The 138,559-nt window shown below is 36.9% G+C and overlaps 5 protein-coding genes and 1 pseudogene across 8 annotated transcripts in view; 3 read left to right on the plus strand and 3 right to left on the minus strand.

Moving 5' to 3' along the window:
- The window catches only part of LOC145773196 (uncharacterized), a 10,919-nt gene extending 10,528 nt beyond the window's left edge, over nt 1-391 (plus strand). The window contains exon 9 of the mRNA XM_082584791.1: nt 26-391. Coding sequence (XP_082440917.1) covers nt 26-105 — 80 coding nt within the window. The 3' untranslated portion in view covers nt 106-391. The remainder of the gene's footprint in view (nt 1-25) is intronic.
- Nucleotides 392-7,211: 6,820 nt separating this feature from the next.
- LOC145772930 (uncharacterized) lies at nt 7,212-34,067 on the plus strand. 3 transcript variants are annotated; one of them, XM_082584769.1, is made up of 11 exons: nt 7,212-7,298; nt 16,600-16,764; nt 17,758-17,928; nt 18,414-18,527; nt 24,060-24,215; nt 24,943-25,101; nt 29,163-29,327; nt 30,273-30,422; nt 31,532-31,660; nt 32,156-32,296; nt 33,456-34,067. In XM_082584769.1, the coding sequence occupies exons 1-11, from the start codon at nt 7,292-7,294 to the stop codon at nt 33,527-33,529; spliced, it is 1,431 nt and encodes a 476-aa protein (XP_082440895.1). In that variant the 5' UTR covers nt 7,212-7,291; the 3' UTR covers nt 33,530-34,067. The 3 variants fall into 3 exon arrangements, with proteins under 3 accessions (XP_082440895.1, XP_082440894.1, XP_082440893.1); XM_082584768.1 differs by lacking the exon at nt 7,212-7,298 and adding an exon at nt 8,033-8,140; XM_082584767.1 differs by lacking the exon at nt 7,212-7,298 and adding an exon at nt 15,398-15,521.
- Nucleotides 34,068-43,591: 9,524 nt separating this feature from the next.
- LOC145773355 (serine/threonine-protein kinase H1 pseudogene) lies at nt 43,592-44,882 on the plus strand (annotated as a pseudogene).
- A 9,873-nt stretch (nt 44,883-54,755) lies between these two features.
- Nucleotides 54,756-71,326, minus strand: LOC145775730 (uncharacterized). Its single transcript, XM_082587093.1, has 12 exons — nt 71,308-71,326; nt 70,410-70,527; nt 68,851-68,997; nt 67,845-68,021; nt 65,265-65,330; nt 63,051-63,179; nt 61,658-61,828; nt 60,543-60,704; nt 59,120-59,272; nt 57,672-57,809; nt 55,418-55,558; nt 54,756-54,875 (listed from the first exon to the last, which is right to left on the minus strand). The coding sequence occupies exons 2-12, from the start codon at nt 70,468-70,470 to the stop codon at nt 54,850-54,852; spliced, it is 1,371 nt and encodes a 456-aa protein (XP_082443219.1). The 5' UTR covers nt 70,471-70,527; nt 71,308-71,326; the 3' UTR covers nt 54,756-54,849.
- A 5,323-nt stretch (nt 71,327-76,649) lies between these two features.
- On the minus strand, nt 76,650-82,821 carry LOC145779096 (uncharacterized). Of its 2 annotated transcripts, none has more exons than XM_082590674.1 (6): nt 82,566-82,821; nt 81,180-81,308; nt 79,835-79,867; nt 78,523-78,684; nt 77,494-77,643; nt 76,650-76,767 (listed from the first exon to the last, which is right to left on the minus strand). In XM_082590674.1, exons 1-6 carry the CDS (start codon nt 82,624-82,626, stop codon nt 76,742-76,744), a joined length of 561 nt encoding a protein of 186 aa, XP_082446800.1. In that variant the 5' UTR covers nt 82,627-82,821; the 3' UTR covers nt 76,650-76,741. The 2 variants fall into 2 exon arrangements, with proteins under 2 accessions (XP_082446800.1, XP_082446796.1); XM_082590670.1 differs by having other exon boundaries at nt 79,835-80,002; nt 82,566-82,757.
- A 12,927-nt stretch (nt 82,822-95,748) lies between these two features.
- Nucleotides 95,749-111,586, minus strand: LOC145773674 (uncharacterized). The gene is made up of 8 exons (XM_082584841.1): nt 111,397-111,586; nt 110,814-110,942; nt 107,441-107,608; nt 106,251-106,409; nt 105,282-105,434; nt 101,215-101,352; nt 96,329-96,469; nt 95,749-96,012 (listed from the first exon to the last, which is right to left on the minus strand). The coding sequence occupies exons 1-8, from the start codon at nt 111,584-111,586 to the stop codon at nt 95,996-95,998; spliced, it is 1,095 nt and encodes a 364-aa protein (XP_082440967.1). The 3' UTR covers nt 95,749-95,995.
- Between the last annotated feature and the right edge of the window lie 26,973 nt (nt 111,587-138,559).

The following is a 138,559-nucleotide window of genomic DNA, read 5'->3' on the forward strand; positions in this document are numbered from 1 at the left end:
AAAGTTGAACTCTTTGCTTTTACAGGAAGCGGTGCGGGTGTCGTGTCTCCAAGCACCAGTTTAATTCTGATGTCTACAATTTGGATACTTCGGTTTAGATTTTAATGGCACAACCTAACGTCAAACACATTTCTTGAGAATTTCTCTGCTTTTCGTAAAAAAAAACTAATTGCACTGCAAAGAATCTCAAATTACTTGGGGAAATTTTGTGTTGTTACTGTATTGTGACGAAATTTATCTTTAAACGATTTTGATACAAAAGTTACTCAGAACGAAAAGCTATTGTTGTGCCTAATGGTTTTGAATAGTGAAGTCGGCAAGGCAGAGTTATGAGGATAAAACCCCGTTGACGATAATAGGTTATTAGTTAAAACATTATTAATTGTTTCATTGCTCAGAATGGCTTTTTATATTTTGTCTTAATAAGGGCAACTTAATAATGGTGTTGTTTAAAATTGTGGTTAATAAAAAACAATATTTTTATTAAAACACACCTAAACACCATGTTAATATTAAGTTTAAATAAGAATAATAGACGATCAATCGTTGCGGAAAATCACGATAGCCGACGCTTTGTTTAGCACGATGATAATTTTTATTTGATATTGCGATTGTGGCCAAGAATTAGTCTGTGACGAATCAAAGACTAAAAAGACGAGTAGGTGGTATATCAAATTTGTTAAATTTCCTCTTGCATTTTGCAAACTTTGCAATATGATCAACTTCGCTAAGTTGAAATGAACGTTGGATTTAAATGTTGTTTTGCGTTCTTCTGGAGATTTTTGAATGACTGCAGGAGTGCAGGCTAAACTTAGTTTGCTAAGTTATAAGATGTTAAAAATGATAACTAGCTTTATTTTCTTCAAGAGAGCTGAAACAAGTAAACACAACCTGTTTAACAGCAAATGGCACAACACAGGAATCTATTGACAAAAACGTTTATGAAAACAAGTTTCTGTAGTTTACCGTTCGCTGGTAGTTTTTACCTGTCATGGCCATGTTTATTTGAGGATTTGTTTGCCAGCCAATCACGATGTAGGCTCAAATTGACCATTCTAAAACTTAATTTAAAAAGAATGGTTTAACCCATTTATGCCTAGCGTCCTATATGTAGGACACCTACTCAAATTAAAAAAAATTCTTCGCACGTTCAGTTTTTAGATTTAGATGAAGTCAAAATACGTTTATTAGTGTTTTTGCAGCATATATCACAACTTTTTTCAAAGATTGCTTGTTTTGTTGATACTTGACATCATTTTCAATTTTCCCGATTTTGCTAAGTCTGAAATTTTGAAGATGCATGTCGAATTATATCAATAAATCTGCATATGCAAATAAGCTTCCAAAAATATTTGTCATTGTCTTTATTCGTTATGTATCAACATATTTTACAGCAAATGTTTAAATTTAATTGGCAGCAAAATTTTCGAGTAAATTGATTCAAAAGTTTAGTGTCCTATATATAGGTCGCCAGGCACACGTGTTAGCAAAATGAAGCAAAAACGACAATCAATTCCCACGCATCAAGCTGTATCAAACAGTGATTCCCTATGATTTCTACGCTGTATAACAAAGTAGTTGTGTTTGTTTTTAGAACAATAACATAATTATTGTAATTTACTGAAATTTTTGATAACTTTTAAGTTTTCTCTTGGCGTTTTTACATGGAGGGCATCTTGACGTAGGCGAATTCGGCCTCAATGCGATTTCGATCCGCTAAATGACTTGTTTTAGTGATGTGTTGTTTTGCTAATTTTTATTTTCGTGTTTTGTGAACTTTCGTTTCAATAAAAGGCTCAATGACAAGAGATTTCCCATTTATCCCTTTGAGCGATAACGATTAGGCCTACGCATTACGCACAAGAAACTTGCGAAATTTGATAGTGGATTTGCCTAGCGTCCTATATGTAGGACGGCCTTTTTCTCGACCAGTACTAACATAATTAAGAAAACATTAATTGTGAAATGTTTTTTAGGTCATGATTATGCAATACTTAAATTTTCAAAAAATTTTTTTAAGTAGCCTACTTTCACTTTCGGCACAAATGGGTTAAGGCTATTTTATAGGCTGATGACATGTATTGGCGAGATAATTTGTGAAATTAAAGGTGCAAAGTATTTATATGATTTGTAGAAAATATAATCATCCTTAGTGGTTAGTGCGTCTCTTTTGAATCCAAAGGCATGAGTTCGATACCTTGTTGGTCATACCAAACACTTTTTAACGTGGTACTGAATTTTGTTTCTACCTGGCACTCAGCAATAGAATGGGTTCGGGTAATACCCATTTGCACTTTAAAACGGCTGCATTGACACAGTTTGATTTGTAAAGCTCTGAAGAGCAACGTATTCTGGGATGGGTACAATGCTAAAAGGGTAAAGGTGGTTCCATACTTGATTCAAGTGTTGGGTATGAGAAGAGAATGTTCTCATTGTACTAAGGTTTGGCACTAAGGAGAATAGGGTGGCCAGTTCCTCTCTCTTGGTCTCCTGAAGCAATTATGCCCACCAATTTATTACACCCTAGTTAAAATTGAGCGGGGTTTTTAACAACCAGCTAAAGCAGGAAGTCGAACCAGGATTGCATAATCGGAAATCTAACGCCGTAGGCTATCCGTAGCGCCATCCCACTGCCTGCAACCGTACACCGTACAATGCTACTGTATGTAAAAACAAGCATGATTATTATTTTTGTAGAGTAAAAGTAAACCACTACAACAATCGTTTCGAAAAACCTTTTCCCTTTTGCTACGAAATACCATCCTACCGTAACGTTTTTGAAATATCTATGTATAATGTTCCTATCCCAGAAAATATTGATGGACAATAGATAGCATTCATAACTTATGTTGCATTGCCAGCTAAACTGTTTTTTTTTTTTCAATAAATGTGTGAGACTTTAAAAATTGTTGCGATGTGTTATTTCTGCTGCCTTTAAACAAAACTTTGGTGCATGAGTGACGGCTCGGGTTCCAAATAGCGACTGTCAGAACAGCGACTGTCAATAGAGCGACCACACGACAGCGATTAATTAAAAACAGCGACTGTCAATAGAGCGACTACACGACAGCGATTCATCAAGAACTCGATTAATTAAAAACAGCGACCTCGAAATTTGGCCTCCAAGTCAAAACCTGCTGACTGGCATGATATAAATCCAAAAATTATGAAGTCGCTATTATGAAGTCGCTATTATGAAGTCGCCGTTATGACAGTCGCTGTTTTGACAGTCGCTATCCGGCCTGGATGCCATGAGTGACTTTCCCATTATATCACTATAGTATGTGCATTGTGCAATTCTATATGTTAGTTTCGTTGTGTGTGATACATCATTCGCTGGGAAGTAATATGAATGAATGAAAATTCATATATGAACCTAAGATCAGTATGTAAGGTTCATCAAGTAAGACTTTCTTCTTGCAGTTTACTTATTATTTTAATAAGAGAGATTTTAGAGGTTAGAGAGATTTCCTTCCACTTTGTAATGCAGTTCTAAATATATTGTTTGAACACTTTGGTGAACCTCTTTATCAAACAAAACCAGCGCAAATCGTGAGGCGACAGCAGTGGCAGCTTGAGACCATTTTTTTGTGCTTATATTTCAGTTGGCATATCGGTAAACGTGTAAGTTTGACTGTAATGTAACTCCAAATTCAATAGCGTCTTCATGAAAAGACCTACTTGTCAGAACTTCCTTAACCCTTTGTTTACCGTGGGGTTCAATAGAACGCAAAACAAATTTCATTCTGCGATTTTTAAGGACATGTTTGCAGATGTAATCTTGATGTACCCTGGCTTTTCACAGTTTTGCTTTATCTTCAGGAGAATATAATAATTAATTATTGATCTCAAACAAAGGTTCGTAAAATAGAAGAAAATAATTGCACCTTGAACCGTGTGGTCTACATAGACACCAAGTCTGCTGCGTTTGAAGTAATCTTTGAAGTAATATTACAGCAGAAGCAAAAGTGGAGCCGACACTCTTGACAAAATGGTAAGAACATACGCTTCCAAGAAAATGACAAGAAGATTGCCGGCAGCTTTCTTTTACAATATGATCGATGTCACTGCTGCCAATGCTTTTGCAATATGGCAACAACTGCAAGGCGAAAATAGCAGCACATTCAGCATTAAAAAAAGAATATTTTTGATCCAACTAGAAACAGAGCTTGCAGAATTACCAACTTCGAGGTCAACATCAATAAGACATGGAACTCTGCAACAAAATAAAAAAAAAAGAAACAGCTGTTGAAGATCAGGCGCTACAGTCAAACAAGACTAGATGATGTCTTTTCGAAAGAGACAAAGACCGAAAATGCAGACAATTCTGTAGCCTACTACTTACAAACTCAACATTTTCCAAGAACATTTACAAATCATTTGCAATCAATGTGATAATAAATAAATAACAATATTTCTCCGAAATTTCGAAATATTTTTGTTTCGAACAACCCAAAAAAACTCGTTTTAGGTGAAATTTATTGTTACCCATTTTAAAAAATTCGAGCATTTCAAAATGCAAATCCAGAGTCCTGCCTGCTTTGGCTTCGGCACTCTTTTCCAAGGATAAGTATCTCCACCGCAGCACTGAAAAGAATGGGGTTGTTGTATTTAATGAACGTTTTAATATGCATTGGGAAAGCTCAAGCACTTGCTTCTGTTTAAAAAGAGGCCTCCGCAATTGACTTTTTTTTCCGTAGCGACGTTTCATGGGATGGTTCTAGCACACCAAAAAATTCATCCTTGTAGTCGTGACTGGTGTTGGTGTCACTCTTGGGATATAAACGTGGATACTCCAAAAATGAGTTATTTTTTAAAATTTAAATTGAAAAGTTGCACCGCTTCGCTACTGCTACATTTGAAAAAATTAGCGCCGCTACTGCAGCTGATACTCCAACAAAAATGCAGCGCCGCTACAGATAGCCTACAACCAATAAAAAAGTAGCGGTGCTAATAGCGCGCTGTAACTTAAACGTAGCGCTCTACTGCCCGTCTCTGAACCTAACACGCATGATACCAGTAGATTTCAGTTGCCCTTAAATAATTTGCAAAATGTTTTTATGTCAAAATGTCGTAGGCTACTGATTGATTGAAGGAATTTGTATCCTCAGACTAAGAAAGCTTCTTTGAGATCTTAATTCTGGCAGTTTTGAACCTTTGTAGATACTTTGACCCAGTGACGCAGGCTGGTCGCAAAGTTTGACAAAGTGAAGTTTTCGATACTTGAATTGTTAATGCTGGCGTATGAGCGATTTTTCCAGGCTAGATTGGAGGGCAGAAAATTTTCAGCCACTCAGCAGTCTCGTCGTCCAGGACCCTCAGACCATGCGCACCGTGTGGAGGCCGGTGGGTAAGGCAGTGGTGGATGGCATGGTCTGCGGTCTGTTCAGTGGCACCACACTTGCATTCTGATGAAGGAGCCAGGCCCCACTTGTGCATGTTTGAACGAAAGCTGCCGACGCCAGTTCGCAGGCGGTTAAGCCTTACCCAAGCAAGCCTTGCGAGGGACATCCCTGGTGGACGGGGATCGGCGTCGGGTATGAAGTCACGGAGCGTGGAGGTGTGATTTTGCCACTCCGTGTTCCACATGTGGTTCGTCCAGTGTGCCGCACTTATACCAAGTTCTTCTGCGTTCTTAAGTAGTTGTTGTGCGGCAGGCAAAAAGGGGCGTCTTGATTTTAGTCGCTGCTTTATAGGAGGTGGTCGCTTGAATGTTGCATAGGGGAGATGGTCGGGGTCCAAAGCGCGGCGAGCGAGAGAAATCGTGGCTCCTTTGCAGCTCAGCGGGTTGGATGCCTGCTAGGATGGGTAGGCAGTCCGTTGGAGTGGGACGCAGGCATCTAGTCATAGTACGCAGTGCGTCGTTGATGGCGGTATCAATCTGGTGGGTGTGAGAACTACGACACCAGACTGGCGCGCAGTACTCATCTGTGGAATGAACAAGGGCTAGGGTAGCTGTACGAAGAGTTTTAGCACCAGCTCCCCAGCCGGAACCCGCCAATCGCATCAAAAGTACGACGCGTGTAGATAGTTTTTGCGCAGTGACTTCAAGTGCCGGCGGTGCGTGAGTGACCTGTCCAGGGATATGCCGAGGTATGTAGGTTCGTCACAGTAGGGCAGGCGTTCCCCATCAATGTTGATGTTTATCTCACGCTGTACCTCCCGGTTGTTCAGGTGGAAGGCCGCCGACACTGTCTTTGACTTGCTGAGCTGTAGCTTCCATTTCTGGATTGTTGTTGTCAGGGTAATTACTTTATGATCTATTAACCACTGAATCTGGCAATCCTTTCAGCGCACACCCCAAGAGTCGAACCAGCGCCTCCTAATCATGGATTTTTTTGATTTACCGCCTTAACTCGTCAATATTAAGAAGAAATTGAAGAAGTCGACCAAGGTCTATGCACAGTTCCCCAGAACACAAATCTCAAAGTATCAGTACATTTGAATGTGGTTTCAACAAATGAAGAGCTTGTTTCCAAAACCGCTTACATCCACTTTCGGTGATTTCGAGAAAACCACGAAAAACGTTTATGACAGTTTCGCTTGGTAAATGTAATGCGCTTTTGATTTCTAACGATGTATAACTACCTACTGAATTGAGCCATGACGTTTGTCCAGATCTAAGGAATATTAGAAGGCTTAGAATCGCCTTTTTATAAAATTAGAAATGTGGATATAAGCGGTTTTGGAAATAAGCTGGAGAATAAAAATTGCCAGAATGACAGAAACCAATTTTTGAAACCATTTTTCCAAGCTGACCCCCACTAATTCATCACCACAATCTAAATTCACTTTAAACAAAGCAAAAAAACACAGTTATAAAGCTCAAGTAGGCTACTAAGCAGTCTGAGCACCGTTGGTAGCTGCAACAATAGGCTGCAAGCCTATAACAGTGCTTATCAGTGTTGCCAGATAGTAGATGCTTCAAACTACCAAACACATTTCAAATTTTGCCAAACTGACCAGAGACTGACTGTCAACTCACCAAAAATGTTTGCCAAAGTTCTGCCAACTCAAAATTTACTGCCAAACAACGTAAAATTCTGCCAAATCTCAAATTTGGTAGTGAAATTTGCCAAATGGTAACACTGCTGCTTATTACGAAACGATGACGAAAACGGTTTAACAATCAGCGATATGTCACGTCATACAATGGCTTAATATGATTGGTTAATTGTGGATACAAGTGGTTTTGGAAACAAAGTGTGATGGCGCGTAAGCGGTTTTGGAAGAAAACGCAATTTTTAGTGTCGAATTTGAAGCAGAAAGAGAAGGTTTTGGAAAAAAAGGAATGGATGGTAGGTACCTATGGTAATACTCTACCTAATGACACTCTAAACTCAATTTTGGTAAAAGTGGCGCCTAAGCGGTTTTGGAACTGGGCTCTTCAAATTAGCAATGCCGTTATCACCAGTATGTCAACTTTATCTCGGAATCTTTTACAGCTTCCATTAAGAATTTAGACGCTTTTTCTTTTGCATTGAGCAGAATTTAAAAATAAATTAGGAAAGTTTGAAAATTAAATTCTTTGAATTAATGTGTAGGCAACCTGCGATTATAACTAGAGTAAAAATTTTGAATTTTTAGATTCAAGAATGAAGTTAAACTTAATCCAGTTTGTCCGATCGCAATATTTAGTTTAGAAAATAATCTACACTTTAGACTAGACCAGCGGTTCTTAAACTGGGGGCGAGTCCCGTTTGGGAGGGGTAAAAATTTTCCAAAAAGAGCGCAAAAGTGGTAGACTGTTGCACCATTGTGCCACTGTATTGTACGTCATGAACAGAAACGTTGGTAACACCTTACCTTGTGTAACAATTTTTGACTACTAATGTGATATACCTGTAGTTTTGATTGTACCGGTGATTCCCATCGCTTGTTTATGCGGTTGTTGTTAGTCGATTGTTTGGTATAAATGGCTGTTTGTTACGTATTTTGGTGTGAAATTGTTTCTTCTAGGCTTGCAAGTGTAAAGACACAAGCTTGAAACGAACTTACAGTAACTGGGAATTTGACGTGCGGTGTATTGCCTTCAACCAAGTCACTAACTAACCGCTGGCTTCGAAAAAACTGCATCCTTCACAATTCACATTAATGCGAAGAAAAGTGGATTTTGATCCACTTAATCTTTTATATTACCGTATGTATAATGGAAAATAGAAAATACCCTTTGCTTTAAAATCTAAAACATGCAAAATTATGTTGTTTAACTTTTATATATAACTTAAACAAGAAAAGGGGCACCACTTTTTACAGGTGTCGTCAAGAGAGACTAGCCAAACAACTTAAAAAACACTTGGACTAAACACTAGTCACTAGAGCATTGTCATCTGACGAGGAAGATGATATTACAATTGAAGCGTTTAGAACGAAAAGTGACTAAGTCACATTTTCACTTGAATTGAGTTAAGTACAAAAACGTATTGCTTTCATTGTCCTTTGTCACCAGACACAAAAATATTTTAGTACAAAGGTTGCTAAGTCCACCATTTGTGTCTAAAAGTGCCTAAGTCCAGCAATTTTGAAGAAAAGTGCATAAGTCCAAAAAAGAATATTATCAATATTTTTTGACAAGTTCAACTAAAAAATCAATTAATAGTGCAATCAGAACTAGGTTGGGGTTGTAAACACTGACATATGGTAAAAACAAAAAAATATTTTAAATCTTGATTTTACAATGCAATTGAAAACTGTACATGTCAATATCTCCTTAGTAGTATTTTGTGACTTAGTCATTTTTCGTTCTAAACGCTTCAATTTGTCTTTCAAGAGCAGAATCCATTCTGCCGGAAGTGGACATGCGGTGTAAGCTAACATCAGTGCCGTTCTTTGGGGTGTGCAAACCGTGCGATCGCACAGAACCCGCAAATTAGGGGACCCGCAATTTACTCAGAAAATACAGTAATTTTGTCATTTCCAATGGAAAAATTCTACAAGTGAATTCAACAAAGGAATTAGCAACAAGAAAACATAGAGACTCAACGGATGCAACCTATTTCGTCCCCTGAACATTTCGTACCCTGAAAAGATCGAGAAAAAAAACAACAGAGCCGAAGTCGCTGATTGAAGTTGCCGCAAACATTTCAAAATTTCTCTTGATCTTTTCAGGAAACGAAATAGGTCGAAATTTGATTTTGTTACTCCGATTTCAGAATAAGAAATCGGGGTACAAATTTTTCAGGGGACGAAATAGGTTGCATCCAGACTCAACATAGAGACATAGCTTCATTTCCAAAAAATGCCAAAAAATGCATCATCTTATCCTTTTGCTATGCCACCGAACAGCACTATTTTACAGTAATATTGATTTTCTGGGGGAGGCCCCCCCATACCTCCCACCGCTGGGTGTCGCCTTCGCAATCACGCCGTCAGGCTTCACCCGCCGACCGTCAAGCCACCCCTCTCCCCTTTCAAATACCTAGCTACGCTACTGAATTGTATTATTGTCATTGGGGCCCCGCAAAGCATATTCCACACAGGGGCCGAAATACTCTAAGACTGGCACTGCTACCATTAACCAAAGCAGATTAGTTTTGGTTGTAACATTCACGTGCATAGCCTACTTGAAATTTATACCGTATACTGTACAGTGGTTTGTTATGCATTTATGTTTTTACTTTCAAATTCGTATAATTGATAATTTTATAACTAAAAGTATAAAGAGAGCTAATCCGTCATAGCCTGCAAGTTCTTGTTTGTCGTTTGTATGCAAATGCTTTATTGGGTTGAGTATATTATCTTCTCATCCGCGATGCTTGGATTCAAGTATGGGACACATTTACTTAAGCGGAAGGCAAGGAAGCCAATCTTCGCATCCACTATTATCCATTAGGGTGGGCCGTTTTTGACTTTTTTTCGAAATTCAAAAACGGCTAGTCATAAAAAGTGGCACATGCATGAAAAAATTACGTGTGCAAAATTTCATCAGTTTGGGGGTGCATCTTCTGCCCCCGCAGGGGGGTCAAACTTTCAATTTTTTGAAAAAAAATGGGAAATTTCACTTTCCGTTTTAACATAATTTTTTTTATAATTTTTCTACTGGCTAGTTATAAATTGTAAGTGGGATGTACCCAGAACTTTCCTATCTAAAGGCATGTTCGAAGCTTAAGGTTTACTGCCCCCGTATCGACGACCAAAATGCTGAATTTTCACCAATTTGAGATGCTATTTTGTCATTGCTCAATAAACAAACTTGTCACAAAAGGGCGAGATGGTGTTAACGCTGTACGGTCATTTATGTTCTGTCCACTATCTTTGCAGGATGATACGAACTGACAAACTATAAGACGTAATCTTGCTTAAATTAAAAGCAACAGTAGGCTACGTTTGATCAGTTGCAGCTATAAAACGCAATCCTATAATTTACTTCAGAATAAAAGCAATATGATCTGCAGGTTCCGTAAATGAAATGTACTGTACAGTTCCATGTGAATTGTTATCATGATTTTGTTTACACAAATTTGTCATTTACAAACCATTGAACGTTCACTTGATAGGCTACTAATACAGAACCACATACAAGAGTAAACTTTGTTTGACAGCAATGTAACGATAAAAAAGAACTTGTGATAACAAAAAAAAAAAACGAAATTGTGTCAAAAATACAACAAACAACAAGGTCTTTTAGCCAGTTTTCCAGATTTTGCTCAAATTTAGTTCTGGCTGAAGTCTAATGAATCATAAAATCTTGTTTCGTAGGAATTTTTTTTCCTTGATTGTAATATTGCTTTAATGTAGGCTACCCATCTCTTTCAACGCTATTAACCACACGTGATGAGCATCTGTTGTGTGTGGCAGAGAAAACGTAGAAAACAACTGTTGTGAAGGCATCTTTGTTTTGAGGTGCTCTTTTATCACATTGCTGTCAACACCACGCATCGCTGGGGGGTTCCGTAACTGGAATATTTTGCCAGTCTATCATCTCAAAGTAACGTTCGGAACTGAACTGCAATATTGACAGGGTGAATTTTTGCTGACGAGTGCTGTGAGATGATAATATTCTTAAATTGAAAATTCTTCTCCATCCTAGTTCCCTTACATACTCTTTGGTATAACATATGATTGCAATCAAAATGTTTTCAGGATGGGCATAAAACATATTCCTCTATATTACTTTGTTGAGGATATTGCGAGCTTTATTCGATAGCTTCTGAGCAGAGTGTAGAATTTTAAAGAAATGTTTTTGGCCATTAGTGAAATTGCTTTCCTTTATAATGGCAAACCATACTGGAATATAAACATTCATAATATAGTCCACACGTTCCACCAATACAGCTGACGCGTTAGATGCAACATATAAACGTAGAATTCTATTGGCTGTGTTCAACCATCTTGAGTGGTTCATCATACCTGGACTCCTATAAGCGAAATGAATTGATATATCTCCACTTTTCACTGCTCTGTGCAATGCATGTGTAGAAGATATTTTTGGTCAGTGCTGAGGTCATTTTCATCAATTTCAATCTCTGGTGCCGGAACTGCTTTATATTTTACAACATCTGGTTGTGTGACAGTGGCTAGCTGCTTTATAATGGGCCCGGTGAAGCTATCAGGTCTGCTAGTATTGCCATATCTTTTATAAGATGCCTAATTGCCTAATAGGCAATTCATTACTATGGAGTAGGCATATTAACCATTAAAGTGGCTTTTGGAAATGATCTTCCAAGAGCTTTATCACGACGCCTTTTTGATCTGTGTTTATTGCGGTTTCATCGCATCCAATTGCCATTACATTATCGTAGCTAATTTTATTGGATCCAAGATATTCAAGAATCCCGGTAGCTATTGACACATTAGATCAGTTGGCTACAGTAAAATGACCATTGAAATGAGAACTTGGCTCCTCAAGTAAAGTATTGTGCTCTTCAACTGCGAAATGTTTTCGAAGTCGCCCAGCAATTTCATTTTGTTTGATGGTTTAATCTTTTCGGCCATCAAAATATATGCTTTGCAAATTTATGCTCATGATAGGCCTACCTTCCATTTGAGTTGTAAACCTCATTTTTTTCCTCGCTCTTCTCACTTTTCTTTTATCTATGACTGATTGAGATTCGCTATCCGGTACAACCCCCGCATCTTGTAGAAATGATGAAGCAATAAGTGCTGCAGACCTATCGGAAATACTAGTACGATCGCATGATTCAGCAAATACTACTAAACTGGAAGTAACCTTGCTTTTTCTGGGGTTTTCCAAGGCAAAACTGGGTTGATAATCAAAATCTTCGCAGCGTTCTTCATTGGATGACAAAGTTTCTGAGCTTGAATAAGAAGTTAAAGGTGTTTTAACCAAAGCGCTACTTGTGCCTGCTCCTGGATCTTCACGTAAAGAACGGAATTGTTCTGATCTCGCGACTCTCCTCGGAAAACGTTTAAAATTAGATTTTGTGGCCGATTTATCATGTTTATCAATCACCATTATGCGAGTTGTTCTTTGATCAAGAAGGAACTGTTGTTCTGTAACAGGGACACGATTTTCCTGCGGGCAAGTACATTACAGAAAATTGGAACACTCAGGCTACAACAACCGATTTCAAATATTTTTGCTTTGCAGATTCTTTCATTTGGTCCAAATTTTGCTGAAATTTAGGCCCACCTCTAGAATTTGACTTCAAAACGTTATTCATTTTTTTTGTATCTCTTTATCATAAATATGTACTGATGTTTGTACCTCATTCGTATCATCCTGCAAAGTTAATGGACAAAACATAAATGAGCGTACAGCGTTAACACCATCTCGCCCTTTTGTGACAAGTTTGTTTATTGAGCAATGACAAAATAGCATCTCAAATGGGTGAAAATTCAGCATTTTGGTCGTCGATGCGGGGGCAGTAAACCTTAAGCTTCGAACATGCCTTTACATAGGAAAGATCTGGGTACATCCCACTTACAATTTATAACTAGCCAGTAGAAAAATTTAAAAAAAAATTATGTTAAAACGGAAAGTGAAATTTCCCATTTTTTTTCAAAAAATTGAAAGTTTGACCCCCCTGCGGGGGCAGAAGATGCACCCCCAAACTGATGAAATTTTGCACACGTAATTTTTTCATGCATGTGCCACTTTTTATGACTAGCCGTTTTTGAGTTTCGAAAAAAAGTAAAAAACGGCCCACCCTATTATCCATGTCAATAGTGCCTTGAGAGTTTGAGACACAGACACAGTGGCGTCGCGTGGGAAATAAGTGTCAAGCCGACATCTTTTCATAAATCGCATCAGTGCTCTTACCACTTGTCCAAGGTTCGAGGTGCAAAACGAACAAACAACAGTTTGAAACGTTTCTATATTTCTTTTTACTTTTCATGATTCCAGATGCGGGTGATAAATAACAGAAGTTTGCTATTGTCTTTTGATAAATTCAAGTTGGAAATTTTGTATTTATATTACAATTTTTATCAAACATTTACCATACCACACACAGTGCAACGTAATGCTTAAAAACAATTCCAATTTATCCTGATGACAAGCAGGCTTGTCATAATTTTGCAAGATAAATTTGTTTTAACGAAAGCACTTGAGTTTGTGATGACACCGTGGGGTCACAAAATTTATTGACATTTTCAAACTTCAAAGCTTATATAAAACAAAGTTTTTGAGATTATCTCAAATTAAAAAAAGGCAGATGGTATTTATGCTGTCACAATATGCCAGTGATGACACATATTTCAAACAAAAGATTCAGATCAGTATTACCTTCTGCCAGTTAAGAAACCAAACTGCACGAAACCTACAAGTCTCAGGATTTTCGTTTCAGAAGAACAGCTTTGGAATAAATAACACAGGTGGAATAGCGCTGTTACAGCAAGCCCCATTATGACTCAACTGCCATCCCACATCCTCTTGGAGTGTGGTGCAAATCATAATATACCGATACCACAAAGGCTGTAATTATCCACTGTACAACAAAAGTCTAACACGTCCAAGACAGAGAGTTGGTCTGCGTAAGTTGGCTGACAAAAGCAAAGAATGTTTCATAGTTGTATCACCAAGGCATGAATGGCGTCTCAAAGATTTGTGAAAAGGAGAGTTATAGCGCTTGGAGCGGTAAAGGAATTTTAAAAACAAAAAAATGAAGTACAGTAGTTTAGTTGTTGAAATAATTTGAACACAAGCTTCAAGTTCTATTTTTTGTGTGATTTACAAACCAATTTCACCAATTGATGTACTTTCAATTTTAAAACACATTAATTCACATTATTTAAACTTATTATAAGTAAATTATAAATAAACATTAAGATTCAAAGGAAATGAAGGGGTGTACCAGCAACATCTATAGGATTGGCCCATGATATAAGAGAAGGATCCACAGAGAAAACAAACTGATATGCATAAATCAACAAGTGAATAAAAAAATAACAGTAACCTCTCAAATACATGTAGCTCTACACAAAGTGAAGTTTCCATGACTTATAACTTATTTTTATTTTTATAAAAAAATTACTATAGATGTTTGCCGGTACACCCCTGCATTTTCCTTGATTCTTTATACTAATGCCGCTAGTATCTAATTTCTTGTATTTTACATCCATCTCAGATAACTGTTATTTCCTAGCTTAGTGACAAATTCCTGTATTTTTCTGAAGTTTTTATTTTTTAACAAATTCCATTCATTGCTTGGCACAAATTTTCTCAAAAAAATCATACTTTCTAATTGGCGGTAAAATTACGTTTCGCTGGAGTCCGAAATCAAAAATCAAATCAATTGGCTTATTAAAATCACTCTTAGAAACCATCATCTCAAAACTTCAAGACAACTTTCCACTTTCGTTTTACTACGCTGCAGAGATTGGAAAATCGAAACAATGACCATTGTCCGTAGTTAGCCTACTTTGAATAATGTATTTTGAGACATTCCTTTTAGACAATAGTGTCCTTTTAGACGTTATTTATAAAGAAATGCAAAAGAGTCAAAAGCCCGGTCAAAAGTCATTCAAACTTCTCTTTGTGTGGAGCTAAATGTACTTGAGAGGTTACTGTTATTGTTTTATCCACTTATAAATAAATACAGTAAGCTACGTATATCAAGAACTGATTGGTGGTAGGCTACAAAACTTGTAAATTATTAGTAGAAGGTTGCGTGAGTAGAAGATCAACCTAAATGTGCCAGTTTGGGATAGGAATTACACATTAAAGCAAGAAGAAAACGAAATGTGTCAGCCAAATTTACATTTCGTTTTTCTTCTACTGGAGTACTTCACCACATTTAAGTTTATTTTATTCTGATGTCAGCTCTTGAAGAGAGTCAGGCGAAAACCTGCAGCTTCGAGCTATGTGCTGACTTCCAATAGCAATTTTAAATACGTATAGCGCACGTAGAAGTAGGCCTAACAAACATAAGCTTAAAAAAATTGTAAATAAAACTCTGATTGTAGCAAAATATGATAGAAGCATGTTTTAACCAACAGGCTTCATGATTGTCCTTCTCTGTTCAAGTAAAATCAGTTAAGCAGAAAGTTTTTGATTTTCAAAATGCTGAAAATTTTTCTTTTGTTTTCTGTCGCCTTCTTATGTACTATTGGGGCTTCAGGTAAGTATTACTACAAATTTAATCAAATTTTAATTGTTTTCTTTTTCATTAAAGTCAATTTGTCTCGAGCAATAAAACTTGACCCTGAATGTAGGCGTTCGTATATCCTTTACTGTGAGTGTTTTTATGTCATGGTAGCGCTTGTTGGGCACGAATCTCAGTACGGTATCATTCTTTTAATATCATTTATGATTGTTACAATTGTTTCTAGTTCTTACACGTAAAGAAACTTTGGAAAAATCGATGACGTAGTTTATTGAGAAATCAAACATTAAACAATTCAAAAAATGATGGAGTAGTTCTACTTGTGAGATGATAAATGAAAATTCTTGAAAGACTAAAAAAATGGTTTACCACTTCCAGCACTTAAAAAAATCCAATTCTAAACAGCAAATGACTTCGTTGATTTCAAAATAAATATAGGGTACACTACTACTAGCAATTGCTACTTTACAACCGTCAATAACCTCCATTTTTACAATCTATTCAATATTGGCTAGAACTTTGCAATCGTCTTCAATATGCTTTTCATTACGACTCCTAATCCCTATAATACACAACTAAACACAACTTTAATAATTAATAGTAAAAATCACATCACGTGGCTATTTATAACAGATTTGCTTGGACCAGAAGCTTTCACAGACAAGGGTAATATTAGATCACAAGAACTCATTTTTCTGGTCAACGAGTCAACGAAGTTTCTACAATCTCAGATAGACAGAATGTTCTAAAAGCAGATTTCACAATAAAAGTTTGCGTAACTACAGGGGACTATTGATCAGTATTCGATGAAAAACCACAACGGAATTACACAATAAAATAATTTACCTATTCTAAAATATGAGTACAGCCTGTCGCGGGGCTACGCATATTGATTGTGACAATGATTTTTGGGTTGCTATTTGACAATGTATCTGAAACAATACTTGTCATCTCATCATTTAACCACAACGAAAAATACCGAAAAAAAAAGACAAAACATTTGTGAATAGATTTCCACTTTCAAATATTGAATTAAACTTGAAGTTCGTTTTACTTTATTATTTCAGCATTTCTTATGTTTTTTCATGTCAAGGGTTGACCTGCAACAGGTGTAGTGATTACCCCTACGATGGAGAATCAACAGCTGATGACGATTGCTTTAATGGTGTGAAAGCAACTGCAAACAACACTGACAATGTATTCCAAGAAGTCTGTTCTTCATCAGCATACTGCATAACTACATTTGTTTTGCACAATGGTGAATTTTTTTATTATTTTAAAACTAATTTGTTTTGTTTGCTTTTAACTTTATAAATATATCAGATAAAACAATAATTATTTCACATGGCACGCTGGAACGTTAAAAATATCGTTGTGACATGACAGCAATGGTAGGAATATTAAAATAATAATAATATTGCAGCCATTGCAACAACATACAGTATAATACAATGCAAATTACACGTGAAACAAAGTTCCATTTGAAATTTAGTGTATATTAGATTATGCATATTTTAGAACTAAAGTAAACAGTGTGTTGTAACAGCGTTTGTCAAGTATGGCGTCTCAAGCACAAAATGCAACGTTCAATGAATGCATAGCTATCCAGCCAAGTCACAGCTTCTTTATCTTTTCGTGTATTTAATCAAAATCTTTACAACCACGCACGAGCCCAGGTGCGAAAAAAAATTTTAAAAATCAAAAGCGTAAAATCCTGCGCATGAGACTAATTCACTATCACAGACACAAATGACCAACATCGATTGTTTATTATAATTGCTACCTTGTAGCAAGAAGTGCCAAATTTTGTAATTTTATAAATACCATCACCAATGGATAAATTGTCTGCATTTTTATCATTTCTTGCTACTGACAGTGATCAGATTAACTGCAATTTTATAAAAAAAAAATTCTCATAGATTATGGCAATTGAAAACGTTTTGTAGATGCCAAACTTAAAAATTATCATCTACCAAAAAAAGGGAAATTTTGTGTTTTGGAACGTATTTATCAATAGTACGTTCTATAATATTTTGCAGTAATTTATGTTTAATTTTTTCTTTTGCATTGCGCTTGTAAGCTATCAGGTTGTTGATGTTAAAAATTAAGACTCAATCCAATTTTCTTGGCATCAAGCAGAGGTTTATTGAGAAGACACTACAACATGAGCTCGCAGGGTCTCAGACCCATGACTTTCTGAGATTTTTGTGGACGGTAGAAATCAATGGTTTTAAGTTTCTGTTTAAATCAGGTTTGATCAGTTCAGTCGATCGTAGATGTGAAAATCCTCTCTATGACCAAGACGAAAGAACAAATCAAATGCCAGAATCAAACGAATGCGAGGCGATCATAAATGGTGCTAGTGAGAGCACTACCTGCTACTATGCTTGCAATACCGACTACTGCAACAACATAGCAGTTTGTAAGTTTTTTGTTTGTTTGTTTTCTTCATGTGTAACAATTGTTTTGCTCAGGACAGTGTTACTGCATTATGTTTGTGACAGTTTCAAATGCTGACTGACAGTAAATACATAATTAGTAAATACGTGGTTACTTAAGCATAATTAATATTATCAAAGCTAGAGTTGAATTACACGTATGTTAAAAAACAATTGAAAATTCAATACAGATTGACGATTAAAACACAATTTTTATCAAGTTAATTTATTAATTTATAACTTGTCATATTAAAGGTGCCACAGTTATGTACTATAGTTAATTGTGTTTACATTGTTCTAGTTTCTCTATATACATGCAATGCTATTTCATGTTAAACTTGTTGGAATAAGGCAAGTGTTGTTTAGATGTTTGTCAGGCATTGAAATGCAGGAAGTCTCTCATTCCAACACAGCAGCGGCACAGTAGATATAAAAATGAAAAATTACTTACAAAAATATTTCACTACAGCCACGTTGAAACCTTGCCAGACAAACTGCTTTGTTGATGAAGGAAGAGGCAATTGCGATTACTTTTCTGGGAAATGCGTTTGCAACAGTGGATGGAGTGGAACAAATTGTCAAAGTAAACTAACTGATATAATGATATTATGCCTTTGTTAACAGTCAGATAGATCTAATAATAGGGGTGCTCTTTTGCCAAAAAGATTAAATTTAAATTTGCTTCTGATTTTTTGATGCAACTGGACATTCTAACAACTTTCGTATATTTTTCTCTTCAAATTTCCATCTAAACTGACTCTTACCTCAAAATAAATTTTTGGAAAAAGCTGTGTAGCGGGCGTAGTGTCTTGTGGTTCAAACCACTCGCTCATATATACTAGCCGTCAGTGTGGCGATGACACCCCTGGGCACTGTGGTGGTGCGACGTGGTCGGAGCACAAGATCTTCAAGTCTCCATGTACGAGGGACGTTTATTTCGATGATATTAGGAGCAAAACATTGGATCGTTTCAACAAGAACAAACTGAGTCTACAAACAACATAATATTATGACCAAAGAGTCACCGTTTCATCAACGAATGAATAGAAATGTCGATCGTTTGTAATGACACCAAACTAGAGTGCGGTAAACGACCGCCTGCAATCGCATCAAAAGCAGGAACGCCCGTTCGAATACTGAACAGAGATAAGAACACCCACACAGAGCATGATTGCATGTAAGCTACACCGCTTCAGCGCCTGCAGCACCACACGGACCGAATGACGTGATGCGATGCGCAATGGAAAGGTAACATTATGTAACGCAAATTTCCATGTACATTGTAATAGTACAGCGGCCGAAGGTGTGACTTGATCACATTGTTTACATTCCGATTTTACATAAGTAATAAATATCGGTAGATTACAAAAAAGAAGGTGACATAATACAACGTAAAAAACGGAAGGCGGCTACAGCGGCTGTTATTCATTTTTATGCCAGTTTGTATTAATGGCATTTAAAGGTCGTGCAATCGTAGTTTATTACCCTTTCAGAACGAACCAAATAAATGGTATGTTTCAATCTGAATTTCATTAACTTTAAAATGAAATCTTCTTACATTCAAGTCCGTTTGACCTTGTGATTATCACCTGGGCGATTTATTAAATGATACTATTTTCTGTTAGTTTGCCATCACTGCACTTGTCTCGTTGTTTTTTAGTCAGTTAGCTACAGTAAATACTTTTAAAAAGTTGAAATTTGTTATATTTTTAGAAATATTTTCAGATTCCTGATGAGGGCTTAAGTTAAGCCAAAAACGTTCGATAAACTATGTGTAATTATGTTCTCATAATGCTCAACCCTATTGTGTTGTTGCGCCTTGCTATCTTTGGTACAAAAAAGCAAACTCTCTCCCGAAACTAAACTTCTACATTATAGCAAGAAGAGAATATTTGCAATCTTGTTTCTGCTTGCTTTACAAATTGTGAAATACACTAATGTTTTTTTCAACACCTGTAAAAATCCAATTTGACCCCACACGTAGATGCACATCTTTGAGCTTGTAGCTTACTACAACTGTAAGTAGACCAATGAGCCATTACACATGTGCAAACAGTAAACTTACACGAGACCATGACTTACAACAGACCTTTGCATTAGATTTTCTGCAATGCTTTAAAAGTAATTTTATGATAGTCTATATACAATGTACCACGTTCCCTAAAAGACAATTAAATTGGTTTATTTATTAAAATCTGTTGTACAGCGTCTGTTGTAAAAAGTAGGTTGCTTAATTTTTACTTTTATTCTAATCTTTGCAGTTGCGTTTTAGCCACAGGCAAGTTTTTGCATCTTCTATGACTTCTTGTAACCATCATCCATGCCTTTGTTTTGTGTGTAGAAATTCAATGGAAGTGTAACATTTAATTTTATTATTTTACATTGGCATGTATCTAACTTAACGAGTTATGCATTTGTGAGATGAATTTAACGAAGTAGGGCAAGTCGCATGAATATTACTCGTTTCCGAAGCTTAACCGTATTAAGACTGTTGCTGGTATAATGTGCCCGCGCTAATTTCGAACGATTGTATTAGACATACGTGCTAATAAGTTGAAATTTCTTGAATTTTCCTAAATATTACTTGGCTAAACGCCTTTAAATTTTCGTGGCTATACCTGATTCGGTTTGGGAGATATTCTACTGTTTTTAGCATGTACCTTGAAATATTTCATTGATTTGCTCCTGGAGTGAGAGCAGATTGCGCCTGGTTGGTTTCTTTTATGAAAAGAGCGACAGATCAACGATTGTTTATTCAAAGGTACCAAGCCGCCAAGCCGAGTCGCCTATTGAGCTTATCGCGCGTGTAATTGGATTAGTTGTAAAGAAGACACTGCATGATATCAATTACCGATATCTGGCGTAAATTGCATACAGTTACTTCTGTCTGTGGTTGAGACAAAACCATTTATTTTACGCTGATTGAACATCATTGCACAATAGATCAACGCAAAAAGTGTGGCGTTACAAGCTGAGAATAGAGTAGTTTACATGGACAAAACCGGATAGTTGAAATTGATGATATTTTTGATAGTAAAATTGTTTCATTTCGCAATCGTTCAACTTCAAAAGTCAAATATTTATATGGTTTTATCCACAATGTATACAGCATTGGCAACCATTTTTATTCAGTATTTTTCTAGCCGACAAAACTGCGCTGTTATTTTGTCGATTCAACGATTAGCGACAACTATTAGGTGTAAAAACATGGATATCGGCTGACGGATATCATCAATGACTAAGCTTTGCGGCATTGTCAAGCTGTAGGCAAATACAATTTATTATTCAATTTCAATGAGACTTGATTCTAGGTGGCTGGTAATGCTCAACATTGCCAGACTTTAACGTCCTCAGTTGTTGAATTTACGTAAATAAAACCGATTTTATCGGCGGACATATTCTTCCTGGAATAACCTACTTCAAAGTTTGGTTGTTTTGTCTATATCAGTTTTTTGTCTTTAGATGTACCATGGCCACCTAAAGATACGGCCTGATTTGTCACATTTTGCAGAAATTTCCAAGTTTTTCTAACTTTGGGCAAACGTTTGAATGAATTTTTTTAAAAATTAGATTTTTACGCTTTCTCTATTCTTTTTCCCAGATGACACAATAGGTTTTAACATCCTCACATGTTGAAAAACAAAGAAAATTTGATTTTGTAAATTTTAGTCATACTGTTAATTTTCAATAACAGTCTGATTTTGCGTTTTTCAACTTACTTTATCTCATTTGCTACTGCTTAGCCAAGGCAACAAAAATTTTTTTTGTCATTAGGAAACCTCAAAAAGTAAAAACATCTCAAAAATTGTCAGTCAAGCAGTAGCAGTAGCTGTAATCAAAATCTGCAAAATGTGATATATCAGGCCGCATCTCCAGGTGGCCATGGATGTACCTGTAATGTGAAATCGGCAAAATGAAGCAAATATCGACAGAGAGCTGCCCACATCTCAAGCAACAGTTGTTTCCGATCGCATTTTTCCAAACAAACTAAAGTCAAATAAACAATTTTCACGTCTAAGCACTGTGGTCAAACGTTGAGTCGATATAATAATGTCGTACTTTTACCGGCCGGATGATTACAGAATAATTAGTTTCTCGGCAGTTGATGAGCAGTTACGGTTTTTAGTTTGAGAGACATAACGCAAAATGTGACGCGGATTACCGTGACTTCATTGCCTCAAGCAGAGCAAGTTAAAGCCCTTGTTTTTTTATTATAATTTACATCTAACTTTGGCGATTTGACTCCTGTCTAATAAATCTATTATAGCTATAGATATACACATGATTCGAAGACACGTTTAAATTTTTTGGAAAGTCAGATGAGTTTTTCTTGACTTGGTAAAATATCTAACTGACAGCATGCATGTCAAAGGCGTAATAAACGTTCAAAAACCGCGGGCGTTTTACGCTCCCCAACTCAAGGAATCCCTTGAGAACCAAGTCTGAACACGGTTAATAGCATTCTTCACATTATAATGACAGCCTAATTTATTTTACTCTTGAAGTTAACCTAAAAACTTGATCAGAAAACATTGTTTGTTAAGAGGCTTTTATCAAGATATTTGTTTTGGGTTTGTTTTTTCAACGCCCTCAAAACAAGCAAAATATTGTCCGTTGTAAAATATGTCAAAAGTTATTTCATTAATCACCGACAAATACAATTAAAAATTATGATGTAAGAAACGGTTGATCGTTAAATTAATGTTGACCTAAGAAATTCATTTTCATTTTTGTGAGATTGTCTTATCTCTTATTAGTGACAAAGCGAAAATGCAACCTATACGTTTACTTTGAAGTACTGACTCACTCCAAACCAAACACTTCAAAATTGTGCACTGACACAAATTTTGAAAATGGTGTTCAGTTAAACAAACATTGGATGATTAGAAATAACAACATAACTTTAAAATACAAAAGGGCAACCTCACCTACCTAAACATATAGTCTGAAGTGGTGCAGTTTGTTAATTATGTTTTAAACTTATTTTTTCTAAGAAGACATTATCGGTATCCCTAGAAATATTGAAAGATATCGGCGTGACATTGTTAAATAACTTGTGTTTTACTTCATCTTAGAACAAGTTTCGTATATGAAAAAAAAAATAATTTAACAAATTTCATACAGCACTGCGCTGGTCTTGTAAGTTTATAAAAATGATTCTTTATATTTAGTCGCAGAAGAGTAACTATAGTATACAGCAATCCAGATATAAAATATGCCATTATATATCGTTTCAACGTTTACAGGTGTTAAAAAAAATATGGTTTCAGCTGATTTTTTTTGGTTATTTTTATTTTTTAGAAAATTTGTAAACTGCATTTTATGAACATGCGAATTCAGTTTTGTATTAATTGCATCTTCGCAGATGTTGAATCAATAAAAAAGGACTAATTTTTCTAGTTAATTTTTCTAGCTAATCAACTGCTTTTAGCAATTGTGGTTTTCCAGTGATCTTTAAATTTTATCTCCCCAACCTGAAAAATAGTACGCGGCGATGACAGGCCTCGAAGAAGTTAATTGGTGATTTATCAAAATCGTCCCAAAACAGCTTCATTACGTATATACGCGAAAATAGTGTCTTCGCTGAAGAAAAAAACAATTTGCATGTTTGCCAATTATTAAAAACAAAATTTAAACGAAGAAAATCGGCAATAAAATTACCCAACTCCAACAAAATTTGTAGTTTTATGACTTTTTTATAGTTCAGTTCAGTTTATTTTTTGTTTTGTTGGCGAAAAAAAAAGACACAAAAAGCAAAAACACAATAAACACAAATAATTCGCACAACAAGGATGGCGGCGAAAGACCAAAAGGTCACCAAAGTCAGTATAACCTATGTTATTCCTTATTAGAATACACACACACACGCACTTGCTTTGAAAATAAAAGATAAAAAATATGAGTAATGCGCACTTGACCATGCGCATTTTAATTTTTGTAAGTGTGCGACATGGTCCGGCTCGGTTATTATCCGTTGATCAAGGCCGGCTTTCAAAATCCCGTGGTGTTAATCGTCTTGACGTCTTTCAAACGTCTTAAGAACGAATGTTAGGGTAAATGACAGGAAGTTTGAAGTTGCTTACAATTTTTTTAGGAAGGATTATTGTTTTTGCAGATTCAATACAACCGATTTACAGAAAATGCCTCCAGTGCAATGAAGAAACAGACGTTAACTGTGATACCGGGAATGGTTTGACGGCAGTGCAATGCCCAGAAGATATTTCTACGCACAACTATTGCTCTGTCAGCAAAACACTCGCCATCGAGAATGGTGAGAAACTAAGCAAAACAAATAAAATCAAATAGCTACAGTATATCACAAACGATATATTACTAAGGCTTTTGGCTTACACCAGTCGAGTACTTTAATGGTATCACAAGGCATTAGTTTGAAACTGGAATAGAAACTCTGGCTTTAGCTGCAATGTTTTTTTCAGACCTTAGAGTATTAATAATTAAGATTTACTCTTGGTGAGAACCTTGACTTTTTGGTTAGTGTTTGAGTTTATGCGCAATAGAGCTTAGAAATTTTAATTTGTTTAACTTTGTTATTTTTTTAGATTGCATTGCTCAGTTTGCATGATACAAGCTTTGGTTTGTTTTTAATTAAAGTGTTGTACTTTGCAAATTGCGAATAGAAGGTTGCACATAGCTCGAAGCTGTAGGTTTTCGTCTGACTCTTTTCTGGAATTAAGGTTAGAATTAAATATACCTAAAAGTGGTAAAGTATTAAGTAGACATTTTTGTTTCGTTTTTCTTCTGCTTTAAATACTTCTCCACTTTAGGCTTATTCTATTTTGACGTTCACTCCTGAAAAAATTCCGACGAAAACTTACAGCTTCGAGTTATGTGTAATTATAACCTCCTACTTGCAATTTTTGAGTTTTGCACCACCAATCAAATTTTGTTGCACTTTGCAAAAGTTAAAAATGCATTTTCAGTGTAATGTTATTACACTCGCACGCACAAAGTCTTACTGTTTTATATTTTTTCTTTAGGTCGATTAATACGTTCAATGGTCACTAGAGGGTGCACTTCAACCAAGCTTGATGAAGAGAGTTGTCAATTGTCAAGCTACAGCAAGAGCGGGCTCTCAGATTATGACGAGTACACTTGCATAGCTACGTGTACGGAAGATGGCTGTAACACAGGCACACGTACGAACATATACATACTGCGCTAGGCCTATAGGCATGGTTGCAGCAAAGGATTGTTTTTGTTAAGCAAACATTTTTGTTCCTTCCCATGTTGCTATATTTTATCACATACTGAAGGCAAAGCAGCGTTATGTTTTCTAGTTGTGGAAATTAAAATGTATGGAATTACATTCAGAGTTGTGAAGTCAGAGGATTTTTGCTGAGCTCGAGGCGTTAAAAAAGACCAACTCCGGCTCGATACGAAACGATAAACAATTATATTTTTGTTTGTCATTTTTTTCAAAATATTGTTTCTTGTTCTCCGTGCTGTGTTTTACCACTTCACGTGAAAATAGAAGTGTTTGTTTTTGTTTGTTTTTATAAAAATTTTAATCATAACTTAAAGTGTAAATTAAATGTAAAAAATTAAAAAAAAAATTAAAACAAAAAACATCAGGCAATCTTCTAAAATCTGGCAATACTGAAGCTGGAGTTGGAGTCAGCCAGTTATAAAACGTTGAGTCAGAGTCGTATATTTTTCTTCTGACTTCACAGCCCTGATTACCTTGAAATAAAGTCACTGAAAAAAATTGTACCTATGTATCAATTGATCCGCCCCGATAGCTCAGATGGTTAGCGCTTGACTTTGTGAACGAAAAAGCTTCAAGATCAAGCGGTGCTGGTTCGACACTCGGGGTGTGCGCTTGAGCAACATACGTTAACCCTTATTAGCACAGGGATTTTAGGTAACTTAATCAGCACAGATGTTGACAAATTGTCAACATGGCATTTCCTAGTATTTTTCGATACAAATGCGCTGGTCTCAAAGTGAAGTTGTTATTTTAGATGATTTGACTACCATTAATGCTAGTTGGGAGGTCTGTTTCCTACCCAGGACATAGTTTTAACTTAATAGCTCTCAGATAAAATGCAAAGAAATCTTAACAAGCGAAGTTTTACCACGTGTATTTCAAACACAAAAACGAAGAAACGTGGAGCACTACAACAAATTTGTTCAGCATTCCAAGCAATATTGGTTCTTCTGAAGTTTTTTGTGTCGCGGGCAAACCCGGCGGCTACAAGTGACACATGCAGATCGAGTATGCTTTGCACATCTGTAGCATCTTCTCCGTTTGATACTTTGAACTGTGCGATTGAAAGTGCTTGAAGTAGCAGCATCGATGAACCCCAACTTTTCGGCAAGTAGTTTAGTTTCTCTCGCCAATTTTATTTTTTGACATACAGTTGAGCAAAGCTAAGTTGTTTGAGAAAATCTGGGTTTTTTTGTTACTTTTCCCATTGTCTCTCATTATGATAAATGCGTTGTTACTGGCAACATTTATCAAATTGTAATTTATAACCATTGGCCAACGATTTTTTTTCCTCAAGCAATTGAATTCTTCGCAGTTTTCATCAAGAGTGTCAACTCCACCTTTATGCTTGTTATGATCCATGATAGCCTAACTGTAGGTTTTCTCTGAGAGTCAGTGATGGAAACAGAAGAGTGTGAAGAAGACATCATGAGGACATTCCTGTTTCGTTTAGGTACATATGACAATAGCAGAAACTTGTTCAAATGGTCATACAACGCTTCAGTACTTTCCACCTCCTTCTCCTTGCTGATTTGAGCTGCGATGGAACTTCACGGCGATCAGCCATTACTGTTCCTACCAATGCAAGATTTTAAAGCAAAAGATTGCAAACCAGTCCATGAGATATAAAAATCTGTAAACGTGTATATCCCGACCACTACCAAAGGAAACAGAACACAGGTTCATCACTATATCATCTGCAAGATTTCTGTGAGGAGACGAGTCGGGTTCTCTTCCGGAATAAAGAATGCCACTTAGAGCAAAACCTGATGTGGCTTCACACAGCCAAAAGAATTTTAGACCATATTTCCTTGGTTTCGATGGCGTGTAGCCTATGTTCTTTCAAGAAATTTGCCTCGATATCCGACCAGTTGTTCATCCACAGTCAATGCTTCCTTAGGAATGTAAACGTTGCGCAGGCTACTGTTGAATGCTTCCCATACCCCTCGAAAAGCAGCTAACCTGTCGTTCCGTTGTCTGTCTGGTCGATTGCGATAGTTATCAAAACGCATGCATCGTAGCAGAAATTTGAATCGATTTAGTGCCATAGCCACTCTATAAAATGGCCTGCTATCAAGAGGATCCCACAATCGACGTAAATCGGTGAAGTTATCTCTGTCCAAGCCAGCACGTATCAAATTGCAAGACCTGTCTCAACTTCTTCAATTGTGAAGTTTTTGTGTACAGAACTAGGCAACATCTTACATTCGTGTCTCACGTCCCTTGCTTTTCTATTCATCTCACGTACTATCTGAAGTATAATTTCTGGCCGATAAAATAATTTGAAGGCATCCACTTCAAGTTCAGGAGCAGCATCAATCCGAGGCTGTTGCGTCAATATATTTCTTCTTCCGAGCCCGCCTGGAAAAGGATTTGCATAATAGGTTGCATTGCCACCTGTTATTGGTACTTTATCTTCTGTTATCTGTTACTTTATCTTTTTTAGCTGTTATCTTCATCTTCTGAGGAACCATCATTAGATTCTTGATCTGCATCACTACCAGTCTCGTCATCTTCACTTTCTTCCTCAAAGACATCTATATCGAACAGTTCCTCTTCTTCCAAAGGCAGTTCATCAACATCTGGTATGGACACACATTCACTACCACATGTAACCTCAGCACTAGAGTCGCTATCAACATCATCAGAAGTTATTTGCAGTTCTTATTTGCCTCTTGAAATGAAAATCTTTTCTGTCTGTCCATCAGTAAATTTCCACCTTACTGTAATTAACCGAAACAACTTTTGAATTTGAAATAGGTAATATTTCATGCCAAGTATCTTGTAAGAGCTAAGGTAAACGTCTCCGACACAACTACTTAGACAGTATTTTTCTTCTGAGTTATATCAACTGGCAGTCTAACTCCTCCTAGTGACTAGGTCACTAGGTGACTAGGACCTAGTCAGACAGCGATTCACTAAATACATGTGCAACTTTCCTGTAAGTCGCCGCCTATCACTTTGTGATAATACCTAGCTACTGCATAGTGGCTTGAAATCCCAAACTCCTATTGTTTCTGATTGTTGACATTTTGTCAACAGATGTACCGATTAAGTTAAAACGCAAATAACTCATTGTGGAAGCAATTTAACGTTTTGAAATCTCTACAATAGTAAGCCACTCAGAAGTTCTCCTTCGTCACTGGATGTTGCTGAGCTAGTGCATAAGGTGCGAGAGCAATCTCACACAAAAAAGTCTATGTTGACAAAATGTCAACGCATGTGCTGATAAGGGTTAAGGATTGCTCTGCATTTAGCTGCTCTCCCTTTAACAATTGGAAACTTCACTGTGTTAATCTCTGTGACCTGGCCTTCGTCAGTGGTTCAAAGCAAATACTACAAATATAATATGCAAATATGCGAAACTGCCAGGATTTAGCTCTCAAAGAAGCTTTTCCTATCCAAGGATAAAATATTCAATCAATCAATCAATCAATCAATGTAACTAAGATTTGTTGAATAGGATTTGTTTATTTGTAAAATATTTATCCTCTCACAGAGCTATTTGCAAGCTGAGTTTTTATAGATTACTTTGCTTGTAATGCAAAGGTTTGTATATTTGAATCACTTGATTCTATTTTATGTTTTTAATTCACTAGATACCGCCAAATGAAGATTTATTCTTGGATTACATTGCTCAAGTAGCGAACAGTGTACATCTCTTTCAAAACTTTTTGGTTGCATAGCTGAGTGGTGAGAGCGCTGGAACGGCAATCGAAAGGGCACCGGTTCGACACCGCTGTGTCGAACCGGTGTCTTTGACAGCATGTCTTTGAGCGTCTTTGAGTGTCTTTGAGCATGGGGCTGTGTCTTTGACAAGACATTTTAAAGACATGCCTGAAGGTGGACACTAAGATTGGCTTGTTTGCCTTCCCGTCCACTTGATGTAAATCTTCAACCACCAGGTGTAAGCCTGGATACGACAAATAAAAATAAATTTAAATAATTATTCCTGACTGTTGCTATTTTAATAACTTATTTGTATTTTAGCTGGTGGTGTGGTCATTGAAAACGAAAAAGCATTGCAGTGTGTGCAGTGTGAAAGGAATGGAAACAATTGCAACAGTAGCCTAACCTCCTGCCCCCCTGGATCCACTCATTGCAAGTCGACTGTATCGTACTATTGGGATCAGAATAATTTAGTAACTCTTAAAAGTAAATACGTTAGTTTATTTAGTAATTTATCTCTGACAGATACTGTACAACCTAGCAACCACACGGAATTTAACATAATACAATAAAGTGAAACATAAACTTTAAATTACAAACGTTTTCGGCTGTAGTTTTACTTTTTGTATTATGTTAAATGCCTAGTGGTTGCTCTATTGTATTTGTCTACGGTTAAAAAATATTACCTCTTTACCAAAATTGTAGTTTATCTTTTACTCTGGTCCAAACAATAGTGTCGCTTGGTACCTACGATTCCCCGTAGCCGACTTCGCATGTCACTGTTTACAATAAACATTCCGTTCAAGATCACAGCTCACTGGGAGAGGTATCTGCGCTTGTAGTTCTGGTAACCAGTGGATCAATTCCATGCCAAGTTATCCAGAACATTGATTGATAGGAGTCGAGAAAGCGCTTTACTTTACTGCGCACACGCTCTCACATTGAGTTGCTCCAGCTATCATTGTTAAAACTTGCCATTGGTTTGATTGAAGAGCCACGCTTTACTCTTGAGCCACCACAGAAAATTTTTGTATAAAAACCAACGTCAAATGTGACCTGGACGGCGATTTGAACTAGTGATTTTTCGGTTACTGACATATTGCACTGGAAATAGTAATATTACGATATTGCATTCTTTATTTGTTATTACTTCATTTCTATATATGGATTGAAATATGACACTATCAAACGATAGTCGCCTCTGTCTAAAGTAGGCTATTTGGAATGGAACATTTTTTTCCATTTATTGGAAACTGTTGTGGAAATACTGTAGTTACTTTGTATCACCCAGCAATTATAACAATCTGACCTAGATCAGTGGCTCAAATTAAAACAAAGGTTAAAAAACCTTCAAGATACTGTAAATTTTTGGAACTAGAAAGGAGACTTTCACAATATTTGGTTTAATCGAATAGTCGTGTTTTTTTTTAGACTCGCCTTGGTTCAAATGGATCAGTGTCGTTCGTGAATGCGCAACTGGCCCTGTGGAAGCTAAATGCTCTTCCACAACTGTTTCATCAAACCTTCAAACTGTCACCTGCACAGAAACCTGCACAGCTGATGGATGCAACAATAGATGGCGTAAGTCTTTACGTGCACTATAACTGATATAGTAACCACGGCACAAAAAGTATTCCAAGAACACTACAATAATCAAAACTTAAATAAAATCTTGTTGAAAACTTTGCATGATTACCAGAACCATGTAAGTTGATAAATTATTAATATTTTTCACTGTTCATCTGATAACTAAAAAAGTAAAACCATAAGCATAAGTTTCTACGTTGTCCCACTGACGATTTGCATTGTGACAACGCATAAACCTATGAACGTCATCGTTAGAGCTTCTGGGTCGAGGGTTTATCCTTTTACCACCTCACATTTACGATGTTCAAGGACTACACTGAAAGGCTACTAGAGAGCAGCCAGTTTTTGGTTTCATCATCCATGACACGCAGACCTTCCACTACGTTAGGTGGCTTGAAGATGGTACAGTCATTGATGATGTGGTCTGCGGTCTGTTCCTCTGCATTACATTCACAGGAGGAGAAGAGGCCATTTCTCATTGGTGCATGGTTGAGCGGAAAAGCCCGATACCCGTACGAAAACGGTTGAGGGGCACCAACGGTATCTCTGTGGTGTCAGGCCGATGGGGCTAGAGATAAAATAAAATTGTGAATATATGAAGAGTATTAAGGGGAATAAAAAAAAAACAATTTCAAGGGTCTTTAAAGTTGATAACCAGATATGTAAAGATTGTTACTTTTATTTCAGACCTAATTAAGTTAGATTATAAATCGAGGCAAATTCCGACATATCGACATTACATATAAGTCAAATCATTTGTACAGCATTTTTTTCTTCATCTCACAAGCAATCGGGAAGTGATGCAACACATGGCGCAAGCCCATAAATTAACAAACTGAAAAAATCATATTTACAATATAACGTACGGTAAAATTAATGGCAAATTAACATAGCATGAAATTGTAGTGGTTTTACAAGAAAAGCTGTTTTTTGTTGTTGATTACAATCCCAAATAATTATATTCATTATAATCAATTTTTTTATTGTCTATGATAATTATTAATTCAGTGTTCAATGATTTGTTTGATATATTGATAAATTCAAATTGGACCATAATCTGTAAACAATATTTTGTAACATTCTTGTGCGTTTCAATTTTCTAGCCGCTCGTCCGTTATGCTCTCAATGTAGTTCCAGCACGGCTGCAGGAGAATGCTTTGACAGTCCACCATTGCCTAGTGTGTGCGCTAACCCATATGATTCCATCTGCACAATACAACACATGAATAGAGGTAAGACTAATCCATCCTTCGTTTGACTGACTGAATTTCTGCTTGTTTTAAGTATACCAAATACCAAATCAGGTAAAATGCGTTTTAAACTTTTCAAAACCTATTTCAAAACCGAAGTTTTTATATAATGTAGTTTGCAGTATTCAAAATTATTTTTTGTACATCTTCAGCACCTGTTGTCGTGCACTGTGCAGTCACATGTCTACTCACTGTAATAACTTAGTAACATTATTTGCTGTGTTTCGCTCCATACAGTTTTATATATTTTATAGTAGTGTATAGTTAGAAGTTAGAAGAATATTTTTGTATTTAGTTTTGTATAGTTAGAAGAATATTTTAAAACTATGTTAAAAAATTAATATTTCAATATCTATATGCACACACACTTCAATAAATCATACATATTAATCTTTTAATATCTTTATTTTTTCTCAAAATTTAAGTCTTGTCTTATTGAATTCAGGAATGTAACTTAAATGCAATTAAATTTTTCAGACAATGTCAAAGGATACGCTTCTTCCATGGAACGTGGTTGCAGTTTCTACAGCATAGGATCATCTTGTTCATCAACCACGTTCGGTGACGACACAATAAGTACATGCAATCGAAGCTGTACTACTGACGGATGCAATCAAGGTAAAAAAGCAGTAAAATTAGCAGTAAACCTGCATCGATAATATCTGTATGCACTTCAGCATACAATATGATATAGTTCGTTAACTTGAAGATATGCCATAAGCTGCAATGAAGGAAAGTAAGTTAATGGTTTTTGTGGTAAGTCAGTTTGTGGTTATATCTCGTATGGTATTTTAGATGTTTCAGTCTGAGCTTGAAATTATCACCACATGTGTAGACATACATACTATATCATACAAGAAGAAGGATAGGGTATATATCAACTTTCTAAAACTCCTTTTGATATCGACATAAAGTTAAATTACGCTCAGATTTTTCTTCAAAATCAAATCATCATCATTAGTAAATTATATTAGATATCCTAGCGATGTAATATTGAATATGAAAGGTTGGTGAAATGGTTATTTTTGGAAATAGCCGTTGTTGTTTTTGATTTATTCTGCAGGTTAAGCTGCTGGTAATCATAAACAGGTGTTTCATAAGCTGGCCATTTTGCACTTAACAACGTCATAGAAAAACTGGACATGAACAAATGATAATACATGAACATATGAGCCTTTGATTGTGATTGCGATCATGATTGTACAGTACTTATTCGGTTACCAGTCCATGATTACAAATCATCCAGAAGATGCTGTGATCATGTGATAAGCTGATAAACTATTTCGCGGTTAGATGCCACCATCAACATGATAACCATTTTCATCTATGCCGTCACTAAACTCTGGACTGTTTACAATTTGGTTAGAACAGAAGTAGTTAGATGCTAAGCTAAAGCTTCATATTTGCTTCAAATCACCTTGTTGATTTTGCTTCAAATCTGCAGTGAGAAAGCCCAAATAAATGTTTAATTCAAGATAGAGTCTAACGTCGTAATTTCCTCGTTGAAATTCTTTGTCATGTCTAGGTTCCTATGACCGCACAATCGCAATTTACATTAAGAATGGCCAGCTTGTGTGTCCACATTCAACTACATTATTGTGTCCCTTTCAACCATATTATAAATTACAAAAGAACGGTGTGCTTTTCTTTGGTGTAGAACTAATGTTCTTCCAATTGTCGTAGTGGTTCTCTCACCACACGACCATGCACTCAACGTCATCAAATGGCTGATCCTACATTTGAAAATATCACAAAAACTTATCACATTCTTTTACAGGAAGCGGAGCTGGTGTCTTGGCTCCAAGCATCAGTCTGATTTTGATGTCTACAATTTGGTTACTTTCGGTTTAGATCAAAAGTTTACTTGGTTTTTGTGAAGATCACTTTGAACTGAAATTAATTGCAAACCATTTGAGAAATGATGTGATGTATTTACTTGGAATCCTCATATTTAACAAATTCGGTTGCAAAAATTAACAAAGAAACGAAAAATTCTTTTGTGTGCGTTGTGGTGTATCAAATTGTTTACGAAAATTTTGCGAAGAAAAATTCTTTCACTATTACTGTAGTACACAATTTTAGCATTAATCAATAACTACATATATGACAAGTAAAACGTCAATGAATAAGTAGTAGCCTAACATAAATAAATCTGTAGGTGTGTTCGGTGCACATGAAGTAGATTTAGTTGGTTCTGATGTAAGCGAATCAAAGCAATTATTCGTAAGCAACTATGTATGTTAACATTAAGCTACTACTCGACGTGGAGCAACTACTGTATCTTCTTTCTGTACTAAAGCTTACTAGGCCTATGCTTACTATGCATTGTTAGTAATTTTTCATAATTGTTAAATCGCTTTAAATACACGGTGAAGAAATTTTACAAGTTGCATATAATTTTTCTCTTTATTTGTTTTGTTGCTCCAAAAGTAAGCTTCAAAGCGATCAAATGCTGATATTCCTACTCTTTGGTTTGGCAAAGAAAGATGTCAGCAAATAAGAAAGTTAGTTGCAAGAAAATATACAAGATGGACAAGAAATAAAATTAATAAAGATGTTGGATAGCTACCATATACATGCGAGAATAATCATGCTATCATAAATTCGCTATGCTGAGTTATGATGTCACTATGCGCTTGTTTCTTTGTCGGTGCTTAGTCCGCCCCAATAGCTCAGTGGTTACGCGCCCAGCTCAAGATCACGCGGCGCTGGTTCGACTTGAGCAACGCATTTCAGGACTGCTCTCGATTCAGCGGCACCTGGTGAATAGAATAATTCCCCGGCAGCAACACTTCAACAATCGCTCACTTTACTCTGTCAATCACAGTAACCGGCCCGCCAAGTTTTGTTTCCAACGTACTTTCTCATTTACATATTTCTGCAAGTGCAGCCATGACTGGTTACCGCGCGCGGTAATTGTTTTTACCTATTCATTTTTTTCGCGCGGTTTTCCAAGTCACCAACCAATTTTCGCCCTCCATGTCCAAATGTAAACATTGAACTTGAGAAAAAACAAAGCCTGGAGACACACCTAAATAGTTTAAAGAAGTTAAGAACTTGATTCTAGTCACTCGTAAAGTAAGATTTTCCGAATGGAATTTTCCGAAAGTGTTTTGAGAGATTGGTTGATTCAGATTCAGAAATAACTATTTGCCAATGAAATTCTGCAATCATGATAAAAAATAAGCTAAACCTTAATCCTACTTTTTTTGAAAAGTTCTTGTAGCCAACACCGCAAAAAATCATTTAAAGAAAAAAAAATGACTTCGATGGGCGTCGAACTGTCGTTCTCACGAACATTAGGCACAAGATGAAACCACGATACTAAACAAGCCAACGAAAAATTGTTTGCCTTCACACGGTATTAATACAAATTCTACGCGAAGTAACCGACAGATAAATTTACCGCACGCGGTAACTAATGATGACTACACTTATCGAAATATGTAAATGAGACAAAAAGTTAGACAAGCAAAACAAAGTAACCTTAGCGAGTTTAACATATTGTATTACATACAAAACAAAATATCTAACATAATGACTCAAACTTTTCGACACGTAGGCTACGTGTGTCCTCATCAGGAATTAAAACTGCAATATCAATAAAAATAAAAAACCGTAAGATAAATTTAACTTTGCACTATAACTGTAACGACACTCTGGACGACTGAAAAGCACAAACTAAACAAATGATACAAAAATGATTACAAGTAAGTTATACGGTAGGAAACAGATTACATGAGGTGTAAACTACAAGAATTGGACAAACAGTCAGAACACATAAAAGAGAAACGATCAGCCACAGGCGAATAACTGCCGGTTGAGAAATGGATTGTTACTTTTGATTCTTACCCTCTGTCTACCGAATAAAAAATATGCATGTCTTACCGTTGGGGTCCATTGGACCCCAAATTTCAAAGAACTTGTTCTGGACAAAAAAAAAACAGCTCTGGTGATGAAATTAAAGCTCAATAGGAAAAGACGTACGGTAACAGACTACAAAAATCGAAACTTATAAACACTGTAGAAAAAACAAAAATACTCGAAATTTGACAAATAAGTCATGCAGTGGCCCATGCACAAACCAAACTGATAAGGAATTGATCTATTCTTGAGCAATGGTCAAACTATTGAGAGATTTGGCTAAAAAACACATATTAGGCCTTCATATTAGCTCACAAGAAATGTTGTGATTTTATATATTATCGTACTCATTGCAAATGAATGAAATGTTCTTGGCAAACGTTGAGTTTGCAAGTAGTACAGAATTGTCTGAGTTTTTGGTCTTTGTGTCTCGCAAAGTTAGCATCTAGCCATCTTTAATTTTGGTGCCTGATCTTCAACAGCTGTTTATTTTATTTTGTTGTGGATTTAGATGTCTTGTTGATATTGAAGTCGAAGCTGGTAATCCAGCAAGCTCTTTTCCTAGTTGGATCTAGAATTTTCTTCTCTTTCATGCATGCATGCTTCAATGTTGTGCTGTTATTTTCGCCTTGCAATTGATGCCATATCACAAAAGCATTGACATCGATCATACTGTAAAATAGAGTGATCGGCCATCTTCTCGTAATTCTGTTGGAAGTGTATTTCCTAACCATTCTGTCAATAGTGATGACTCCTATTTTAGTGCTCTTGTAATACAAGATTACTTCGAATGCAGCAGGCTTGGGATCCATTGGACCCCACGGTAGACAGAGGGTTAAGGCTTCCGTGATCTTAATCTGAAAATCAGATCTGCCTCGAGAGGTGATTTTAAATTGGTTGATCGAGACATTGTTAATGCAATTTAAAATTATCTCTCGAGGCAGAAAGTTCGTGGGAAAAAAAAATGCGCAACTGGCCCAGCGTCAAGAGCCTCTACAAGTATGCGAAACTACCAGGAATAACCAATCAAGGCTTTTTCAGTCCGAAAACAAAGATTTAAAACCAACAAACCAACCTTTGTGTGTGTTCTATAAAACATTCAAAAGCTCATGGTTGAATTGAAATATACCATTAAAAACGTCAGATCAGGTATAATGGAAGAGCACCATGAATAATAATGAGAAATTAGTGACTGAAAGTAGCTTACTATTTCGTAATCAGTCAGATTCCACTCAGTTGACATAAACCCGAGAATTTGTATTCATAAATTATGAGTTGTCTACCTTCACAACACGATTAATTGACGGGCCAACTGCGAACGAAGAAGCGGCGAGATTAAGTATCGATGGTTTAAATTCCTAGTTGTGCATTTGAGCAACACACTTCAATAAGTGCTTTCCATCCTCTTTAAATGTCAGGAATAATTTTTGACTTAAAAGCAGCATTAATGTCCTACGCTAGTGGTGAGAGATGTAAGACGAATGATGCCCTTTTTTAACCATGAAAATACATAAAAAAAGCACAATAAAGTTACCTTAACGGGTTTAACGATTTTGTAGGTGGGGAGGGGGCTGTCAATTCAACTTTTTTGTATCAACAGTTGTATCTCTAATACCACTGAGGCTGCGACAACGAGATTTCTTGAATTTTCCTAATTTTTATTCACCTCTATTGAGCTGAAATTTTGAGCGAATAAAGGTTATAAATTGAGAGATATAAGGCATTTCTCAGCACATCTTCTAAAATGTTTCATATGTTATATGTTTATATATGTTATATGTTATATTTCATATGTTTTGCATTATTATATTATTTTTTATGAAAATTATAGATTCAAATTGAAATTAAGTAAAAAAATGTTAATCACAACATTGCAATGCATGTTCTTCATTACTTTACCAAAAAATAATGTGTAAACTCAAGCAATCACAAAATAATCCAAATGTCATAAGTCACCTCAACATTTCAACGTATATGAGCAGTTCTAAAATTTACATAGTTTTAATTTTCGGATATGCTCAGTGTGAATAATTTTACAAAGTGAATCCCAAATTTTGAAATCGTGCCTTAAAAATTAACAGAGATATCACTCCTAAAGCATAAGAAGAATCGACAGCCTCCCCCCCCAAACTGAGTAAGTCTCCAGGAGCCCAACCTTCTAAGGGTTAACAAAATGTATTACATACATACATATTACAGATTTAATTCCTGATGAGGACACACGTACGTGTCGAAAAAGTTTGAGTCATTATGTTAAATATTTTGTTTTGTATGTAATACGCTACATTATGTTAAAACCGCTAAGGTTACCTTGTTTTGCTTGTCTGTGGTTTAACAATGCAAACTCTCTACCATAGCTTTATCATTAAACATACATAACTGAGCAACACATTATAAAAACAAAACAGCAAACGTTTGAGGCTACGCAGCTACTCTTAGTAGCCTAATCTTATAAAAGAAAAGTAATGTCACATTGAACAAGAAAAATTAGAGAAACATATCGTTTGACAGCAAAATTTGGTGTAATCTAAACATTTGATAACTGCTTTACTTTGCTCACATACCAAGTGATAATACGTGGCATATACACGTAGGCTATATACACAGCGCAATGCACCCCAATAGCTCAATCGGTAAAGTTTTTGACAGTTCTCCTTTCTTGAGCAATGCAGTTAATCCTTAGATGACAATGGGGTCTAACGGACCCCAAAACTAGTTTTGGGTTGACGTTTCTTCTACATCTGTTACCCGTCGGGTTTGATACTCTTTGACTTTTAACGTGTTTATGACTGTGTGTGCCCATTTTCTTAGTACAATGCTAGGATGCTCTAGCAAAAAAGCAGCATCGCTTATTAACACATTTACAGTCGTTGTCCGTTTAAAAGGACATCGTTTTTAATGACTCAGTATTGCATCATCCTATTTTGATTGAATCATTTTGGACTTGCTAGTAGTTGTTTAGCGTCTGTTTTGAAAGGAGTTGATAAATGTTTGAGAACAGCGTACTTTTTCTGGATTTTGTAAAAGTTTGAAGATTGTTGAAAAATGAGAAGAGTCAGAAATGGTGAAGTGAGGAGGAACATGCAAGTTTTATTGTCTATTAGTAATAGCCTAGATATGAATTATTTCTCTTCATAGTTGGACACTCTATAATATTGTGCTTCCTACTATTGTGTAAATTTGTGTAAGGTTTTGCTTCTTTTGTTTGTTTATTTTGCTTTATATTTATTGTTGCCTTTTAAAAGGACACCGGCCACATGGCCAAATTATTTTGTCTGTTTTTTATACTGTCAAAGGGTAATGAACATCGTATAAAAGCAGCACATTGTAGGCCTACCTATGGAAGACTTAACCATCGTGTTTTGAACAACCATGCTATATCCATCCGCACAGAAATTATGGTCTTCCGGGCAGTCGTTCTGTCCACCCTTCTCTATGCTTGCGAAACCTGGAGATTATACCGCCGTGACATCAAACGCCTTTAAAATTTCCAGCAGAGGAAACTGAGTCAAATGCTAAGCACTCGTTGGGAAGATTGTCTCACCAACGATGCAATCATTGATCGCGCTGGGTTACCCAGTTTAGAAGCCACCATATTGCAACACCACCTTCGCTGGACAGGACATGTCATGCGAATGGACCCAATGAAGCTTCCACGAATAATGCTTTATGGTGAACTAGATACAGGAAAAAAGACCCCCGGATAACCAAAAATGAGATACAAAAATAAGCTGAAAGTCTCTCTCAACCATGCAAACATTGATCCGGGTTCATGGGAACAACTTGCCAGTGACAGATCACTCTGGAGTAAAATATCTAGGGAAGGCATGTAAATATATGAAAAATAAACGATATAAAAAAAGCCCAAGAAAAACAAAAAAAATACAAAAGCTAAAACTAGCCATACAATGTGACTTTTGCCCACGTCTTTTCCATCGTAGACTGGGCCTCCAAAGCCATATACGACATCCCCATCCACAACCAAATTCAATTTGGCGATGAAACCAATGCTCGGACACGAGCTGGAGCCGCCGACGACGACTGTCAGTGGCGTATAGCTAGGGTTTGTGCCGCCGGGGCGGACCATGATTTTTCCACCCCTGATTGCGTAAAGTAGGAGCGAGAAAATGGAATTCGAGCCTAATCAGTTCAAAAAAGATTTTTAATATGATTTGATTTTTTATTTACAATTAAAAATTCCTGCCGTCCACAAGTTGCCGACCAGAGGGGGGGTGAACTGCCTACCGGGGGGAACCGCCCTCCAACTAGCTACGCCGATGGTTATCGTAAATATAATACGTTTATAGAATAATTTTGTAACGTCCTTCAAGAAAGATCTGACAATTTTTTACCGAAACAAACACCTGCTTGTGTTAAGGAATCGCGGGATTTATATTTGACCAATGACCATGTGACCGGTGTCCTTTTAAAAGGCAAACAAAAAATGCATCAAAAAAGCAAAGATCACCAGATTTTTTTGATCTAATTCGTCGTCGTCGTGTGAGTGTCTGGGGCCGATATTCTATCCTTTTACCACCCCAGATTCACGATGTTCCCGGACTACACTGGAAGGCTACGAGAGAGCAGCCAGTCTTTGGTTTCATCATCCATGACACGCAGACCTTCCACTCCATTTGGTGGCTTGAAGATGGAGCAGTCATTGATGATGTGGTCTGCGGTCTGTTCCTCGACACCACATTCACAGGAAGAGGAAGAGGCCATTCCCCATTGGTGCATGGTTGAGCGGAAAAGCCCGACGCCCGTACGAAGACGGTTGAGGCGCACCCATGCCTGTCTTGGTAGTGTTAGACCGATGGGGCGTGTGTCGGCGTCGGGGATGAACGAATAGAGTCTGATGGCGGTTGACTTCCATTCAGAACTCCATTTATGGTCCGCCCAAGCAGCCGCAGAGATGTCTTGTACATCAGCTTCGTTGATAAGAAGTTGAACGGCTGGCACGAATGGGTGTCTTGATTGCAGTCGACGAAGATGCTCGTATGGGAGAGCAGAGATCTTGTGGTGGAGAAGGTGGTTAGGCTCCAGTGCTCGTTGAGTCTGAAGTCGATAAAAACCTAATTTTTTTGTATACACTTATGATTTTTGACAACGGTTAGCTCAAATCCAAAGTACACATATATCGCAAAGGTGTCCTGGCATCCTTCTCGCTTGCTTCATCGTTAATGAATTTTAACCCCAAAAAGTAAATAATCTCTCCACACGCAACGACTCTCGGCAGCAACTTTCCAAAAGGTACCATTAAAAAATCTCCTTTGAAGTTTGTTTGGTGATTACAGAAGAAAAAAGAGCAATAGCAGTGGTGGGAATCAAACCCACGTCAATGAAATGACTAACCTATCCACCGCCCTAACCCTCTGCGCCAAGTCAGCCGATGGAAAACCGATGACTTAATTTAACTATGATTTGCGTTTTTTTTTGTTTCTCTAAAGGGATTTTTTAATGGTACCTTTTGGAAAGTTGCCTCCCGGCACGCGTAAAAGTGACAATTAACCATGAAACGTCTGGATCCTTGGGCAGACCACATCACAGAGAACAAAGAAACAACATAAACTCAACATCAGCACAACTTGCTATTGCTCTATATAAATCAAGAGGGCAATCGAGCCGCTGGAACAGTAAGTAAACTTCGTTTTTAATTTATTGAGTATTCTTATTGTACTAACAAAAGAGTTAGGATTCGTAATCAGCATAATTCAATTTTTTTTCAACCTAGGGCTACATTTTATCTTAGTCAGGAGCTATCAACTCTATAAATGCATTGTCGATTTGACAGAAGGAATCCAAGAAAATACTTGATGGAGAATTGCTGGTCTGCTACTTCTTAGTCAGAAGATCCCTTATTGGAACTCAACAAATGTCTTGTGGTCATGGTTTCTTTTCGAAAGAAAGGCATTTCATGCGTCAACATAAAACAATTTTTTCGATCAATTAGGGTTGCGATTGCTCACCATCCAAAGCCAAATTAATTTTGAAGCCAATGCTCGGACACGAGCTGGAGCCGACGACGATTGCTCATCACAATAATATTGTATACTTTGGTAATAACTTGTTTCATCATAAAATTCTTAGTCTTAGTTTTTTTTTTTAATTAAATTCTATTGGATATAATTTCGGTTCTATTTTACAGAATGTAATTTGTTGCAGACCACTATTCATGAAATCTACGGAAGCATTAGAATTTATATTGAAGTTGAACTAAAACGTGATAAGGAATTTAATTTGAAAAAAAGACCAAAACAGTTTAGACCACGTCTAGAACTCAGTATATGACTGAAGAGACGGATACATAACTTTAAGTATTGCAGAGTTTAGAATTTGTAACAAACTTCGATGCCATCGCTATTAATTATTATTGAGTTGTGTCTTTGCTTTAGCCGGTTTATAAATTTGATATTTAGATAATTGAGAAATGTCAATTGAGATTTTCAAGTTTAAAAACAACTATTTTGTTTTCTTCATTACTGAGGGTGGATTTACGGCTAAAGAATCGGCTGATGCTAGTTGAAGCTTAATATTAAAAAAAAGGTTCAAGACTATAAGAGTGTTTAAAGTTTGTTTGATCCTTTATTCATTTCCCCTTCGAATTTTTCAAGCTTTATTCTCTCACCATTCGCAATGTTTTTTGCAACAAATTGTGGATTTTCAGGATATAATCAGAAGCTGCGTATGATAAAACACGGCTTTGTTTAATTTCTGCGGTCATAACAGCTCGTATAATATCATTGTTTAAGACTTTTTAAGTACCAAGTCTGTGGAATCTTTAAAGTTAATACAACGTTGAATCTTTTTGCCTAAGGCTACGTTACCGATAAGTATACCCGTAAGCGTCCCATGGTTATTTATCGTCAGTTTTCATTTGCTGAATCATGTAAATTAAACCAAAAATCACTGAATGCTTCAATTATTTCAATGTTAACTTTGATGAAAAGGAAGAAAAGAATTAGGCTATTCAAATGTCCGCTGCTGATGATCAATCAGTTGAAAGGAATTAAATATTTATGTCAGTATGTAGACAGGTTGTTTTAACCGGAAGTAATCTAATGTCTACAGACTGAATAGACAACATTATGTCTCCAATAGGTATATTGAGGCTACTGATTTTCCAAAAAGCTTGGAAAGCAGATTGTTTGCATGGAGGGTAAGCATATTTCAGTTCAGGTAATTCTCTTTCTTTAAGAGTCTGGTAATATATTAGAGCTGAGACTATTTATTTAAACGCGTTTGATCAGACAGGGCAATAGATTAATGTTCAACATTTCTTACATTGTATCATGTCATTCTAAAGCTGGGACCGTTAAAGTTCCTGTTACTCACTAACAGAACCACATTTTTACATGCAGAAAAAAAAAAAATCTGACTTGATATTTCTCATTTGGCATTTTATCTGAAGACAAACTGTCGAGGGACAGTTTACCAAAGAATTGTGTATTGAAATTATTTACTAAACATCGAACACCGTTGTAAAAGTAAATTTATTAGTACTGAAAAGTTTGGATTTTCATCTGGAATATTATCGTTTCTAGCCATAATTGCAACGTTAAACTGATAAAAGCGAAAGTTAAAGCAGAAACAGACAAATTTCTGTATTGCTTCACTGACATTTTGCGCACCATAACAATGAAGCAACAAAACAACTTGTATCCTTTTCTTTAACTTTCGAATTTATTAGATGAACGTTGCAATAATGTGCTGGTAGAAGACAAAGTAAATTTACGTGCAAACTCAGAACAACTCTTCAAGGAACCCATATGTAGATGCATGTAGTGAAGGGAAACATTTACATGTAGGTGAAAGTGTTCAGTAAAGGTTCTGTGTTTATACGAGCTAGAAGTAGTAAGAACCAGCTTGTGGTGTTTATTCAGGATGTCAGATGTAAGTGCAAAGTATTGCATACGATTGCAATGTTAATGCTGCAGTTATAGTACATGCACATACAAGCACTACATTACCTACGTATAATTAAGTTCTCTTTTAAATGCTGTTTTAAAATATTAAATTACGTTACAGTACTGTTTGTTAAATGTAGTAAATTGTGATTTAATTTTGAAAAGTAATGAGGTAAATTTGACATTGCATGTGATTTTGCTCCTGAGATCAAGGTGACCAGGTTTTATAAAAATTTCATTGAAAAAAAAATAAAGAAATGGGCAGTGGAACCAGCAAGATTCTTTCTGAAAACCCTCCAAACATAAAAAAAAATACCGACTACTTAAAATCAATTCATCCCTATCCAAAAAAGTCTGGTGGGTCTTCTAAAGACAAAAAAACATTTGAAGACTTTGACAAAGGGAAAAAGCTCTTCAACAGACCTTCTTTGAAATATAAGACAAAACTTGATCCTCGTGTGGTTGCAAAATATGACGTAAAAGCGTTAGTCGGCCGTGGAAGCTTCAGCAAAGTTTTCAGGGTGGAAAGAAAAAACTCAAAACAGCCTTTTGCCATCAAAATGGTTGACTTGAAAGAAAAAGGAGGAAGAGAAGCGGGTAATGCCGAACTTAGAGTCTTGGGAAGAGTAAAGCATCAGTTCATTGTGCAGTTGATGGAGGTTTTTGAGGCTTCCGATAAGATCTACATGGTCATGGAGTTAGCGAGTGGAGGAGAACTTTACGAGCGGATTATTTCTCGTGGAACCTTTTCTGAAAAAGATGCAGTTAAAATCGTACAAATGATTCTGCAAGCGGTCGACTACTTGCACCTGCTTGGTATCACACACAGAGACCTTAAGCTTGAAAATTTATTGTATAGTCACAAAGGAAACGACTCTAAGATCTTGATCACAGATTTTGGGCTCGCGTCATGGCGAAGTTCCGGTAGTGATGTTACCATGACGACGTTCTGTGGAACGCCAGAATACATCGCCCCTGAAGTGTTGATGAGAAGGCCCTACACAAGTGCTGTGGACAATTGGGCTATTGGAGTCATAACATACGTTGTGTTAAGTGGTATGATGCCATTCGACAATGAAAACAGAACAAAACTCTTTGGATTGATCATGAACGGGACTTATCACTTCAATGGAAATCCATGGCCAAAAATATCTCAGACAGCAAAAGATTTTATTTCCGGGTTTCTCGCAGTCAATCCAGAGCATCGAATGACACCCAGACAAGCTTTGCAACATTCCTGGATGGTAAACCACTCTTCGCAATCATGTGCAAATCTACATAGGAGCATTTCACAGAACTTTTTGAAACGAGTTTCATCGAGAAACACAAATAAGTCGTCTGAATCTGACAATTCCATGCGGTCGTTAATGGCGCAGCATCGCACAATAAAAGTAAAAGAACTCGATGATTTATTAAAAAAATATGATGTTCTTTAGTGTGTTAAACAAAGCTTGAATCATACAATGAATTGCAGTTTTGATAAAGGTTCGAAAAAGTTTTATAATTATACTGTAATAACGTCCTTTACTTATTTTTTACCTAATTATGTTTAACTCTGCAGTAGAACGATAACAAAAAATTTGAACATTACTTTTGGTTCATTATTGCCCATCACTAAAAACGCATGAACCTAAAAATAGTTCAACTTTGTAACGAGCAGTAGTAAACGCTTAAAGAATAATTCGGGAGCACATGATAAGACAATTTATGAAACGAAAAGCACTGAAAGTACCTTTCAACGTTTGGACAACACTAAAAAAATTTACACAACTAATAATTCACTGAAATATCATTTGACATAAGAAAAAATTAGTTTGTTTTACCAAGCAGAGTTAATTCTGATCAATACACAGCATCTTCTCAACATGATTTATCTCTGGCATTTATAGCAATAGGTTACATCTTCTTGTGCATACTTTGTTCATGAAATGTTTTGCACCAGAAATACCTGTAACAATACGTCGCCATGGTGTTGGTCTAGCAATCTTGGTTATAATTTTCCAAACATATTCATCTTTACCAAGAACCTCGTCTGAAGAAATCCTCGTCTTTAACTTTTGCATCACTTGCATCCAGTTCACTAAGTCTGACAATCCATCAAGCTCCGGTTCACTTTCAAACTATTTCAAGTCATCTTCAAGGTCATAAATTTTATTTCCGTGTCACCTGTCTGGTAAGGTGCTTTCATGAGGTAAGGTGCTTTCATGAGGTAAGGTGCTTTCTTTCTTTCTTTGCCGAGCTACATTCTTCCTCTTCTGTCATTAATTGCTATTCTAACATAATGATGATGATGATGATTATGTGCCTAATATGATACAGACGTTGGCGACCATGGTCTTCCAAACTTCTCTGTCATTTACCACTCGTATAAAATTGTTCGTTTTGACTGTTGTGTTTGTGGCCCATTGATTCAATCTGTTTAAATAAGTTAATCTTTGTCGACCTCTGCTTCTTTTTCCCTGCATCATTCCCAATAATGCTAACTTTTCCAAATCTCAATGTCTGTGAATATAATCTACAAATTGCATCTGACGCCTTCTAACTGTTGTTATTATTTTCCTTTCTGCTTTTGCCAGTTTTATAACTTCATCATAACTCTTCTTTTCAGTCTAAAATTTTAACATAGAGCAACTACAATAAATAACAAATATTCTGCAAGACACTAACAACCATTTCGCCACCAGAACAGTACCATAACGTCCATTTGACTGCAGCAATAAAACTTTAAAATTATAACCAAAAAACATAGACACAAGGTTGCAGTTGTGGAAAAGGTAACAAAAAGTTATACAAAAATACAACACAAAGGTTATTTATAACATGACACAGTTTGAAAAATTGGGCCTAATGTACTGTACAAGGCTGGTTTGACATTGCACCTGTGGTACCACTGCAAGGTTAAATTTGTTTGCGTGTTACAAAACAAGTCAAAACAGAAAAAAGTCCAATACTTTGGGAAATACTGTAGATCAACAATAAACTGTTTATCTTCCAAGGTCAAGCACCATCAAGTATTTACTTGGATCCAATTCATGCAAGCTGATCCATTATTTGTAATTTGAATTGCTTGACTCATCACAACCATTCTGTATATTTTTTGGTAAAACGTTCTGAACATTAAACAAAGAGTTTTCGTTTAAAGTGAAATGTGATTTATTTTAAATCACATTTTTTAGTTCAAGTGAATCATTTGTGCGAGTAGTAAGAATGTAATGGAGTGACGTAGAAAGAATCATCCAACTTTGAATTTGATCCGAACACGGTCAGTCAATTTTGTATGCACTGTAGGCTTATATTTTGACTGAATTTTGTATGGCATGTCTTTGATGCAGTTAATATTTTAGTTGCACCTCTTTATTCTTTCAAAGAAACTATACGTACAAAAGAATAGCTCATATATGTTTTAGATACATAATTTCGAACGTTTTCGGCAAAACTTTCTGCCCTCTTCAGGAAGAGGGCAGAAAGTTTTGCCGAAAACGTTCGAAATTATGTATCTATTTCATTTCTGTATTAATTTTGAATTATGCAATTCAATGTTATTAAGTTGTTATCGATTGTCTGTCTATGGTTTTTAAAAAGTACCTCTCTACCAAAGCTATACATATATGTTTTGTTTTTCAAAACACGGTTTCATCTTTTATCTTAACTTTGTTCTTCAAAAGATAATATTTCTGCGTGATTTTGTGTTGTTCAGGCCTGCAAGCTATAATTTGCAAAAATCTATTTCTCAATAAGGTTTGTCATATCACAAAGCTAGTTGGATTTCTTCTCAATATATTCTTTTGTTTAAGCAGCTGATTTTATTTTCTCACCTTAACCAATTTTCCACAAACAATGTTTTCTTTTACTTGTTATTTGTTGCAATTGACTTTCGTTTTCTTTGTGTTTTCAAAATTATTCAAAGTCTTTCTTTGAGTTTGGTTAATTTTACTTTGTATAGATGTTTGCAGGATCATAGTTTTATGCTTTTCCAATGTTAAACCTAGTTAGCTTCTTGAGCTGCGTTGACTTTTTTCTCTACCGTTGGTCCGATGGTTCCTAAAATAATTGTTTTCCCGTGTTTATTACTTCATATAGGCCTGCCAAATACAATGATATAGCATACCTTGACTTTTCCCAACTTTGTGTGGACTATCTGGAAGAGTCCAATTTTATCAATCGTAAAAAAATGTTGCTGGCTAGAAAAAGTAAAAAAAATTGTACCAGTTGAGCCCGTTGGACCCCAAGCCTCAAAGATAGAAAATCCTCCACTTTTGACAAACCAAAATTTTTCCGAAGATGTCCTGAAATCATTTTGAATCGGCTATCACTAAACTCATAAAAGGAAGTTCAGTTCCTATAAACTGTGCAGTTGGTTACTTTTTGGAATCAACTATCTTTATATTTGACTATTTCGTGACGTTTAATCCACTATTAATCAGCTTGGTTTACATAGTGTGCATACGAATCAATGACTTGACGTGGTGTTTAGTTCATGTCTAGTTGTTTTTGTAGTTTTTATTGGTTGTTGTAATTTATGATGTGTTTTCTCATCTGTACTGGAATTTCATATATGAAAGATCTTTTCTTCACAATAAGCACGTTTGAAATTGGAGTCCATTAGATCCCAAAGTTACAAAATGTATAATTTTTGTTTGGTAGACATAGGGTAAAGCCGCGTTTGATCAATCAAAGTTCAAAACACATTTACATACGGTGTCACTCATAACAGTTAGTTTGAGTAGTCTAGCTTAAGCACACCAGACAAAACACTAAGCTATACATCGGTTCAGTCTTTTTCAAACTGTTAAGCTCATACTTAGTTTCTTTTAGATTTTTTTTTGAACAAAAAGTAAAAAAAAGCAATTCATTTATTTGTTTACCGACAAGATGTTTCTATTAAACACAGAAACTTGATTAAACTATTATTTGGACAACACCCATACGGTTGTAAGCCTACTACTTTGCCAGAATTCTTACTTTAAATCATTGTTGAATTTTTTTTCTTTCTGATTGTGGAGACAAATATGAAGACGATTTGACTTTCACGACTCTTTGTGGTTGAGTAATCGGTCTTGCGTGTTGCATTTATTTATTTGCACGCGATAGCCGCGATTATTACTGGTTGATGTGTCTATTCAGCTGTGGCCACGCCACAACTAAGCACTGGTTTCATATCACTACTTGCAATGCAAACTATGAGCTTTCATTGATAAACTTGTTAAAATATCATTTATTTAAGGAACGATAACCTACGTTTTGGCACTATATCAATGGTTCCAAATCGTTTTATCACTTCCCTTTTCATCAGCAGGAAACTGCCATTATCAAACATAACTTTAAATGATAATCAAAATAATAAAACAACAACACTGAACTGACCAATTTGAAACTAATCAAACTTCACTACCATGTGTAGACCTTCAGCTAAACACATTGGTTGTACAATTCTAAAATAATGGCAAAATTTTTTCAACTAATGACGCATGGCATTAGGGGCATCAGAAGCATTTTATGCATATGGGCTAAGAATCTTTGTATTGTATGATTAGAAAAGTAAACGATTTTTCAAGATATTTCTGATTCATCAATTTGAGTTTTCGTTATTGCAATATTTTCAATACTGCATTGTTCATCGTGTGAGATAGCACTTTATTATATTGTCTTTCATTGTTTCCATCGACGTGTCACGCCCCAAGGCAATATTTCGGGCAGTCTTGTTCAAGCGTTCTTAATTTTCATGTTTATCAATCGTGCACTTGTGACGTTTTATCAAAAGATAATAGTATGGTGGTGGCTGCAACCACAAATTTACAAAAACATATTAAACCTTTACTGCAACATCAAGCAACGTTTGTTTTTCAGCCTTCATGACTGAGTTTAGTAGTTCTGAAGACAACAACTTTACAGTACATCAGCCGGTAGATGACTATGCGATTCGCGAATCCTTCACGTGTAATAAAATAATTTATTTTTGTACGAAAATTTGTTTCGTAAACAATTAATTCGAATACACAGATCCACTTCAAACTTCCCTTTTTCGCTTTGGTCTACGACCTCTTTCAATGATTAGCTGTTTGTGAGAATCTATATACTCGGATTGTCAAAGCTCTTTTGATTGCGTAATTCTAGCAGTTTTGCATACTTGTAGAGTAGAAGCTTTGGACCACTGATGCCATCTGCCTCTGAGATTGACAGAGTGAAGTTTTAGTGATTGTTGTCTGATTGTTGTCGGAGTGGTTGTTGTCTGTGAATTATTCCATTCACTTGGTGACGCTGAATGGAAAGCAGTCCTATATTGATTGATTGATTGATTGATTTATTTCGTTGTAGGTAAATATAGTACAATAATTACAGCAATAAAAAAGGAATTCCCAGCAACGGGAATCTGCGAAGAGACCGTAGGTCTTCGAGTCAAGCAGACACCCGTTAAATGAGTTGCTCAAGCGCATACTCTGAGAGTCGTGCCAGCGTCGCTTAATCTTCCAAATTTTTTCTTTCGTAAAATCAGGCATTTAAGCAACTGATCTATCGAGAGGAACAAGTGCTTTTCACTTTGATTTAATTTTTATCTCAAAAATGAACCTAAATGGCATAGTTGTGGACCCGAAAGAGTTCTTGTTACTGGTCTACGTTTTTTTTTTATAGGGTTGTTTTCTTCTACTGATAAAGGGTATGGTAATTGCCCTAGTTTTAGTTAGAAAACAAACTATTGATTTTCCTCAAGGTGTTTGACTGACATGAATTATAGAAAATCGAATCAATTCTGAGTAGTAGAAGTTTCATTTTGCGTTTTTACACTTGAAGCTCATTGTCTTTTAGCCAGTTTTTATGCTTCCGCATTGGTAAATTTTGTTGTAATGACCGGGTAGTGCAGTTCATGGACACGGACAGGCTAAAATCAAAAAATCAACAGTTTGCCTGATTCTTTGCAATCTGGACAGGTAGGTGAGTTTTGATAGCACTATCGAGGAAAAGTGGTAGCAGTTCGGCCATAACGGGAACAAATTCTATTATTACTGATCTATTCTTTTCTGTTGCATGTCGAGAAACCTGGGAAGGGGTAGCGTTGGATCGTCAATAATGTTTCCACCATATGGTCGATTTATTTTGCAAAGACCTTCCATTGAAAATCTAGCAGCATTAGTTGTTACCCCACAGTGCACCACAACATGGTGGTTACATAAATTTTTATTCATTTGAACTATCAGTCCAATAACTTAAAACTGCTAGCATTAATATGGGTTTACAAGCACAATTTTTGCTGATTTTCAATCACCGAACTATTGCAGCCTATCCTTGACAAGAACAGAAAACGAAATATGCAAAGAATGTGTAGATTGGAAAGTAATTCCCACCAACTTCAGTTTGATGACTTTAAACGGCTGTTTCCTAATAGAACAGAACTTTTCTTTGCTTGTTGCTCAAAAACCCGAAAAAAAATCTCGCCAATGGTCACAGTAGTTTAAATAAATTGCAGTAGTCTGAAATGTAGCAAGTTATTAAAGTTCTATAACAATCTAAGAGAAATATTGAATGTAGCATAAATAGAAACATGCATTTTGCTGCTTAAAAAAAGAAAAAAACTTTTGTCTGGTGAAGAGTAGCCTATACTGTACGCTGAAAAGATTGTAACAAAGTTTCAAAATTAATTGCAACCTTTACAAAGAGATACACTTCTGATTATTCTATCATCGGCATGACACTTCTATTCAACAATAGGGAACAAAGCATCTTATTATCACCGTCATCGGCAATTGCTTCCCTCATAATTACTGCGCAAAGCTTGAGACAAAGTTCCATTCAAAGGAGCTGAATGACAATTTTATACTGAGAACCAAGGGAACAGTACACTGTGTTCTAAGCAAAAATCAGAGGGTTTTAATATTGTTCCAACCTAATGATCACAAATATTTACAGATACCATGTTCAACAAAATGTAGATGTTCTGACAAACCAATGCTGTGGATCTTCCTAGCACAAAAATAACATTTTCTTGCTGCAAGAGAAAAACTCAATAAAACTGCGGGTTTTTCTTTGAAAATTTATCCAACCTGAGGCAAAGAAACAAACTTTCTTCAAAAACCTACTTGTCATGATGGAATGCGCAGCTTTAATTAACAACTACTCTCAAGATAATTCTGTAAAATTATGCAAAAAATTTGTTCTTTTTTAAATTTTGTTTTTTTGAATTTTTGCATTCGTTTTACGTGTTTACATTTTTTCCAACACATTGTTCTGTGTTCATCCATGTCACTAAGTGGGTTATTACCTTATCTAGACGCTTCGTAAAGTCTTGTCTTCAAAGACCCGTTTATGCGATTTCCTGTCGTCTTTCTTGTGCTGCCACAAGATTTCAAAAGTAACGAAAAAACCCCTAGTCTTCGCGATCCCTAAGCCGGATTAACAATTAGACGATCCAAAGAGATATCGTCTTTTTATATTGTTCTGCATCCCTTCTAAGCTCCTTGAGAGACAGATGTAGGCTTGTGTCAAAGCAATAATCGATCTTTTTCTTCCCAAAGAGCAAGTTGGATTTTGATACGAGAGGTACCAACCGTAGATTAAATTATAGGCCTACCATATAGTAAACTCATGACACTGATTAGAATTTTTCGACAAAAAAGAGAACGGGTGATGTGTTTTATGACGTAACTGCTTATGCACGGTTTTGCACCGTGGCCTAAACTACAAATTACTACGACTACTTTCTGACAAACACATGGTTAAAATCAGGGGTGGGCAAAGTTGTTCAAAGAAAGAGCCGCTTGCAGATAAACCAGAAACACCGGCGAGCCGCAAAATCAGTTGACACAAAATAACATAACAGCAATAAAAACACAATGATTGTTTATCCATATCAGTTTTGTACTTGACTCGCTAATCTCTGAAAATTTGGACGATAAGTTGTTAATGTTGTGCGAATTAATTCTTCCAAGTGTTAATTTGTCAAGGTTGCACGATGTTTTGATTTCACAAAGTTATAAATTCTTATAAAAATGAATAAGTAAATTATGGTGCTATTTCCAGAGATGTACGTATACGCTGCAAATTCTACGCCGCAGACTTGCGGGGTAGACTTTTTGTTTACGTTAACGCTTGCGGCCACATTTTTTTTGATAGTTTGCGCTTGAGGCTACGCCGTAAAGTTTTCGCGGTTTTTTAGAGCATAGCGTCAACGCATACTTTTTAATGTATTTTTTTTCGCTGCAGCAAGCCAATACCTTCCAGCGCTGCAGTTGAAAGAATGTTTTCAATGGGCAAAGACATATTGGAACCAAAACACAGCAAAATGTCAGATGAACACTTTCAGATGCTTGTGTTTCTTCGTGAAAAATTCAAAATAAAACTTGTTTGTTTCGAGTAGTTTATACCATGTGAATGTTTGGCATCTAGCAAACAAAATTAGTTTACGCTAGTGTATGCGCTGACGCTGACGCTGACGCCGCCAACTTTTTTTTACAAGTTACGTTGACGCATACGGCGTATGGTTTTTCGAACGTTTGCGTTTACGCTGACGGCGTCAATATTTTTTGTGTGCGCGTACATCACTGGCTATTTCTAAGCTTAAACTAATCGCTGCTTAATAGCGACTTTACGAAACTTCCAATTGTTGCTGACTGAAGGCAAAATGAGCCAGATTAGGCACAATGTTGCATTTGCAACGTCACAATTCTATTGTGTAACAATGGCTACAGTAAAAGACTCCTTTTTGATCTTTGTATTGTATTGGGTGCAAATTAAATTTTGAAGAAAGTGTAAGTAACAAATTTTAATTTTTACCAACCGATTTTCGCGCCCTTATCAATGTAGCGCCCATGGCTCGAGCCATGCTTGCCATACCTTAGGTACGCCACTGCTTGGTTGACAGCGCGAGATAACATTTATAAAATATAATCTGTATTTTTTTTGTAATATTACGATTCAATACTAGAGCCACAAAATTTATGTTGAAGAGTCACATGCGGCTCGCGAGCCGCAGTTTGGCCACCGTTGGTTAAAATCATCATGGAATTCATCCACAACAGAAGTTTTGCCCATGCCATAGAAGCGGAAATCTTAGTAGACTACGGAGCCTCAACAACAATGTCTCACTGGAATTGGTCTTGGCACTCCTCCTTTTCAACGTCTATAATTATGCACTATGCATGACCTACCATCTACAGCATCTGACAAATAAGCATACGATGATGACCTGGCAATCTTGCACTCCGCAAAAGACTATCAATCATTAGAAACAACGATGATCCAAAACATGACGACAGCTATATCAAGATACTTTCATCAATGGAAACTGAAGCTTAGCGAAAAAGAATCAGTGATGGCAACTTTCCATTTCAACAACACGGGGGCAAAACATGACCTAAATGAAACCAACAACAGCAATATGTTTCCATCTTGCCTAGAGTCTACTTGCCTCGGAGTAACACTCACATACCGTCACCATCTACAATCACTAAGCAAAAAGCTAACATCTCGCAACGCCTTGCTGAGGCTTTTTGCAGGTACAACTTGGGGTACAGGTGTTGACACATTGCGCACTGTAACCCTAGTTTTGGTCCACTCCACAGCTGAATATTGCGCCTCTGCCTGATGCCACAAAGTCCACACTCGGTTCATTGAGCGGCCAATCAACGACGCCTTGTGTACCGTGACTTGATGGCTGCTCCGTATTTCAACAGAGTATAGTCTACTTACAAACTTTATAGGTATCTAACCTGCTGAGCTTCACCGAAAGGGAGCCTACACACATCTGGCTCGCCGGGTAGAAGATCGTGACCACTTGCTCTACACAAAACTCAACGTCCATTTCAGAAATATTCCCGGCGATTGAAGTCAAGATACTCCTTTGTGCCAGCTGCCCTTGAATTATTGCAACCATTCAGTGATCATACCACCAGAGTAGAATATTATATGGAATACACTTGGAAAACAGCATGATGTGATACCAAACTCCATGGTTTCATACATCCATCGGTGGCGCGCCCCCTGGTATGGACCTGTTCTACTCGACTTGTGTCAAGCTCAATAGAATTCAAAAAGAAGTCAGCCGCTTCCATTCTATTATGTACAAATTAGGCTTGCCTCCCTCATTGGCCTACGAGTGCGGCGTTGAGGAAGAAACTGCTGACCATGTCGTTCTTAAATGCCACATTTACAAGGCGCTAAGTGGAATGCATGGCATAGAAGAAGTAGACAAAGCTACACTCAACTGGCTTTCCATTACCTGTCCAGAAATCTGAACACTCATATCTCACAAAAAAGAAGAATATGATCAAACGCTCAGCCTGATACAACAGAAACCCATGAAATCTTTTGCCAAGCGAAAGCAACACATGCGTGTAGCTTTTATTACACAAAATCAGATATAGGAGAACATCATACTGTAAATGGAAAATCGCACAAGGAAAAGCATTCTTTTTATGGTCCTTGATTTGAAAGTACTCCTGAAAAAAAACAAAAAAACGGTACTTTATACAGTAAATGTCATTGCATAAAATAGCCGTTGCAATTGTTATAAAATTGGCTGAAATTTTTTTTTAAGTTTCAGAAAAGTCAATATTTCACTTTTTGGCTTAATTTGTACTTCGTTGTATAAAATATTGTATCTCTGCTTTCTACAGCTCAAGGGTTAATATTTTGATCTATTGCTTCATTCCTTTACAACAATCAATTGTTTGCTGTTGAATACAAGCCAGAATTGGTATATTCATTTAAAGTATCCATTCTTTATGATCAAGAAGGCAGAAATAGCCTACATAACCTACAATGATATATGTAATCTATAATGGCATGTATAATATATTGATATATAATAATTTATAACAGAGCAATGCGGACATTTGTATGCAGCATGTAACTCTGATACTGTAACAATGTGCTAAAGATATGAAATGAGTTTGTCACAAAAATGCAAAATTAACAAAATACAACCATAGTGCACGAAATTGCATTCTAGTGAGTACAATTTCTTCATTCGTTCTCTTACCCTGATTGCAACCGCCAGAGTCACACGACGTCTGACAATTGCGGATTGTTGTGTCACCAAACCTCTCATCAGTACACGACGTTCCAATGTCAGAAATGCTGCAGCCTCGCGACACAGTGGCGGAGAATCCAGGAATATTTTCTAGGGATTAGAACAAAGAGAGTAAAAAATAAAGAAAATATAGTTAGCCTACTTCAAAATATTTCTAAAATATAGATATGAGGAATGATAACCTTGGTCTCCCCCTATATGGACATTTGTGACAGATCTGTTACGTTTCAAATTATCGCAATTTATTTTACTGTAAAAGCATTCATAAGTTTTAATTTTGAAGAATTTGATGCTGTGGCATCTGACTATAGTGCTATTTCATTTTAGAAACACTGCGGTCTCGCTTCACTGATTTTTTCGAACACAAAGTTCTTTGAGTCAGGTTTATGGCAGCAGCAGCTTAGCCTAGATGTTCTCTCGTAAAGTTTTGGATTTTCAGAACACTCAGGTGCGTTGGATTTTTTGTTTTATTTGAAAATAAGACTGTTGGAGTAGTTGATAACAAAATATTTCATAAATGATGCTTATATATGCTACAGTCATCATAAGTTCAAACGTAACAAATCTGTTGACTTGGTCCATCATGCAACTGTTTTTTTGACCTCAAAACTTTTGTTTTGTTAGATTTGTAAACAGTAAAGTTTTATTTTCATAGGTGCAAAATGAATGCATGATCTTTTTATGGAAAAAATCGGTATACAAGACCAGTTGGTGGAAAAAGAGAAGATGGATGTTTTGATATCTTGAAGTCTGACACTAAGAATGTTCCAGTAGTGGACCCTTCTACCTTTGTTGATGTGTCAGATGACAGCTTTAGTGATTCAGGTAAGTTTTATACAAGTAAATACTATAAGTGAACACGTATAATTGCTGGCCTTCTATATAACCAAGCATTAACTCAGCTTTAGTGGACTTTGTCGCAAAATAAACTTACATGTACTGTAAAAAAATCCATTCCATGTTATAATGATAACCAGAGGCCCACACGGCGACGACAACTAAAAATATAAATCATACCTCTCTACTATCAAACATTATTTGTCTTATTGATGTGTTCGCTATATACTCTGATGGTAAAAAGGACTCTCTTGAGCCACATTGAGTTTTGTGTTTGTTTGAGAATGTCTCACTTATTTCTCAGTCCCACAATAGGTAATGTTTGTACAATGCATATGTATGTCAAATTCATAAATGGAAAATACTAGTGATTCTTGTCATTTACTTTTATACTGCAGCTTTGTAGTATTTTTCCTTACTCCTTTACAACTCGTTATTTTTAGATGAAGGCATAATGAAATCCATCATTCCACCAACAAGGACAACCAAACCACCCTGTTCAATTTGGAGCTGTGTAAAAAAAAGTCCTTCCATGAGAAACACTCCTTCGATGGCCACTGTGCGTGAACAAGCTGACCCTCATTTCATCACCAGCCAATTACTTCAAACTGTTATATGATGAAGCTATTGTGAAGCAGTCCTATTTGTATTTGGTCCAGTTAGACCCTTCCAAACGACTCGGAAAAACAGCTAAGAAGTTTGCATATATATTTACAAAGAAAGGGGATCATACAAAATGTCTGGCTGGACAAGCTGCTTATACTTTTGTTAGAAGTGTGAAGAACACCTTTGCATAGACAAAACGAAACACTGTTTTGAAATTCCACAAAGAATGAACAATATTGTGCTGTTTGAGTGAAAATAAACTAGTTGCTTGTTACTGCTTATTGTGTGCTTTTGTTGCTAGAGCGCCTGACGTTACAGATCTGCTAAGTTTCAAAATTCTGTAGGTAGTGCGAATGTGCCTGACGTAACAGATTTGCTACGTTTGAAAAAAAATTAAAGTACTCGAAAATTTTTTTTTTTGAAATAGAACATATGTTGACTGGACTAAAATGTTTTCAAAAAAAAAAAATTTTTTTTTTCAACTAAACGATAAATTTGTCCATATAGGGTTAATAAAACCCACTGTCAGAATGGAGATATTTTTTTCTTGATGAAGGGCCGGGAGAAAAAGCAGGCAAACAAATAATACAGCAAACGGATATTTCTTCATTAATACTTGACTTTATTGAAAATTATTATGATCTCATTTGCAACAGTTTAACACTTTGAAACACAAGGTATGTATTGACTAATTTATTAAAACTTAAACATTTTTGAGAAAACAATCAGCAAAAATACCAACTGATCAATCAACGCTTACCAGTATTCATGACCTTTGTGAAGCAATAGGCATACGCTGGTGACTTGCATGACGAAGGTGCCTGAGGGCTAAGTTTACAAGATTCGTTTTCAGCTGTTGAGTTTGTTCCGTTACATTGTGAACACTGAGGCCTGGCAGCTGTAGAAAACATTAAAAGTAAATTGATTAGTTATGAGCTGGTCAGTATCTGCGTCTAATATACCGATTTCGATTCCAGGTTGGGTCATGCCAAAAACCTTAGCACCGACCATTTTAATCTTTCCCACCTAAACTTTGTGAAGTCACCATTATATTTTGGGTAGTTGCTTTGGATTGTTACACAACAAGTGGCAACAAACACTGGTTTTGGTATGTAAAAATTTCTAAGAAATCTTAATCTCATGTAACAGAAAATAACTTTAGCCTAGGTTTGGTAGATCAATCATGATACGGAAATCTTTCCTTCCGTTTCTAAACAAATTCTTTTAGGTGAATGGCTCACTGTCAATAAATGTGGTCAGCAAAAAAGGGCATCCGGATAAAAAATACGTGGTTCAAAATCTATATGATGCAGCAAAAAATGTATGTCTTTCGCAAACCATGTCTTCAGACCATGTTTTTAGACTTTGTCTTCAGACCATGTCGTCAGGTCATGTTTTCAGATGATGTTTTCAGATCATTTATCAGTCTTCTCCAGACTATGAAGAGATATTTGAACAAATGATAAAAAGCATTTGTGGTTGCGGGAAAATTTATCCGCAAAATGGATGGATGGTTAGTATGTATATGTTGCCTAGCGAAAATAAGATGAATTTTTAAGTCATTGGAGCTGCTAAGAATCTTAGAAGAAGGTATGTTTTATGGTGGTGGGTAAATAGTACGTGGGTCACTATAAGTCTCTTAGTAAAAATAAGATGATGCTTTTCAATTGACAGACAAAAGCAGCGGCTGAGAACTATGTGGCATGAATTAGTGGTGCGATACTGATGAGCCCAGCCTCGTGGGCGAAACACGTGTCTATTGCTCTCAATCCTTGCTACACTCGACTGCCGAGAAACACATGATAAAAGAAAGGTGTAGAATTTAAACAAGTAACAGAAAACAGTATTGACAATGGTGTTTTATTTTGAAGCGGAGATAGTAAGAATGATCTGTACTTTTGCACCTTATAGTTAAAGCTTTTCGGTATATAATGCTTCTGTAACTGCTTAGCAGGTGAATAGGATAAAAAAAGAAAAAAATTATAGTTGTTTGAGTTTGAAAAATTCAATGGATCTGTTGGAAGGCAAGCAGTTGGTTTCGAGGTTATTTTATTCGAACAGGATATGGATGTAGAAAAAGAAATCTGAAAGAATGTTCCTTGGCATATGAGGGAAATAGCAAAAAGGATTAGCAAACTCTCGAAATAATAAAAGCAGCAATTTCAACATGATTAAAATTAAAACATTAAAACAAAATTGAAGACGTACGCCATCCAACGTTGCATCCCGAAGTGCCGCATGTCTCTTCACACGTCACAATGCTCAATCCAGCCTCACCAAGAGGCTTCGTGGTACATGCCGGCTTCACAGGCTCAGAAGAACATTCCCGTTTTACACTAGCTACCTTGTGTTCAAGTTGTCCTGCCAACAATTTGTTTTTAACACAACTTGCATTTTTGTGTTAGAATTTTTCTAAAGGTGGGTCTCTTTCACAAAAGTTTAAAAGTTGTACAGCGCTCTTTTTAACTAGGGCTCTTGGCGTTTTTTGGGGCATGAAACGTACTAACGCGGTCGAAGAAAAAAACAAGCATTCAAATTCTTGCGTTTCTCTATATAATCTAGATTCTAAAGAAATCTTCAATCACCAATCATCAATAGAAGCCTGCGCATGAGCTACTGTAAGAGAAAAATTAAAAACAAATACGTTTGATAGGTGGAACTCATTCAAGCTAATACAGTAATTTATTAGCAACTGGGGATTTCATTTCTTTTTTCAATATCTTGACTAATTTTTAAATAACAAAAGTAACGTGTCCGTGAAACATTTAATTACTGGCGCGTTTAACTGAGGATTAGTTCTTTGATACTCTGGAAAGTACCACAAAATAATTCCTCAAGCCAAGTCACAATAATGCTAAACATATTAAAAAAAAAACAAACTCCAAGCTTAAAATGTTTTTGCTCATAAATTTATGCGCCTAAAGCAATTCTACTTACTGCAGCGAAGCTGAAAGCTAATAACAAGTTAAAGAATTATAAAGTATACATTACAGGAATATACAAAACAAATAAAGTAATTTTCAAAAACCTTGAAATGTTATAATAATCCGAGCCGTGGCTGACTGCCCACGAATGCACTCACATATATCTTTATTTCTATAAACATTTTGTCCACACAATTTATGCATACTTTTGTTGTGGTTTATCCTCCAACTATGATGAACATTTACGAAACCGCTATGCTCACGCAAAAAAAACACACTAACTTATTGTTAAGTTTTTTTTTGTTTCAAAACTTTAGCTCAAACTATGAAGGAAAAGCAATGATGGCAAATAATTTGTATTTTTGGTATTTAGTGTAGCCTACGTTATTAAATTGCTATACAATGCTTGGCGGTGGGATAGCACAACGGATAAGGCGTTAGCTTTCCAATTTTGCAAACCTGTTTCGACTCCCGGCTTAATCTGGTTGTTGAAAACACCGCTTACCTCTTCCTAGGGTGAAATAAATTGGGTGGGCATAATTGCTGCAGGAAAGGCGCCATAGAGAAAGGAGCTGGGCTACCTTTCTCTACTACAGTAAGTGCCGAAAACTTTGCACAACGAAAACCTTATCATCTCATACCCGACACTTGAATTAAGTATGGAACCACGTTTATATTTTATAATGCTTGGAATACATTGAATTTACCATTTCCTCGATCTGACGTGATGTAATACGACACAGTCGATTTGCAATGGGTGGATTCGTTAGGACAAAGTGTTGTCTCTGTTTTCCTTTCGCAATGCGTCGTCGTAATTTGTTCGGAACACACGACACATCTTAATGAGTCTCTGTCGGGTTCAAATATTCCTGAAGTAATAAAATATTTTTAATTTTAGTAACTTACCTTTTTGCTGCTGTTAATTTATCTTATAAGTTCGCTACTACCTACAATATTTAGTGAACATTTTTATGTTGGCTGAAAAAGACATACAGAAAGATAATAGTAAACGTTTACAAAATATAAATGTTTACATTTATTAGCAAGAGCACACATGTTTCAAAACGGTACGACGTATTTTAATGAAGTTATTTAGAAAGGATTTTGGTGATCTAAATACGTATCAGAAGTAATAATAGCCGGTCATTAGCTTATAGGTTACTTTAATACACAGTTTCTTGGATAAATATCATTTGCATATTGTCAGTAAAAATTTCTGTAAACCTTCCCATAGCAAAAAAATTACTGTCGAAGGAGATTATCTTAAAGTCTACAAGAAACCCTGAAAAAATCATGTCCAAAAAGTAACTGTTAATTGGAAATACCTTTTCACAATCCTGCGCAATTTGTACATTCTACAAAGGTATTTGATCAAAAGTAAAAATAGATGGCGTTCTAAATAAGAAATAAATTGCTGCAACTTATAATAAATATTCTGTAGAAGGGAGCGTTCTTTCTGGCTACTACCACAAGGCTGAACACTTTCAGTGTTGTACAACACGGTGTCTATCGCTGTCAATTCTTGCTACAATCGAATGTAGGGAAACTTATAATAAATATGCTGTACTGTATCCGCAAAAGGATGCTTATATCATTCCCATGCACTAGTCATAAAAACAATTTTTTTCACAACAATAAACTTGCTTCGCAAGCAAGCATTAGTTGATATGTTAATTTTTATCGTGTTTTCATCATTTAAGACCGACTTGGAAAACACCTTTTTTTAATTTCAAAATGTTGACCCAGATTTGGAAAAGTCATTACAAATCCTTCTATCAATCTACTGGAATAGTTTATTATCATTTTACCAGTTTTCATTTACCTTTGTCAGCATTACACCCGTCCTCTGTACAAAAGTCAGAGCATACGTAAGTGATATACGGCTGTGAATTGTAAAGGCTGTTAGTCACAAACTGACAACGCTTGGCTGGTATGTTATTGTTTCTAATTGTCGCACAGCTCTTCATAATGCTTGTCCGAATAACTTCCATATCTGAAAAATATATCTTTTAAACGATCTTTTTGATTTCATTTGAATTAACTTAATTAAAAATGATGTAGCTGCGAGCAGATTGAAATCGATTTTAGCTGTTTATGATTGAACTGACTCCTGTAAATAAAAGTTGTTTGTATTAAATCTCTATCTGTCAAGAAATTGCTGCGTATTTATGACGAAATAATTGGAATCATTTCATCATCTATGAACAAATCATTATCCAAAAAAGAAGTAGGCCTAATCAAAAAGTTATTCAATTAAAACAAAAATCGGAGGAGAAGAGTGGTATGTACTTTTTTCTAATACAGTACAGGTTTGTTTTGGACGTGCAATTCAACGGCAACTTACAACAATAAGTGGACAGATATCGCTGATACAGCTTGACACTACACTATAGTTAGATCAAATACAATATTTGCTTGCTTTGCTAAAAAAACCAAAACAATATGAATTACGACAAGTTACTTATTTTTAATTTTTTTTACGCTGTTTGAACAAGTTAATGAAAGACAGAAGTCATTACTTCCGCTCGAAAGTGCCACTTATTGGTCGGAATCAAAAAGGTTTAAATATCTTTTTTTTCTATAAAAAATCTTTTAAGACAGAAAAAAAGTACTGTCGTTTTCTGATCATCCTACTAGAAATCCCAGCATATGTAAAAATAACACTTTGCAAAAATATATCCAAAATCTTAAAAAAAAAAAGTTAGATAAATCACGCCAGTGTTGGTAAACGTTTTTGAAAGATATAGCGTTCATAAGGAAAATAGGCACTAAAATTAACTAACTAGCTTACCAATAAGATGTTGAATTAATTTCAACGCTTACAAACTTGAAAACTCTCATTACCAGTACCTGTCTCTTCATTGAAAGTTAGATAGTTTGTAGATATTGTAGATATTGTGGATATTGTGGATATTGTGGATATTGTAGATATTGTAGATATTGTAGATATTGTAGATATTGTAGATATTGTAGATATTGTAGATATTGTAGATATTGTAGATATTGTAGATATTGTAGATATTGTAGTTATTGTAGATATTGTAGATATTGTAGATAGTAGAATATTGAAAGTTAGATAAAAGTATCGATAGTGTGAAAAAAACTTGCATATCAAAATACTCAAAGCCTAAATCATCAAAGTAAAATTTGTAGAAAACACCTCTAATTTGTTTCGAAAGTTTTCATTTGGAATTTGGTTGAAAATTAGACCTTACCACTGCTGAATGTTGTTACTCTTGAAGTTGCACAATAGTTGTTCTGTCGTTGTGGACAAAACGTATCCTCCCTTTTCTGTTCACAGCTTTCACTTCCTTCATCATTGCATTGAACGCATCGTTTAGTGGCTACAGAAACAAAATACTGCAATAAACGTGGTGATAATATTCCAGTCAGTGACTCAATCACATTTTTACAACGTTTACAGGCATTAGATGAATGTAAGAAGGATGAACGTAAAATGAAGCTTGTTTTCGTGTTTGAGACGTGTATACTCGTTATTCAATTACAAAGGCTAGCAGGATTGATAAAACATCTTGCCCTCAATTTTTTTTCAAGCCATGTCTTGGGTAGACAGATATTTGTCTTGGACGATGGTAAGAAAAATAATCTTTAGTCCATTCTGGCAACACTAACAAGATGTCATGGTTACACGTCAAAGCAATTACAAATTCTATTGTTTCAAAGAATCAAATTTAGCAATAGATTGAGTTTCGCTTTTAGCAGCATGATTGTTGCTTACAATGTAGATTAGAGTGGTTCATTTTTGAAGTTTTATTTTAATTCTTTCGGGGTAGTGGGGAAATGGTGCCAATGAGAGAGAAAAATCTCATGACAAAAATTTGAGATTTGTAACAAATTGTCTTCAGCCTCCTCATGGGGCCCAAAAATCAAAAAATGGGTCAAAAACGCAATTTGTTCCAAAAATATTTTTAGTTTGGGTAGATACATTATTGTTTAGATAAAAACAATGAAAACTATTAATACTACAAAAAGTGCTCAATGCCAAGCAAAAAGTCAAAGCAGAGCGAATTAAATCAAATATAGTTATTACTATCTGAAGCCTTTACAAATTGTTTCACCTAACGGATCATCAGAAGGTCTTATTCAAATAGAATCAAATATTATTCAATATTATTAAATATTATTATTCAAATAAAATGGATTCTATTTGAATAAGACCTTCTGATGATCCGTTAGGTGAAACAATTTGTAAAGGCTTCAGATAGTAATAACTATATTTGATTTTATTGTTTAGATATATTTAATTAACCTAAAAAAAAAATTGAAGTCATTTGAATTATTCCTTCAGCTTCCTCACGGCTTCTGAAAATTTCCATTTTGCTGAAAATTTCGCATTTTTGTTGGTGGTTACATAAATACAAACTTCATCAGTGACGTAAATTCAAATAAAAGACGTCACTTTTTCCTACCAAATTAACCCACTTTCTTTAAAAAATGACGCAACAGCTCAGGGCAGGTCTATAAAGAGAAATGCAATGACGTTTTATAGTTAGCAAAATGTCTTACGCAATTATGTATTATGTAACCACCCACAGAAATGCGACATTTTTAGCAAAATGGAAATTTTCAGAAGCTGTGAGGAGGCTGAAGGAATAGTTTAAATGACTCCAATTTTTTTTCTTAGGTTAATTAGATATATCAAAACAATATTGTATCTACCCAAACTAAAAATATTTTTGGAAAAAATGCGTTTTTGACCCATTTTTCGATTTTTGGGCCCCATGAGGAGGCTGAAGACAATTTGTTACAAATATCAAATTTTGTCATGAGTTTTTTTCTCACTCGTTGGCACCATTTCCCACTACCCCGAATAAATAAAAAAAAAAAAAAGTTCAAAAACGAGCCACCCTAATATAGATATTAACGACATGTTTTAGCCTGATGCTGCGAGTTCGCTGTGGTAATAGCGAATTGCACCAGCTTTTGGAACACAGTTCCCTAGTCAGGTGCTACGACGAACATTCAGGTTAGAAATATGTACTATGTGACTAAAACGCATTGGTTCAGAGCAACGTGACTAAATGAACAAATTTGTCGGCAACTGTGAAGCAGATTTGACTTTAACAAAACGAACGCTACGCTCAGAACTAAGATAGCTTGAGTTGCTCTTCCCGTTTTGTTCTTGATCTCTCTGAGTAATGATATACATTAGTCTTTATTAACTGCAGCAGCTACATGTTACCAAAGGTTGAATGTGTGGTAACATTTACAATTGGTAACATTTACAATTTAACATTTACAATTTAACATTTACAATTTATAATTTACAATTTAACATTTACAATTTAACGTTTACAATTTAACATTTACAATTTAACATTTACAATTTAACATTTACAATTTAACATTTACAATTTAACATTTCCAATTTAACATTTACAATTTAACATTTACAAAGCATAACTTACAAACGCATTGTCCTGTAACAGGATCACATTGACCCTGGCAATTTTTGGCGCACTTTTGAAATGTTCCTGCAAATAATTGAGAAATTGTTGTTTAATGATTAAAATTCAAGCAATTTTTATAGTTTTCATTTCTTTTATGTTATAGAATTTAGATAGCAGGTTTTGTTTTAGTATGTTAGTAGGTTTGTGAAAAATGTAGGCCTACTGAGCCGGTCTCCAAACATCAAACAATCACTCTTCAAACTTTACAAATTCAAAAATATCCTAAACATATTTGTTACATTTGAAATGTAAATTAATAGGTCAATTAAAAACTTTGAACAGCAATAAACTTCATGTATATTAATAAATATTTCTAATAAATTGTGTAACAAAGCGTGTGATAACCACTTTAATGTAACAACTTTTGGAAGAGCTTGCAAAGTATGAACCAATCAGAACATGTTGGCTACCGTCTAATTGTGACCCTTCTAGCACTCAGCCAGAGAGTTTGTCAGTGCTTTGAACGTTGCTGGGTAATTGACTACAGAAAAAAAAAGTTATGACAGAAATAGGAATTGAACCTTTACATAATGACGTCACATACAACGTAGCTTCTGATTTGTAAGCGCTTGTAAAGCATAAACCAAAGTTGTTAGGTTAAAAATAGCCAGCGGATGGAGATGCGGCTTGATTTGACACATTTTGCAGATTTTGATTGCCACTACTGCTAGTGTTTGACTGACATTTTCTGAGATGTTTTTACTTTTTGCTGTCTCTTAATGATACAAAAGTTTTTTGTTGCCTTGGGGAAGCAGTAGCAAATGAGAAAAAGTAAGTTGAAATACGCTCAATCAGACTGTTACTGAAAACTTAACAGTTTGACTAAAACCTTCGAAATCAAATTGTCTTTGTTTTTTAACATCTGATAATGTTAAAACATATTGTGTCATCTGGGGATAACAGTAAAGGGTAAAAAATATCAGTTTTAGAAAAATCCATTTCAACAGTCGCCAAAGTTGGCAAACTCTGGAAATTTATGCAAAATGTGACGAGTCAGGTTGAATATTTAGGTAGCCATGGGTTGAAAAGGGTACAATTTGGTTACCTGGTTAGTTGTCATTAAATTAATTGTTTTATGCAAAAAGTGGTGAAACATATGGACTGCAGTTTAGTCTTATTCTGGAAATTTACATCTTTACACTAAGCAAGCTATAGAAAAACCTAAATCCTGGCAGTTTCACAGACTTGCAAAGACTTTTTTTTATATAGAAGCTTCTTTGTTTTTGTTTTGTTTTTCTTTATTACACTATTTTTCTTTTAAAGTCTTGATAAAGGCTACTGTAGGGGAAGGCGGGGAAGAACGGACATTCTAACTTTAAAATGCTCTATTTCTACAAATACAGTAAATCAGATATCACAAATTTACCGCCTGTATTACATAAGAATACCTGCTAACAGTATAAAAGCTGACATCTTTGCTTTTCTTTGTTTATGTACAAAAAATGATTTTCATTCTGATTGTCCGTTTTGCCACAAGTCTGGGGCAAAGCGGACATGGTATGACCGTTTTGCCCCATATTACGTTTACGTATTTAGTTGTCAAAATAAAGTGCTTTCCTTATCCCTTGTTGCTATGAATGTTGTATATTGATGATACAAGATAATTTCAAGATGGTTTTGAGGTAGTTTTTGATATCATGTATTATGAAAGTAGCAAGCTAATTGTCTGATGAATGCACTTGTCTGTTAACGGTTCTCACAAAATAACTCATTTCTGAAAAAAATTGATCTCAGAGAAATAAAATTAATTCAAGTTGCACTGCATAAATAGCATGACATATTAATGTATTGATAGAAAATACAAAAAAAAACATAGCTGACTGGTATCAGTAGCTATGTCTTTTTTGCCCCAAATGTCTATTGACGGTTTTGCCCCAAACCAGTGACCATAAAAAATCTGTAATTATAAAAAGAAGTAGAATATTTAGAAAAATAAGTTTTTGCTACATAGCAACATATTGTTCACTTATTTTCAAAACTTGAAGAATAATTTAAATTTTCGAAAAGACACCAAAATACCACCACATACCAGTAGACTAGATTTTATAACAGTGAGCTACCAAAATTATTTCACTTCCTTTCTCGTAAAGCGAGGAAGCAGTGTTTCCAATTTTTTGTGTGGAATCGTTATTTGCAATGTTTCACAAGATAGAATAAAAAATAATGTTTGTGGCCGTATTTTTTTTACAGAAAGAAAAGTCCGTTTTGCCCCGCATGTCGGTTTAACCCCGCCTTCTCTTACAGAATATGCACAGCAAAAAGTTTACTATTTATTTTTTTATACTGTGAAATGTTGTGTTGTTGCTCAGTTATGTCTGTTTATGGTTAAAATAAGGAACCTCTCCACCCAAACTGTTTTTTATCCGAAAAATTGCCAACATTGATGAGTTTGGGAGCAGATGTTTTTCAATATCTCCAATACAGGATTGACGTTTATTCATTCAGATTGACGTTTATAAATAGATAAATTAAACTCCTCAATGCTCTTTTCCTAAACAGTCGACTACGTGAACATTGCAATGTAATGTTGACACTTACTTGGAGTTAATTTATTACAACGTGTGCTTGTGCAGTGGTAGTAGCATTGCACACTGCCTTGCACGTTGAATTTTGAATACGATGACACACAACCATCTTCAGTAGGTGCTTCATTCGTTGTAGAGTCGTGGTCGCTACTCGGGTTCTGGCAAGTCCGACGAACTCTAGATAACACACCTAAAATAATTCAAATTAGAAAATTCGATCACTAACAAGGCGAATTGTTATGTAGTAATGCATGTCGTAATGCGAACTATAAAGCAATAATGAAAATTGCAACGTAAATTGTCATCAAATAATGCCCTATGAAGGTTGTGTTCTACCACAACCAGCAGTCAAACTGGAATGCATGCATTTGAAAAGCACTTCTCCATTTCATCGCTTTTCTTCATAGGCTAATTAATTTACAACAAAGCTTCAGAATTTTTGCTCTGACAAGTATGCTAATATATTTTCTTATATGTTTATTCTAAGCTAGAAATAGTAAAAAAACATAGTAAAAAAACATAAACTAGTAAAAAAGAACTAGAACTAGTAAAAAAACATAAAATTGTTTACCGAACTCTTTCTAAACATTAATAAAGCGTTTCTACATAAACTATAGAAGACAAAACACAACACTTTGAGTAAAATAAGTAAACAAAAATAGTCAGGTGCGGGAACTTGTAGAATTTATTGATACAGCTTTTGCCATCGAAAAAGCAGGTTTTTCAGTATCTGGAAAAGAAAGCATCCTCAATGACATCCGGAAAACAAAACAGAGGTTGAAAGACATCAGCGTTCATTTCAGTACATTGGGTAAAAGCCCTAATTTGGGTATTCTGTTTGTTTCAGAGCAAAATTGAAAAACAGCAAGAATAACTGGTGTAGGACATAAGAAAAAATGATTACAAAAGTTAAGTTGGCAATTGCAAAACAGCTTCCTTAATTATTCACACAACGTTTCATAATTAAAAAAGTTTAAAGGAAATAACAAAACACAAGTAGAATCATATTGCCAACTTACCGTTGTTGAAGCTGAATTGAGTGAGGCAATAATAACCGCTGCGGCACGACACTGTTCGCACAGATGACACATTTGCAACGCAGTTGTAATCTCTCCCATATCTGCTGACTGTGTTTGCAGAACAGGAGTAACAGTGTATACTTTGTCCTGAAATAACAATAAAACCAAATCGATTGTTGCTCTATTGCTCACGTTTAGATTCAACAGTGATTGTCTTACAATCTTTATCTATCAATCGTCTTGTGATCATATTTTATTGTTTGGATGAGCTGGAATCATTATCCGCAAACGACAAACAGCATTGTATATAGTGGATCACTCATTTGCGCAAGTGTCTAATTTACATAGTTACTAATTCAAACACTTTTTTGTGATTTCAAATGGAAAGAGAATGAATTTATCGGAAACCAGTTGCAAAATGATAACTATTTGCCAAGCTTTTGATTTTAATAAGTTTGACTATAACCATGAAAATGAACCTTTCAAAGTTCATGATATTAAAACTGTTGAATATTTTTACGTTTAACCAGTGGAGACTTTCTTCTTAAAGAACAGCATTGTAAATGTTGACCTGACATAAGGCTGTTATCAAAAAGAATTTAAACAGTTTTCTAGTAAACATGAGGTAGGTTAATTTCAATGGCTATTCTGTTCAAATTATGTACACACAATATTTGCATATTAAAACCATCAATTTTTGTCGTGACTATACAATATGCATTGCTAGATAATGGCTTGTTTGAAACGTCAATGGACACCAAAAAACAACACTTGAAATAATCTGCAACGTGAATCTTGGTGATTATGAAACGGCTGTAAAGAAACACAACAATAATTTGCCTGAGGCTGAAGCTTAAACGATTGTCATATAAGCGAAATTGCTGACACATGAATTACGGAAAGTTTTTAAGATTAGTTTTAAAGAATTTGAAAGTAATGGAACAAAGTGACTGAAGGCTGAATTCCAAACAAAACAAAATCACAGTCTTGGTAAACACAGAAACTTTCCATGTTGTTTCAATTCGAAATTTCAATGATTGCATAGCGCATACATCTGATTTCGTTTTTATCTGTATTTAGTTGCATTTAATTGTACTTAAGGTGATAGAAATCATGCAAGAGTTATTAACTTAATAAAACTTTCTTTCAACTTTGTTTCGATTAGATGCGATGAAATGAGTTGTACTACGAAGATTGGAAGTCTAGACTCTAGATCAGATAAGAAGTTAGTTTTCAAAACGTACAACCCCAGTTCGACACCTGTCTAACCATCGCTTACCTCTGTTGGTGATGCATTCATATTAGAATCGAAGCTTTTGAAGAAAATCCCTTCAAAAAGCGGCCACTTTTTATTAATGGGTTACCATTAGCCTTCCAGGCCAAAATAATTTGTCACTTATTATTGTACGTTTTAAGACGTTGAATCAATGTAAACATTGATGAAACTTAGTTTTGCTAGCTAGGGTACGCTATGACGAGCACTAACTCTTCATCTAACTTTGCAATAATCGAGCACGAAAAAACAATTGCGATTAACTGAGAAACATGTCTCAACTCACCTGACACAGCAATAAAACCAGTGAAAGAGACGAGAACCAACAAAGCCAGCAAGTATCCCATGATTAAAAAAAACTGCAGATACAAAGCTTTCTGAATGATCAACAAGAGTATAAAAACCTGAAGCAATAAAAACAGTGGGTCAAGATTAATAACAAACTAAACGTATGGCTACTTCTTGATAGCCGGTTTTTGATGAAACTTAAAGTTACTGTAATTATTACAATGCTTCAACTTTCTGAAAATTAGGATGTAAGGATATTGCATGGCAACCCTTCACATCCATCTTACAAGCTTGCATGGTTCTGAGCTTAATTGTTATAAAACTGTTAGAAAAGTCGAGCCCCTATGGTGAGCTATATTTTAACTTTTATTTACCCCTCAATCACAATTTCTTTCCTCTCGTGGAGGATTGGAGGCAATGAAACACCAAGTTATTTTATTGCGGCTTTTTAATCAAGTCCGGACTAGTCGTTTAATATCTTTTGTCCAAACTTTTTCTGGCCTTTTTTACCTTATTTTTTTAACCAAAAAATGTTTTGCAGTTTGAATAAAACAACTTGTACCTTGCGAAATTCGGTTGATTTTGTTGCTCAAAACAAAACTATCAAAACCTTGTTCCTCTAAAAATATTTGTATGTGATAAGAATAACGATGTTTTTATCAACCTACTGTTGTATGCTGTATTACCAAGTTTTTTTAGTGAATCAATCGTCTGCACTTTTCACCAGTAACTAAGTAATAATATGTATACGGCACCTTAACCTGCGCTATCATAAGTTTTTTTAGGTTATTCTTATTGTCTGAACTCTTCTCTCAAACAGAGAAACATCCAATGGAAAGAGGACTATAACTGTTTGGCAAGGAAGTATAGAAACAATTATTTAATGGTTTTCTTACCTAATCTTGCATCATTTATTTACGATCAAATCAAAGTGTCTCAAACGATTGTTGCATGCACTTTGTACAAAATTCACTTTTTATCGCTCCAGTCTTAAAACTTTCCTAAACAAAGAACACACATTTCAAATCTGTCTTTGTTGCTTGACTAGGTATCAAACACGGGTATGCTGGACAAGGCAGCAAAAACATTCCGTAAGCATGCATTGAGTTGGTGCAGTTGCCATTGCTTGCAAGGCTCGATTTCTAAAGCACTGAGCAGCATATGAGCTGTTATATTTATAATATTTGCTCATTCATAAACGCCTTGAGGGACGTAAACCTAGCTCAGCAGTCAGCATGTTTTAACTTCAGAAAACAACAATTAATTTCATTTAAAGGAAATCGGTACTAAGAAACATAAATTTTGCGCCTCGGGTTAGTTTTCAAAGCATTTGATAAAGATTTGTTTTTATTTCAAAGAAAGTACCGAATAAATGTATTTTTAACGTTTGTCGTCAATTTTCTGATAGCTCTGAGCTGCATCATTGTAACTTGAAGATGTTGCAAATCTCCGTGTAGCCAAAACTGCAAAAACAGAAGTTACTGAAAGAAAAGTAACTTATTTTCTTACCTTTCTTCAGGAGTAAGATTGTCATCATGGTATTTTAAAAACAAACATACTGTCTAAAGAAAACCTGAGTGGTATACGCCTTCTTTTTTCAATAGGCCTAATTACTCAAAATTATACATTATGAGTTATAGATTTCGTGGTTACATATGTTTCACTTGGCGATAAGAACTCCCGGCACAGGATTATTAACAATATTTCTCAATCAGCAACTTAGACCAACTTAAGATTATATCCCTTAGTTAGCTTATACGTGCTTGTGAAGCTCTACCAATGCTGCACAGCAATACATCTTAAAAATTGCGGCATAAATAGTAGAATAGCAGCCTTCTCCTTAAAATTCTAACCTCTAAAATTCAGCTCAGAAAACCTCCCAAACTTATAAATTTCAAAAAATCTTCCTGTCGTTCTATAGAGTGTAGTTTTAATCAAGTGTCGTTCAAACTTGTCGTGTGTGTCCGCCCATCTTAATAACGTCGGCTCCATTGAAGAATGGTAAGAACCGTGATATGGCACTGAAAGGGTGCCAGTTTCAAACCACTCATGAGCATGCAGCTGTGTCTTTGGCACGATGCTGAAAGGCAAGCCTGAGGGTGAAAACGAAGATTGGCTTCCTTATCTTCCAGTCCACATCATCTAAGTCTTCAACTAACCGGCGTAAGCCCGAATACTACAAAAGAAATCTACTAATGTGAAAGGTAAAGTTCAGATTGAGACTATGTGCTGAGCCTTTGCTGGAATATAACCTTGAGGTGTACCTAACACTTTTATGTTATTGTTACTTTCCTTGTAATTTCACCTTCTAGGTTTATATAAACTTTTTATTTGTTTTTGCTGTCACAATCAACATGCGTAGACTCACTGCAGGCTACATTATATGTTCTTAAAAACAAGTGTGCTATTTTAATTGTGTAATTTTTTTGAGGTATTTTGTCAATTACCGTTCCATATTAACCTTTAATTACACAATTTTTATTGCAAAACACGATTCTAGAAGATTTTGCCTTTGTGCGATTGTGGAAACATGTTTGACTTGATGACCAGAGGAGTGAGTTCTTGTGAAGTAATATTCCCATAGTTTGTGGAAGCTTCCGGTCAAAGCAAACCTGTTATAAATAGCCTAGTGATTTGAATATGATTTTTAGAGAGTTATAATGCAAAGTATGTTGAAGACGATTGCAGAGTTCTAGCTGACATTGAATAGATTGTAAAAGTGGACGTTATTGCCTATTGTAAAGTTGCTGTTGCAATGTAGTAGCGTATATCTATTTTAAAGTTGACGAAGAAATTTGCTGTTTAGAATGTGACTTGTTTATTTGTTGAAAATGTTGAACTATTTGTTTAATCCTTAACCCATATCCTCCTGAATCAAAATTTTTTTGCAATTTTTTGTATGTATATTATTTTTAAGGTATCTTAACCAAATTGAACAATATTTTTGAAAAAAAAATTTGGGGGGGACAATTATCAACAATTTTTGGCCTGTCAGTTTAAACTGACGTTAGGAGCAGGAGGGGGCATATAAAATAAATACAAAAACGTTTTCTCAGTCAGTGTTTAGTCTAATACGTATTCAACCAAAGCAGTAATGGAAAAGGACAAAAAAGTCAAGAAATCACTACATGTTAAGGAATCAAATAAATGTCGCAGTATCAAAAGATAGGAATGTTCTTGGTTGATTCAACGTCTGGCGATATTGATTTATCGTAAAAATGTACTTTATATTGGCTTGAAACTATTTCGTCTCACATGTTCACCCGGCTTGAGTTCAGCTGAAAGAGCCCAATTTTGACATCATCTATTTCTTGTGGTACTCCATAAAACACTGAGGATGTAGGCCAACATTGCAGGTTTCACAAAAATAAAGGGATGTTCCAGAACATCCTGGTTTGGCGCAGCGGCGTTGCTTCCCTTTTATGATCCAGTGTTGGGCAGTGCTGTATTTTATATGGGGTTGCGGAGATGCCCTGGGTCCGGAAACAGTATATCTGAAACATCTTTTCGATAAAGCTGGTGGTAACTTTCAACAACTGCTCTTCTGAAGCCCAGAGCATCTAAACGAATTTCACCAGCATTGGTGTTGCGATGGCAATGTATTTGAAAAGCATTGTTGACTGCCATATCAATACAAAAACGAAATAATGGCCACCACCATTTTTTGCTTCTCAAGTTGATCATATGCTTTGAAACATGTTGATCAAAACGGTCAACACCACCCATGTGTTGGTTGTAAACGTGTATTACATTTAGCTGCTGAATATCAATATCTTTTTTCTCTCTTGCTTACTATATCATATCGCTTCGATTTTTGCAGTGGGTCTTTTCCTGCAAAGTTGGACAGAACATTTACTACTTTTCTGTCTTTCCATCGGATAGCAGCAATGTTATATTGTGATGTCTCCACAGCAACATCCGAGGCACCTCTGTGTAACTTGTCAACTTCATTAACACGCTTGAGGGGAGGATTTTCTATGCGGTTAACTCTGGCTGTTCCTGTAGCTGCAATAGACTTTTCACGAAGGTATCGCAGAAGTCCCGGACTTGTGAAAAAGTTGTCCATAACCACATGATAGTTGGAACTGGACTCGCTTTGTGGAGGTAGATGTTGCATCAAATGAGATTTTTTTTTGTCGTATCCAGACTTACACCCGGTGGTTGAAGATTGAGATTAAGTGGACGGGAAGGCAAGGAAGCCAATCTTCGTGTCCACCTTCAGGCATGTCTTTAAATGTCTTGCCAAAGACACAGCTACATGCTCTTGAGCGGTGTCGAACCGGCACCTCGTACTCTTCCAGCTGGGAGTCTTTTCCTGCATGAGGGCGGAATTGTACGCAGTAGCCTAACGGCTTCGCTAGCACCCACAGCTTATAGCTAAACTTTATAGGCTTCCCATGAATGTATTGTTTTGCGCCATGTTTCCCAAAGTATGGTACCATGCTTTCATCCACACTCACATGTTGTTCAGGTTTGTAGTTTGCAAGGCATTGTTTGTTCACTGCATCAAAGAATGGCCGGAGTTTGGAAAATTTGTCACTTTTGTCTAATTGCTGGTTGTCAGAGAGATGAAGAAATTGCTTACATTCTTCAAATGCATTTTTTGTCATCAGTTCAGTTACCATTTGGTTGTTGGAATCCTTTCGCCTCTGCCAATACATCTCTTGTCATGACATTTGATTATATCCGCTTAACAGAAGGATCGCTATAAATGATTTCAACTTTTTAACGTCATTGTAAATGTGTGATTGCCTTTTTGCCTGGCATACTTATTTGATTCCATCTGGAAGAGTACGCGATCCAATTCAGCATTAGCCAACAACTGTCTACCACATAGATTGTTTGGAAAACAATCCATTTCACCACCATCATCTTCATCTGTATCCATGCCATCATCTTCAGGAGGAAATATAACTAAATTTGCTTTAGACACGACTTCTGATATTGATTCTTCATCAGTTTCTAACCTTTCAAAAGCTTCCAATGCTTCAAAAACTGTCAATTTGTTGCTATCATGCATATGTTTTGCCATTGCTATGCTGTATGAAATCAAAAGATGTATGATATATCACTAATTTTAACTTCAAAATGAAACAGTTATACCATATTATGTTCACCAATTGACCTAGATTAAGTTTTCATTTGCTAATATATCAACGTTTTGCTTGAGAATCAAAATGTTTGCAAAATATATAACCCCTAAACTCAACTATTCTGCACATAATTTCTAAAATCATTTACTATTTACATGCTCCCTTCTGCCCCTAGCGTCAGTTTAAACTGACGGAAGCGGAAATGGTACAAAACTTACACAAACAATTAATTTCTTCTAAGTATGCAAAATATGGATACAACAATGTTAGTTCTAACTAATTTCGTGGTTTATGTCATTATAACGCGATCCAGTAAAAATTGACACCGCTATAATTTCGAACAACAAAAAATATCCATTTTGGAAATTTGATCCGTTATATCCAGTCGAAGGATAAAACGGAATTTCACTAAATGTGCTATAGTGTTAGGTACAGACCTTACGAACCTCATAACATACTAACTGGGTTTCGACAAAACGATTTGTAATCTAAAAACCATCTAAATGTGCTGTCAGTTTAAACTGACGGTAGGAGGATATGGGTTAAAGGGTTTCTGGAAGAAACCTGCAATGTCAAAAGTAGAACTATTTGACATTTAATTGATTATTTAGCGTTTGATATCCCAATAAACTACGTCATAAATCCTTCTAAATATCTTTACTTGTAAGAGATAGCAAAAACTGTGACAGTTACAAAAATCCTGCATAAAATATAAAAAATTAAATATGATTTAAAAATTAATGCTGATTGATAGACTTTTTATTCTCATCAGAAGGTTATTCCGGGTAGTTTGCACACTTGTAGAGATTTTAAATCACTGACCCAGGTCCAGTATTGTTGATGATTGTGATTTATTCCAACTACTAAGTAGGCTACCCCTGAATGAAGAGTTGTCCTCGGAATGCATTGATCGAGCGCTCAACCAGAGAGCCGAACAAACGCTGCATACAGTGTCGTCGTACACCAGGTCCGGTGCTCAACTAAGCTATCTTGTCCCATTATAATTGAGGTTTTGATAGCTATTCACTCAGAGATTTTGGTACATTTTTTTACAGAAATCCCTCTTTTTACAGCTAGTCCACACAAAAATTAAATTAAGATTTCAACTAAACTTTTTCGAAAATATAATTCATGATTCGCCAAAGTAATGCAGAGACAATTTGCTTTATTTCGCAATATGTAGTATATGATAAAGCAAAAAAAGTTGGCGAGCATGCAAGAGCAGATGTCTTTAACTCTACGATGTGGAACTGGGAACACTTTCTGCAAAATAAAATAGTATCCGGTTAAAAGTCTATCATGTGGGATCTGTGAGATTCAAACGGCTTTGTTCGTGAAATCTGCTTGTGCTTGTGAATGTCATACGTTTTATGGGTAGTATGAATTTGATTATACACAGCATAATAATTCAGTGGCTGATGTTTACTTGGAAATAATAACTTTAGCAGAGTCAACAGTTTTTTTTGCAGTTCAACAGTCTTACTCCCGGTACTTTGATATTTAGTTTAAATGGACAAAAAGGCAAGCAAGTCAATCTTTGTTTCACTTTCAGGCATGTCTTGCCAAAGACACTGCCGCATGCTTTTGAGTGGTGTCAAACTAGCGGCCTTTCGAACGTCTAACCAGGATTCTTACCACTCAGAGATGCGACAGCCAGTACACAGCAAAGAGATTCAACAGTGTAGAGTAGAGAAAGAAGATTCAACAGTGCACAGCAAGGAGATTTAACAGTGTACAGCAAGGAGATTTAACAGTGTACAGCAAGGAGATTTAACAGTGTACAGCAAGACGATTCTACAGTGTTTCAATTGAAAGCATCTCTATGTAATTATTGGTATCTTCTAGCTTTTGTCATAAGTGTGTTTGAAGGTCAACTCAGTCGGATCAGTACAGTAAATTAGTAAAGTAACATACCAATTTATAATAATAGTATTTCATGATGACATGTAAGAAATCTATACGTAAAAAATTGAACAGAAGCAGACTCACGCGGTCCGACATTGCATCCAGATGTGTCGCATGTTTCTTCACACGTCACAATGCCCGATTCATCTTGTGCGGTTGTGCACGATTGTCCATCATCTACACGCTCTGTTGTGCATTCTCTGGTGATGCTGACTATTCGGTATGTTGATTTCTCTGATACATACTTTTTGTTACTTTTAATAACTTGTGTTTCAAAGTTATGAGAAAACCAGATGTCGGGATTTATATCATAGTTTATCATATATCAGTAATTTATTATTATTGTTTGCATCATTACCAGTTTGGCAATTAAAATTAAACTGATTTTTCCAATTCTTACAAAGCATCCAAGCGTATGACAGAGTTGAGTGTATTGAATGTATTAAATGATTCCAAAAATATGTAGGCCTATAGCTACCAATGATAGGCGATATGGTGTAAACAAGGAACTTGGTTTCCAGCTTGCGGTCCTGGTTCGATTCGGCAGAGCTAATGGAAGTTAAAAAGTTCCTTTCTCCTCTACCCAGGGTCGACCGCATAGACGAGTAGTGAGAGTCATGGTTTGACATGCGAAAAGGCGCCGGTTCGAAACTCTCAAGAGCATGTGTCTGCGTCTTTTAGTAAGGAACTTAAATGCATGCTGTAGATTGTGGAATGGCGCCCATTCTATATACATTTCTCTGATGATTGTGAGGAGCAAACTGCTTTAAAGAGAAATACCTACGGTATAAGGCTATGGCCTGCTGAGCTGAACTGAACTACCCAGGGTAGTAGCTGCAGAACCAAAAACTAAAAGAAACGAACTAGACAATTTACTCTAATTAGTAAACTAAGCCTGACACGACCTCTTTCATCATCTATCGACGCTCTGTAAATAGAACTGGGATTTTGTTAGCATTAGAGCCAGCCCCTTTTGCTTCAACTTTTTATGAATTCAATATCAATTGTCTTGGCTAATATTTTAAAATTTACAATTATTTGAAAAAAATTATATGCATATAAAAAATACGTTTTTGTTTATATTTTCTTCCTCTCAAAGTGTTTATGACTCACCGTTTCCTTTGCCATCTCTGGGGTAATAAGCAACCATCGTTTTGCAATATGTGGATTCGATTGAACACAAAGTTGTTTCTGTTTTCCCCTCGCAATTTTCCGTTGTTTCATTCTCCGAACATACCACGCAACGCATCGCTTCTAGTTCGATCTTCGGCGTAACTGAAACAAATTATCCAACTTAAAAAAAATTGCAGTTATTATACTAATGCGTAATAAAGTAGTCCTGACCTCTCTACTGGGATAATGCATTGTGAAATGCAAGCGCTCATTTTTTATAAATGATGTGTGGCAAATTTCACAAATTAATATGTTGAATTCATTTTAGTTCAAGTATGTTGGCCAATCAACTTTTATTTTACTTTCCATTTATGGTTCAAATTTTACTTGAGCACCCTCTATGGAAGTGGTTCCCAACTTGGGTGCCGCGGCACCTCAAGGTACCAATTAGTTGATCACCATGGAATTGAGTAACTTGGTTTGTTTTAGCAGCAAACCTAATATTTACTAATTTTGATGAAACATAGTAGTATGAGCAAGCTTTTTACATAATTTCAAATCTTGTTACGTATTTCAAACCATATAACTTTAGTTTGTGACAGAATGTGTTACAAGACAATACCGAGAAATAACTCCTTTGCATGTTTTAACAACATTGCAACAGCAAAAACTGTGATATATTGGTTAACCTACAGTAAGATGTGGGAAACATGTGCTAATGGCTCTATACGCGGAAAAAAAATAATTTTTTTTTTATGAACGAAATGATAACTTATCATATGGAAAAAGATATAAAAAAAAAACTATAAAAATATTTTTCCAGGTTAACCCATGGCCACCTGGAGGTGCGGCTTGATTTGTCACATTTTGCAGATTTTGATTACAGCTACTGCTAGTGCTTGACTGACATTTTTTGAGATGTTTTTACTTTTTGCGGTTTCCTAATGACATAAAACTTTTTTGTTGCCTTAGGGAAGCAGTAGCAAATGAGAAAAAGTAAGTTGAAAAACGCAAAATCAGACTGTTATTGAAAATTAACAGTCTGACTAAAATCTTCGAAATCGAATTTTCTTTGTTTTTCAACATGTGAGAATGTTAAAACATATTGTATCATCTGGGGAAAAGAATAAAGAAAGCGTAAAAATCTAATTTTTAGAAAATTTTATTTAAACGCTCGCCCAAAGTTAGAAAAACCTGGAAATTTTTGCAAAATGTGACAAATCAGGCCGTATCTTTAGGTGGCCATGGTTAACCAATTTATTTGCTCAGTAAAAGGCGATCACTTATAAAGGAGCATGTTCAGGTAGACTACCTTTATTGTTGCACCCGTCTTCAGCACAGAAATCTAAACAAACATAAGTGATGAAATATTGATAGATTTGACGGTTATTAGAGGTAAATCGGCACCCTTGATATGGAATCTCGCCGTTTTCAACAATTGCACAACTTCTGGTGGTTGCAGCAAAGATGGACTTCGAGTCTGTAAAAACAACATTCCAAGGAGCATCACTAAGATAGTATCAAATAAATATATCATAAATAATCGTGTTTTTATTTGCGCCCATTGCGATAACATACAGTACACTGTAATCACGACAGACGACAGGAAGCAGCGAAGTGACAGTAGTCATAGTCATAGTCTTCGAGTCAGTCATAGTCTTCGAGTCAGCTGCTCCCTTTTGGCTTGCCATTAAGTGTCTTTGCCGAGACACAGTCGCCTGCTCTGGAGCGGTGTCGAACCCACGTCCTTTCGAACGTCGCGCATACGTTCTCACCACTCGGCAACGCAGCCATCGTCAGATAAACGTAAGAACTATTTTATCACACTGTATTGTGCAATAAAAATGTTTGATAAAAAGTTTATGTTATATAGAACAGTGTATAGTTTTTTGTATATAAAATATTTTTTATAATTATGTTATGTTGTAATACATAAAATAGTGCACTGCAGATTCCATCACAACTGAAGTGTCCACAAGGTGCATTATAAACTTTTTACAATAGGTGCATATTAAAGCACAAAATGTCAAGCCCAAAATGCAAAAACTAAACTCAACAGCATTGAGTTTATTTTCACTGCTAAACATAAATTTAGTTTTGTGGTATATACATGTTGTGCTTGTTACTTTTTTACTACAACATGTTCACCAGCAGACGCAAAATCATTCCAATATACAGTAATTTTAGTTTTAAAAATAAAAATACGTTTACTTAGAATAAACATCAATTTTAAATTTCTTTTTGTAAAATTGGTTTAGTTTACTGCCTAATAAAGCTTTTTGCTAAAAATTTACTATTGAGCTATTGGCAAAAATAGTAGCTTGCTCTTTATTTTCTCATATCCTTTCAGTAAGTTAATTTAGGATTCATATGCTGTTATACCGAGTTATCAGAATGATCATAAATAAAAAGAATGTTAACTTGACGGTGTTGAAATAACTATGTGACTCTCAATGTTGTTATTTTCTGTTTAATAAGCTACTAAACTTATCTTAAAGGAAAATCATTAACTAAGTTTTTCGGTTTAATATAGCATTTTGGCGTTTCAGAGAAGCAGAAGTAAAATGTAATATACATTTCCGTATTAATCGGAAGATGCTCTGTTTCGATAGTAAGAATTTGAAGTATTTTCAAGTACATAGACTAAGTTTTCTTACCTGAACTGAACCGTACAGTTTTGCTGGTGGCGCAGTAGTTGTAATCCTGGAAGGGACAATCCGTTGCTTCCGTTTTGCCTCCACAATCTCCGCTTACTTCGTCATTGCATTGCACACATTGTTTGAGGGCTTTAATCGAAGAACGAACAAGCGCTTATTTCAATAGTGTTTAAAATAATCCATTTATTTAAATCAAATTCAAAAGAGAAAAAACTGCACAAAGCAATTCATGAATGACATCGATGGCATATGAATGAATTTAAAAACACGTCACAAAAATTTAAAACACTTCAACAACCGTATCAGTGTTAGAGTTTGAATCAAAATGATGATACGATGATGATCTGTGGATTGTGCAATGTGCATGACGGATGTTGCATGATAATCATGTAGATTGTTTGTGATATGTGCATGTTAGCTTGGTGGTGTGACCTTAAATAAATGATACATTTCGAATTTAACCCTTTGTTTATCAAGCTATTTTCACAAGTTAAATTCCTAATGAGGTTGTTTTTAAACCACTTTCAATCACTTGTTACGTGTGCTCCGCTAGTGCTATTCTACTATAATTTGTTGTCATTTTTTTTTACTGGAATGAGTAAGTAATAATCATGAACATCTTACAGCCTTAAAAAAATGGCTTATGATGCTTTGCTGGATTATGTTGTCACTGCGTTGTAGACATGATTTGAAAAAAACCCATAATTTCTATAGCGATTAATTTGTAAGTTTTAAATTTTAGAAAATTTCAAAAGTTGATGCAATTGACTGCTCTCTTATAAAAAACATTAACATTCCAAATACGACTGTATACCTGTAATACACAAATGAAACATTAAACAAACTTATGAATAACGTATTATCTTTTGGAAAGTCTGGTTCCATAAAACTGGAAGCTAGCTTCACAAGTTTCGAAAAGCATGAATTTGTGACAAAGATATACAACAGCAGTGGCAATAGAAACGCAATATACAAAAGCAACGCAATATACAGCCCCTGGATTTTTGCACGCCCTCCAGCAACGTGCCGCCCCTGGATTTATCCACAAGATCAAATGGGTAGCTACGTCACTGCACAACAAATGCAGTTTTTGTTTAATTTTTATATGAAAGTATTTTATATCAAAAAATATCTGCCTTGACATTGACAAAAAATACAATAACAAAATAAATGCGTGACATCACTGTGCTTTCAGTATTAAAAGGAAATATGGAACGGGCAAAGGTTTTTGTGGAGGAAGGGTTAAACTATTCTTGCATTAAAACGTGCTTGTTAACTTCCTTGAAAAAATTATAACAACAGTGTTACCTAATCTACTAAAGTTGATGAACTTGTTAAATTAAGGTGAAAGAAAAACTTGAGTTACAATTTTACTCTACAACTCACCTGATACGGCTGTCAAGCAAACCAGAAAGACGAGAATTAACAAAGCTAATAACCATTTCATTATTGAAGGAACGTAAACTTTCAAAATGAAATTAATAATCTTAGTATTAACAACACAGTACAATTGCAAAAGTATGCTTGATAAATCTAGCCTCCTCTGTAGATTAATCACTCTGGCGATGCAGTATAAAATGAACTGGCTACATTGATTTAACGTATTTAGTTGGTTTCGGTTACGCTTGTTCTCCTCTTTGATAGCTAAGTGCCATAGCACATCAATAATTAAAATAAACAATAAGAAAATCAAACAATTCTGCCCAACATATTATTGTGTTTAAAACTGTTGATCTAATCTCTTGATTAACTTGTTTCGGAGCAATGTCATCGATCCTATACAGTATACAGTATTGGCTAAATAGCCAAGTGGTTTGAGCAATGACCGTACAACTGTGTTGTTGAAGGAACACTTCGTAGCTTCACAGGGAACAAATATTAGCTTCCACTTCTTTTTTTTCTACTTGACCTCAATATGCAACTGCAACATAACGTATGACTGGACAGTGAACATGTTAAACCTCAAACGCGTTAGCGTTTCTCCAATCACCATTGCTTAACTGGATCGATAGCAACTTTAGGAAGGTTTTTGCTCCAAAATTATAATAAAAGATATCAATCTTGTGAACAAAGAAAAAAGATGGTAACATATAACTTTTAATCAACGAAATCGTTAACAAAACTCAAAAAGTGTGAAAAGATAGCTCAAAACAACATAATAATAACGAAGTGTTAGTAACAAATTTACCCTTAATCGCTTAGGTGGGTCGCTTACAAGCCGACGCAAATATACCTAGTTGCAATTCAAATTACATTATTCTCTAACTCGTGTTTAAAATTTTAACATGCATGGTTAATTATTTTTTGTGCTTATTTCAGCTTTCAGCGAACAGTATTTTGAAAGTACCGTGCAATTTAACAAGTTCAGAAACCATTTTGCAGTATTTATGCTGACATTATATCAAGTTTTGATATAAATTATATCAAAATTACCTTTAAAATTAAACCTCTTTCTATGGTAAAGTTACTTACAGAAGATCTAAATGGTGAAACACTGATGTTGTAAACAAATACCGTAATAAACTGTCGTAAAAACCTGCCGTACATCATTCCAAACGCAAGTGACTGTTCTTTTTATCTTCAAACTATGGAAATTGCAGACATCTACGATTATCTGATTGTTTGTAAGACAAAACCTTATCCTCACTTTGTTGTGCAAATGACACAATCAAAGATGCCAACACAAGTGAGTCTTTAGAATGCTTAAATTTCAATCAAACTCCAACCTGTCGAACGCAGTGTTGAGAAAAAGCAACAATCCAATTGATGAGTCTTTGGTGCATGTTGTATACACCATGGAAACAGAAAATTAAGTAACAGACTACCTGTCTAACTAGTTGAACTAGATCTATCACAATGTTCAATAAACATCTGTTTCAAGCGTTGATTTAACAGGGAGTTTGATAGTGTTGATCACTTCATGGTCCACTGCAGACAACATCACCAGACAGAATGGGAGTTCTGCTTCTGAAGCAAATCCAATTGTTTTTCATATTTTTTATTTAGGTTTAGTAAGAAATGCCTGGAGCACTTTAAATTTTCTTACCGCATTTCAGCTTCAGAAAACAACGTATTGATAAAAGTAATTTTGTGGCTTAATAAAACAAGAAAAGCTGCAAACATTGACGTTTTTAAGCATAAAATGTTTATTTTTAAAGCAATGGTGATGAGCAATGGCTTGAACTTTATTTCTATTGTTGTTGAAATATCAAGGTTGTCTACCACAACACACTCAAAGTAGGAACATTAATGGAAAGGTTTCATTTGTGCTTGAAAGTGTAGATTTTTGTTTTATAGAGGTTACACCTACAGCCATTTTCTAACAAGTTAGACTAAGTTGTGATACAAAAAAGTTTGTTGTAGAACCCGTATCTCATACATAACCTACATTTTAATTAGTAACTTAGGCCTAGTTACCACTTTAAAATTTTCTTATATATTTTATCTTGGTAGCCTACATGCATGGCTTGTGCACAGGTTTCATAACGTTTATAGCGACATTTGAAGCACGGATGAGCAAATTGGCGGTGAGGATAAGTGATGAGGATCAGAACTGACCGGTGAAGAAATGTTTGTCAAAAAATTATTGTTGGCACACAATCATAAGTTTGTTCAGGATCAGTACTGGCGCCAACCCTCTTTATGATATACCTTAGTGATATGCCGATGACAACGTCACTCACGCTGACGACTGGGTTATTGCCGTTCAGTTCAAATCATTACCAGCAATGGAAGAAACGCTAACTGATGATCTATCAGGACTGAACGAATATTTTAATCAATCGTACTTGCCTATGAACACCTCCAAAATAATATACCAATTAGGAAACATATTTTAAAACTGGCTAAAATACAACGAACTTCAATGGTGAAAATGCCAAACGACACAAACTGCTTGTCACGATTTCTTTCTATCTCTTACCAGGAAAAAGACTTGGAAAGGTTCAATGACGTAGTTTAATGGGTCAAACCGAAAAGCAGTCAATTAAATTCACGGATAGTTCTACTGGTGAAATGATATATAAAAACGCTTGAAGGACTCCAACGAATGGTTCACCACTTCCAACAATTAATCAAAGTAATAGTAAACAGCAATAGATTCCAATGCTTGCGACTATTGATCGAGTTTAACGTGATCCACTCACAACTTCTCATACGATTCTAATTTCAATCAGAAATTATATTAGCATCAACTTTGCTTTACAGTACTCGTATTCAATACTTCCACTCTCGATCAACAATAATCTTTGCGTCTATTAACAACTGCTACTACTACAATAATGAACTCTCATCACCAACTCATCATAATACAACTCCCATAATAATAATCTCAGAATCTCAGAATAAACATTACACAAACTACACCACTATTTATAGTTGGCTGTTCAGTCCAATAACTTCGAGAAGGTTACATCATAAAGAACCATCGTTCGGTCACGTAGCATTTAAAAGGTAAACAACAGAAGCTTATAGAAGGTCACGTAGGGAAAATGATTCCAGAAAACACGTTACATAATACAGATTTCGTCATCAGAGGTTACTTCAGGTCATAACCGACAATAACACAACGCACCAGAATTCCATAATGAAAATAGCACATTCGTTGAAGATACAAAGCAAACCATCGCAAGGCATTGCACCTTGATTGTGACATACGCCCCCCCTTAGAATATTGTTGCAAACAATATAACAACACAATCAATACCAAAACACACCATAAAACAATTAATTACTCAATAATCAGTTCTCATAAGTCTATCGTTGCATGATCTACCAACGATAGCTTTTCTCAAAACAATAGTCACGTTTTCTGTGAAAGTTTCCAACGTCCTCAATATCTTCAGTGCATCGGCGAGCGAGATGACCCATCTTCCTACATCGGAAACATCTCCTCTCCGGACAGTCCTTGGCGATATGACCTTCTTTATGACAATTATAGCAAGCCTTTTCATCAAAAGGGCAGCTCCTGGCTATGTGTCCAATCTCCCCACATCGGTAGCAGTGGTTGTCACGGCAACGTCTATTTTCCGAATGTCCGCCGTCAGCAACGCACTCCCTGGCGAAGTGTCCGCGTCTACCGCATCTATAGCAAACTCCAAATGGTCGTCGCCTGCCTCTTCTCCTTGGTTCATCGCGCTCGTAATATCCGTCATCGTGAGATCGTTGCTGATTATCTGCAGAACAATCTCGAGCAAAGTGACCATTCTTGCCACAAGAATAACAAGTAACTTCAGAATCTCTGTCAAAAACATTTCCGATTATCAGATCAACTAAAGAGTTTTGTAAACATAACGCTTTCACAGTCCCACTACAATACGGAGTTTCGATAGATATCATCGCTAACGGTCCTTGGATTGAAGTGGTATCTATTTTTGTCACATGGCCAGTTTTTCCCGTTAATTGACTGTCTTTAACCAAATCTCTCCTCACTATTATACCAGTAGAACCAGAATCACGTAAAACTTTTACCTTTTTGTCTCCAACTTTTCCATCCACTACTGGCAGGTGATCTTCAGGTATTATTTTTCCGCAAACATCTTCATCCGGATTCTCCTCGTCAAGCGTGGGTTCAGGAATCATTAACGCACAACCGCATCGATAAACGTCCGTGTCTTTATCTTTTCCAGACTGATTAGGTAAGGAAAACGACTTGTCCTTGCATTCCTTCGCTTCGTGTCCTTGCCTATTGCAACGATTGCACCACTTCCTCGATTCCTGATGATTTCTGTTAGTCTTCTTCCGGCAGTTAACAGACTTGTAACCTAAGCCATTACAATTAAAACAACGTACTTCTCTTGGAACAGCACCTCCTTTAGAATTATTTGTTTGCTCCTCGTCATTATCGCATGACAACGTTTCTTCAGTCGACAACTTCTCATCATGAGCAACTAAGTACTGTTCTGCCACACTGGCTATTTCTTCTAGATTCTTTGGACTTCTCTCCATTAGATAAACAGACAGATCTTTTGAACATGAATCTGTGAATTGTTCCTTAACTATAAGGTTTGCCAATCCGTCCAATGATTGATCGGCCCCCGAAAGCTCAAACCATTTTAACAAAAGGTTTCTTAAACGTTCAATAAATTGACCTGGGCTTTCGTGTCGTTCAGGCTTTGCCTCACGGAATCTTTGACGGTATCCATGCTCGGTAAAATTGTATCGCTTTAACAGAGCTAACTTCAATCTGTCGTAATTCATGGCTTCTTCTTGCGAAAGTCTTGAATATACATCAAGAGCTTGTCCCGATAATAACATGCTTAGCTGGGTAGCCCACGTCGACTTCTCTAATTTGGCTATTGTAGCATATCTTTCAAATCTTAACAAAAAGCTATCCAACTCATCTTTTTCTTCAACAAATGATGGCAAATCTGGACGTCTAACTTGCGCCATAATAACATCTCGAGCATTATCATTAGTAGAATTAGATCGCTCACCAATGTCCAGCTTTTGTCTTTCTAATTCAAGTTTTAACTTTTCCAATTCATATTGCGCTCTTCTTTCTTCAGCTTCTGCTTCGCGCTGCGCTTGTTTCTCTTCAGCTTCTCGTTGAGCTTGTTTCTCTTCAGCTTCTCGTTGAGCTTGTTTTTCTTCAGCTTCAGCTTCGCGCTGCGCCCGCTTCTCCTCTGCTTCGCGCTGCGCCCGCTTCTCCTCTGCTTCAGCTTCAAGTTGTGCTCGCTTTTCCTCAGCTTCAAGTTGTGCTCGCTTTTCCTCAGCTTCAAATTGTGCTCGCTTTTCCTCAGCTTCAAATTGTGCTCGCTTTTCTTCAGCTTCAAGTTCTGCTTTCCTTATTTCACGAGCAGCTCTTCTATCTTCTCTTTCGTCAGCTTCTCGCTGAGCTTTTTGGTCCATTATCTTGTGATACTCTTCCATCACAAACTGAGACTTCTCATTACCAGTCAGCCCCATTCGTTCAGCCATGCTCCCTAAGTCTTCAATCATCTCATGTTTGACAGTATCCGCCATTTTGACATTAATTTATTATTCAATAAATCTTCGGTATTATTCGGTTTTTCGGTTAATTCCTTTTCGGTTTATCCCGGACGAGCCCCCAGAATGTCACGATTTCTTTCTATCTCTTACCAGGAAAAAGACTTGGAAAGGTTCAATGACGTAGTTTAATGGGTCAAACCGAAAAGCAGTCAATTAAATTCACGGATAGTTCTACTGGTGAAATGATATATAAAAACGCTTGAAGGACTCCAACGAATGGTTCACCACTTCCAACAATTAATCAAAGTAATAGTAAACAGCAATAGATTCCAATGCTTGCGACTATTGATCGAGTTTAACGTGATCCACTCACAGCTTCTCATACGATTCTAATTTCAATCAGAAATTATATTAGCATCAACTTTGCTTTACAGTACTCGTATTCAATACTTCCACTCTCGATCAACAATAATCTTTGCGTCTATTAACAACTGCTACTACTACAATAATGAACTCTCATCACCAACTCATCATAATACAACTCCCATAATAATAATCTCAGAATCTCAGAATAAACATTACACAAACTACACCACTATTTATAGTTGGCTGTTCAGTCCAATAACTTCGAGAAGGTTACATCATAAAGAACCATCGTTCGGTCACGTAGCATTTAAAAGGTAAACAACAGAAGCTTATAGAAGGTCACGTAGGGAAAATGATTCCAGAAAACACGTTACATAATACAGATTTCGTCATCAGAGGTTACTTCAGGTCATAACCGACAATAACACAACGCACCAGAATTCCATAATGAAAATAGCACATTCGTTGAAGATACAAAGCAAACCATCGCAAGGCATTGCACCTTGATTGTGACACTGCTACTTCAGGTTTGTTGTTATTCATCTATCTTATGAGGCAAAATTGTTTAAATTTCTGGGAAGGTGATGGAAGCCAGGTCAGTGTAGCTTCGTCCAGTGCTACTATACCATGCCATCCATTTGGCGTCTTGTAAATGGGACATTCAAGAACGATATGGTTAGCAGTTCGTTCTTCCGCGCCACATTCGCAAGCCGATGAGGGAGTTAAACCCCACTTGTACATTTTGGAATGAAGGCGGCTGACTCCTGTTTGACTTCTATTGAGCTTGATCCAGGTCTATTCTAAGGGTGGAGGCGACACCGGGAGAAGTATAAAATCTCGAAATTTGGTGTTGGTGGCACACCATGCTGCATTTCATGTGTCGTCATTGTAATATGCTGGTCTGGCAATATGATCACTGAATGGTTGTATCATGTATCAATGTAGAGTTTTCTGAGGTGGAAAGTGGTGTTTTGCGTGTAGCAAGATTTGTTGGTTAGTTAAAAAGTTACACCTCAGTAAAAAATACAATAAAGAAAATTCACCAAAATTAACTTAAGGATGACTAGGGTTAAATAATATGAGATGTTCTACTGATGTAAATTAAGCTAAACTATCACAAGTTGTATACAGTGACAATCTGCTTTTATTCCGATGTTTCGTCAATCAGACACGACTGACTTCTTCAGGGGGCTAGACCAGGTAGTGACTATCTGTCTAGCATGGTAAAACACAGGATCATGTTGCTGAAATCAACTAAACATGCAAAATGAAAATTCAACTTCTAGACAAAAATTATCGCGCTCAAAGTTTGAAATAATTTAGAAAAAGAGGGGACTTAAGTGTTAACGATCAACAAGAAACACTTAAATAACAACAAGAGAGGAGAGTGAACGGCATGAGTCATAAATCGAGTTTTATACGCACCACTGCACAGTTTTACAATCAGCATGAAACCAATTTAAAAATTTATTTTTGTAGATAGCTGGAAAAGAGATGCCATCATTTCGATTCATTACATGAGGCTTTTGATTGATGAACCAACTTTCAGAAAACATTTGCTTTTTATAATCACTTTCAACTTTTAGAATTTTAGAATTGCTCCAAGTTATTTTATGATCTGAAATTATGGTATGCATGCAAGGAGCAGAATGTTCCGGGCGTTGATATTTGAAAGTTCTTTTTTGTTTATTAATGCGAGATTTAAGATCTTGTTTTGTTTGGCCAACATAAATTTAATTACAATCATCACAAGATACATGGTAGGCTACACTAAACCTGAGATTTCGTTTTGTTTCAAGGGGTCTTTTAAAGACGGCAAAAATTTACTTATTGTCAAGAAAGAATTCAAAGCAACTTTAAGATACGCCGAATTTTTTCAAAAACTCCCTTAGCATAAGGTAAAGAAACAAAAGACTCTGGGTAGATGGAGGTAGGCTACTAAACTTTTAGGTTGTCGTTGACAAGCATGCTTTCTTGGTAATCCATTGAGGCGCAACGTATTGTGTAATGCTTTGTTCAGTCGTGAACGTTCATGCGAATCTGCAACAGGTGTGTCAATGCGGCATGGGCTCCGTTAGAGGGGGGGCCGCGGGGGTAATTACCCCCCACCAATCGGAGTGGGGAGGTAACTAATGCAAAATTACCCCCCCACTAATGTAGAGATAAAAATTTCATTTTTAATATATTTTATACTTTTGTGTTTTATTTTCATGTTTTTATTTTGTTGGACAACTTTTAAGGTTTTTGCTTGGAAACTCCGACTCGCAAACCATCGCCAAGTCATCTATGGTCAATGTATCCTGTCAAAAATATAGGCTGCGCATCACAATGCGCTATGTGTGACGTCATAGTTTCTCACTGTTACAAACTGTTTAATTTCGCTTTTACCACTCAGGAATGAAACCCACTACAGTTGCACTATTTCAATTCTTTATATTTTCGGTTGTTGTAAGGTTAATGCATTTTAGCTTTTATTTTTTTTTCTGAATTGAATGTACGCGCTAGACCAACGGTGTTCAACCTGCGGCCGTCGATGAATAATTGTGAGGCCGTTTACACGTAATTTCATAAGCATGTGTTGGCGGCCGTGCCCTGTTGTTGAAATAAAAAAAATATTTCATTAAAAAATTAAAATTCTAAATATTACACAGAGATATCTAGAACCACTGGATACCTTTGTAATTATATATAGCCTAATATTTCAAATTTTAGAGCTTGAAAAACATTTTCATCATAATTGTTTGTAGGTTAGGCTGTATTTTTAAAACCGTTTAGAGATAAAATTTTCTCCTCAACCCAATTTCATTGTAACGGTGGCCTACATTGCATTAATGCATTATGTTCTTAAAAAGAGAAAGAACACTAGCAGAAGAAAAATGGGTATTCAATTCCAAATGGGAGTTGGATTATTTCATTATCGAGACGGCAGCGCATACTATGATGTACCAAATATGCAGTCAAGTAGTTAAAACTGTTAAAGGAGATAACAATGTCACACAATTACGCAAAGTTAGAAGGCGAGTCCAGGAAAATCTGTGTCGAAAATGTGGAAAAGTGCACTTGATTATATCCAATGTTGCAAGAATTGACAAGAGACTCTTGTTCTTTTCGGAAGCACTTGCGTGTGCGAGTCTGCCTTTTCACAAATGAAGTACCTGAAAAATGAGTACCGAACGCGATTGTTGGACGGAAACATGGAGTCTCAACTAAGACTGTATCTCACGAGGTTCCCAACATTGCAATTTTCTCTGCTTGTATGCAAAATCAAGGGAGTCACTAGTGGCAATGTCGCCGACGGAATAAATTGATTTTAAAGAGTGTTTGATATTTCATGGCACTATTAGGTATAAGTATGATATGTTTACTAGATATTAACGAATAAATTCTTCTTTTAAATAACGCAAATAAAAAAAAATCATTTAAAACTCCGTAGCGGCCGTGCTTTGTAGAATTAACTTGAATGCGGCCGGCAATACAAAAGATTATGCACCCCTGGCCTAGACCCTAGATTAGTGGTTTTCAACGTTTTTGGTGGAACGGAACCCAATGAAACATTCCAAAAGCTCGAGGAACACCTGTTCAATAATTTAATTGCCTTATGCAAAAAACATCGTTTGATTAATAAAATTAAATTAGGCTAAAATACTCATGTTCAGATTTATTTATGTACAATAAAAATACGAACTGTAAAAAATTACATTTATTCTCATAAAAAATTCAATGAGAAACTTGAGCCATATAATAATAAAATAGACTCTCGGATTTGAATGTAAACTTGCGGAACTCCTAGACTTACTGGCGGAACCTTAGGGTTCCGCGGAACGTTGGTTGAAAACCACTGCCCTTGAACCTGAAACTTTTTCTTACACTGCGGATGTTATGGCACAGGTTATCGTGTTGTATTCATGCAATTGTAAATTAAGTTGTAGAAAAATTGGCCTTAACGCTTTTGATCTTTTAAATTTAACCATTTAGCGTCTGAAGTGCAAAATGTGGAGGACTTGAGCTAGGAAGAACATAGAGAGAAATTTTTGCGTACGACCCCTCTTCCAGTCAAAATTATCTAAAAACCTCAAAAAATGTGGCAAATGTTAAAGAGCTTTTGCTCGCGATTTTAGATTCGTTGAAATAATTTTTCGATTTTAAATCGTGCTAAACGGCAAAAATTTTGCGCCTTCGGCGCAAAACATCCTGCCTAAGACGCTGTATAAGAAACTGAAGCGTTCAATAATGCGAAGAAGGGTCTGGGTGGCGACCTCCTAGAAGTATATGTGATGCGATAATCCAATAAGCCCCCTGTAAATGTCAAAACATCGTTCCCGCCCCTGCTTAAATTACCCCCCCACTCTCAGGAAGTGTCCGGAGCCCCTGCAATGCGGTCATACAAAGTTTAAGCTACAGTAAGTTTTTGATGTTTTGGATGGTGTGAATTAAAATTTAAATATCTGACAGTGAGTGTGTTTTTTTTTAAATTGTGGTGGTCAACGTGTTTGTGGCATTGTGACGAATAACTAAGACGTCTAAAAATGATATGGAGTTGTTTTTTTCATGTACTGTTGTGAATTGAATTGAAGAAGATATTATGCTGTTCAAATGTTGATGGAATTGGTTGACCGCAGACTCTTTTATAATGCAAAAAGTGTCATCTACCTATCTCACCCAAAGTTGCGGTGGTGTAGGGAATGAAGCGAAGGCAATGCGCTCAATGTATTCCATGAAAATGTTAGCCACGAACGGGAAATGCAAAACCCCATCTGCCTACCATAAATTTGACGATAAAGAACGTCATTATAACAAAATACAGTGGACTCAAAACACAATTTCAAATTTCTGTAACGTCATTGATAGAAAGTTTAGTGCGTTCGTGTAAAGACTTATCTTGCGAAAGTAATTGGGAGATATCTGCAAACATTCTTTGAAAGGAACGGAAGTAAACAAGCTCACAACATCAAAAGAAACAAAGCAATTATTGCAATCAACAGAAGTGTTTTTGATTAATTGCACAAACTCAGATGATTTTTTTACGGTGTATTTTTGGTTCAACAATGGCGATAAAATGTCAATTAAAAATTTTGATAAATTATAAGTAGGCGAACCGATAAAGGACACGATAGGTCGAAGAGGGGTGTAGTTTTTATGAATTTTGGGCAATCCATAGATTTTCGGAGTTACACTCTTATTACACTTAAGATTATGATAAACTGGCATAGTGATTTTTCGTTGAGTTGCAAATCGCCAAATTAATTTGTTTACAGATTTTTCAATAGATATAATAGGATTATTTCTACGTCTTGAAATTTTATACGTAGTCTTGTCATTTAAAAGTTCAGAGAGTTTGTTATGATACTCAGAACTGTCCATAATTACCGTTGCGTTCCCTTTATCATCATTATTTTGATGGAGCTGTCATATTATTTAATTTAATGCCTGGTGAACAGCCTCATTCAGTTTTCAGATGACTAGGGTATTACAATTTTCAAAAATTCCACATACTGTACACGGAAACTTTCCACGTATTGTTTTGCCTATTTTATTAAACACATTTCATTTCGGCTAACTTCTTCTCATCTTAAACACTTTTGGTTTATTTGAACAGTTACCTTATCTTACCTGATCTCTTCGACAAATTTTTATTAGGTCTACTGATTTTAGTGGCAACAAAATCATAAATAACGCAAAATATTCTTGTTTTGCGAAAAAAACATAGTGGGGTTAAATTTAAGTTTACGGATTTCAATTTCATTTTAAATTTCATTTATTTTAAGATTTAAGTTTCATGGATTTTTAACATTTAAGATTTAATTTTTAGATTTAAGTTTCATGGATTTTAGCATGGATTTTCTTTCATTCGTACTTTGGAAAAAAGACATTACCTGAAACATTCAAGAGAAAACTTTTTATATGTATTATTTTTTGGCTTGGTTTTCTTGACTTTTTTCAAATTACAAATTTTAATGAAAAAAAATCCTCAAATTTTTGTACCGATTTCGCAGCCCTGCCTACACATTGGTACTTGCGTAACTGCAAATTTGTCACCAGATTTTTGCGTTCTGGATTGTAGTTCTGGTACACTAAAAAGAAGAATATATTTCTGGATATTTATACTGAAAATAATAATAAGTTTCTGCAAAATTTAGACTGCTACACTTGCCGAGTCTTTTGAAAGCAAAACTAAAATATCTTTGTGGATCGTGCCTTCTTTATTAAATACAGTTTATTTAAGTACCTTTTCAAGTGCAGCCATCTTTGCCATCAATGAATATCAGCTGTCAGTTAGTTGACTTTACAGTATTCAACACCAAGTTTATTGGGCTTTTACGAGTTTAGTAATAAAGGTAATTTTAATAAAAAATATATACAGCCCAAAATGTAGACATTAAACGCATTTTCAGAAAACATTTTGAAAATTATGCTGTCTATCTTCAGTGCTATAAATAAACTTTCTTGAAACGTTTGCTTAACATGAGTTTGGTATCTACTGTATATTTTAGGCCCTTTTTTTTTTTTAGATTATCCAGGCGTTCCAACCATTTTGCTCATAAGATAAAATTTATTTTGCGACTCTAGACATTACACACTTGGGTGGCTCGTTTTTGAACTTTTTTTTTTACATTCTCTCGGAATAGTGGGGAAATGGTGCCAATGAGTGAGAAAACGCTCATGATAAAATTTGAGATTTGTAAAAAATTGTCTTCAGCCTCCTCATGGGCCCAAAAATCGAAAAATGGGGTCAAAAACGCAATTTTTTTTTTAAATAATTTTAGTTTGGGTAGATACAATATTGTTTAGATATATCTAATTAACCTAAGAAAAAAAAATTGGCGTCATTTGAACTATTCCTTCAGCTTCCTCACAGCTTCTGAAAGTTTTCATTTTGCTGAAAATTTCGCATTTTTGTTTGTGGTTACATAACTACAAACTTCGTCAGTGACGTAAATTCAAATAAAAGGACGTCACTTTTTCCCACCAAATTAACCCAATTTCATTAAAAAATGACGCAACAGCTCAGGGCAGGTCTATAAAGAGAAATACAATGACGTTTTATAGCTGGCAAAATGTCTAACGCAATTATGTATTATGTAACCACCCACAAAAATGCGAAATTTTCAGCAAAATGGAAATTTTCAGAAGCTGTGAGGAAGCTGAAGGAATAGTTCAAATGACGCCAATTTTTTTTCTTAGGTTAATTAGATATATCTAAACAATATTGTATCTACCCAAACTAAAAATATTTTTGGAAAAAAATGCGTTTTTGACCCCATTTTTTGATTTTTGGGCCCCATGAAGAGGCTGAAGACAATTTTTTACAAATCTCAAATTTTGTCATGAGTGTTTTCTCACTCATTGGCACCATTTCCCCACTACCCCGAGAGAATTTAAAAAAAAGTTCAAAAACGAGCCACCCAATTACACACCCAATATACTTTTATTTTGCAAAATCAAATATCGAGTCAAAAATTTTTAGTTCATATGCAGCAAAACCGTTTAAATTTCCACAAGATGCACACGTCTTCACTTTATCACCTGATCAAAACACCTGAAACAATAAATAAGTAAAAAAGATTTAAAGTTAAATGCTTGTCAACACCATGTGATCATTTTTGTGTTCTGTCATATAACAAATCAAATGGTGTTCCTACGAATTTGACGAGAAAATGCATTCAATATCTTTATGTTGCGCTTCTAGCTCTTATTATACAGTACACAGATTAATAACAGCACGTACTATGTTCAAATGATGCTGTACTGTATGCTTCTCAACGTCACAATGTATTGAAAGTATCACTAAGCAGAACAGAACTAATAGAATCATTGCATCTCTATCAGAGGTAAAACATTCATAATGGGCTCACCTTGATTACATCCGTCAGTATCGCATGTTGTGTGACAGTTACGGGTTGTCGAATCGTCGACGAGATCTTCTGTGCACAATGTGCCAATGTCAGAAATGCTGCAGCCTCGCGTTAGTTTCTCAAAATAGCCAGAACTGCTTTCTAGAAATAGAAAGCTGTACCATAAATCCAACGTTTCAAGAAACTATAAACAACGTAATTGCTTTGCATTTACTGTAAATAACAACCAGTATCAAAATAAAACTTAATTATAGTAAATTAACCCTATTCGGACTAACGGGTGGACGGGTTCCGTCCATACCTAAAACTTTCATCGATTACATAAAAGTTACTGGCTCAAATTAGCTGAAGTTTTATGACTTTTCCTAAAAATTATTCATCTTTGTTTTAGTAATAAAATGACATTTTTATGTGGTATAGTTTTTTAGTTATCAGCAGTTTTTGACACCCTACTCCTAAAATTGCCAGGTCATCTGAAAAACTTTATCATCGTATACAAGCAAGTTAGCAAACATTTGTATTGTTTTGTGCCTTCCAAAATTTACTGCGTGACCTACATGACTACTGACCATTTCGGATTACATGCATGACTGGACCGTGTGCCTTTTACGAAGATATTAACGATTTCAGGAGATTATGACGGAGACACCAGAAAACTTAAAAAAAAATCACTACTTTTAGCAAAAAAGCAATAGCAAATAACTGGTAGAGTATGTGTGTCCACTTAAAATTTTAACCAGTTTGTCAATAATTTTGCTTTAACTTTGGGAAAAAAGCAACCTCGTAACGTTTTTATATCAAAAGTTATTAGCAAATGAAAGTGTGGATGGAATAAGTCCACACGTCAGGCCATTACCTCACAAAAATAGCTTAGTCCGAATAGGGTTAAAGTAAAACTAGCCTAATACATAGCCAAAACTTTTTACTATCTCTTGTTCCGTGCATTTCGTACGTGTTATACGTTTCTAAATGCGATGTTTCTTACCATCACACTGCAGAAACGTTATACAAATCATGGAAGTTTCTTAATAATTTTATCTAACCCAACTATACCATCTTCAGTTATTCAAGCATCATCAGTAAGCGTTATACAGTATAACCTTGTATAACATATAACTTTGTCTGACTTGGATGCGTTTGTGAATCTTCAACTTTTATTTCACTTTGAAAGAGACAATGTTTGATCTACGGCAGGGGTTCCCAACCGGTGGTACGCGTACCACTAGTGGTACGCGGGAGCTTTTCAGGTGGTACGCGAGCAGCTCTCCGTTGCATGCGATATGTAGTGGTATTGTCAAATAAAATAGGCCTATTGCAACAATTGTTTAATTTGGAGTTTCTAAAATATGCGAACAACACTTTTATTTCTTTCCGTACTAAATTCTCTGCACTCAGTAAGCTACTTTTGTCGATCTTGCTCCCGGCTATCATTGTTATTAATACAATGCTGCTGTGCGAACTTAATGGTGTCTGTGACGAAACTATTACGTGTGCAATGTGGTCTGTGCAATTGCAGAATTGCGTTTATTCTGATGTTGGTTTTCCGACGTGTAGTGGCTGAATCCTGAACAGCATTACATTTTTGTCTAAATATTTGAAAATGTCGAAGCGAAAGAATAGCGCAGATTATATTAAGTATGGCTTCATTGCTATTCAACATCGTGGAGATAGCTTACCTCAGTGCGTGATCTGTATGAAAACCCTTTCAAATGCAGCTTTGAAACCAAGTTTGCTTAAGCGGCATCTTGAGTCCAATCATGCAGATAAGATGAATCGAGATAAGAGTTATTTTGAGCGACTTGGGGAGAACGTGAAGCGACAGCACATGGATCACACAGGCCAGTTTTACCGAAATAATGCCGGAATTGTGAAGGCATCCTATGAAGTATCTCTTCTGGTGGCCCAAAACAAAAAAGCTCATGTCATTGCGGAGTCACTTGTTTTGCCAGCAGCAAAGATATTAGTCAGAAATTTGATTGGAGAAGATTCAGTGGCAAAGTTGGATAGTGTATCGCTTTCTATCAGACAGCAAAAAAACAACGCAAAGAATGTTCTGCAATAAACTTCTGGCTTAGTATGGCTTCTTCATACCCAACGCTAGCTTCCCACGCTGTTCCACAACTACTGATTTTCCTTCTACTTGGGAATGCGAGCAGGGATTTTCTATTCTTATGAACATCAAATCAAAAAATCGAAACCGACTAAGTGCCCCTGGACATGGCTTCAGATGTGCTATTAGCAAAGTTATGCTACGTATCGATCAACTGGTGAAACATAAACAAAAACCTCATTAAATTTAGTTGTATTGTGTTTGTGTTTAGTTGTGTCTTTTTCTTTGTTATTCTGATGCGTTCTGTGCTGTGTGGTGTAATGGACTCTGTGATGTTTTGTTGGTAATTTTGCTACTTTCGCTGACTTTACATCCAGATTCATCATCTTGCAAATAATTTAATATTGAATTAAACTAGTTGTTTTGAAAATAGTGGTACTTGTTGACAATCCGTGGTGGCTAAGTGGAACGAGAACATAAAAAGGTTGGGAACCCCTGATCTACGGTATAGAACTATAGAGCTTCAGCAACGGATGCATAAAAGGATTTGAACAATTTTCATCCTAAGACTGAATAAAGCTTATCTGAAGCTAATTTTCAACATTTTGAAGGCTTATAAAGTTTCTACTGTAGCATCTCCACTGACAAGGAAGTAACATTGAGAATTGGAAAACATTATGTTTTTTAACTATGGTTTACTATAAACAATTTCATCCTGTTGGTCTCAATGATTCGAAAGTAAACTGGTGTTGTGTTGCTCAAATGCACACATTAAAAATTCCACTATTACAAATGGCTTTGTTGACTTTCTAATCTTTTGGCGCTGTTCAGAGCCTTTAAATTATTGTCCTCCGCTATTATGATGTTTTTTGGTAGGTTGTTGGTTTTCGCAAAATTTTTGAAAACTTTCACAAAAAAATCATTTAAATAACCAATTAAGATTATTGATCCATTGGTAGAACATGAAAAATGTTTTAATCAGTTAAACTTTAAATTTAACAACTTGTCAAAGAACATCAAAATTCTATATCTGCTCAACCCTTTCATACAATTCTGAAACTTGGACAGTGTTACAAACAGTGGAGAAACGGATAAGAAAGATGCATTGCCTCGAACCCTGAATTCGAGGAAGGAACATGACAATGATGATGAGTAGAAAATAGAGATCAATAATTTCACCAGATCATTTTCAAAAACCATAACAAAGGAGCAGCATCGATGAGATAGAACATAAATAAATCAAAATAACACTAACAGAAGTAAATCTAGGCCAAAGGTAGACAAAGGTTCCAGCTCTTATATGTTCAACTGCTTCCACCTGCTTTAGAACTGCTTTACACCTTCCAGTGCCTGTTCTTAAGCGATTGAAGCATCGTTAATACTTCCATGGCTCATCTTTACCGGAGGAAAGTTTTTTTACGGGAGAGAGTTTCATAGTGGTTGATGTCAGTTCAGCTGCCAGGTTTTGCAGCCTTCTGGATTCGCATACTGGCGGCGACCTCTTCTTGTAAGAAAACTGAGGAAAGAAAACTTTTTTTCACTTCAATTGCCTGGATGTCTCAAATCTATGTCATAAAAATATCTTTATTTTCTGCTGGTCACGTTTCTTCTGATGTTGGAAAGAGCAATTCCAAACAGAACGTGCAGCAACGTAATGTTGGTTGGTTTGAGACAACCTGTAATCAAACGGCAGCTATGGTTCAATTTGGGCTCAATTTTCTTGGCATGCACCGAGTGTTCTCAAACTGGGCACATATTCTGCAACTGAATAGCATAAGGCTAAAGCAGTTGACCATATTGTAGCTAGAAAAGTACTCTAATCAGAGTATCCGAGTTTCCGTAAGATAATGTTTCGAAAAGCCAACTTTGCTTTTACTTTTTTAATATGGGATCTTTAGGTGAAGCACCTGTTTAGTTTGACACCTATTGTAGGTGTATAAGATTCGTACAGTGTGCAATTATGTTTCATTCTAGGAAATTTTTAATTGATGTGAGGCATCCGGGGACGTAAGGCTGAATGCACAAATTTTATTGGAGTTGGCACGCAGGTGGTTCTCCGTGTAGTAATGTAGTATGTTATCAGCCTGTCCAGAGCATCGACAAGTAGCCTACTCTCTCTGTGGAAGTGATGTGTTTGCGTTGCGATGTTATACACAGTTCGTCAAAAAGTAGGAAGTTTCTTGCACAAGAATGGATTGGTTGTTGTTGTTGAAGAACTTTAACAGCCATCCGAAGGTGATTGGACCGAAATGTTTAATTTGTTCTGTTCGAATATCTAATCCAACACATTTACCTGTTTCAGAAATTCAATACCTTTCTTCAATTCTTCTACCAAGAAAGGAAATTTTAAACATATACGTACATTTCGAGGTTTCTGTAGCCGGGGCTTAAGCTTCTTTTTATGTTATTGTTGCTTACGCCCTTCACAAGAAGTTGATGGGAAATTTGATTGACAGATAGATGGTCTGGTTTAGTACAGTCGGTCGACAGCAATTTGATTGTTTTCCAGGCTTTCCAACTATTGTGACTCAGATCTGTGGATTCGATCATACAGAATCTTGCCACATTCTTTTCTTTTCGTTTGTGATAGCTGCCATCACATTTCCTCTGCTTCAGCTGTAGAGTGAGAGAACGGGTCTGATTGGAACTTTTTTATGGTCTTTCTAAACGTCTGCTGAGTTTTAATTTAGACCAAGAATGCAACGTGTCCTACAGCCTGTAAGAATGTATTTTTCGTTTTAAAGCAGTCATTAAAAGTTAAAAGCAATAGTTTTACTTCCACATACAGTATTTATAATACACCGACAGAAGTAACACACCAAAGATCAATATTTACCAGTGTTTGTTGTCTTTGTGAAGCAATGAGTATGAGCCGGCGTCGTGCACGCTGAAGGAGCAGCAGGGCTAACGCTGCATGAGTCACTTTCAATTGTCGAGTTTATGCTCGTACATTCAGAACATCGAGGTCTTGCAGCTGTGATTAAATATTAAAAGTAGGCTATGGGGTTTGATTAATCTAGAGTTAATCAATAGATCGGCAACAAAAACATAAACAACGACTCAGCATTAAATAGAATTATCATAAATGTAACCGTGTCGTTCATATCAAGCATTTCTGTGGGTTTGATACTTGTAGGAAGATACTTCATTTTCTTGATCATAAATGCAACATGTATTTTGTACAATTGTCCTAATAGTCTGGGAGCCTACGACAGAAGATTTCACCCCATAAGATACAAAAGGTTTGACCCCTTGAAGTTACTGGGGTCAACCATGTCGCTCACAAAAAGTATGGAAGATTGACCGCGCCGGGTGGATCTGGTCCCTAGAGCCCCCTAAAAAGCCCAAAAAGGGGGTTAATTTCACCCCATAAGGTACATGGACCAAACTTGGTGAAAACGAAGTTCTATGTCAGGACATCACAAAAATATCAAATCTAACAATATTTTCGAGTGAAAAGGTGATGTAAGACCCCCCCGAAAGTGACCCCCCGGGGGGTTAATTTCACCCCATAAGGTACATGGACCAAAGTTGGTCAAAACGAAGTCTTATGTCAGGACATCACAAAAATATCAAATCTAACAATATTTTCGGGTGGAAAGGTGATGTAAGATGCCTTCAAAGTGACTTCCCTTAATGTGACCCCCTCGGAAGGTTTATTTCACCCCATAAAGTACATGGACCAAACTTGGTCAAAATGAAGTCTTATCTCAGGAAATCACAAAAATATCAAATCTAACAATATTTTCGGGTGGAAAGGTGATGTAAGATGACTTCAAAGTGACTTCCCTTAATGTGACCCCCTCGGAAGGTGTATTTCACCCCATAAAGTACATGGACCAAACTTGGTCAAAACGAAGTCTTATGTTAGGACATCACAAAAATATCAAATCTAACAATAGTTTTGGGAGGAAAAATGATGTAAGACTCCCCCAAAGTGACTCTCCAGGGGATTAATTGCACCCCATAAGATAGGCTACATGGTCTAAAGTAGGTTAAATCGAAGTCTTATTTCACGGCATAACAAAAATATCAAATGTAACAATATTTTCGGGTGGAAAGGTGATGTAAGATGTCATCAAAGTAACCCTAAGAGGGTTATTTCATCATAGAGTACATGGACCAAACGTGGTCAAAACGAAGTCTTATAGGACATCAGAAAATATCAAATCTAACAATACTCTCAGTTGGGAAGATGATAAAAGACCTACCCAAAAGTGAATCTCCTTCTATAGTTTAATTTACTTCATCCCTTACTCGAACCAATCTTGATGTAACGGAAGTGCTATGCCAGGACAGTACCAATGGATTAAATCTAAAAATATTTTTATATAGGTTTTGGTGAAATACATTCACAAGCTGTCCCATGATGCATGAAATGGAACTATAGCCTACTTTACAAAAAGTTTTTGTATAAATCATATTCAGTCAAATGAAAAAAGGCAACAGGACATGACAATACATGGCTTTGTAACACCAAAAACAAAAAGTACATGAGAAGCATATAGGTTACAGTCATGGGCGCCGATCGCTCTCTAAGATTGGTGGGGACATTTACTAGGAAAGAAAGGGCAGACGAGCGAAGCGAGCTGAAAGATTGGGGTCTGTTCAACAAACAAACAAATAGGCCTACAGTAGATAGGCTACAAGTCTAATGCAATGTATTTTAATTGTCAGTGTCAGCATCGGACAGCAGAAGTCCAAACACTGCAACTCGGCAACGAGTCTCCGGCGAATTAAAAACGAAGTCCTTGGTTGATCCTTGGCTTGTAATGAAGGTTGATCGAATTCAAAACTTTATTGTGCACATAGCAGACCATTGCATGATTTGGCCGTTTCTGTGTCATGGTAGATCGTAACAAAGTTTTGATACGTCGCAAAGTTGAAAATGAGCGTTCAGCTGAACACGAGCGGGCTGGTGATATGAGCAAAAGTTCCACTTGCGGAAACATTTGCCGAACAGCGGATAGTATCTTCTTGAATATCATTCGAAAATCTTGTGCAAGGGACTCTGTATCAAAGAACTGAAGATAATCGTCTACCAAATGTGATTGTAGCTTTCCACTAAAGAGTGATTCTTGTAGAATTTTGTAGTGCTCAAGATCGGTCGACTTGAAATAGTCAGCAAGATTTTGCTGCGAGCTGTCAATGACTGCAAAATACTCTGACCGATCGATCTTGAAGTTTAGGAGGTTGACCATGGCCATGTCCATACTGAAGACGATTTGGAACGTGACAAGTCTTTTAAAAATTGGGTAGGGTAACAGTTTTTTCAATTGAAAAATATCTGCCTGCCAGCCTTCCAAATGCTGATTTTCCTATATACAATTTTTTGCCAAACCGGTAAGACGTTTCAGCAGCTCTTAACCTCAATGTAATAATAACTGAAAAAATAGCTTTTTTCTTATGCAAAAGTAACACAAGCTACACTTACTGCACTACATGCTTGTACGACTCTTTCAAAGTAATTCTAAAACTATGCATTGTGTGGCCCTGGCGTAACCAAATTAAATACCTATTAAAAACCTCTTCAAATTAAAAACCTATATAAAAATATTTTTAGATTTAATCCATTGGTACTGTCCTGGCATAGCACTTCCGTTACACCAAGGTTGGTTCGAGTAAGGGATGAAGTAAATTAAATTATAGGAGGAGATTCACTTTTGGGTAGGTCTTTTATCATTTTCCCAACGGAGTGTATTGTTAGATTTGATATTTTGTGGTGTCCTATAAGACTTCGTTTTGACCACGTTTGGTCCATGTACTCTATGATGAAATAAACCCTCTTAGGGTTACTTTGATGACATCTTACATCACCTTTCCACCCGAAAATATTGTTACATTTGATATTTTTGTTATGCCGTGAAATAAGACTTCGATTTAACCTACTTTAGACCATGTAGCCTACCTTATGGGGTGCAATTAATCCCCTGGGGAGTCACTTTGGGGGAGTCTTACATCATTTTTCCTCCCAAAACTATTGTTAGATTTGATATTTTTGTGATGTCCTGACATAAGACTTCGTTTTGACCAAGTTTGGTCCATGTACTTTATGGGGTGAAATACACCTTCCGAGGGGGTCACATTAAGGGAAGTCACTTTGAAGGCATCTTACATCACCTTTCCACCCGAAAATATTGTTAGATTTGATATTTTTGTGATGACCTGACATAAGACTTCATTTTGACCAACTTTGGTCCATGTACCTTATGGGGTGAAATTAACCCCCCGGGGGGTCACTTTCGGGGGGTCTTACATCACCTTTCCACTCGAAAATATTGTTAGATTTGATATTTTTGTGATGTCCTGACATAAAACTTCGTATTCACCAAGTTTAGTCCATGTACCTTATGGGGTGAAATTAACCCCCTTTTTGGGCTTTTTAGGGGGCTCTAGGGACCAGATCCACCCGGCGCGGTCAATCTTCCATACTTTTTGTGAGTGACATGGTTGACCCCAGTAACTTCAAGGGGTCAAACCTTTTGTACCTTATGGGGTGAAATCTTCTGTCGTAGGCTCCCAGACTATAAAGAATTCAGATATAAAAAATGTCAGCATCTATAGCAATGCATAAATTGAATGGGGTAAAATAGAGATTTTGCGTTGGAGCACAATATCAAACATGAACGGAAACTGAATAAACAAAAGGAAAATAATTCAATCTTAACATTTGAACATTGAAGCTGATTCTTATTTAAGGCAGAAATCTCCCTACACTTTCTTTTTGCCACAGTTGCTTCAACAATTTCTTAATATTTAGAAAGAAATCAATCACATGGAAACTACAGTATATCGAGTATGCAAAATTTGTAACGCATGAACCAATGAATGAATCAATGGTATTCCATTAAAAGAGGAAAAATACTATGACAAAATAATAAAAAAGCAAATTGGAAAAGTTACGCCATCCAACGTTGCATCCCGATGTGGTGCATGTCTCTTCACACGTCACAATGCTCAATCCAATCCCTGTTATCGGTTTCGTGGAACATGCTGGTTTTACAGACTTTGAGGAACACTCTCGCTTTATGCTGGCTATCTTGTGTTGAGTTGGCTCTGAAAAGAACATTTTGCAATCAGCTTGCTGGTACTTTTACTACGGTCAAAATCGTTTGACCAAGTGAAATATTTGTAGCAACAGTTGCAACGTTTTGTTGATGTATGCAAAGCAAACATATACGAGCTGTTTCATACTATACTATACCTATACTATACTATACCAAAATTTTATACTAAAATGTAGTTGAAGGCAAAAGTAGAAATGAAAAATGCATTATTTCGTTTATTAAACAAGAGATGCGAAAGCTGTTGCTGTATACGTTTACAGTAGTATATAATTGTACATTTACATGATTGGATAAATATCCTGTAAATTCATTAAGACCTCGATCGAACGAAAATGAAAGACGCCATACTTGAGTTTCCCCCTTGTTTAAGATCATCATTGGTGCATATTTATGTGTTCGAGTGGAAAGCGAACTTCCTCATATGCACCACTAATAACCTCAAACAAGGATGAAACTCAAGTATGGTGTCTTCCAGTTTTGTTTGATCCGGGCTCTAAATGACTTCACATTGAATTGCAAATGTACTCTTCATTATTTTATATACACAATAATATTTTAAACTCAATCATCAAATCATACAAAAATCTCAGTCAACTTTGGCAGAGATTGAACGGAAACAAGACATTTTTGAAAAAGTTTGTGCATTTCTGGAAATTACCATAGAAAAGTAAAAACTGTGGTAGAACTTCTAAAATATTTGAAATTTAAGCTCAAAGTAAAATAATTTTGCTCTTGATACTAATGTGGGGTAAAGCTTGATGATGCACTTGGTTACAATGTTTCTGAAATGTAGTTATGCTGTTACCTTGGTCTGTGGTGACGTAATAAGTTAGAGTCGACCTGCAATAAGCGGCTTCATCTGAGCAACGAGATGTTTCTTTTTTTTTTGTACATAGACCAGTTGCAATAATCCCAGAACATACTACACATCTCAAAGGGTTTTTGCTAACTTCTTTTGGTTTTGCTAAAAAAATAAAAGGCCTGATCGAATATGAACATCTAGCTAATTTCTTCACAATGTAGATATTAACGACCTATTTTTAGCCTGATGCTGCAAGTTTGCTGTGGTAATACCAAATTGCACTAGCTTTCTGAACACAGTTCCCTAGTTATGTGCTATGACAAACATTCGTCATAGCACATGACTAGGGAACTGTGTCCTAAAAGCTAGTGCAATTCGCTATTACCACAGCAAACTCACAGTATCAGGCTAAAACAAAGAACTCAGTTCCATAGTCATGTGCTATGACGAATCTCGTGGCTGGAACAGGCCGTTAATATCTACATTGTGAAGTAAGCAACAATCATGCTGCTAAAAGCGAAACTCCATCTATTGTCTCTTGTAAATTATTTTGAACAAACAACAAATGTGCGTGTCCAAACGAAGCCAAACAATTTTTGTAGTACCATTTCCAGTATGGTCATTTACTCTTCCTAGAAAACTGATTCACAATTGGATCTTTAAGTAAACCTTTTAGGATCAACTATGACTTATTATCTTTCAACGCTTCGAACACTTATCTCGTGTTATCGTTTTTAGCTTTAGTTCTAGTAAGTCTGAGATCGATTCCAGGTTGAATAATATCAAACACTTTAAAATCGTCCCCGATTGTAATCTATTTTGCATAACGCAATGAGAATATATCGGGTGATAATGTGATGACATCGTAAAGCTGATACAAAATTTAAAATGAGCCTTATCGCTAAAAGACCTTAGCAGTTATAGAATGACAATAACCAAACCATACCAACATTGCTATTATCAGTTCACTTGCAACGTTTTAGGCTGGTTGCGGTATTTTCTCTGTCTGTCTTTACTTTTAGTAGGATTTAATATTATTACAACGTTCAAATACAATTGAAATTCATGGTGAGTTATTTTTGCCCTTCCAACATTTGTTTTTGCCTCTTAAAATGTTCTTTCTAGCTACGTCACTGTTTTAGTCAGCACACAGATGTCGTTTTTTACACAACCAGTTGACAAATATTAATTACCTGCGTTGCATCCATTTTCAGCGCAGAACTTTACGCAGGAATAGGTGATATAAGGTTGAAGGTATGTGCGCTTTCTTTCAGCAAACTTACACAATTCATGGAGTTGGATATGGCTGCGTTGGTCAGGTGAACAACCCCGTATGACAGTTCTCTTAGTAATGCTAGTATCTGTAAAAGAATAATACAGTACAGGATATGGGTGTAAAAACTAAATGGTTATGCACTATACAGCTCTATACAACAATGTTAGCAAAGTCTCCACAAAATTGAGATAAACTGTCAACTTTCCATTGCGCAACCTGATGGGAAAGTCTTGAAAACACTTTTAGCCAAGACACAAAAACCTTTTCAGGATATCTCTAAAAATGAAACCTGAAACTCAGCACAGCTAACGAGACAGCAACTTTCTATTTACACAATCAGCAAAGTGATCCTGAGGTGAATAAAATCAACGGAGTTGTCGTCAAACCTAGTTCCAAGGTAGCCACATTAACATAACAACTTTTGTAAAAGCCTTTAAAGCATGAACCAATCAGAAGCTGCGTTATTGTAACGTCATTACAAAAATGGAAGTTAAAGGTAGAACAGAGAAAAAACGCAAATAGTTCTGATAGAAACTAAATTAAGTAAAAATTCCACCGTAACCAGCGTGGATAAGAAGGCTAGAGTTAATGAATACATTTCGATGACGTGGGTTCGATTTTCCCCTGTCATAACTCTTTTGTATTCTGTAATTACCAAACAAAGTTCAAAGCAAGAACTAACTCATTGGCTGAGTGCTAAAAGGGTCATAATTGGATGGTAGCCACTTATACAATATACATGTGCTGATTGGTTAACGGTGTTATTGGGTCTTACTGAAAATTGACATGTGAAAGTGGTTTGTTATGGCTTCACAAAGGTGTTTTGACCAGAACAATGAGTTCTTATGACGTAACGTTATGGTACCTTCTCGAAGTTGCTGGTCAAAACAAACCGGCTATGAAGAGTGGCGTAACTTGCGTGATTGATTATTGAGATGATTATTGAAATCGATAAAAATTGAAGCTGAAATTATTGAATACGTGTAGGTGAGAGTTCTAACATTCCATGTTCCAATTCTAGATATCTGTTTTCTAAAGTTTCTTGCATTGTTTGAGTTGGCATAATGTACCACGGTTGCTGAATGACGATCCCGCGGACCCCGTGGCCAGTGCTCTGCCTGTGGCACTTGTAAAGATCCTGCGTTACCGGACGCGACACCTGCACGCATTGAGCGCCGACTGGTCTCGTTTACGTCATTTGTGTTTCTTTTAATTTGTTGTATCATAGTTAACTAGGCCGAATACTGGGGTGGGTGGCCTATGTATCCTTCCCCAGGGGACGATATTGGTTCAAGAGGAGACAGAACTCCTCTCTATCCAGGAGCGCCGGTGATGGAAAATCGATCAAACACGTGGAGGCTCCGTCCCAACATTTATATCTAATTTCAATACATCAATCAGCCAACCAAGAACACTTTGGGACACTGCGCGACAAAGGGAACACTGGAAAAATTTACGAACTGAGCATCTAGTTCATCAAAGGCCGCATCGGCTATGATACTGTTGATGATGAGATGAGAGTTGGTGCTATTAGAAGTTGTGATCGAGATTAGAGTTGTATGAGAAGTCGTGAGAAGAAGTAAATTGAAGTTAATTATCAAAGTTACAGGTGTTGGAATCTAGTGCTGTTTACAGTTATTTTTGATTCATTGTTGGAAGCGCTGAACCATTCGTTAAAGTTCTTCAAGAATTTTCATTTATCACCTCACAAGTAGAACTATTCGACCATTTATTTGACTATTTTACGTTTCATATCTCAATAAAATACTTCATTAATCCTTCCCAAGTCTCTTTCCTGGTAAGAGATAGAAAAAATCGTGACAGATTATATTAGTATACTAGCTTGCTTTGGTATAGGTCTCAGTTTAATTTGATTTTTATTGCAGTTCTGCAGTTCTGTTCTACATTCCACGAATGGTTTAATTTTGGACGTCACGCCTATTATCTCCATTTTTGTCAATTATTTTTCTTACTGCAGTTAACTGTTACGAAAGAGTGTAGACATTGTTCTCAGGTCTTCCGCACCACCATCATGCTCGGGATGTTGCTTTACTAACTACAGTGTGTGTGGTCAGATTGCTACTAACAGTGGTGGACTGCTGGTACAACACAAACTTAAGACTGTTGAACTAAACACCACCATTACAACAAATAAAGCTTAAACAACACTAGAACTAGAACGAAAGAACCTGTTATTCGTTAATCTTGCTAAACTGAAATATGAGTAACAACCCAAATCTGTTGTAACAAATTAAAATCTGTTCTAGATCTGACAAAGATCTGGTCAGGTCTGTAACCGATCTGGTAAGAAAGTGGACCAGATAAAGTGGTTGTCTGTGAAGGTACGGTTCTGCTTCGAGGAGTGGACTCGACGATAGAAACAAGTGATAATCAAGTGGATAGCTGCAGACATTTGTGCAGTAGCTTTGTCTTTTCTTGGACAAGCTTTGGAACCAAATCAGGCTTTCCAATCTAACGTTTTGCTCTTTCAAAATAACATCGGCTGAAATCGAACCCATTTCCGCCAGTCGCTCAACGTTTGCTTCATGAGGATAAAAAAGCATTTCTGCGGTTAATCGAGCAGGTCATAATGTAAAATTGAATGGAGTACAGCTATCATTGTGCTAATTTCTTTCATTTTTGACGCTGACACTCGATCTATTGTCTTATCCCTGACGAGACAGGTTCGGGCGCACCTCAACCGTCTTCGTGCGGGGAGAATTGTTTGTGCGCAACCCCATGCACCAATGCAGAGTATAGCATCTTCTTGCTTTTACGATTGTGGTGCTGATGAGCAGCAACAATCTACATACCATAATTTTACTAACTGTACCATCTTTAACAAACCTAAAGAAGCAATTTGGATGATTTATTCATTCTTGGAATCTTGACTGTAGTGGATGATGATTGATGACACCAAGGACAGGTTGTTGTCTAATGGGCTGAGTGTAGTATGGGAAACGCTGAACACCAGGAGTGATGAAGAATCGACGCTCGGCCCGAACAGCTCAAACGAAAAAGCAATGGACATTATCATTTTAGAATTTCAATAACATGATATGCGCTCTTCTGGTGTAAACTAACCTATAAACAAGATGTTTCAGGTGATAATCTTTTTTTTTGACGATGCGTCAACCAGGCGCCATTGATTTCTTCAGGGAGCTAGAGCAGGTAATAACAACTTGTCTAGAATGGTAGAACACAAAACCATGTTGCTGTAATCTAAGCTTATTTGTCATTATCATTATAACGAATACATTTTAACTTATGTTCGCAAAGAATATTTTTACCGTAACCGAATCGAGTTGTTGTGGAGGTAACACAGAATCTGCTTCTCCAAAAATCACAAATGGTTGCATCTGTCTTGTTTTCACAATCTTCATCAGTTTCGCTGTTGCATTGCACGCACTTCTTGATGGCTGAAGACACAAACGAACTTGGTAAAATAACCACGGAACGTAGGCCTATCAACGCACAACAGCTATTCTTGTGGTTAGAGTTATAAAAGGTATTAAATGCTAAAAGGTTTGAAGGTTCATCAAGATACTGTAGGCTATGTATTTTTCTAGCAAGAATTTATTTTTATCTACCGTATCTGAAATACCTTAATTCATTCATGGCGGTAGCACGACAATTTAAAGCAGACAATTCAAAGCCGAAAATTCAAAGCCGTTTATTCAAAGCTGATGATTCAAAGACGAAAATTCAAAGCGGTTGATTCAAACACGACGATTCAAAGACGAAAATTCAAAGCCGTCAATTAAAAGCCGATAATTCAAAGCTGAGATCAACGACAAAAAACAAAACAGAGAAAAGCCGACAATTCAAACCTAAAATAGTTCATAAGAAAACAGTTTCAATTTAATTACATACCAAAAGCCGACAATTCTAACAGAAAATAGTTCGCAAGAAAACTACATGCCAAAGTTGTGAGCAATTCCACGCAGATACTGAGCCGTTGTCGAGCATCATACTGTTGCACAATGCGAAGGATCCGTTTATTTAGTTGTTCATATTTCCTTTTTTGAGATGGAGGATTGTGGCCTGCCACAAGACGTTCCATTAGGACTTCGTTATGTTTTTGCTCTTTCGTAAGAGCGTTGATGCAGCGAAAGATGGACGGACGAAAGCAACCGACAGTTGATTGAAAACGTCTATGCCACCCTTCAATGCTATTGTTGGTACGATGCTCTCCACGCAAAGTGCGCTGATAAATTTCAAAGTTCATTTGGGAACACAGCAGGTCTTCGATGCTCGTGGCGAGTTGGTCGACCAATCCAAGTGTCCTCAAAGTAATCAGCTACAGGTTGAATTCGGTGATCAAATTCTTCATATATCACTAGGACTTGTAATGCGTTCTCAACGTCTTGTTCTGGTACAAAAGCAAGTGCTGCCAGGCTCCGCGCACTCATTGCAAACTTTCCATCATCTTCTTTATAAGCTGCTACCAATCCAAATTGCTGTATTTTACGCCAAACACATTGCTGTAAATGGAAAAAGCAGCCCGTCAGTGAAGTTGCGGGAAAATTGTCTTGAATGGCATTGATTGCAGCCTTCTCAAAGTCTATCATCCAGGACATTGGATTTATTTGAAGTCGAAGGTTTTTTATAGCCTGCAAAAGTCGACAATAGGTTTGAGCAGCTTTGTTCGGAAGAAGAGCATAGACAAGAGGTACAATTGTGCCTAATTCAATAGCATGGATGGTATATAGCTGTTGAAAGAGATGGCTTGGAGCTGTGCTAAACGTTCCATCAGAGAAATAGCTTTGACTCTGAGAGAGAAGTTCAAGGTTACGCTGGGTACTGAAGTTGCATATGCGATCATTTCCAGGCCCAGAATCATAAAGCAGAAACACAGTTCCATCATCCAATTTCATGAATTCTAATGGAATTACCAGTTCTTCAGCATTTGACGGCTCCACAGGAATATTTTGTACTTGCCTTCTGGCTCGCTGAATGCTGCGTTTCAAAACACGTTCCTCAGGAATTTGAGCTTCTGCATTTGGATGCAAATCTGCTGTTGCCGCCGTAATGATTTGCTGAGTTGTAGCGTAAGACGTTGCTACTTGCAACTTAACCTGGGCACAAACGTCCAAAACCTGCTTACGCTGACCATTTGGAGCGTGGTTATGTTCTCCAACAAATTTCACTGCTTTTTCATTGCAGACATGCATTCTTGCTTTCCACTTATTTTCCTTCCAATACTCTTCACACAACCATAAGCTTAACCCCTCACCAAGCTTACTATCCCTGTCGTGATTATAGCAGTAGCCGCCATGGCATGCTTTATTCCTTCCTCTTTCCGTTTTCGTGAAAGAAACATCCATACTACTCCTTGTTCGACTTCTGACTAACTTCAGCATTGCAAAACGATGGACTTTTGAGTACAGTACGAGCTCGCACTCTTATCACATCACAATAAGATTAATTAATTTCAATTATTGGCTTTTCCAATCAAGCGGATTAATTATCGTCAACTTTGAACTGCCGGCTTTCAATTGTCGGCTTTCAATTGACCGCTTGGAATTGTCGTCTTTGAATTATCGGCTTTCAATCGACCGCTTTGAATTGTTATCTTTGAATTATCGGCTTTGAATTTACCACTTTGAATTATTGGCTTTGAAAAGACGCATAACCATTCATGGCTTATCACACCAGTGTCGGAGACAGAAAAACATTGTGGTAATGTTTCTTAAGTTGTTGTCTTTACATGAAGGCCCTAGAATCAGTTGGTGAGTATATGCTTCACCATCTAACTGTCTAAGCCACAATCACACATTGGATGGGAAATCATGTTACATTGAATGAGGTTGTTTTTATTTTATTCGACTCCGCATCGGATAAATGTGAAGATTGAACCACAAACATATAAGTTGTTGTATTATTTTACTCACATTTCTAACACTACGGCAATGCACAGAAATTTTATTCGTTCTGCTGTTGCACATTGTCATGAAAATCAAGCCTCAGTGATGCGGTAACAAGCAACTTGTATGTTTACGCTTTAATATTTCTCCTCATCAGATGTCATTTTAACAATTGCTTATAAAATAAAAGGAAGTGTGGAGTTTTTTCACCCTCAGAACTTTACCGGATAATATCACCAATTGACTATAGTCCAAGGCTTTACGTGGAAAGCAGCAATAAATGAATTTATTATTGGTTTCTTTGTCAGCGATTTAGACTGCAGATGTAATGACATGCACATTCACATCAAGATGAGTCAAGTAGATAGTTTTACTTAAAGTAAAAGTTATGAAATAACTTTTTTGAGAAATATTTCTCAAAAATAAGCTTAAAGTGAGTTACAGAAAGCAGAAAACATATACACGTACGTAAGTAATAAGGATGGTCCACTTGAAATCGGTATGTTCCAAAGGAACTCTGAAAAGTTTCTGCAAATAATTTACAATTGTTTTGTTTGTTGCTTTGGCTTCAGATAGCCATGCCTAAACTTATTTTAAATTTATTACTTCTTAGACGTGGTGGTGTGTGAGCATACGGTATAGGTCTGTGAACTCATTTAATGGAGGTAATAACATTTTCGCTTCCATTGTGAGACCATTAGACTTAGAAGATACCAATTCTTACTGCGGTCCGGAATTCCAACTGTTGTCCTAGTCTTATTAGAACTGCATCAAGGTTCCATATTAACCAATTGTGTGTTTATCATCATGATGGATGACGTCAGCCGCGCAGACAAGTGGTGCGAACTCTGGTACAGCACTCGAAAGGGCACCGCTTCGACACCGCTTGTAAAGCTGCGACTGTGTCTTTGGCAAGACACTTAAATAGATACTTGAAGGTGGACACGAAGAATAGCTTCCTTGCTTTTCAGTTAAACAAAAAAAAAATTAAAACCCTCAGCCATTTCTTTCCATGTTTGATTGTTGCTTAGTGGAATAAAAATGAGTGCTTTGGTCCACCTCAACTGGTGTAGGCTTGACACTGAGTGAGGGCAAACAATTGCATTAATTTTGTCAAGAAATCTTATTACCTTACAAGCTAAGTAGGCACCATGATTCTTTCTTGCCTTCTCGTAAAGATTGTTAATCAACATGAAAAAAATTCAAGTGCTACTGAATAAGTTTGTCTGATGGTGCTTATTTTTCCAAAATCAACAAGTAGGTCTACAACTATTTTTTATTACAAGCTTAACGTCCTGAAAATTGGAGATCTTATTAAATTAAAGAATGCAAAGTGGATGTAAAATTATGTGCATAACATTTATGTTTCAATGAAATGATGCTACGGAATCAAATACTAAAAGAAATATATGAAACATCTTACAATACATTTAAGTTTAAACATCAACGTTTTTTTTTAAGATTTTGTATAATCAATCCTGAAACATCATTTTCTTATCTTTTGGATGTATTATCTATTTATTTTTGCTGCCTTTTTTGTTTTATTGTTGTTAGTTAGCATACTACTGTATTTAAGTTTCATCGGTGTACTTAATGTATGGTGTTCTTTTCTTAAACTTTTTGGGTAGCAGTTGACCACGGCGACCTTCTGATATTTCGCCACCATCTTTCTTGTACCAACTACTCGCCATTTGTGTTTATTGTAATTGTGCACTTGTTTTTCTCGCCAACAAACACAATAAACTGAATTGGTCAATGACTGCCTACGGATACGGCTTGATTGGTTGCATTCTGCAGACATTTCCATATTTTACCAACCTTTGGCTACTGTTTGAATAAATTTTTCTAAAAAAAATCTTTATTGACGTTTTTTTTTATTGTTTTCCCAAGTGAAAAATTGGATTTTAACATCGCCAGGCTTGGAAAAACTAAAACGATTTGATTTACAAAATTTCAGTTAAATTGTTTGCCACTGGTTAACAGTCTGATTGAACTCTTTTAAGTTACTGCTTCTGAAAGGCAACAAAATGCTTTTACATCATTTACAAGCCGGCAAAACTATAAAAGTCGGAAAATGTTTCAATCAGACAGTAACAGTAGCGGTAATCAACATCTGCAAAATGAGATAAATCAGGCCGCACCTTCAGGTAGCCATGACTGAATATACTGTATAGACACAAAATAGCGTACTTACCAGGCATCAATGCATTGCAGAGATTGCTTGTGCAATGATAATAGCATACAGCGTCGCTCAGTACACGGGTTTGAGAATGTCGTGTTATGCATCCATCCTTTGTTGGAGCTTCATTTGTTGTAGGATCACGATCTGTGTAAGGATTCTGGCATGTTCTTCTTACTTGCGACAATGCACCTAATAACCAAGAGCTATGATTTAAATTACGAATAGAAGGAATATTGGCAAATAAATTTATCACATTTTGAAGACATAATAGACGATCCAACGCTACCCTTACAGGTTTGTCAACATACGACAGAAAGGAATGAATCAGTTGCAATAGAATTTTATCTGGCTGTGCTCGAATTGCTACCACTCTTCATCCATGGGGCTACAAAAACACCACAACTTGTCCAAACTGCAAAAAAGCAGGCAAACTGTTGATCTTTTGATTTCAGCCTGTCCATGGACTGCACGATCCGGTGGTTTCAATAAAGTTTACCAATGCGGAAATATATTTAAAAACTGATGTCAAACAAAATTTCCATACGAAACTATTACTACCTAATTTTACAAACAACTCAAGGTTAATGTTGTAAAGAAATAGTCTCATTTCTAACAATAATAAAATAGACTTATAGTAAGTTTTTCTGTAAAGTAAGTACAAAGTTAAAATGGTTATGAATATAATCAAGATAAATTCAAAATGATATGAATTCTTTTTTAATGATTTTAACACATTTTTATAAAAACATGATTTTCTATGTGTATGAAGGAACAGGCTCATTATGACCCCCATTTGTGATGAATAAGTTATATTATAGGCGTAAAGTGTGTTCAGACATTTTTTCTGGGTAACAAAATCTTACATTTAGTTAGGAGATAGTTAACCTACGGAGAAAAATTACACCACTACCACTGTTTAGGTTTTACCTAATACCAAGATATTTATATTGAAATTTCGTAAATTTGATTTTACGTTAACACAAATAACATTTAACATGAACATAACGGTATAGGAACAGCCTAGGTGCTAAAATTATTTAGTAAATAAAGTATCCAATTGGTTGCAACGCTAAAAAATTGCAAAAAGAAAGATGTTTTTATTAATTAATAGCAATAGTTTCTAAAGTGGGGCTAAGTTACTCCTAGTGATAGTGTGAGATTTTTCGTGAAGTAAAGCGGTTCCACAATCACTTCATTATGAGCAATCACGACAAAAATAAATTCTGAAATGCGAAAAGTAGGCAACACTTTTAATGGGGTTCGAACCGACAAGGTAAGATTGATTGTTGGTGGAAAGAAAGTTGAAAACACTGCATTCTTTCTTTCAAACAACGAAAAGCGAGTACGAGCTCGAGAATATTAAACTTGTTTATAAATATTAACATTAAAGTTGCAATTAAAGCTTTACTTATTTTCTATACATACATGGTATAAAAGTATGCGATATAAACTAAAAACGCAATAAACACAAGCGGAATGCAAGACAACTTACCATTGCTGAAAGCAAATTGCGTGAGACAGTAATGACCGTCTGGACAAGACACAGTTGGTGCAAACGACACATTTGCTGCACAGTTGTATTCTGCTGGATTCTTTTCATTGAAGTGTCTTAATCTCATACTGCAGGAGTAACAATGTATTCTTGGCTCTAGATAAATTAAAATAATACTTAAAAGAAAATGCCAATTTTCTTTAGTTCAGTTCAATCCTCTGAGCACTGAAGTTGAGTTGTTCCTTTATTGTAACATAGCTTGGCAAATATTTTACAAACACTTACGATACCAGCGCGGTGGCCGAGTGGTTATCGCTATCGGTTATGCTACTGATAAATCTAAGATCGATTCCAGGTTGGGTCAAACCAAAGACTCTAGAAACGGTACCGATTGTGTTCTTTCTTGCGTAACGCAGTGAAAATAAATCGGGTAATAATGTGATGACATCGTAAACCTAATATAAAATTAAAAATGAATCCTGCAGCTAAAAGACCTTAACTGTTGTATAGTAACATTATTGCCTCTGTGAATATTGCAAACAAGTGTAAGCTACGTTTGTGATACGTATGTAGGTTATTCTCAGATTGCACGATAAAATACATTTGTTACTCTATTATTTAACATGAGTAACCCGCCCGTGGACGTCTCTATAATAGCATATGGATTGGAAACCAAACGCTACCGTTGAAGGCTTAAAAAGATAAGGCGTCAAAAGAATTACAATATTGGCACTTTTAACTCCAAATTTGGGCAATTTGGCTTTTTTAAAGGGATTCTTAGGTTAAAACATGGCACGTTTGAAATACTTTAAGCTTAGGCTATGGTAGTAATCATGCTGCTGACAAAATCATCTCAAAATCTAATATTATGAAAAGTAAAACGGATTTGGCAAAAGTTGTTAAAGGGATACTAAAGGAAAAACCTGACTTGGCGATGTTCCACGTTCTTTGTGTTTAACATGCTACTATAAAACGATTTTCAATAAAATTTTGCCCCATTGCGGTCTGACCACCATTGCGCGTGTGCTCTTGTCAGAGCTTTCAAAACGAGATTGGCCTGAGCAACGAAGCGTGCGACTGTGCAGTCTACGTAACAAAAGACTAGCAATCAGCTGATCTCGCAATAAGTGTTACTGTAGGCGATTTGACTGTAGGTTATGTATGTATGTACATCAAAACATTACATTTCAACATCAAAACATCAGACAGTTTGCTCAAAACATCAGATGTGGTAACGTGGCTTTTGTTATTGCTGTCTTTTGTGACGTATTCTCGAGCAGTGTTTGCACTTTTTGGTTATTAAAAAAAAATGAAAATAAATGAAACATTGGACTTTGGGCCTTGCTAGCGCCTTTGAAAACATTTTTTTTTCGGTAATTTTTCTTGAAATGTATTCTTGAATGTTCAGTTTACGCATTTTAATGCTTAATTCCCGTTTGACATTTTCCTTTAGTAGGCCTTTAAACCCAAACTACCAACGCGAACTCTGATGTGGTCTACGTCGTGTTTTCTGTTGATACTGTGCTCGTCATTCTTTACCTGCATTTTGTAGGGTTGTCACGTTTAAAATGAACCATTTGTATTTTCGAAAGTTAAGTTTCATACTAGTTCAAGAAATACTCTATGGCAGGGGTTCCCAATCTTTTTTCACCGTAGTCCCCTTTGAAAATTTTAAAAAATCAGTGGCCCCCTATTTTTTCAACCCTTTGAAAAAATTAAGAAACGTCATTTTAATTAAAAAACTTGTTTATACAGTAACCGGTCGTAAATGATAAAATGATATAAATACAACACACAATAAACATGAAAGTACATTAATTAGTTATTACATATGCAGTTAATGTGATGGTTGAGCTTGTTTTTGCTCTGACAATGTCTTAATTGCTGGTTTGGTGGTGGAAAGAGCAAGCCGCATGTAATGTTGATATCCAAGACACTGCGCTGATTTGTCTTCAGAAGTAACATTGTTGAAAACCCACATTCACAACGATATGTTGATGGGAATGGCAACAGCAATGGCATAACAATTTCATTAAGCTTAGGTTACGATTTGCTTAGTTTTGCCCAAAATGTGCTCAAACTATCTTGCTCAAAGCTCTTTCGGGTTGCTGTCTCTTCTTGCAGCTTCAAGAGTTCGCTTTGCGCACCATCGTTTGTGTCTGGAATATTAGTAACAGGGCAATGCAAAGGATCTTTTACTAGTGTAGCATCTAATTGATCTGGTATGTCAGGAAAATACTTTCTGAATTCTTGCATCAAATCTCCCAAGTGATCATTTTTATTAAATTTTAATTTATTTCTTTTGTTATAAATAGTGGACTTAGAGATGGTAAATTAAAAAAATCATTATTTTTCAAATTTTTACATGGCCCCCTTGAAAAAGGCTCATGGCCTCCAGGTTAGGAACCCTTGCTCTATAGTATGGCGATATTGTAGCGTTTAGTGTCCGGTTACAATCTAGACAGCCATTTCATCAGGTCCAGATCTGGTAAACATCTGGTCAGATCCGTACCAGATCGGGTAAAGATCTATACCAGATGATCTATCTGTCTGGGAAGCTTGCAGAGTTTTACTTGGATCGCTGGCGACCCACCAAGACATTTAACCGTTATCTGGCTTAAAATCTGAATAATTAAATAAATAGCTTTCCCAGTCCGAGGATGAAGATTCAATCATCATCATCAAATACTTGATACTACGTAGTTTAGAGTCTGCTGCGTAGCCGAGTGGTGAGAGCCCTGGCACAGAACTCGAAAGGGCACCGGTTCAACAACGCTTCAAAACACGCAGCTGTGTCTTTGGTAAGACACTCAAAATGATGCTTGAGGTGTTCACACGAACATTAGCTTCCTCGCCTTTGTCTGAATTTTCAACCACCGAGCGTAAGTTTAAATACGACAAAAAACGTCGTTTAGAACATCTTGGAGAAAGGGATTTTTAACAAATCATTGAAACAGCCTATGTCTTTAATATAGGCCTTCATTTGAACACATAGGAAATTTTAAAAACTAAGTTGTACAAAGCTTTGAGCCACAACTAGGATACTAAAACCTCAATTGCTAAGATAACAGGGATCAGTAGTCAGTAGATGTAACAGAAAATATATTTCGCACTATGTCAGTGCATCCTTCATGATGTGGATGCACTGACATAGTGCGAAATATATTTTCTGTTACATCTACTGACTACTCATCCCTGTTACCTTAACAATTGAGGTTTTAGCTTTCTAGATATGGAACAGGGATCGTTTCAGAACAAGACTAGGTCAGAAAGCGAGGCAGACTCCGACTCAGCTCAGCAGCAGCCTAGAGCAGTTAGCTACACAACTAGGATAGTTAGATTAAACTGAAGTAACTTGCTGCGACTTACTTGATGCTGCCAGTAAACCGGCCAAGGATAAGATTAATGGCAATGTTAAACCGTATTTCATGATGAAACAATGTTAACAAAGCTCTGAATAAAAGACAAGAGTACAAAATTGTGGGTTCAATATGCACAAAGTTTCAAGAAACTACAAGAAATATTTTCTGACAAGTGTCAAACTCAAGAATGCCTAATATGTACTACTTCTCAGTTATATAGTATGTCTTGTAAAAATATATATATATGTATATCGCTGTAGGTTATGGCACGGTTGAGAGTAAAACTTGATCGATCCACCGTTTGTTTGAACAATTTCTTTTGGATTTAGGGCGTTTTATAAGCTTAAATTTCTGGCAGGTCTTAAACTTTGGAATGGTAGCCTACCTAAGAAAATTATCAACCAGTGATGTTAAAAGCCTTGAATAGCCTACTCAGGGTAAACGTTAAGATTTTAAAATTGTTTCAAATTTAAAAAAACATTTGGATCTTAAGGGTTGCCAGCACAATGCAGCAGTCAGTACTGCCGGAGTCAAACCAGCTTTGCTCGATCTTAAATTCCTATTTGCTCGTAATGTCGCTGCCTGAACTACAAAAACAAATTCAACAGTACGTGTTGAGAAAAACTCTTGTTTTTGTGAAAAGCGTAAAGTATCTAGGAACATAAAATTACTCCACATCCTGTTAATTGTCGTCTAGAACAGGGGTCGGAAACGCATGGCTCGCGAGCCATATATGGGTCTTTTGATGACGATGTCTGGTTCGCAGATAAATGTAACCTTCTAAATTTAAAAATGCAAAAGTTTTATCTTAACTTTTCATCACAGTTTAGAGCTGAAAGGTTGCTCAAAATACAATAAATAAAATGTGAATTTTTCTAGTGGAGGCCACTCACACCCCTCGCTGTTTATCTAACCTCAGCGAAGACCCGACTTCACTTTCACAGCCAACCATCTGCCACGACATGTTAGTTGTACTAAGTGTTAAAGTGTTCAAAGAAATAGGCTACATTTCTAAATATGTAGCTTTTATGATTCTCCTACTTCAAAAAGGTTTCCTACTCTTTGGGTTGAATGTAGAAACTAAACTTAACTAAAGAACTGCTTAACGCTAAGAAGAACTTAGCTAAGCATTGTTTAAGTCCTGGTCGATTTCCTGTTGCAGAAAGTATTCTTAATCTCTTCTTAGTTAAGTTCTGCTTACGTTTTCAGTCAATGACTTAAAGTGCCCCTGACAGGTTGGATCCAAGTATAGTAACTTTTCAAAGCATTTCCTAGCGCAGAATTATACTTGGCGAACTTTTTAATCTTAACCTCGTAGCTCGACTGGTTAGGGCGTAATTTATATCAAACAACTGTTCCGCAGCGCCACCTCAGGCGAAACTCATATTTCACTGCTCTGGGACGACTTTGGTGGTATTACGTCATCCTAAGTGGGCGTCGTTAACGACGGATGAAACAAACGCTTCCTAGATGTAATTGGTGGATCACAGTTTGGTCGGAGTTGGTACAAACGGTTGCTTTTTTCAAAGATTTATTGTTTTTTGCAGTTTAATTAAACTGTACTGGATACGTTCCTACAAAACCTAAAATATACTTGAAGTGAAAAATGAAGAAATTTACGAATCATCATTCATATTTAATTCATCATCACTATTCAAAAATAAATAAAAGTTCTCTCTCTCTCATCATGTGCCTTCAGTTGGCCATTGAAATCCGGTGTAACGGCCATCTGGATCTAGAAAATTGTTTCGGATTCACCAAACAATGCATGACGGCAGCACAATCCGACTGTTGCTTCCGAGAGCATCAAACTGCAAGCAGTGAGCTTTGCGCAATGCAAGTTGTCAGTGCCAGTGTTAACAAAATCTTAGTTATACAGTTACGTACATAGCAGAGTCTATACATGTAAAAGCCTACTTTACCTGTGCAAGGGTACGTTTTTGTAAACGTTGTTGTTTAGAAGTGCTGGAATCAGCATCAGCAACTGGTTGCATCTTTACTTTTATAGATGGTATGGCAGATTTTTTCAAAATGTATAAAGTTCCCTCAAGCCCATTTTTACTTGAGTGGTATTAACAAAATCATCTTCATTGAAGTGAAGAGAACATAATGCGACTAGTTTTGTATGGCCCATCCCACTTTCGAACAATTGAAGAAAACTTTGACCATTTTCTTCTCAGCACCTTGTTTTGTGGGAAAGCGTGAAAAGAAAGCACAGCACGGTCTTTGTCACTGACACTGTCACATAAACAGCAATTTGTAGGCATTGCCTCAACCATAAATTAAAGGTAGGCTACTGTTTGGGAGATACTATTGTTACACTGCAATGGCTATAGCAAGATTAGGACAAATAAAAAAGTATCAAAATTGTAGCCCTATGAAACTGCAATTTCAATTGAACTGAAATGCTGTTTGATAAAAATAAACTCAACCTATTTGATCGAAACCTGATAGTAATAATAAGTTCACTTTTTCATTTCGGTAATTCTTAATTTGCACATGCTTTAGACCAGTGGTTCTTAACCTGGGCGCTACCGCCCCCTAGTGGGTGCTGTTAACTTTTAGAGGGGCGGAAATATTCAGGGGGCGTTATAGGGGGCGCTACATGCAGAAGGTATAACGATATTTTCCTCACTGCAAATTTGCTTTAGTAGTTCTGCTGGGGGTACGAGAATCCACCGAGGATGAGGAGCGATATACAGTATAGAGATTGTGTTTAACAAGGGAAGTAGTGATTCTCTCTCAGAGCATTCTATGTTGGCCTATACAGCACAATGCACAACACCATCCGACAAGCGTGGACGTCGGATGGTGTTGTGCATGGCCTTTGTTGTTGATAATGGGCATTGTTTCCCTTTCCTTGTAGTAAGTAAATGGCATTTTGTGGTCAGCTTTTGGCAGGGACAGCGGGCAGGCAGTGCAAGCAAACCATAAGGACTGGTCATAATAATAGTCAGTCAATAATGGTTATTAGTGTAACTCTTACTAACTACTAAAAAATCAGCAGAGATGTGCCTTAAGACTTTTAAGTTAAGAGCCTTAAGGCACATCTGTGCTGATTTTTTAGTATTAAAACTAACATCGGCTTAAACTAGTTTTTTCTTACTAACTAATAACTAATTACTACTGGCTGTAGGCTAGCCTTATAGTCTTGGAAGAAAATGTCATTAGTAGGCTACAGCCCTTATATCAGTAGTTCTCAAACTGTGCGTCGCGACGCCCTGGTGCGTCGTTTCACTTTTCCAAGAGCGTCGCAAAATAGTTCCGTTTCTTGGCTGAACTCAGTTTAAGATTATAAAAATGAGGTTAACCCTTTGAGGACCGCTGGAACACATGTGTCCAATGCACTTAGCCGATTAGCCTACACCGCAATTAACTAAAAAATTTGCCACTATGCTGATACCCTAACGTAGTATTGGATGTCTATCCTTCAAAAAAAAATTGGAAACTCTGAATCATTTTCCTTGGTGTTATTTCAGTTTGAAAATAGTGAAGAGTTGAGGTTGCAAGTGCGTTTTCTTCTCTTCAAATTTGCGAAGCATATTTATTTACATTTGCCCAAGCTCGAGTCGAAATTTTCAAAATACTTCCCGGAAAATTTTTCAAACTACGAATGAATTCGTGATCCTTTCATAGTAGGAAATCCGGCAAATTTTTGGATTCAATAAATGACGATTATCCAGGTTTGGTGAAAGAAAGCACTGCGAATTATTATCCCATTCGCTACGTCGTATTTATGTAAAGCAAAATTTTCTGCCTTGGCGGTGATCAAACCAAATATCGATCACGAATAAACACTAAACAGTGAAAGAGAAATGCGGGTGGCAAGTTCAAAAATTCTCTCAAGATTCAATGAACTTTGTGACAATAAACAAGCCCACGCGTCACATTAAATAATATGCATTGCTTTTTGTTGTATCAATAAACAAAACTTTAATCATAAGTTTCTTCATTTCCTTTTATTTGCTGGTGCGTCGCAAGTCCAGAAAACTTTTCCAGAGGCGTCGCAACAAAAAAAAGTTTGAGAACCACTGCCTTATATTATGGTGGGCGCCAGACTATGGAAATCTCTGAAAAGGGGCGCTGGGGAAAAAAAGGTTAAGAACCACTGCTTTAGACCAACAGAGCCCCACACATTCACGTTTTGCAGTAGCCGTACTATACTTTACCAAGTCACCACAGAGAAAGAATGCATCCTTCCCGCTTACTGTGACGTCACAGCGGTGTTGCAGTTTTTATTTTCGTAATTGACTGATTGCCAGATTCGCCGAAAGTGAACGAAAGTTTGCAAGCGTGTAACTTAGTAACCTGTTGATATTTTTTACGATTTACTGGTCAGTAAAGTTTGTTAGTGTCATTATTTTTGTATCTTAGGTAAATTTACCGAATTTATTTACCTGTCAGAGGCACTTTAAGTCTACGTACGTGACGCATTGCGTAAGAATTTCGTACGTCCTCGCTGATACATCACCGACACTAGACTTGCAAAGCAGCACCTTCGCATACGAAACTTCTAATTCTGGTCATTTGTATGCTGTAATAACCCTTTCTAATAACAAGAAATAAAAATAATGTATAAAGCGATCCAGTTTTGACATAGTACTGCAAATTACATACTGGTCACTGGGAGCGACAGCAGTTTGCAGTGGTGGATATAAGAATGGGCAAATTGGGCAGTTGCTCAGGGCCCCCCCACTTTGATTTGCGCGCTTTTGAGGCCCCCCTCAATTTGATTAGCGCGCTAAAATTTACTGCGGTGAAGTATTTTCCTCTTGTATTTACATAACTAAAGTTTACAATACTTGTGCATTTTTGCAAATTGTAGTTACCCCCTGCAGTGAATTTACATGCCTCATTATTAAATGTGGTCAACTTTGCTGAACCATCATTGTAACCTCTAAAGGTAACGATGATAATAAACCACTTCAATTCCCTGATACCAGTTTTTTATTACCAGGAATCTGAGTTTTTTCAAGCATGCATAGTAGGGTGGGGTGAACCAAAAATTTTGCTTTGTCTCGTTGATATTTCTTGTGGAACAACATAAAACGACCAGAAACCGAATTTGAGGAAATTTTGACCTTGGGAACCTACCCACTTTTTGGGTTGAAAATTTTGCCTTTTTCGAAAAATATGCAAAACATATGCTTATGAAAATAGAACTTTAAAGACACTTTTTTTGGCTATGTTCAATATACTATTTTACATTGCACTAATAATGACTTGGACTAGCTTCTAATACAAGTTTTGTTTAGGTTTTGAGATTCGATTGCTTTAATTTTTTTGCAAAAACATGCAATTTTTTTTCAAAAATCGAATACCATTGCATTTTAAAATCAGTTTTGGGAATATAAAATGACAGTCATGCAAAATCAATTGGATTCAACAGTCACTAATTCAATTGTAACACAAATATACTAGCACTTGATTTTAGTGTTAACAGTATCTACAAATGTGCTTGGCTGTAGTGCGCCTTTGTATCTGCAGCAGGAATCAGATTCCTGGAAGCTATACCAGCACGGATGAATCCATGTCTTCTATCAAACCCACACACTTTGTACGATGCATCAGTCACCATTTTCACAATTCTTTCTACTGATTGGGAGTGGTTTGGATAGCTTTTCACTTCTATTTTGCTTTCACGATATGAGATGATGTAATCAGATGTAATTGTGGTTGTGAAGATAGGTTCATAACATAAATATAACGGTGATGTCGGAATAATGGTTGGCCTCATAATTTATCGTTGGAACAACAAACTTCCGAACGGATCTATCACCAATATTTGCCCCATTGTGAATTTTCAATATTGCCATGACAGCATTTTCTCGAACTTTTCTGGTGTCATCCGCAAGCATTGCCATTATCACATTTTCAGAGTGTGCTGCGGTCGTAGAAGTAACTACACTCCGTGTTAGGGATGCAGAGTGCGAGCGCCTCTACCAATCTTTTGTTAGCTCTTCAGATGGTCAAACAACACCCTCAGCCGCCAAGGCTCTTCTGGAAAGACTCGATGGAAAAAGAAAAGAACGCTGACAAGACACCATCCAATCTCTCGCACTCAAGCCATACAGCGTAGAGCACACTCAATAACCTTACGGGACGATCAAGACAATCACCCCGACAATGTCCCATTCCTGCTAATAAGATCGCATCGCAGGTAATAAAAAGTGGGATATATAAGCCGTGTAACCATATCTCCGATCGGTTTGTTACCAAAGAAGTGACAAAGCTTTGGGAGATCAACACACCAGACCAGGAGAGCATTTCTAGCTTCTTCTCACGGAGCGAATTCAATGTTGCCCTCAAGCACCTAAAACCTGGTAAGGCCTCTGGTCCAAGTAGGATATGTCCAGAGCTTATCATGCACGCTGGTTATGTTCTAAAGTCCTGGTTATGCAATTTCCTGTCGTCCTGCCTGCGCCGCCTCAAGATTCCTAAAGTATGGAGAAGATTTCTGGTCGTCGCGATCCCTAAGCCATTAAGCCAAACAAACCACTAGACGATGCAAATCGCCCCATTTCCTTGCTCTGCATCCCTTTCAAGATCCTTGAGAGACTGATCTACGCCCGTGTCGAACCAATAATTGACCCACTGTTTCCCAAAGAACAAGTTGGTTTCCGACACCGGAGGTCAACTGTAGACCAAGTCACACTACTAACTTATGATATTGAGCAGAGCTTCTCGGCAAAAAAGAAAGCGGGGGCTGTTTTATCCACCTAACAGCAGCCTATGACACTGTTTGGCACCGTGGCCTAGTCTACAAGCTACTCCGCCTACTCCCTGACAGGCACATGGTCAAAATGATCATGGAACTCATCCACAACAGGAGTTTTACCCTTGCCACCGGAAGCGGAAAACCAAGTAGACTGCGGCGACTCAAAAACGGTGTCCCACAGGGATCAGTCTTGGCTCCCCTCCTTTTCAACGTCTATACGCACGACCTACCATCAACAACATCTGACAAATATGCATATGCTGATGACTTGGCCATCTTGTACTCTGCGAAAGACTGGCAATCATTACAAACGACGTTGAGCCAAGACATGACGACCATATCTGGATACCTTCATCAATAGAAACTGAAGCTCAGCGAAAGTAAAACTGTGACGGCAGTCTTCCATTTCAACAACAGGAAGGCAAAACGTGACCTGAAAGTGACCGTTAACGGCAAAATTCTGCCGCCCTGCCCAGAACCAACATACCTTGGGGTTACACTTGACAGGTCACTCACATACCGTTTGCAGTTACTATGCAAAAAGCTGACATCTCGCGTCGCCCTGCTGAGACGTCTGGCAGGCACAACTTGGGGTGCAGGTGCTGACACCTTGCGCACTGCAACCCTGGCTCTGGTTCACTCCACTGCTGAATACTGCGCCCCTGCCTGGTGCCGCAGTGCCCACACCCGCCTCATCGACAGCCCAATCAACGACGCATTGCGAACTATGACTGAAGACTGAATGCCTGCGCCCAACTCCAACAGAGTACTTACCAATCCTTGCAGGCATCCAACCTGCTGAGCTCCGCCGAAAGGGAGCCATAATACACCTGGCTTGTCGGGCGGGGGATCCTAACCACTTGCTCCATGCAAAACTCAACATCCCACCTCAGGAATCTCCCTGGCAACTAAAGTCAAGACACCCCTTTGTGCCAGCTGCTGATGAATTACTACATCCATTCAGCGATCATGCCATCAGCGCAGCACACTTCATGGAAGATACTTGGAAAGCAGCGTGGTGCGCCACCGACACCAAACTACATGGTTTTATACCCCACCCGGTGGCGCGCCCCCCTGGTATGGACCTGCCTCGGCCGACTTGGGTCAAGCTCAAAAGAATCCGAACCGGAGTCGGTCGCTTCCACTCCAACATGCACAAGTGAGGTCTGGCTCCCTCATCGGCCTGCGAATGCGGAGCGGAGGAACAAACTGCTGACCATGTCGTTCTCGAATGTCCCATCTACAAGGCACCAAATGGAACGCATGGTATAGCAACGCTGGACGAAGCTACACTCACCTGGCTCTCCACCACCTGCCCTGAAATTTGATCTAGTTTCAAACGAAAGAAGAAGACCGTCTCTATCAAATTGTCAGACAATCACAAAAGGGTAAACGACTATTCGACGCGGCACTTTTCGACGAGGCCCTATTCGACGAGGAAACTATTGAATGCGGGAATTATTGGCCTATACAACACTAGATAGTGTAACTTTTGACTTTGGTAAATTTTTAGAAAAAATCCAAGATTTTTACACTTTTTATGATTCATTTCCCTACTTTAATTTGCATCTATTGGCCCCATATTGGGAAAAACACATAAGTAAACTAATAGTTTTAGGTATAAAAGAAATATTACAATATTATATCAACTTCAAATAATGCAAAAAAAACTTTGAAATTTTAGGGATATTTTGAAATATTATGAAATTTCAACTCAAAAAGTGGGTAGGTTCCTGTTGTCAAAAATCGCTGAAATTTTTTGTGTGATGTTTTCTCAAACCTCCACAAGAAATATCTGCGAGAGAATGCTCAAATCCAAAATTAGTACTTTTTCACCCCACCCTAATGCATAGTCGCATAAACTCTTGCCAAAGGGTCTATTAACTGAAAGTATTGGTTTATTGGAAGTGTTGGTTTATTAACTGCAAGCGAACTGCACGTCCTTTTAAGCTTGTTGCTGAGGAAGATAAAGGAGCAGCATCATCTACTTCTGGTCCTTGATTGTGGTCATCTTGTTCAATAGGGTGGAGTGAAAATAACTTTTTCGCAAAGTTCAAAAACATAGCCCCATAAAAAGTTGCTTTTGTTCATGAAAAACACATTTGTGAAAAAAATAAATTAAAAAAATAATGTCTTGATGAATCTCAATCCACAAATCAAAGATGGCCGCCAACTTTGCTCGAAAATACAATAAATTCACCATAACTATGCCAATACTTGCCCAATTTTCATCATATTTCAACAAGCTTTCCTCGTTCATGTCATAAAACACTAGAAATACATATGATGACAGCGTGAGCAAATTATGACGTCACCAAATCCAATATGGCCGCCAAATTCAGTTTTTCACATTTCCTATCCATGTTACACATTTCTTTTTCGATTTGCTCCAACGTTTGACAATTATATGGTTATGCTGTCTTCTGTCGTGGGTACGATTGTTTCTCTTGATCAGGATGGACGACAAATGGCTCCTCGTGCCCCATCCTGTGAGTACCATCTGCTTTCAACCAGATGAGAAACGAAATTTGTCAACAAAGAGCCTCCACCCGGACGGCACAGCTGCAAGGGGCAATTGATAACAAGTTCAGACGCCCCACCATTCTGCAGCTCAACATAGAAGGCTACACAACAAGCAAGACCAAAGTTGTGGAGCAGCTTGCCCATACCAACCGGGCACTCGTCATCCTCCTCCAGGAGACCCACTGCACTTCTGCAGATAGGCTAGCCATCCCCAACTACACGCTAGCCGGGTCTACCTTAAGCAGGAAGCACGGCATTGCCACGTTTGTGCATGAGAGCCTGAAGTGGACGTTTGTCGACCAATCTCCAACTGATGCCGAAATTGAGTGGGTGTGCATATGCATCTCAGACTACAACATCGTCAACATCTACAAGCCCCCACCCTCGCGAATGTTGCCATCATCCCTTCCAACGTTCCCCTCCCCCAGTCTCTACGCTGGCGACTTCAACTGCCAGCACATCGACTGGGGCTACAACAACACAAGCAGCGACGGAGAATTGCTGGCTGACTGGGCCTCTACAAACCATCTTGCCCTCCTATTCAATCCAAAGGAACCAGCCAGTTTTCACTCCGGCCGCTGGGGAACAGGGACAAACCCTGACTTGGCCTTCGCGAGTGTCGACAGCTCTCTTCCAGACAGACGTGTGCTTGAGAAGTTCCCGCGGTCCCAACACCGGCCGTCTCTCATCACCGCCCCAAAACTTGTGGCTCCCGTCCCGAGTTCACCGGTGAAGCGATGGAACTTCAAAAAAGCCGATTGGAATCAATACAGCCTCCTGACCAATGAGTCTGCTGCAAAGTTACCACCGACTGAAACATGCAACGCAGACGAGGCATACCAGGACTTCTGCAATGCCATAATAACTGCGGCAAAGGCCACAATACCACGTGGCCATCGAACCAGCTATAAACCATGCTGGGACTCTGAGTGTGAAACTCTCTACCGCTCATACTTAGCCGCCACAAGTGGTGCTGCTTCAAACACCGCCGCCACCAGACTACTTGAGCGGCTGGACACAAAGAAGCTTGAGCGGTGGAACGAAGCTGTCCAAACCATCGACTTCTCACACTCAAGCCGCAAAGCATGGAGCATCATCAACAACCTCACTGGGCGCTCAGCAAACTCCCCTCGTCAGTGCCCCGTTTCTGCTAATGCCATCGCTTCCCAGCTAGTGCAGAACGGGGTGTACAAGACAAAGGACCGCAAGGCATCCCGCCTTGTTGCCAAGGAAGTGTCTGCCCTATGGCGAGTGGAAACACCACCAGAAGAAACAATCTCTGGAGACTTCACTCCAGAGGAATTCGCCACCGCCATCCGCCTAGTGAAACCACACAAGTCTCCAGGGCCCGATAAGATCTGCCCTGAGCTTGTGCTCCATGCTGGCCATGCCCTAAAGTCCTGGTTACGTAGATTCCTCTCTTCCTGCCTGCACCACCTCACAATCCCAAAAATCTGGAGAAGAGCTTTAGTAGTTGCGATCCCTAAGCCTCACAAGCCACCAGAGGACCCAAGGAGTTATCGTCCAATATCCCTCCTCTGTGTTCCTTTCAAGATCCTCGAAAGACTGATCTATGCCCGCGTCAACCCAATCATCGACCCGCTCCTTCCAAAAGAGCAAGCTGGGTTTCGGCGCGGAAAATCCACTGTAGATCAGGTCACACTGTTGACCCAAGACATCGAGGACTGCTTTGAGGCAAAAAAGAAGGCCGGCGCTGTCTTTCTAGATCTCACAGCTGCCTACGATACTGTATGGCATCGCGGCCTTACTTACAAGCTGCTTCGCCTGCTTCCTGACCGACATATGGTCCATATGATTATGGAACTTGTCAGGAATCGAAGCTTCACCCTCACTACCGGCAACCCACGGCGAAGCAGACTGAGACGCCTGAAAAACGGCGTCCCACAGGGATCGGTCCTGGCTCCACTTCTTTTCAACATCTACACCCACGACCTGCCAACCACGGTCTCCGCAAAATACGCTTATGCGGACGATCTGGCAATTCTCCACTCCACAAAGTCGTGGGAAAATCTAGAAGACACCTTGAGCCAGGACATGCAAACCATCTCAGCTTATCTCCAGAACTGGCGACTGAAACTCAGCGAAACCAAAACTGTGGCGGCAGCTTTCCACCTACACAATCGGGAAGCTGATCGTGAGCTACATGTTCACAACAACGGAAAACCTCTGTCCTTCTGCCCCGAGCCAAGGTACCTTGGGGTGACACTAGACAGATCGCTCACATACCGCCATCATTTGGTGTCACTGCGCAAGAAACTGACATCCCGCGCTGCATTACTGAAGCGCCTGGCAGGCTCTAGCTGGGGGGCGAGGGCTGACACTTTGCGAATAGCAGCCTTAGCCCTTGTCTACTCTTCAGCAGAGTACTGTGCACCTGTCTGGTGCCGCAGTGCTCACTGCCACAACATCGACACTGCCATAAACAGCGCCCTGCGCACAGTGACCGGATGCCTGCGTCCCACACCATTGGACAATCTCCCTATTCTCGCTGGCATCCAACCTGCTGAGCTTCGTCGCGAAGAAGCCACTCTGTCCCTCGGTCGACGGGCACTGGAGCCTAATCATCTTCTCCACCACAAGATCTCTGCCTTCCCAAACGGGCACTCCCGCCGACTGAAATCAAGACACCCATTCGTGCCAGCCGCTCGGCTTCTGATCAACGAAGCTGATGAACAAGACATCTCTGCGGCTACTTGGGCGGACCATAAATGGAATTCTGAATGGAGGTCAAGCACCACCAGACTCCATTCATTCATCCCCGACGCCGACACACGCCCAATCGGCCTGACACTACAGAGACAGGCGTGGGTGCGCCTCAACCGTCTCCGTACGGGCGTCGGCCTTTTCCGCTCAACCATGCACCAATGGGGAATGGCTTCTTCCTCCTCCTGTGAATGTGGTGCCGAGGAACAGACCGCAGACCACATCATCAATGACTGTACCATCTTCAAGCCACCTAACGGAGTGGAAGGTCTGCGCGTCATGGATGATGAAACTAAAGACTGGTTGCTCTCTAGCAGCCTTCCAGTGTAGTCCGGGAACATCGTGAATCTGGGGTGGTAAAAGGATAGACCCTCGGCCCCAGAAGCTCAGACGACGACGACGACGAGTGTTTTTTTCAGGTGTTTTTGGGGACCGAAACGGTCCCCCAAATTTCTCCAGCGGTTTCCCAAAATTGGGACTTGCAACTACAGTAGAAAAGTAATGGTTGTTTCTCGCTATGTCTTAAGCAAATATGGTTATTTTTTGGTATTTAAATGAAACACTTGCGGTCTCTTAAAACTACTTAGCGATCGCCCAAACCAAACCTTAAAAAAAACCTGCTCTTGATAATAGTAAATACAGATGGAAGCTTTATTTAGTATAGTATTCATCTAAAGATTAAAAATACCTTCAATAATTGCAACAGAGTAGGATAGGACGTTTAGCCGTTAAGCCCGTAGAATTAACGTTTCCAGTTCACGCCACGTGGAGGCAGTCCTACATGTGAACCTTTTAGGGGACAAACCGGAGATGGAATACGTTTGTCGCCCAAGGGCATTCTGGGAAGTCCAAGGGATATGAATTTCACCCCAGAATCACCTGTTCAATGTAACCTTCACTGAAATTCTAAACTTTGAAATCAGCCTTGCTGTCAAACTTTGGGATTTTGCGCCTGTTCTCTAATCGAGCCCTGATCAAATGAAACTATCTCTGTTATCTTCTCCACAAACGGAGCCTGAAGCCTCTGTTACAAGCTTAACATGGTGTTCCACACCCTGGTTATGACAGGAGAAACTTTCAAGTGTAAGAGGACTCATTGTAAATGGATTTGTTTTGATCATATTAATCAAATCTTCATTGCTAAGGTTCTTGGTGTGGGGAGGTTCAGTGATATCTTCGGTCTGCCAGTCAATTATTTCTATATAATTTCTAGCGTGAAGGTTCAAGGTTGGCACTCTAAAAACTCGCATTGCACTGCTGCTCTTGCGTTCTCTGGACTTCAGTATTCGCCTGACAGCTAGTTCTCTGATACTGATGTTGTCGTCTGCCAACATTGCCAGCAGAACGTTTTCAGGGTGCGCAAAGAAGGCATTTCTCTGGATAGCATTCATAACAACTTCCTTAAGCTCATCCTCAAAATATCTGGCCTTGTCTAACATGTTGTAGACATGCTTTGCTCCATCTGTACACAAAGATGCCTTTTTAATGGAGAACCACATCAGTGCATACACTTTCAAAATAAAGGTGATATGCATGCAAATGAGGTACCTCTCAGGTATCTTTTTCAGAAGATAGATGGTCCAACTACTGGCCCCCATGGATTTGCAGGACCAATCGGCATAGCCGTTCATATCTGTGAGGCTGTGACCGTCAACCACTGGTAAATTTTGACAAAATACCTTGTGATTTAGAGCACATACTGCAACCCAAAGACTTATGCACCGATCAGACGTATCTGTTTGAAATCTGTCTGGCTATTAGCAAAGGTTGTTGCTCTTTGGACCTTTCACTCAAATGCCCTGGTACAATTAATCAAGCAAGATGGCTGACTTTAGCAAATCGCATATTGCGGTTGTATATTTCAACAGAAGCACCTTTATTTTGAAAGTGTATGCACTGATGTGGTTCTCTATTAAAAAGGCATCTTTGTGTACAGATGGAGCAAAACATGTCTACAACATGGTAGACAAGACCAGATATCTTGAGGATGAGCTTAAGGAAGTTGTTATGAATGCTATCCAGAGAAATGCCTTTTTTGCGCACCTTGAAAACGTTCTGCTGGCAATGTTGGCAGACGACAACATCAGTATCAGAGAACTAGCTGTCAGGCGAATACTGAAGTCCAGAGAACGCAAGAGCAGCAGTGCAATGCGAGTTTTTAGAGTGCCAACCTTGAACCTTCACGCTAGAAATTATATAGAAATAATTGACTGGCAGACCGAAGATATCACTGAACCTCCCCACACCAAGAACCTTAGCAATAAAGATTTGATTAATGTGATCAAAACAAATCCATTTACAATGAGTCCTCTCACAGTTGAAAGTTTCCCCTGTCATAACCAGGATGTGGAACGCCATGTTATGCTTGTGACAGAGGCTTCAGGCTCCGTTTGTGGAGAAGATAACAGAGATGGTTTCATCTGATCAGGGCTCGATTAGAGAACAGGCGCAAAATCCCAAAGTTTGACAGCAAGGCTGATTTCAAAGTTTAGAATTTCAGTGAAGGTTACATTGAACAGGTGATTCTGGGGTGAAATTCATATCCCTTGGACTTCCCAGAATGCCCTTGGGCGACAAACGTATTCCATCTCCGGTTTGTCCCCTAAAAGGTTCACATGTAGGACTGCCTCCACGTGGCGTGAACTGGAAACGTTAATTCTACGGGCTTAACGGCTAAACGTCCTATCCTACTCTGTTGCAATTATTGAAGGTATTTTTAATTTCTAGATGAATACTATACTAAATAAAGCTTCCATCTGTATTTACTATTATCAAGAGAAACAATCGTACCCACGACAGAAGACAGCATAACCATATAACTGTCAAACGTTGGAGCAAATCGAAAAAAAAGTGTGGAACATGGATAGGAAATGTGAAAAACTGAATTTGGCGGCCATATTGGATTTGGTGACGTCATAATTTGTTCACGCTGTCATTATATGTATTTCTAGTGTTTTATGACATGAACGAGGAAAGCTTGTTGAAATATGATGAAAATTGGGCAAGTATTGGCAAAGTTATGGTGAATTTACTGTATTTTCAAGCAAAGTTGGCGCCCATCTTTGATTTGTGGATTGAGATTCACCAAGACATTATTTTTTTAATTTATTTTTTCACAAATGTGTTTTTCATGAACAAAAGCAACTTTTCAGGGGGCTATGTTTTTGAATTTCGCAAAAAAGTTATTTTCACTCCACCCTATTGTTCAACAACATCTTCTGGAAGTGGTTGTCCACGTTTCACTGCATAATTGTGCAGACAGAATACTGCTATTATTATTACCAAGGAGTTGCTGAAATGAGTCCGCAGTGGAACGCGAAGACACCTAAAGCGTTGCTTCAGGACACCAAATGACTGTTCGATACGAACACGTGTGTTAATGTGACTCCTGTTGTATCTTCGTTCCCTATCGTTAGCTGGGTTCAGCACTGTCGTCATTATGTAATGCTTACATGCATACCCACTGTCTCCTAACAAGAGACCGTTTATATCATTGGTTTCGAGTCTGTCCCGTATGACGCTGTTTTCAAAAATTCTGGAGTCATGAGTTGACCCAGGGTATCGCGCAACAACATTCGTAAAAATGCGATCTGCTGTGCAGATTGCCTGCACATTTACAGAAAAGTAACCTTTGCGGTTTCTGAAAACTTCGGCGGTGTCTCCACCTGGTGACTGGCGTGCAATCGATTGCACCCACAACTAAAGGAAACCCAGCAATAGCAAAAAAAGCTTGCTTGACTTCCGCCAAGTTGGTAGGAAACTTCGTAAAATTATATTTTCTTTTAGCAATACACTTTGAAATCCTGTGGACTGCTCTGCAAACTGTGCTTTGGTGCAATCCCATGAGGTCGCCGTCGGTAGTTAGGAAATTTCCTGTAGTTTTCTCAAAACCATAAAAATTCCAAAGAAAATCAACCAAAAGCGAACGGAGCAACTCTACCAGTATAAAAGCAATCCCCCCATCACCTCGTATCAGCCTAACGTGTACCATAACTTTTGGCGTTGCCAGAAATAATCACAACTTAAGACTGGTCAGTAGCAGTCTTAACTTTTGAACATTTTGATAAGAACTTAAGTATTGCTTAGTCAAAAGTTTAGTTTCTGCATACAGTTTTAAGACATGATTAGTACTTAAGTAGTTCTTATGTCTAAGGACAGCGTTTAGTTTCTACATTCAACCCCTGGTCTAGTAAATTGAGTTTTCTTTTTGTATTCTAGTAATTACTTACATACAGACTGCTATTTAAAGAAAATAAAAAATTATCACCTGCTGAAAAGTTTAATTCACCAATGCGCATTAGTTACACTAAAGTAAATTGATTAGTTGACATGACATTGGCTTTAGGGTTTGTTTTTTTTTCAAGTAAGCTATTTAAAATATTTCAGAAACAGTCTTCCATTGTCAAAATGTACTTTCTGTACTGATGTTGATACACAAGTATTTATTTACAAGTAAAAACAGAATTGGTGCTACGTAATTAAATGTAATCAGACTTCAAATTTTGAACTTGATTGCCAACTTATATACAATAAACCAACGGACTTATATGGAACCAAATCTTTAGGCGCAAGAGCAGAATTTCCACTAATTTTTATTGTAATGCTTGAATTTGCTTCCTAAACTAGACCGATCAGTGTCATCTGCCAATCTGCAACTAAATTGTTGATGAACATCTTGACTCAACTCATTCCCAATGATTTTTGTTTTTCTGATTAATTAAAAATTTAAATTGCCTGGAGGGCGTAAACATTTTCTATCACGTTTTAACTACGACAGCTCAGAGCAGCTTAATTTTAACAAACAAGCTTTATTCAAAGTACGTCAGCCAAGAAGTAATGTTTTAAGTTTTTGTTTTTGAACCATTGGAAAGCCTTAACAAAGTAAAGTTTACTAAACAAGCTAATCAGTGTCTGAACCAATTGAGACGTCGTTGGTAATATTTTGTTGGTAATTCATGCCACAAGAAACTTCCAGACTGGAGAGTAGGCTATTCATTTCATTGAATGCAATTGCATTGAAATTTGAACCATCTTTCTTTTGCAAAAGCTGTCTTGGCAGTTTGCAACAAGCTTTTGTAGCACCATTCCCTCTTATCATGGGTTCAAGTTTATTGTAAATTGTAACCTTAGGATGTACCACTTTGGTTTCTTAGTTTTTGCCGCCAGGATCAAAATGGCACTAACGCATTTTTAATTAGATTTGACTTCTGCATTCGTCATGTACTCTAAAGTGACAATACAAATGGTAAAACTAGGTTTGGTCGGTTTATTTAAGTTAACTTCAGAATGTAGATGATAACGACTTGTTTTAGCCTGATGCTGCGAGTTCATTGTGGTAATAACGAATTGCACCAGTTTTCGGAACACAGTTCCCTAGACTAAAGAACTGTGTTTCGTGGTCCCTTATAGTTCCCTAGTCCTTAGTTTCTTAATTCCCAGTTCCCTAGTCTAGGGAACACAGTCAACAAAGTGCCACTATGCTCCGAGAAAATTGCTTTCTTGACACTGAAAGCGGTAGCATAGCACTTTTCAGTGTTTTGCATACGGACAAATGTGACATAGGCTATCTTCCATTTTTAAAAACCGGTTTGTTGTAGTACTTGGTTGACATTATTAAAGGTCAAATAGCACTTTATCATTGTCTCTCTGATCGCTTTCTGGAGCGATGGTGTTGCGTGGCAGTTTCTCATAGAAGACATAAAAGGCTGTTTGCTGTTGCTATTTTGAACAACTTTCTCGCGTGTGTTACTCTGTCCACGCAATTAGGGATCTTTGAACATAGTGATTGCAATTGGTGCGAGCATATCAAGCTTGTTATGTCAAACTACTGTCGCCACTTTCGTGTCCTCCTTTCCAAGAATACTTTGTCATAATCTTTTCAGCTACATCAGCACTCTCTATCCGTTTGTTGTAATAGAGAATTTTACTGCTGGCTTCTCTTCTCGCCGTCATCCATAGATATGGACAAAGCTCAGTTCAGATTTTGGTTTTTATTTCTGACTATCACATCAAAAACTACATTTACCAAACATAGAAAAAGTCTAGAAACGTACTAATGTAATGAACTTTTTCCGATGGAATTTTTTTCAGCTGGGTAAAATCCTGCCTTCTGATTGGTTAATAAACCTATTCTGCTTCAGATTGCCAATACGACTACCGTACATCTCT

The sequence above is a fragment of the Aplidium turbinatum genome, chromosome 1 (genome assembly GCF_918807975.1).
Source record: "Aplidium turbinatum chromosome 1, kaAplTurb1.1, whole genome shotgun sequence".
In the NCBI taxonomy this organism is placed as follows: domain Eukaryota; kingdom Metazoa; phylum Chordata; class Ascidiacea; order Aplousobranchia; family Polyclinidae; genus Aplidium; species Aplidium turbinatum.

Bases quoted from the DNA above. Each gene is read 5' to 3' on its own strand.
- LOC145775730 (XM_082587093.1), bottom strand. From the start codon at position 70,470: ATGGGATACTTGCTGGCTTTGTTGGTTCTCGTCTCTTTCACTGGTTTT. The intron at 68,998-70,409 runs GTGAGTTGAGAC...TTGTTATTTCAG, and splicing joins TGGTTTTATTGCTGTGTCAG to GACAAAGTATACACTGTTAC. The intron at 59,273-60,542 runs GTAAATTCAATG...AATTGTTGGCAG, and splicing joins CACGTCAGATCGAGGAAATG to GACAACTTGAACACAAGGTA.
- LOC145779096 (XM_082590670.1), bottom strand. From the start codon at position 82,626: ATGAAATGGTTATTAGCTTTGTTAATTCTCGTCTTTCTGGTTTGCTTG. The intron at 81,309-82,565 runs GTGAGTTGTAGA...CTTCGATTAAAG, and splicing joins TTGCTTGACAGCCGTATCAG to CCCTCAAACAATGTGTGCAA. The intron at 78,685-79,834 runs GTAGTCTACCTG...AATTTGTTTCAG, and splicing joins AGACGGGTGCAACAATAAAG to TTACGCCGAAGATCGAACTA.
- LOC145772930 (XM_082584767.1), top strand. From the start codon at position 15,464: ATGCTGAAAATTTTTCTTTTGTTTTCTGTCGCCTTCTTATGTACTATT. The intron at 25,102-29,162 runs GTACGAACATAT...TTTGTATTTTAG, and splicing joins TGGCTGTAACACAGGCACAC to CTGGTGGTGTGGTCATTGAA. The intron at 31,661-32,155 runs GTAAGACTAATC...TAAATTTTTCAG, and splicing joins AATACAACACATGAATAGAG to ACAATGTCAAAGGATACGCT.
- LOC145773674 (XM_082584841.1), bottom strand. From the start codon at position 111,586: ATGGAACGTCTTGTGGCAGGCCACAATCCTCCATCTCAAAAAAGGAAA. The intron at 110,943-111,396 runs GTATGTAATTAA...TTGTGTCTTCAG, and splicing joins GTTAGAATTGTCGGCTTTTG to CCATCAAGAAGTGCGTGCAA. The intron at 106,410-107,440 runs GTAATTAATATT...TTATTTTTTTAG, and splicing joins TGAAAATGGATGCAACGCAG to CAAAACCAAAAGAAGTTAGC.